The 143,761-nt window shown below is 44.1% G+C and overlaps 6 protein-coding genes across 10 annotated transcripts; 5 read left to right on the forward strand and 1 right to left on the reverse strand.

Annotated features, from left to right (window-relative positions):
* The first annotated feature begins 263 nt into the window (after positions 1–263).
* On the forward strand, positions 264–24,758 carry klhl13 (kelch-like family member 13). Of its 2 annotated transcripts, XM_037466670.2 has the most exons (8): positions 264–361; positions 1,772–1,843; positions 13,844–13,985; positions 14,928–15,060; positions 16,125–16,321; positions 16,622–17,417; positions 19,634–19,747; positions 23,885–24,758. In XM_037466670.2, the coding sequence occupies exons 2-8, from the start codon at positions 1,791–1,793 to the stop codon at positions 24,370–24,372; spliced, it is 1,923 nt and encodes a 640-aa protein (XP_037322567.1). In that variant the 5' UTR covers positions 264–361; positions 1,772–1,790; the 3' UTR covers positions 24,373–24,758. The 2 variants fall into 2 exon arrangements, with proteins under 2 accessions (XP_037322567.1, XP_037322566.1); XM_037466669.2 differs by lacking the exons at positions 264–361; positions 1,772–1,843 and adding an exon at positions 3,962–4,300.
* Positions 24,759–30,972: 6,214 nt separating this feature from the next.
* On the reverse strand, positions 30,973–34,627 carry LOC119214973 (leucine-rich repeat neuronal protein 4). The gene is made up of 2 exons (XM_037466681.2): positions 33,783–34,627; positions 30,973–33,028 (listed from the first exon to the last, which is right to left on the reverse strand). The coding sequence occupies exon 2, from the start codon at positions 33,022–33,024 to the stop codon at positions 32,305–32,307; it is 720 nt and encodes a 239-aa protein (XP_037322578.2). The 5' UTR covers positions 33,025–33,028; positions 33,783–34,627; the 3' UTR covers positions 30,973–32,304.
* A 2,472-nt stretch (positions 34,628–37,099) lies between these two features.
* Positions 37,100–41,231, forward strand: si:ch1073-224n8.1 (zinc finger protein 37). The gene is made up of 2 exons (XM_037466677.2): positions 37,100–38,286; positions 38,408–41,231. The coding sequence occupies exons 1-2, from the start codon at positions 37,590–37,592 to the stop codon at positions 39,340–39,342; spliced, it is 1,632 nt and encodes a 543-aa protein (XP_037322574.2). The 5' UTR covers positions 37,100–37,589; the 3' UTR covers positions 39,343–41,231.
* A 1,890-nt stretch (positions 41,232–43,121) lies between these two features.
* Positions 43,122–65,385, forward strand: ltbp3 (latent transforming growth factor beta binding protein 3). 4 transcript variants are annotated; one of them, XM_062558138.1, is made up of 29 exons: positions 43,122–43,876; positions 53,477–53,737; positions 53,869–54,032; positions 54,141–54,246; positions 55,139–55,225; positions 55,449–55,565; positions 55,679–55,834; positions 56,306–56,413; positions 56,502–56,515; positions 56,605–56,668; positions 56,912–56,989; positions 57,957–58,082; positions 58,761–58,892; positions 58,976–59,104; positions 59,273–59,392; positions 59,958–60,080; positions 60,240–60,362; positions 60,496–60,615; positions 60,975–61,103; positions 61,198–61,368; positions 61,701–61,781; positions 61,938–62,066; positions 62,201–62,338; positions 62,427–62,567; positions 62,980–63,108; positions 63,671–63,832; positions 63,933–64,022; positions 64,146–64,274; positions 64,365–65,385. In XM_062558138.1, exons 1-29 carry the CDS (start codon positions 43,639–43,641, stop codon positions 64,514–64,516), a joined length of 3,717 nt encoding a protein of 1,238 aa, XP_062414122.1. In that variant the 5' UTR covers positions 43,122–43,638; the 3' UTR covers positions 64,517–65,385. The 4 variants fall into 4 exon arrangements, with proteins under 4 accessions (XP_062414122.1, XP_037324079.1, XP_037324080.1 ...); XM_037468182.2 differs by having other exon boundaries at positions 43,123–43,876; positions 57,954–58,082; XM_037468183.2 differs by lacking the exon at positions 56,912–56,989 and having other exon boundaries at positions 43,123–43,876; positions 57,954–58,082.
* Positions 65,386–66,424: 1,039 nt separating this feature from the next.
* On the forward strand, positions 66,425–91,664 carry nsg2 (neuronal vesicle trafficking associated 2). Its single transcript, XM_037467781.2, has 5 exons — positions 66,425–66,681; positions 67,028–67,204; positions 74,163–74,273; positions 86,562–86,672; positions 90,290–91,664. Exons 2-5 carry the CDS (start codon positions 67,076–67,078, stop codon positions 90,485–90,487), a joined length of 549 nt encoding a protein of 182 aa, XP_037323678.1. The 5' UTR covers positions 66,425–66,681; positions 67,028–67,075; the 3' UTR covers positions 90,488–91,664.
* A 42,917-nt stretch (positions 91,665–134,581) lies between these two features.
* Positions 134,582–137,049, forward strand: msx2b (muscle segment homeobox 2b). The gene is made up of 2 exons (XM_037468503.2): positions 134,582–135,280; positions 135,698–137,049. The coding sequence occupies exons 1-2, from the start codon at positions 134,866–134,868 to the stop codon at positions 136,156–136,158; spliced, it is 876 nt and encodes a 291-aa protein (XP_037324400.2). The 5' UTR covers positions 134,582–134,865; the 3' UTR covers positions 136,159–137,049.
* Positions 137,050–143,761: the final 6,712 nt, after the last annotated feature.

Consider the following 143,761-nt stretch of genomic DNA (forward strand, 5'->3'; position numbering starts at 1 on the left):
CTTCCATAAGTCTTTTCCTTGTAACTAATTCTGAGCGTTTCGAAGAGACGTTTGGCCTCTGTGATCAACTTCGTTTTTTATTTTTTTTCAATAAAGCTACACAGACATTTTTTTCATGACACGACCACTTCGCAGAAAGACGACTCCTCTTTAGGAGCACTTTATTTAGTAACGGAAGTTTTGAGCCAATGAGAAACGATTGCCATACTCTCCAGCCAATGGAAAGTTGGAATACTCCAGCTCCGCTAGTAAACGATAACCTCATTGGATAGAAATAGGAAGGAGGTTCCAGTGGTATAAGTGGATTTGAGGGCTTGGAAGGAAAACAAGGACGCTGGTCAACGTTACTTCGTTGTTGAAGGTATGGAATCTGCTATATAAAAAAAGTTTACAGAGGGTATTCGTAATAGATATGTACATTGAAACATCATATATATAGCAAGGTAGTAATTAGAACAACAAATACCGGGTTGACAGGCAGTCACAGTCATTTACTGCTGGTGGCAAACAAACGAGACTTAACTAATAACTAATGTTAACCCAACTAACTCACGTTAAGACCCCGGTCTTTCCCCCTCTCGTTGGTTATGCTAACCCCGGCTCTCGAGCGCTGATTACCGGCCACTAACCGAGCAGTCGTGTGGCCGGTTGTCCTGCTCTCACGTTATATCAAGCTAGCCAACGTTATCGTTCAAGGGTTAGCTTGGCTAGTTAGCCGTAGCCTGTCCCCACTGGAGATGTGACCGATTGTGTCGAGGGCAAGGCGGCCAGAAAACGAGCCCCGCGCGGACCTGTCGGCGTCACTTCCAAGCGATAAAAGTGAGTCTAACTTAAAGACACTTTTTTTAACGCCAAACTCCGGATAGCTGAAACGCTTTTGCTAGCAAGCAGGTGGGCTACTCCGCCCGGACACTTGATTGACGAAGTTAGTTCCTCCCTAGCGTATTGTATTGTATACACTTTAGCTTTTAAAGGACCGACGTTCTCCTCGCGGCTGCCCCCAAAGGAGCACAAACCTGTTAACTCCACCTGGGTGGAGTCACTAATATCACGTCACTTTGGGGGTTGTTTATAACTACAGGAACCAAACGAACGAGGAAACTTTGCCGTATCCGAAGTGCGGACCAGTTGTCATTCTTGTTAAAACCATTCGCACGCATCAGTACGGCCTTTGAATGTGTGACGTCAAGCATATTAGCCGAATATCCAAAATAAAAGGATCCGTGAAGAAACTCACGGGCAGATATTTTTAGCTCCAATTAGCCTAGTTGCGCGTGTGCGCGCGTGTGTGTGTGTCAAGTTGGAAAGTAAGATGCCACTGTCATATTTTAGAAGGGTAGGGGGGGGGGGGCAGCAATGCACCTTGACATGACTTCTGTGGGACGTGGTGTATCCAAAAATAAACATGATTTTATTCTCATTTATTTGTGTGTGTGTGTGTGTGTGTGTGTGTGTGGCTAAAGTTTGACAACTGGGTGATCATTGTCATTGTTGGTCTCAAGTCAGAATAATTAGAAACTTTTAAAGTGTAAATTATGGTATTTCACCATGGCTGCTCTCAGTTGATGCTTTTGAAAAAAGTAACTTGCTTACCGTGTAACTTTAAGGTATTTTTACTTGAACTGTATCAAAATAATACTTACTACATACCAGATTGCAAAAAATACATGCATGGTTATTATAATAGGTCTAGGTTTTTAATGGGTGGAATTTTTTTTCCCCAGACAAAAGAGTTCATTCAAATGTTAAAGTAGGTTTTTTTGTTTTTTAGGTGTGGTTTTGGCGAGGGTATGGAGCACCCTATACACAGAGGGGAGACGATGCCCATCGGACTACACGAAAGGTATTGTGCAATGTCTGGCAACTGTAAATATGTGACTTTATATTGCAAACACTAATTAACCTACTAAAAATGGTACAGCAGTTGTCATTCCTGAGTCCTGTCCGTCGGGTCCAGGAAATGACGTTGCCCTGGAATTGGAGTTGTTAATCAGGTAATCCCCTGATTAGACTGTGAGAAAGAAAAGCTTCACGGCGCTCATCGACAGGGTTGAGAGCCACTGTTGAGCATCTTAACAGAGTGTCACAACAACTTTCTGTGCCATTCTTTGTCCTGTGGCAGTCTGTCTGCACCTAAATGATATGTGCATAATGCTGGCTAACATTATTCGCCAGCCTTCGTTCTGTCGCCCCAACATCATTGTCACAGCCCCCTTTGCCGTCTACTCTGACCGGTGTCGGCCCGGCCAACGTACAACTCGTTTTATGAGATGTGGGAGATAAAATTTGCATAATACATGTGCGCTGTGTTCCGACAGAACAGCCGCAAGTAATAAGTTATGAAACGGCACAAATGTGTAAAGATCAATCCCGTGACTGACGTAAGATAAAATAGTAATTTATTAGTCCCACGACGGGCAAATGTGGGTTTACATTGTGCGAGCCAGGTGGCGTGACATGTTAAAATGAAAAGCTTATTGCTTTTTTTCATTATTTGTTGTTTTATACAACATAATGTTTGCTACACACAAGACCTTCCTACATCCAACTATAAAGCAAAGAATCTTTTAACATGGAACTGTTTACTTGAACGACTGTGGGCTTGTCAAACCTGGTATTAGGTCTGTAGTTATGCTGATTTGTCCTTTGTGTCGTCGGCCAATGAGAGCGCGTCCGCTGTGTGAGGTGGTCAAACTTAAATCCATGTCTTTGATGGGTCGTCGGGGGCTTTTAGATTCACAAGGTACCCGCTTAACTAACATGACCTTGTTCATGTTGTTTTTTTGTTACATCAGACGCTGCTGCTTCTTAATCTCTTGCGCAGTAATCCAACAAATCAAATCGATTCAATAAAAGTGGGGCAACACGATGTGCATGACAACTTGTGTTTTCAGCGAGATATGATTTTTTTTCACTGCACCCTCTCATTTGCGGGGAGGAAAAAAAAAAATACATACACACAAGGGGGCCTTTAGGCATCCCAGTGGCCTTTTGGAACCATGAGCCGCCACCTCTGTGGAGCTTTGTTGCATCATTTGGGAAAAAGTGTCCCACAGCAGACGGGTTGCTATGTGCAAATCACAAAGTGGAGCCAGATATAGCGTGCTAGAGCAGCCACACAGCTGAGCGGGTCGTGGCCTTCACACCGAGGTGCCGTTTTTAAGCCAGCAGGGGCCACCTGCTGCAGTTTAGCCCAAACAGATGCCGCGTGGAGGCCGAGCGTCTGCTCTCTGCGCAGGTGAGGGAAGTCGGGTCAGTGCCGGGAATTCAGCGCTCGCACACTTAACTCTGAGTCTATAGAATTGGTACCTGAACTTTCTAGCCATATTCTTTAAGTTGATAAGCGGGGTCTGTTCACCTTTTTTCTTTTTTAATTGCCTTCTTCCGAAGGCACTCGGACTGATTTGTAACTGGCTGTACCCATGAATAATTAAATAGTCCTCATTCACCCCACTGTCTGTTCTGTTCAGCAACAGCACAGCTGTGTCCAACAATTATATATATATGTGGGGGGGGGGCAAAGACTCCAAAATGGAACACTGTGAAAAGACTATGTGATTCCCATAAACAAATAATGAAATCACATTTGTATGGGAATGATTCTATACCAAACTTTTTGGTTGTATTATCTGTCCATTCTCTTAATACTCACACTTTAATGCATAGGGAATTGGGTGTCATCGGGTTGTTAAAGACTTCTATCTATATCTTGTAAATTCTATATTCTTTCACTGAACTAAATACTAAAATACATTTTGGCAGAAATGTTCTCGCCCTTTGCATAGAACACGGATCTAAAACTGTAATCACAACTCCACCTAACAAGGTGGCACTGTTGCTCAGCTACTGGGCTTTTTATCACAAACCATGGAAGGGTGATGGGAAGGCTTGGCTAACCCCCCCCCCCGGCCCCCCCTCCCATCTACCCTCCCTCCCTCCCACCACGAGACGAGCCGTGAATGCAGCAGGACAAGGAGTCGTGGTGGATGCAGTCTATTGGCTTCTCGGAGCTGCTGCTGCTGTAGTCCGAGCCCCGGCGGTAGCCCGCACTGCCTCCGCCAGTGTGTTCCTGCTGCCGCTCCTCTCCTCCCTCCTCCTCAGATGGTGTGGGCAGAGTGGGATGGAAGACTGCATCCGAAACCTTTTCAGGGAAATGGTCTTTTCTGTTGGTGTTGCCGTAGCACCGTTCTGGTGACAACAACATGCCGTTAAAATGGAAAAGCGGTTCTCCTGTCAGCTGGAAATTCCCGGTACCCGTTCTTAAGACATCCAGGTCCTCACCCCTTTCACCTGCCTACATGTGAGTACGAGCTCAACGGCATCCTCATTCTAACATTGTGGCACTGTGGAGACCTTTTTGTCTCTCAGTTTCTAATATATAATTTATCATTTTCCTTTTTTGTAAATGATTGGGACTCTGTTCTGCTTTGTTGCAGCATTAATTAGGCCGAATGCAATTGAGCCTGGGGACATTTCCCTTGCCCTGCGTGCGTTATGTCCTTTTTTGCTCTCGGGCAAAAGGACTCATTGTGCCGCTAGCCGGGACATGGCAAGCCACCAAACCCCCGACCCTTGCCCTCTCCCCGTGGCTGTGTTTATTTGGGAGCAGGGACTCAGCAGCTTGGAGGGAGCTTGCCTTTGTCAGGATGTCTGGCGTGCCCTGGTTTAGAATCTATTGTCATCTGCTAATGTTCAGGAGAGGGGGGGAGGGTAGAATGGGAGTACCTCTGGCTTTGCCTCCCACCCTCTACCCTGTTTCCTGCGCTCTTCTGAAATGGACAAGTGTCTCCGTTTGACTTCTTCTGCAACCGGGCTTCGGCCTACGGAGTGATGACCAAAGCCTTAAAAACAACACACTTTGAAGCTAGGCTAGCTGATTGGCGTAATGTAATTTAATGGGCTTACTTGGGAGGATTTATTTGTTTTTCTTCACAAAATTGGATTTATGCAGTCCCCAGCTATCATGCTGCTTTACTCATGAGCTTAAGGGCTTAATTTCTGTTGCTGCATCCTGGCAAGATGAATCTATGCTCCTCCTCAGTGAAACTGGGGCACACCTGCAGAAATATTAAATGTTTTATATATATATATATATATATTCCATAAAGTTAACAGTAAGGAAGGTTTGGCAACATTTAGTTTTCATCTTGGTAGCTTAGCTGGAACACACACCTTCACACCTGGTAGCTGTCCTGTTCGACCTCAGTCTTATCTGTTGCCCACTGAGCAGCTCCACTGGACCAGTTGAGGGTTAAGGGCCTTGCTACAGGGCACTTTGGGGTCGTAGCAATTGCCGGGGGAAGATGTCGTTTTTTTTTCCCTTCTCCCCACACAGACTTATTGAGACGGATCACACAAGCGGCCTTCCAGTTATTTTAGCTTCGCTTGCAAACCCTGTGTGACAGGATGTAAATCTCCATCTGGGGTCCTTCCCGTCTGCAGATGCAGATGCACCTTTTTTTTCGGCACAAGAATGTCTAAAATACATTTTCACAAGCGCAAGGACGAGAGTACATTTCGTGTACTAAAGTTGCTGCGGGGTTGGCACTTGCGTGTCTTCTAAGGAGATTTTGCACACACGAACAAGTGAAGCACATTCAAGCCTCGCGGCTCCACCTCGCTCTGCCCCCCTCCCTGACCACTAACTATTTTGAAACGGGTGTATTGTGAGCTGTGTTCTTTAGGCAGCCTGATATCGGGGCCACCAATTATAGGTTAGTGTGTGGTCAGGGAGAAGTGGCTCTTTATAGGCCCTCGGCGGCGGTGCAACGGTTCATTTGGCTTTGGAGACATTTTTAACTTGCTGCTGGGGTAAACTTTGTATATAAAGCGACAGAATGATGGAGCCTTTCAAGTACATCTGACGATGATGATGTATAAATAATTAAGATTAGTTTTCACAATGTGACACTTTAGGTACCGCCCTAATTATTTATATATAATATATATATATATATTACTTAAAGACCGGAAAACTGCCCTTGGAGCAGATTTTGCTGGCAGTTCGGCCCCAAGAATGATCTTCAGCTCAGCAGACCGATGTAATTTCACACAACAACAAAAAAAATTCCCTTTTTTCTGGAATGAATGTCAACCCTCATCTTGCAGTGTTCCAGTACCGAGCGCTTAATATGTGTGCGACGGCTGTCTGTAGTGATCACCTCTCTGAAGGCGTCACGGAGAGCCAGAAAGCTTTTCTTTTTTTTCTTCTTCTTTTGGCACCTCCTTTTCAACCAGGCTAAATCTATCCTTCACAAGAAATCCGAAAATGAATGATCTCATTCTGACCTTCATACGTTGCTTCAGCGCATTAGTCTAAACGTGGTTTATCTGCTGTCCTTTTTAGGTTTTACTGATATATTTGGTTTGAAGGCCATAGTTTCAGAAACAAAACCTCTAAACATGAAGGCTGCTGCAGCGACGGCTTAAGACCTAAGTCTTTCTAATGTTCAGACTTTTAATGAAAGCCCGTGTGACCAAATGAAAATCCCTGCAGCTTCAAGTCAAATGAAGGCTTTGGAAGTCTCTTAACAGATATTTGTGAATGTAGATGCTTCGCATGTCTCGTGTGGCTGCCGAATCCTTCTCCTGCTGCTGAATCCGCTGCGCTACTCCTCACGAGACGCTCTTTGAAGTCTCTGAGGTAAATGACTAATAACCAAATGAACGTATTCTAAAATAATAGAAAGAAATGTGGATCTGCCAGCTGGCAGTACATAACACCTGACGATAAACGCCTTTCTATGTTAAAATACATTAATCCAACTCACAGGTCTCCTCAGATATTACCTGTTAATTGGACTGAGTCAGACATGATGCCCCAGCAGAGATGTTTTTATTTATTATTTATTCATTATCGCAATTAACTAATAACACACAAACCATAAAAATGTAACCGTGCAGAAAGCCCACTGGGCTTATTTGAAGCCTCCACCTAAATACTATTAAAATATAATTTAATATATAAATAATGTTAAAGCTCCAATGGTGTTCTTAGACAACACATTGTACCAAGTACAGATGGATCATGAATTCCCACACGAGAGGCGTTGTTTGAGGTAGTGTGCAGCTTGCAGCCGATGACTGTTGCCATGCCACCATCTTGGATCAGCTAATAGGAGTAACCTCTTGCGGCCAAAGCAATGCACTGCTGGGGCAAGGCAAAGAGGGTGGGGGGGGGGGGGGGGCGGCAAAATGTATTTTAGACATCCAAAAGAAATGTTTAGAATATTTGTGCTGGAATACCTTGCCGTGCGACAGCTGTACAGAAAATGTTCAGGGCGGGGAACTGAAGCAATTATCTGTCCAGATTTATTCATCTGTATCCTGAAATCCTTTTTTTATTTTCATTTAAAGCAGTGACCTTAGATCACCTTTGTCCGCCTTGTATGAGCCAAACAAAGTTGTCTACAGAAGGGGTTTCCAAACCTCTTCTAGGTAGATTGCTCTGAATCTGGACCCATACGAGCCCTCTTTGTCATTTCCATATTTTTATTTTTTTTAACACCTGGTTCTTCAGAGGTGTAAAATTTTCTCCACTGCACCTCCTTCCTCCGTACGATTTTTATTTTTCCCTCTTATTAGCCCTGCTTACGTTGTCACATATAGTGCATACATGTTGTAACAATTCACACATAACGGAAGCTGTACCACATAAAGACAGTCAAATATGTAAAAAGAAGAGGTAAATAATGCTGACCTGTATGATCGGGGAAGGATCGGCAATCAATCATCCCTGTTTAGGTGGTTACAGTGAGATTAAGCCCTTTCGTATGCAAAGTTATTCCTCTCTACTTATCTGATTTCAAGCTAAATTTTTGCTGATGTGTGTGATTCCCTGTTGCTGTGACACATCTCTGGCCTCTTTGTATTTTCTCTGGATTTGGTCCTTGTGTGACTACGCAGTTCCCAAAGCCATTTCTCTACAAAAATGAAACCAAGAAGTGCACTTTTTTCAAATTATTATTATTATTATTTTTTTAACGAGTTGGTATTTTTCTGGCTGTTGTTGTCCTTTTTTGGGTTGACTCTCACATACACACACACACACACACACACACACACACACACACACACACACACACTCTGCTGGGTCGTGTTCCTTCGTTCAGTGTCCAGCAGGTCGATTTAAGCACTTGGTACATGTCGACAGATTGTCCTCTCCACCCACACGCAAACCCGTTCTGAACCTTCCTCCATTTAACTGTTTGTGGTGCAGTTTGAGCCTTCTTTTGGTTTTGGGTTGTAGGTTGTCTCTTTTTAGGCCCTCTGGCGACGCAAACGCTCTTTGATTATCAAGTGTAATTACAAACTCATTATAACGGACAAATTGCTAAGATTACGTGCATGATTGGAGCAATTATCTGGAGATTTATCGTGAGTTTGTTCTGGACAGAGTGAGGTTCTAACGTTTAATGCAGTGCATAACATAATCACTGAACTCATCAAATTCACAGGATGTGTCAGAAAATGTTTCTTGTTTACCACGTCGCAGCTTTTCAGTGCACATTAACAAAAAGCTCATAAAAAGAACCTCTCAAATACCACAACTCCCCCTTTTAACTCCCATCATTTTATTCTAACCGTTCAATCCTGCTAATCTATTTTTAAATCCAAATTCCACGTGTGATTTCCAGCAATTAGGAGTCTGAATAGAACATCGCAAGCATCCACCATTCAGCTGGTTAAAGCAGAGTATTAATTAGGGAAGTGGCAATTTTACCATAATGTGCAGAGCAAACAACATTCGTCAGACGCATGGAGCAGATGTTTGAATCGTCTCGTAAGTGATGGCTTTTTTTTCTTCTTTAATTTTGTTTGCTGGAATGCTGTGTATGGATGAAATAAAAAATAAAAAAATGGAGCAGATCAGAGCTTGTTTCTTAAAAACGTTTTCACATTGCGAATCCAGACACGCTGGATGTCCTGTTTTTTTTTCGAGACGGAACAGAAGCCTCTGGTGTGAGAGGAGGATATAAAGACTGACGGGCTGCCTTCGCTCTGCCCGGTACACTGCTTGGTGACGGGGGCAAATTTCACTCATGTACAAAGAATTTCACACTTCTTTTTTTTTTTTTTGTCCTCTGCGTTGTAAATCTTTCTGTTGTGGAGGAGGGGTGGTGGTGGTGGAGGTGGTGGTGAGGGGCTGCAGGGAAAGGTGGCGAAGCAGCGGCTGGGTTTCTGCCTTGTTTGGGCTCTGCAGGGACCTATGTGATGATCATTTTTGGCTCGTCTCATGTTGTACCTTTTTGATAGGGTTGTAATTTGATGGAAGTGTCGAACCGCTGCAGTACTAAAAGTCCCACACTGCGCTGTACATGGCTTTAGCTCGAGCTGCAGTTTTCTGCTGCAGCATTGTTGCTGTAGTGTTTTTTTTTTTTTTTTTATATATCTAAAAGTCTTTTTCAAACTATTTATTTTGCCAATTGTGTTGTGAACTGCAGTCTTTTACTTCACATAAGTCCCAGTGTCTGCTGCAGCGAGGACACCAGCCCCAATGAGGCAGCCTTCTGGGCACTGGAGGTATCCTCTTTTTGTTTTTCCGGTGTGGCATTTATTTATTTATTTATTTTGTTCTCGGGCTCTTCCTGTGTTCGGTCACATGAGTCCAGAGAAGCTGCGAGCGACCGAAACTTTTTCCAATGGGCCGTGTGACGCAGTTTGTGCAAAGAGCAGTCCAAGAATAATGGGCTGCACATAAATGTTTCATTAGCAGTACGTGCTTTTTTAAAAAAAAATTAATTTGGGCTTTCTGGAGGTTGTTCTTCCTGCCTCCTGTGAGTACACGAGGACTTACACCCGTATTCCATCACATTTAGTAGCTTGCGTGCTATGTTTCTGCTGACCCCATCTCAGCACTGCAGATTAACTGGTGGACACGTGGCTCCTGTCAGAAAAGATGAGGCCTGCGTGAATCAGACGAGAAAACCCGCGGTCCCTCCCTTTTTTTAAAGATTTTATAACGAGGATGTGAAATTAGTCCTTCGCTCCAGAAACAGCCGAGTGGTTCGGATGTTACCTGAAATGGACGAGATTAATGAAGTGTACGTCAATGCGCGTCTAAGCTTGACGATGCTGCAAAGCTATACTCATTAATCCTTTAAGACCCTTCCACTGTCATTTGAGGGAAGCGAGCCGAGAGCACTTCAGCTTCAGGTAAACTGTCACTGGTGCAAGGGCGGATGTTAGGCTTTGCACTCGCTAAAAAGACCCTTTTTACGTATTACTCAATACTTCCTCCCTGCTCTGTAATTTGTCCTTCTCGATGCAGTTAATAATGTATTTTCTTTTACTTTTGTGGGAAGAAAAAGTCTCATAATGCAGGAGGCTGTGGGGACACACTGGTTCATAGTGTGAAGATGATACATTGCTGCACTCTGAACTAATAACGGGTCTTCATGGCTAACTGTGCATAGCTGGGCCTGATTCCTCTCTGAATTAATTGGTACCATGACTCTGCCAACCTCTGATCCTCTGATATAGCACAAGCTGGAGCGTTCTTTTTACTAAACTCAATTTATTTCCCCTAAGAGATTAGCAGTATGTATCGTAATGCATTGTTTAGATGTGAGGGTTTCATAATCACTGTTGGAAGCAAACTGGGTGCTGTGATATGCTGCTGTGAAACCACCCGTCAGTGTTTAGACTAATCATCTGTTATAGGAAACACAATAGCAGGTGCTTCTTTGTGGAGTAGTGCTAGCTTAATGAGTCTTAAGAGCTTAAAACGTACGCTTTTATTGGATGTATTGAATGAATGTATAAGGACAGTTCCATTGATTTTTTTTTTTTTTGTTTTGCTCAACGCAGCACGAAGATCCGTCATGTTTTCATGGGACCTTTTTGTTATTTTGGCAAGAGCAGAACATTCACATGGGATGCTGTAGCACTTTTGTTTTCTTTTTTGTTTTGGTTCCGGCAGCCACCGACAGCTCTTTGTGGTTTGGACGGCCCGCCCCCTGCCGGCTGCCTGTCCGACTTACCACCTGACGGGGTAAATGTGCCACTCCGTCGCCTGTGCTGTGTGTCTCCGTGTGACTGGGACCGCTGTTTGAGTGTGTCACCGATATTTTTTATTTTCCCCTGTAGACGTGGTCCATGATCATCACCCGTTTATTACTGAACCCATCCTCTCATCACCACAGAGAATAGACCGTAAGCATGTGTTTCTGTGTTGCATTTTGTGGTTGCTCACCCTCGTTGGTCTTCTTGCCATTTTTATTTTATTTTTTATCCCTCAGTTCTTGTATAGCATGTGACAAGAATGACTAGTAGATTCCTTTTGACCTTCTCTTAAAGTGGATCCATCATGTACGCCGAATGTCTTTGGCCTAATCTTTCAAAGTCTAAAAAAGAAAAGTGCCTTTTTTTTTTTTTTTGCCCCGGCTGAAGTTTTAGCGGTGAGTTCAAGTTTAAAGATGTGAGGCGACGTGAGGTGACACACAACATCTCATCAGTCAGCCTTTGCCGGCTCTGAGGTCGGCTCAGGGTGTAAAGGGAAGTTTCTCTGATGATAAGAAAAGGGAAGGAAAGTTACTTTTTCCTCTTGATTACTTTTTTTCAAACCAAAGCCCACGGTGCGGCAGTGAACAAATGTCTCATCGCAACTGCAATTAAATATAATTATTTACCGTTTTAATTCTCTTCCTTCTGCGTAGCATAGAGCAAGAAACTAATGACACGTAAGTCTAGCACGGTGCCGACTATTGATTCTGCCATTTAGTGGAAGAGGAGCCTCAGCTGAGCAGATGCACAAACCTTTACACCTGTTTATTGGTAACAGTAGTGCTGCGTTTAACAGCCTCAGTGTTTAGTGCATCTGGTACATAACGATTGCTCTGCGGCCCTATTACAGATTTACATCATGAGCATTATTTCTGATCAGTCTCAAAATACAGTCACATTGAGAAGTGAGTCTAAGTACATTTTGCATGAGATGAGATTTTTCTAAGACTCTATTAACATCTAAAAGCTATATTTTATTAAGATATACACCCACCAAGCACAAGGGACATTTTCCTTACAAATGGTAGAAACCACTCAGGAAGCCGCAGAAAAATCAAGTGTTCAGACACGCAGGGACTTTAGAGTAGAATCATTACATAAATATTCCGCCCAAGAGCCATTAGTCTTCTACATCCTACGAGTGCTCCCTGTTTTGAAGACGCAAATGTGCCGTTACACTGAGCCAGACATTTTTATTTGTGAAAGAATATTTGATCAAAACCGGGCCAATCTACATTTGAAAATGAGACCCCCCCCCCCCCCCCCACCCCTTTTTTAATTTTTTTTTTTACATGCCATATTGGGTGACTATTTTGTCATCTCTAGATCGTGCGTGGAGAGTAGTTGTAGTATTTTTAAGCTTGGTTTTTATTCCGTGTGCGAAATAAGGCCCTTTTCCCCTGTGCAACAACGCCGTTAACCCTTTGATATTCAAACTCTCATTCCTTCGGTTCTATTAGCAGCTTCATCTTTTAACAAAAATAGCCACTGTCCTCCCCTCTGCTATAAAAGGGGTTGTTCCATTGTCTCTAATTTTCTTAACATTCTTTTGAACCTTGCACACATTTTTGGGAGGTCAAAAATTAGGTCATGTGACATTGCAAAACCTCACTTTATAACACATTGTGTTAATTATAATAAATGTACACTAATATCTAAAATCGAATGATTAAATGAAGACTATTTTTTTTTTTTTTAGACAGACCTGTGTGTTCAAAACAGCCTCACTTTTGAAATAAGGTACAGAGAAGCTCGGCATTAAAGTGAAAGCAGAATAATCCACATTGTTGGCGGACGATGTAACCTATGGCGACAGTTGAGCCACCGAGTGTTATGGTTTCTTCTTTTCTTTCTAATTTTTACCCAAATGAGCTTCATTCTCATGTCAGTTTTGTTGGCTCAAAATGTACCCGTATCCCGAGAGGATTCCCCTCGAGGCTCTGAGTCACACAGGCTTTCCACGCTTGCGCTCTCTGTGGAGCAGTTACGGACTTTATGTTGGGTTTTAGTCAGACTGCCCGAGAGCACGGGAACATCACAAGAATTGGACTATTCATATGAGAAATGCTAATATATCACATTCTCAGAGTGGGGTTTCTGTTTCAGACTTTATAGACTTCTATTGTAGAGAAGAATCTGTTACACATTTTGAGCTTTGATAAACTTCAGTGGCCATTAGCTGTGTTTTTGTCTCCTAAGTGGTTGTTTTTCCCTCAGTGCTGAAATGGGAGAAATTAGGTTTTGTCTTTTTTATGTAGTTCGGTCGCCGCTTTTCTGAAGACTAATGCCCTTCAGGGCTGTGCAGCTGATTTCAAAACAGTCCAATGGTTTGCTTCATGTCCTCGTGTAACACGGGGCGACGATGCGTCACATGGCCGTGCGATCTATCGAAGGCGCGATCCCGCTGGAATCGAACCTCCGAGTGTCACTACGCTACAGTAGACGTTTTGGCCCCATCACGGGCCCCTGAAGAGCATGAGCGTGTGCTCGGTGCATCAAATCCATGGTGCAGGAATTGTAAATGGTCTTTGAGTCTTAGAGACGACACGTGTCCACTGTTTGTTGCATCGTTACTGAGGACTTGAGTCGGATCATAGTGCATCCAAATAAAACACTACTCGCAGGATCTCACAATTCACAGGCGTGTGTGTATGTGTTTTTTTTGGGGGGGGGGGGGAGGTTGGATTTATTGCTGATTGTTATGGAGAAAAATGGTTGAGGAGCAGTTCTCTGTTGCATTCTGAGCTCCTGACCCCTATATGTATATCTGTTTTAATTACTTTTTACAGGGAAAACTGTCCATTAGAAAAACGTGTTTTGGCTGCACATTTCCCAACAGATCCCTCGTGGAGGACGACGACGCTCACATGAAAGTGGCTCTGGGCTACGGTGACATGGGCATATCTGCTCACCTTCAGGCATCAAAGACGGGAAACACACGGTTCTTCACAAGCAACACGCACAGCTCAGTGGTTCTTCAGGTAAGTGTTCAGCCTTGTGAAGTCAAGTGTCTTCACTGTCTGATAATGTTTCCATCTGTCCCTTATTGTTCCTCTGATATCCTGTGTGCAATGGCTGGGGAGGCGGTCATTTTGATATCCTGCCATCTTCTTTTGAAAGACAAATGTCTGTCTAGGTTAATTTCACCACAAACGAGGTTAATGTGCTGAATCAAAACTACTGACTTTAAAGAACAAAGAAGTCTCAGGTAGCTCATTAAAACTGCACTATTTAGGAGTAGCGGTAAGATAAACTGTTTTTTAATTGTTTGAATACTGGCGCATTCTGATAATTTTTTTTTTTATATATATATATATATATATATATGCATAACAAAAAAGCACCATAAATCATTCAGGGAATGTTCTTTGGAAGAAGTAATGAATGAAATGAAGTTATTTAATCTTCCACAGCAAGAGGCGTTCCCACCATGCGCCTGCACATTCATCTCTTGTTGTCGGAGCACAGCGAGGGGGGGTGATGGTGGTGATTCTTCTTTGGCCACAGATAGTTGGCACACGTGCTTCGTGTCAGTTAGCCGGTGCCTTTTGGAAGGTGTGTGCGTGCGTGCGTGCGTGTGCGTGCAGCCTCAAGGACGCAGCAGCCAAACCGATTAAACAGTGGATGCAAAATACGACTCTCCAAAGACTACACCAAATGAATCTGCAGCACGGCCCTTCAGACCTCCAATAACCTCTCTGATTTAAGGACGGGATCATTATTTGTTTTGCAGTTCCCCAAAGAGTAGTGGTGAATTAAGTGTGATGTAATACAAGTAATGCCTCCATGCTGTACATGTCCCCACTATGCCATGTGGCCACTAAGGGATGATATGCTGTAGACCAGAGGCTCCTCACCTACTATTATTTTTCTATTGGCCACCGCTCGCCCCTTCCCCCCTGACCGCTCTCCTCTTCTCTTAGGGATTCGACCAGTTGAGGATAGAAGGTTTACTATGCGACGTCACGCTGGTGGCCGGGGACGGCGATGAAGCGTTCCCCGTCCACCGCGCCATGATGGCCTCCTCGTCCGACTATTTCAAAGCCATGTTCACAGGTGGGTCTGACCAGAACCTCTGCTCTGGTAGCGCCTTTTGTTGAGCTCTTTCCCTCCACGGGGCATGCTTTTGATTGCTTTTTGTCATATAGATATACTGTGTGTATAATCTTCGCTCCTGCACTTATTCTCTGGTGAAGCATTCATTCTTTATGAACATTTCCATGCTTCAGCGCCGTCACTGTTTCGCCTCCTGAGAAATGGCTCGAGTTGACCTTGTGCCCGCATCCCTCCAGGATTGCGTCTGTGCATTCATAAGTTTCCTTGTTATAAAACCGACCCCGCTTATTGTTATGCACTCGTGTTCATGGTCCTCTGTGCTTTTAATGCCGGCTACTGTGACTTATTGGTCCGTCTCGTCTCCCAGGCATGCTGTGTGTAGAGGAAGAGCAACCTTGAATACGTTTAAATACATACCGTGCATGAAGGGTACTTTTCGTTTATTAAAAAAAGGGACCATACTACTTTGGTTGCAGCTTGCATTAAGCTGCAAATTTAAAATGACGCTTTTTATTAGTAATTTAGAACTCTTGTCGATTGCATTCCCTTGTATATGTTGAGAAACGAAAGCAAACAGTCAGCGCTTTTCTTCGGATCCCATATCGTGGCACCAGTCGACGCAAATTTGAAGATTCAGCATTCAGAGTACATGTTAACAGTGAAGACTGTTCTGCAGCGAGGACAAAAGGCGAGCTGGTTAGACTGGGAGCGAGGGGAAGCTGTACTTAGTGTGCGATGGCTCATTAGTGCAGCGCAACGGGATTCTTCATAATACCTTCTATCCTTTCTCTGAACATAAGTCCTTTTGACTCTGAAAACGTTTCATTGCTCTTTACACGCAATGGTACACGCATCTAAATGGAATACTGCATTTTTATTAATTGATTCAGTTGTATTTGTTTGAAGGATAAAGCTTGTATAACAAGGTTTCAAAAATAATTGAATAGATGCAGCTGCGTGCAGACCTGTCAGTCAAATAGGATTATGTATGAGCTTCTACCTTTTTTCTTTTTTTCTTTCCTCTCTCTCCTCTCCCTCCACCCCCACACGCTCTCCCGGTGCAGGTGGAATGAAAGAACAGGATTTAATGTGCATCAAGCTTCATGGAGTTAACCGAATAGGCCTGAAGAAGATCATTGACTTTATCTACACGGCCAAGTTGTCACTCAACATGGAGAATCTGCAAGACACACTTGAGGCGGCCAGCTTCTTACAAATCCTTCCTGTGCTGGACTTCTGCAAGGTTTTTCTTATATCTGGGGTAAGTAGTGAGACACCAAAGCTGAAAACTACAGCACTCGCATCTCCTCTACTTCGACCAGCTGTCGAACATGTTAAAGGGTGACTGAATGAAATCAAATTTCCTAATTTATGGTGCATGTATCTACAAATTGCTTATCAGTCCAAAAAATGAAAACGTATCAATTATACAGTGAAAACAAATGACATATTGCATTTCCCTCCAGACTGCAGCAAGTTAAATCCCTGATGTATTTTATATTCTCACTTTCTCATTCATTCGTCTCCTAAAACGTGTCCTCGTTTGTGTCCCCCCCGCCAGGTTTCTCTCGACAACTGCGTCGAGGTGGGTCGCATCGCCAACGCCTACAACCTCACGGAGGTGGACAAGTACGTCAACAACTTCATCCTGAAGAACTTCCCCTCGCTGCTGGGCACGGGGGAGTTCGTCAAGCTGCCGTTCGAGCGCTTGGCCTTCGTGCTGTCCAGCAACAGCTTGAAACACTGCACGGAGCTGGACCTGTTCAAGGCCGCGTGCCGCTGGCTGCGCTACGAAGACAGCCGCATGGACTACGCCTCCAAGCTCATGAAGAACATCCGCTTCCCCCTCATGAGCCCGCAGGAGCTCATCAACCACGTGCAGACGGTGGACTTCATGCGCACGGACAACACCTGCGTCAACCTCCTCCTGGAGGCCAGCAACTACCAAATGATGCCCTACATGCAGCCGGTCATGCAGTCGGAGCGCACGGCCATCCGCTCGGACAGCGCCCACCTGGTCACGCTGGGCGGCGTCCTGCGCCAGCAGCTGGTCGTGAGCAAGGAGCTGCGTCTCTTCGACGAGAAGGCCCACGAGTGGAAGGCGCTGGCGCCGATGGACGCGCCCCGCTACCAGCACGGCATCGCGGTCATCGGCAACTTCCTCTACGTGGTGGGCGGCCAGAGCAACTACGACACCAAAGGCAAGACGGCGGTGGACACGGTGTTCCGGTACGACCCGCGCTACAACAAGTGGATGCAGGTGGCATGCCTTAACGAGAAGCGCACCTTCTTCCACCTGAGCGCGCTCAAGGGACACCTCTACGCCGTCGGCGGGAGGAACGCGGCCGGGGAACTCGGTGAGTTCTATTTCCTTTTTTTTTTTTTCTCTTCTAAGCAACAGTGGACGCCTTTCTTTTAGATTATTGACACCCTACAAGATCTATGCACTTCAGATACCAAGAAACCGTGGCAGAAAGCCTGTGTGTGCGCCGTTTGATAAGGCGGTAATGAAATGTTGTGCCTGCAGTTTCAACATCGTCACGTGCATAATCGGTGTGTAATTTGATATCATTCAGAAGATGCGTGCTGTAATCAAATTACTGTAATCTCCGAGTGCAGAAGTGTTTTGAACCCAACAGTTCCCACCTTCATTCATAACATGTTATTATCAATAGCTAACAGAAACAATTGTCACCGTACTTCAGTCCAAAAGCACAAATGTATTGATCAAGACGGATGTAATCATTTTCAAAAATGATTTTTCTTATCAAATATTCTGCTTCAATCTATGGTTAAAAAATACAATACAAAATGTGTGATATCTCTTCACCTAGATTACAACAGTCTTTTTGTTGCGTTGAATACCAATATTATTTAAGGTCCCAGTTCAACATTTTCTATTTGCTACAGTAGGATATTGGATGCGATCTTATTCTTGGGTCCCGACAGTTGAAGTCGGCACACGAACCGTCGTAGCAGACAGGAAGTTCAAAGCTGTCGGTTCTCATAAAGGCATCGCGTCAGCTCATCTTTAGTCAGCAATCTGATTACTTGTCAGAGTTTGAACTGAATTTTGTGACATTTAGACACGCAGCTCCTCCAACGAAGTGATGTATTTATATCCGTCCATTGTAGTTTTTGGTTGCTGCGTAACCAGTCTGGAATCTCGGCACCCGTAACTGTGGACCACAGAAAGGTGCCACCCAGTACTTAAACTGGGCAGTGTGACTGCAGCGGGGGCGAGGGAGGGGCCCCTCCCTGAGCGAGCGGCCCTCTCTTCTGGGTTATAATTAGACCAAAGGACCAGGGGGCGACGGGTCCACGCGGCCGCCCTTCACTGCGTTCCGCCCCGCTGCCCTTTCACTGCGTGCGCTGAGGCCTTGATTCTTGTGTGGCCGCGCCCGGCCCTGGCATCACAGCGGTTTACTCGGGGGAGGCCACCCCGGGTGTGGCTTTTTATTGGAACGTCTGAAATACCCAGATTATTAAAGAGGAGTTCAACGACGTTCAAACGGATATTTACAGGAGGAAGCTTTCCATCATAACTGGCCCACGCTGACCATGAAGACAGAACCACCATTCCCTATTGGACTTCATTGTTTGCTCATTATCACGTTTTTAGAGTGGAGTTATTTTGTGTGTTTAAGGTACATTGTTTACCTCTGTCGCCCCGGGTGACACAAATGGAACATTTTCTATCAATTGTCACTTGATCATTTGGCCAATCAATAAACAAACATTTCCACTGATCTGCTGTGGGGATTTGTGTACTTCTCAAGGTCAAATAATGGTTATTAAACTAGCCGAGTGAGTTATTTGCAGTTTTTGCCCGCTGAGATTTCCCCATGTGGCGCAGGCTGTTTTTAAGTTACTGAGCTGCTGTATTTCAGAGACAGTATTTTTTTTATATCGTTTAAAGTGTTTGATTCAACCAAAGCCTTTTAAACAGTGTTATTCAGCTGAGACCACTTATTTTTCTTCGACCACATTTTGTGAGGACAAGATTCTGTTTAAAATAAATATTGTTATTCTGTATCCTGTCATATGCAGATGAGACTTTCCTAAGGTGGGAAGATGAAATGAAAACATAGCTATTGTCCATTATGATGTCATAAATATACACTTGGCGCCCCCGTCTGCAGGCGGCGTTTTTGACTCAAAAGTGCAAAGCAACCCCCTCCTTGTAATTTTTACTAACACTTCATCAAAGCACATTTCTCTGTATCGGAGTCCTGCTGGTTATGCAACTTGCTGCGTCCAATCCCAACGGCCGCGGCCGCTCGTTAAGGAGTCGCTCGCCCGTGCATCATAAATAGTAACATCCCAGTGTCCCTAATTCCGCTTTCTGACGAATGTATTGGAGCCGTCCTCTGAGGCTTTGAGATAAAAGCATCTTGCTATCTCCCCGGTCCCCGTGCAGTGAGTGCGGGTGGGGTCGTGGAGATGTGTGTTTTAATCTGTGCTTTAGCTCCCACGCTGAGACCCTCCAAGGCCTCATTTGCTGCTGTTTGTCCTCCTTAGTTGTGTCTTGACCTACTTTCTACTAATGCATCCTTTCTTTTCTTTTTTCAAGCTACTGTGGAGTGCTACAACCCAAGGACAAATGAATGGACATATGTTGCCAAAATGAATGAACCACATTATGGCCACGCCGGGACGGTGTACGGTGGTTATATGTATATTTCAGGTAAGGACGATCATTTTCGAATAAACCCGAATAAAGAGGCACGTGTGACGTTTGCTGAACGTGTGGTACAAAGATGGATTTCATGTCTTCAAGTCTTAATTGGAATAAATGTCAGTGCATTCCGATTTTCCAATTAGATCATTTCTTTCTCCTCCAAAAAGCAAGTGGCTGATTGCACAGCCTCGCATGTTTATGAAATCTAATCTGGTGTCTTTCATTCCAACGCGACTGGATGTGTCATCATGAGTTACCGGGACTCGTTGAGACTGGCTGTGTTTTTGGTTTGCAATGTTCAATATGGATTCAGTTTGATTGACACATGATCATTTTAGAACCCAATTCCGTATTATTACAAATATTTTTTCCCAACAGACGGTACTTTTTTATGGTTTCAGTAAATCAATTACAGGTATCGGTAACTGAATTTCTCACATAAAAAAAAAAAAAAAGCGTCTTTCACAACTGCAGACTTTCATAAATCCCTCCCGACTCTTTTGATGCGTCGATGGCGAGCTCGCGGGGTGGAGTCGGTTGCGAGGATGGACGCCGACATGGTTCTGCGGGCGTCACCCTCGGTACTCGCTCACATCGCGGGATTGAAACGGATCCCGCGTTATGGAGATGAGCCCTAGTTTCTCTGCGTGACTAATCCAGAGTGGTGCTATAAAGGCCGGGGATGGGAGGGGCGAGTGGGGAATTGGGAAGGATGGAGCGAAGTGGAGGACTGAAGCATGAGTGGGCGGTGTAATACGGAGGAGCTCGTGTTAATCCCTCGCGGCCCGTCGGCGCTGCCATCGCTCGACAACCACAAACATTCATTAACATCACAGCAGTTTGCCAACTAGATCTGTTTTTTTTGTCTTTTGGTAAAACTTAGGTGGTGGTGATGGAAAGTAATGAGTTTTATGGACGCCCTTACCCAGTATTACTGGATTAGTTGCATGACCAGTTTATCTCCAAACACATGCACAGTGTATAGGAACTCTAAAAACATTTAGAAATGTAACTAGCGGAGCTCAATCTGAGCGTGCACCACTAAAGGAGCTAACTGACCATCAGGGGCCCTGAATCAGAATTTCAATGCATTTGTGAGTTCATGAACTATTCAAAGAGGTGGCCTTTTGGAGATGGACTCCGCCTCCACGGCCTTTAACACATCGTAACATGAACACATGCTGTACTTGCCAGAGGGGGGGGGGGGGGGGGGCGAGTGAAAATAAAATATCCAAAACCTGATTACCTGCAGTATTATGTTGATTTACAAAACAAGGTGCTGACCAGCATACAATCTTTTTTATTTTTTTATTAAATGCACTCTGTTTTTTTATTATTGTGCACACGAGTGGTTTTATTTATTTCATAATTCACAGATATCATTATTCCTGCAGATTTCTGTATTCAGTATTATATCGATGCATTCCAACTTATTTTTCACTTAATCATTTGCTACGTTTTGTTTTTAGTTCCTTCTCAGAAATGTTGTTGGCATTATGCCTTAGTGCTGCAAGAATGTTCCTCTGTGCACTCATGTGAAAACGTTTTTTAATTTACTCCTGATTCTTGAGTAACAGAAATGAATAACTAACTTCATACATGATTACTGTCATTGAAACAAAAACCTCAAACTTAATTAATTTTTTTTTTCTTCCTTTTTTTTTTTTTTTTTACATGTCACACTCTGTGAGGGTTTCATGTGGGTTGGGGAGGGACTGAGATTTATTTAGGACCACACAGGCCGCGTGACTTAAATCACCGCGGAGCAAAGATGAAAAGCAACTCTTTCTTTTTTTTTTTTTTTTTTACAATGAAATAAAAAAGTGAAATATGAAAACCATAATGTTCCTACACCGAGCTAATCTGATGGATGCCAGCTGTTTTCCAATATTTTTTTTTCTTCTTCTTCTTCTTTTGGCCTCCGGCTGTGCATCATATTTATTGCTCATTCTTTTTGATATTTTAATGGATTTGTTTTGTTCATATTTCAGTGTTTTCAGACTAGTACATTTCACCCGACGCATGAACACAATGTCCTGCTTTGCACCCTGCAGCAGCTGACTCCACGTGTGTGTGTGTGTGTGTGTGTGTGGAAAGCGTGTAAATTAGTGCGTTTGTTTTGTTTTTTCTGAGTACAGCTGTGGGTTATGACACACGAGAGACGTTGCGTCGCCCCGGGGGCCCCCGCGGTAGCGCCTCGCTGTGCAAGGTGACCCTCGCCCAAGTGCAGTTCCGTGTCCGTCTGTCACAGCGGATCAGGGCCCGTTCTCCGGCTGTCTGACGGCGTCCTGTCAGCTGGATGAACCTGACAGATGCAGTCAGCCCACAGAGCGTCACCGCTCAAGCGATGCGTCCGAGTTCAGACTCCAGGCGGGGGAAACCAGCACCGAGCCGCACAGCCTCCGCTCCACTGTTTTTACTCCAGCCATTTGTGATGGCCTGGCTGTTGGGGGGGGGGGGGGGTGGTTTGATACTGATATCAATATTTGGGGGTCTCCTCTGGATTTCTTTTTATTTAAAATTGTGACAAAGATGCGTATTGAGGGTGAGATTTTCAAATCATCATACAAAATGATGCATTTTTGACAACGTTCTTTAACTCTAATCCACTTCATTGAAATCATTTATCAAGTCAATCTGCGATGCGCTACTATTGGCCGATATCAGCTTTGTTAGTCAAATCTGTTTAGAAAATTGCATTTTAACCAAGGAGGCCTAATTTATTGTATGTATATTATCATTGTGCGTATGGAACTAGCTCCTTTCATTACTTTGGTCAGGAATATGCACGTAGGGTTAATAATGGCACTGTTTTGAGCATTTAGTCTGCAGGAATTGGCCTTTCATATATAGAATGATTTGGTTTTTGCTCAAGTTGGAGGTAACTTTGGTATTAAAAGTTATAGGAAGAATCTGTCTTGGTGTTGATGCATTTGGATAGATTTTTAACAAAGCTGGTTTGTTATGGCCGTTGTTTGAATTTGAGTAGTAAAGGTGGCTGTTAATTGGATTATTTCATGCAGCAAAGGGTGGTGAACTTCATGTCTGCACGCCTTTTCCCATCTAGTTTTTATTTTAAACATGTGAGCAGCTCTGCAAATAATGTCAGGAATGGTCTGCCATTGTATTAGCGTGTTTTTACAATCCCCAGAAAGAAGTGATTTCAGATAGGTCATCAAACAATGGTAAGTTTACTAAATGAAGTGTTCATTCGTCTCTCTGAGACAGTCTAAAGAGGCCTTGGCTGCCCTTCGTGTTTCACTAATGGCACTGATGAGGCTGATCAGACATCATTGTACCAGAGAGAGGCCGAAGCCCTCTAACTGAATCCGAATAGCAGCAGGGCCCCTCGAGAGGATTTCTAAGGACCTGACGTCTGGCGCTGTTTCAGTAGACCTGCCCCGTCGACTACTTGGACAAAGAAAAGGGACGGTCGGGATGGTCGGGCTGTCTCTGGGTTGGATCAGCTGAGGAGGTGCAGCATCACTGAACGGGGCAGCTGAGTAGACAATAAACCGAGCACGGCGGCAGAGGGATCCTTCCTCCATCCGCCGTGCGCAGCACATCTTCTTTGCATTTTGCTCCCAGTCACTCTGCCTAAGGGGGGAGGGAGGGGGGCGGGCTGGCTTCCACCCAAATGCATGCTGGGATTATGTCTCCTCTTTATTTTAAGCCTTCCCTGTAGACATGTCCTGTTTTCTCCCCCTTTTCTCTCAGCTCTTTTTTTTTTTTTTTGTCCCGCCGTCTACAGTCTGTTTCGTAATCTTTGCGCCGCCCTCCTCATCATCATCATCATCAGCATTATTTCACGCAGCGGAGGAGACCGCCGTTTGTTGAGTTTCTGCTCACCCTGTTTGTCGGTCGTTGGGTTTGCGTTGAGGGCAAAAAAAAAAGAAGAAAATTGTTATGGAGGAAAGGTGTGATCCAAAAAAAAAAAAAACGCCCCGGCTGTTCTTTCACGACAGGGAAGCGAATGTCCCAGTGTTGTGGCTAGCGCTCAGCACGGCCCACGTAAATGCAGGTCTCCGATCGGCCCTAATGACGAGTGCACAAAGCTGTCCCTACTCCCCTCCGAATGATTACCTAATCTTTTTTCTTTTTTTCCTGTGTTAACCCTCCTTTCCCCCCCCCCCCCCCCGGCAGGTGGAATCACTCACGACACTTTTCAGAAGGAGCTGATGTGCTTCGACCCGGACGCTGACAAATGGACTCAGAAGGCACCCATGACGACGGTGCGCGGCCTCCACTGCATGTGCACGGTGGGCGACCGCCTGTACGTGATCGGGGGCAATCACTTCCGGGGCACCAGCGACTACGACGACGTGCTGAGCTGCGAGTACTACTCGCCCGCCCTGGACCTGTGGACACCTATCGCGGCCATGCTGCGGGGCCAGAGCGACGTGGGCGTGGCGGTGTTTGAGAACAAGATCTACGTGGTGGGCGGCTACTCGTGGAACAATCGCTGCATGGTGGAAATAGTACAGAAGTACGACCCCGAGAAGGACGAATGGCACAAAGTGTTTGACCTGCCCGAGTCGCTGGGCGGGATCCGAGCCTGCACGCTCACTGTTTTCCCCCCCGAGGACATCTCGTGCTCACCCTCCAGAGAGTCGCCCCTCTCGGCGCCTTGATGAATAAAAGGGGGGGGGGATGGAGGAGTGGCTCTATTTGTGCTCACACCCCCACGTGAGTGACACCCCCTAACCCACCCGAGCCCTTCAACAAACACTCCCTTATGGACATCGTTTGCACTTCCTCTTTGGACTACGTCTGTACCGCAGCCCTGCGTATCTCCAGGTTCCACGTCCCCTTAAAGCTGTGCAGAAACCACTCCCAAAGTGATTGAACACATGTACCGGCAGCCTAATTACCTGTTAATGTCGCATACTCGGTATATATCTTGGCAGGAAATGATCTTGACTTGAAAAGTGACTTTGCAAATCAACTTTTCTACCTGATGTCTTTCGGAGTTTTCTTACGTCTCGTTTCTCAAAGCGCTCTACTTTTTTTTTTGAAACGTTGACCACCGCACTGACTCCCCTCGTCTATGCCGGGTCCGCTGCAGGGGACTCCAGGAAGCAGAGGCGTAGGGACAATTGAGGAACCAAAACACAGCCGGTTTTTAACTGCGGGGTTTGGGCCCCCGGGCCCCGTCTACGTCGCCCTCCGACGGTTTCAGTCCTTTCCTGCTATTGCTATGAAACTGTCAACAAAATGGTGTTTTTTAAATTTAATAAACATGGTTTTGGAAAGTAATTCAAAATGTTGTTGTCCTTACTGACTACAGCGCCCCCCCCCCATCCAGTAGCTGGCTACAAAAGCTTAACCCTACACGTGTTTTCAAAGTATCGCGTGGTTAAAAACAAATATCGCTTCCCATTTGTCACCAGTAGCTTTTTTTGATCTCGACAATCTATGTATGTAAATATTGTCCTCCGCCATCTGCACGAGCCAGCCACAGAAAACGGTTCGGACATGAACATTATGCCGGCTGACCAGTGCCGACCAGAAAAGTGGCCCCTCGACCTCCGGTGCCGCTCCTCCTGGGATCCAGACGGATGGCGATGCCCCCACAATCTGCCCCACCTGCTCCCGGCTCCGATTAACGCTCCAACGGCGGCATATGGCGTCCGAGATGTCTGCTCCACGCTGTGAGCGGGGACAAAAACATTTGTGTAATCACCAGGTGAGCCTTAAATCCTCATCATATCCCATTAATGAACACCTGTCCCTGTGAGGTTCATAACGGGTTATTTTTCCGTGACTTTAACTTGGTTTGATGTCCTTCTTTAAATCCTTGTGCTTTTAGCTTTAGTACCACGTGTTTCTTCAGCCCTCTACTCCCTCACTGCATCTTTTTGCACATTATCGATTATCTTATCCATACGTCAGTTTGCATCAGGGGCGTAGGCAGAAATTGTATTTTGGGCGTGCCAGTGAAAAAGTGGGTGGGCCTACAGTTTTTTTTTTTTTTTTGTAGAGAAAAAATTACTTAAATAATAATTAAACCTTATAGAGTAGAAAAGACAATAGCTAAATTGCAAAAACAGTTACACCTTTTATTGTAATATATTTTCTTAAATACATTTTGAATAGTAAAGATAAACTAAAAATGATTAACTAAAAAACAATTTGATCGGACTTGCCTGGGTGGGCCAGTGCCGCCCTGGCCCATTACTGGCTACGCCCCTGGTTTGCATCATTTAAGAAATGGGCCATTTGTAATCCTTTTTTTTTTTTTAATGGAAAAGTCCTCTTGAAGGAACAGGAGAGAAACAACGCATCGGGTTTCAGCTGCTGCCCAGAGGCATCCGGGATGGACGATGGTAAGCTTTGGAATTTAGTGCCGCCTCTCCCCGGACATTTCGCTGGGAACAAATCACACTTTGTGAGCCGTCACCTGGACACCAAGGCATTAGTTAGAGGAGATGGAGTGATAAATCACCCAAACAACAACAACAACAACCCTTCCCGGGGGGGGGGGGGGGGGGGAGGAGTGGGACGTGAAGGCGGCCGCGTGCAGCCGTACACGAACGCGTCACCAGGTGCATTGTTGGCGCCTGCTGTTTTTGGGGCGTTACGCAATAAGACGCCTGGTTAGTGTTCAGAGAACAATGTAAAGGTGAGAAGATGTTAATCATCCAGCTGTGAGAGATGTCTCCCCACCGTTAATAATCTTGCCCCCATGTCTTTAATACCTCCGGCCATTGTCTGCACATTAGCAATTCTAAAGCAGGAGTTTTTTTTTTTTTTTTTTTTTCATTATTTTTTTTTGTAAATATTTTGTTTATCCCAAGCTCTACTCCTCCTCTCCTCCTCTCACCCCGGCCAGAGAATGACCTAGATACTGCGGGCTGCCGGATGTTGTTCTGTGCCGCGCACGGCCACGAGGCCCCCTGCTGGCCTCGGCGCGCGTGCACGCCGGTGTTAATGGCCCTTCGGCGGGTTACCGTGACGTTGCCGCCGCCGCCGCCGCTGCTGGGAATATTTCACTTTTTTGCGCTGAATCACAAGCTGCCTCGCGCCAAAGGTCTCGCGTTACATGTCGCTCACTTTGCTCACTTTCATCATCAATATTCAGAAAAGGTTCAAGTCCTCGCTCTCCTCTCGTGCCCTCCTCCCCCGTGACTGTGTGCAGAATAATCTGTCCCTAATTCACCGCCTGTTCCACTGCTTGTTCCTGCCCCAGCTGCAGTGTTTTAAAAAAAAAAAATATTGTGGAAAAAAAAAAAGGAGGAGGGGTGATTGGGTTTTTCCACATCTGGCCTCAGTCCTAGATTCTAGTTTATGCCACAGCTGTTTCGATAAAGGTATTCTGTGTGCAATGTACCATGACACAGATTGTTCATGTGTTTTAATCCGTGTACTGCATCTGGCCCTAACCCTGCAGGACAGGATGTCCTCCACTACCTCCGTGTCTGCTATTTAAGATCCCTTATTCCTTGATTCCGATGAACTCTGACTTTCCTGTTAGCACGCGCCGTGTTTCTGTTTCCACGCTCCGCTCTTTCACTCAAGTGTCCCCCGCCTCCCCCCCCCCCCCCCCCGTAATTCAAAGTGATTTTGGAGACTCTGTAAATTGACTGGCAGCCTGTCCAAAGTGTCTCCTTACCTCCGCCCGAATGCATGCTGGGATATGCTTCAGTGCCATCAATTGACTATGAAAACGAAGAAAGCGGGGAAATAAATATGAATGCGTGGCGAGATACAGCTCACACACACACACACACACACACACGGCTTTTCTAACTTTGAGATTATCCTTTTGAGGCGACAAAGAACACGTTATATCATCGTGTGCACGGAGAGCCACTAAATAACCCCCGAGCGCTTGAACAAAGGCGTGCAGCCTCAGTGGGAAAGCTACTTAACCTCACTGGGTTAAATACAGCTCCGGCTCCATGTCCCTGAAGGTTTCCTACACTCTTTTCAAGATTAAGCTGGCGGCACCTGAGCAGCGACCGCAGCCTTTTTATAAACGCAACGTAATAAATCCACGGTCACACAGTTGGAGAATAGATACAAAGCACTTGCATGCCGGCGCTTCTATGTAAAAAAAATGTATTCGTGTTTTTGCTCATAAAGCAGAAAGCCGGCTCAAGGAGATGATATGAGGCAAGGAAATAAACCTAAGTGGCTGTGTGCTGCCAAGATGCATCTTCTTTCAATAAATGTCCTGTGTCACAATGGCCACCAGCTGTGACCTGATTACCGCTGTGTTTCTTTGCAGGTTCTCGAGCCCTTGCTGGAAAAAAAAAGAAAAAAAAGAAATGGCTTAACCAAAATGAAATATTTTAACAACAGCATGGTGCATTTGGATAATCTTGGGACTGTAATAAAAGTGTCACTTGTTAGATTTGGATCTTCCTTATTTGTGGTTATGCCAAATTGGCATTTCTTTATTGTTTTACTGCTTCACAGTAAACCTGTAAATCTCCAGAGCTTTATTATTTGTTCAGCAAGTTTTCATACATGAAATTGGACGAAATAGAAAAATCCGCTAAATAAACTGACTGACTGGAGATGAATAATAATCTGCTGTTCTGGCCTTGGCTAAAAGCCAGTAACATGAGGGTTTTATATGCAGATCCGTCGTATCGACGCCGTCCGCTGATGTGGATGTTTTTGCTCTCTGATGAAAAGGAAATTGTCGTTATCCTGGCCGGAGGAGGGGGAGGGAGGGGGGGGTCGGGTGGGTGATGCCAAAGTGATTGATAACCCTCCTCTCCAAGCTCAGCCCCTCAAATCTGTCCTGTATAATGCCAGGTCGCCATGGTTACACTTGCTCTTCACACAAGGAAATGGGGGGGGGGAGAGGAGGAGAAGAAGTATTTTCTCCTCCTCTTCCTCACCCTTACTGAGCCTTCCTGGGGGGCTGGAGAGGAGAGCGCTGACCGGCCCGTCGAGCGGTGGATGGAGAAAAAATATTGGGAAAAGAAACATATGCACCCCCCCCCAACCCCCCCCCCCCCCCGATGTCGAAATGTGGCTGAGCAGATTACCGCAGCAAACTCCTTTTCATCCTTATTAGAGCAACTCATTGTGATTTGCGCTCCATAATCACGGAGTGCATGCCAGAGGCCGCTCTGAACGCTGCTCTCTGCGATAATGACCTCTAGTGGTCTCTGTGGAAACCAATAAAAGCAGCTCTGACTCACGCTGACACTGTTTTGGAAAGATGTCATGGATGATGAAAGATGTCAAGTCTTTCCTCTTTTTTTTTTTTTTCTTCCGACAGCCACCGAGCCAAAGGAAGAGAAGTAATCAAACGCACACCTTGTAGGATTTACATAAACCCCCGATCATCCTCGAGGCCGAAGTTCATCTTTTATTTACAGAGTCTGAGCCAAGTCAGACAGACACAGTCTGCGACATAACCGGAGTAAACAGGATGGGATGTGTGTGTGTGGGGGGGGGGGGGGCTTAGTCCCTACCACCACCCACTTAGACCCGGAGTTGGGTCTGATGAAGGCCAGAGCACGTCCCAGAATCCCTCTGAAGAAAAAAAAAAGGTGTTTATATAAAAAAACTCAGAATCCAATGAATTAGAACCCTTTTCGGCAGTTGAATAAAGCCTTTGTGCATTCAGGATTGTCTCGATGCATTAATGGGACCTGATGGATGCCTGACCCACTTTGGTGATTTTATTCCCAGTAAAAGCAGACCGCAGCGGGCAGAGAAACCAACTTTTAGTGCCCCTGCTGGTGCATCGCCAATAACAACAACCAACATCCACTTCCCCAGAAGAATTAATTAATTGCAACTAATGAATGAATGAATGACTGTTTGGAACAGGTGTGATCAGTGTGATCAAGATAATACATTACATCATCACAGTAAAGCCACGAGCTGCTGCCATGAAAACACACCCGGTCATGTGATTTTACCTGAAGATGAAACAGCCCCTTAATTACATGAGCAACACAAGGTTTAGACAAAATAATGAAATCACTCCACAAAACATAATATTCTCGCCCCTTCTGTACTGTTAACAGAAGGTTAGTATATTATTAAGATTTTTTTGTTGCTAGATTTTATATTTGCATGTCTCCACACTGAGCTAAAGTAAACAGGCTTGTTAAGGACACCCAAACCCTCACTCACCTCCCAGAGTATATTTCCATCATGTGTTTATTTCCCAATCTCGTGCATCTCTGCCAAGTCGCTAAAGCCCCATCACGACTGCACTTTTTGAAACTTTGTTCACTCTGGAGACATTTATGGATTGTTTGTCCCACCTGCATCATTATTCTAATGTCGCGGCCCCTTTTCAGCGCTTTAGTAGAGTCGGGCCTCTTTAGTCATGATCGAACCTTACCTCTTTAAGCCGACTTTCTTCTCAGGGCCTGATGGGAGTCAACAGAAGCTTTTTTTTAAAAAGGTACCTTTTTCTACCCAGTGACGCTTCTAACGATGACTTCATTTACCGGAAGAATGCCTGCATCTTGGTTTACGGGACATGTTCACGCTTTGTTGAGAGGATTACGTGAGTCATTTCTTGAATCCGTAGCCTCAGGACATAATGCAACAACTGGGGGGGGAAATCCTAAATGTCATGACTGCACATAAAAACCATGTGGAGCAGCAGTTCAGAGACTAAACAATTAGCCGTTCCTCCACAAACAAACTCCATCGTCACTGTTCATCACCCAGTTACATACCAGTGTATTTCATTGTAAATGAAACCACTAAAACCACCACTGAGGTAACGTGAGACGGCAGCTTCACTGAATGAGATGGCAGCGATTCAAAGGGATTCCGTCCTGAAACAAGAACACCAGCCTCTGACCTTGCTGCAAAAATGTCCCTGCTGTTACAAAAAAGAAGAGAAAGAAATGGAAAGTGCGTCATCTCTGAGAATCCTGACTTTCTGCGTAGTTTTTCACTTGATGAGTTGAAAAATAAGGAACAGTTGCAGAAAGATCACTAAGAAATGTCTCCTACTCACTCTCTGCATTATCTTTCCGCTTTGTTCCTAAGGCAGAGGCTCCATGAACACAAGAAAAAATCAACCTCAGCAACTGATTAGCAGGTACATAAATACATACAAAATGATCGCAATGATGTCTTAAGCTCGCATTTTCGACTAGAAAAGAAAACTAATGATTGAATCCCAAGCACGTCTGAGCCCTGACGACACTAAATCCCCCCTGAACGCCTAATGTTGAAAAGCAAACGCCATGTACTCTGTGTAATCAGGGTTCAATTAGGATTCCTTCACGATCATTGAAAAAACATCCAAAGTTCCACAAATAAAATGTTTTTATTGAGAAAGAAACCACATTCATTTTGAATTAATATAAACCACATGTGATTGTGCTGTTCTAGTACCATCGGCAGAAATGCACTGCTCTGCTTGCAGTTCCCGTCAAACCTATTTTGTAGGTTTAAGGATTCAAAAGGATTTTTTGCTAAAAACAAACACAGCATTGTACGCCCCTGTTTTTGCATTTTGTCTCAAACTGGTCCGCACATGCCAAGACTTTCCTCTGGGTGTGAGGGCGACTGCCCTCGGGGGCTGAATGTGTGTCGCAAACTCAACACCTTTCAGGCCATTTCAGCCATTTCTCCCAATTTACAGAAGTCGTATGACGTCAAACTCTCAGACTCGGACTCTTATTCCTTATTATATATCGTCAGACTCTTAGCGATTGTTAGTAATGCAGCGGTGTGGTGAGCGAGGAGGAGGCCGGGAGCAGCGGAACGACTCCGTGGCATCAACCGGAGCAGAAAGGAATCAGAACGTGGCTGAGAGACATGCACATGCAAGCTTGTACACAAAAAACAAAAAAAAAGCTTCATACCAGTTTGAGCCAAGTCTGGGCTGGAATGAGACCAGCATCACAAAATTCTACATCCGGAGAAAAGGCTGAGACAGCTGGGAACACTCGTGCTCATCCAGTACGATGGCACGACTCACCCATCCAAAAGATGTCTAAAATACTTCATAATCAGTAGTTTCAGTCTCGTTTTGTGTGCTGTAGACTTCCGTCGTCTCTTTAGTACTTTAGGAAGATTGACATGACACATCTCAATGGCAATACACCAAACTATTTCATTTAAATACGGAATATAATACAGCACAAAATTCACTTCCAGTCTTTTCAGTACATCATTTCACTCCGTATTTAAATACTCTTTAAAACTTACAATGAGGGCCTACCTTACCTCAATTAAATTATTGTAACAGGACCGCAAATGATTGGAACCTTTGTCGGCCATTGTCTCTAGTCGGAAATCACCCTTTTAGTTGTATTACAAATAATATCGCCCTCATTAAAACAACCTACACTGTTAAAAGAAGAAAAACTAATTTGATCCTTGACAATAAAAAAAAGAGAAACATTAGCAATCTGTGCTCCCTGCTGCTACTTAATAAGTTAAACCCTGATTGGATTACTGGGGAACATGACAGCTGATGTTTTTGGAGAAACGTGGTCTTCCCAGATGTGGGGATGTGGGGACTGATGTGTTCATTTCCCCACAGTGTAACCGCCCCCCTCCTCGGACATTTCAACGTAACCCCCCCCCCCCCCAGGAGTCTCCTCGGGCGGAGTCCCGCCTCACTGTGCGTCGTGCACGGAGATGCCGGCCTCCCGTTTCCGCTGCCTCTTGCGCCTCCAGAGCAGGACGGCGAGGACGGAGAACAGCAGGAAGCCCAGGCCTCCCCCGACGAGTCCGGCCGTCAGGGGCAGGCCGCCGCCCGCGGGCCGGTGCTCCAGGCAGGACCCCCCGCTGCGTCCGGCGTCGTTCACCGACGCCACGCAAACCTCCGCCGCGGCGTCCACGTGGCCCAGCGGGCCGCTCCGGCGCTCCCTGGCGAACGTCCTCCTGTCTTCGCCCCCGACGCTCACCACGTACGCCGTGACGTACGAGTTGGGCGCGCACCAGCGAGCGACGACGTCGGACCCGTTGAGGGACAGCGACTTGAGCTCGGGGGCCTCCGGGACCTCGTTGAACAACGTGGAGCCTGGACACCGGCATCCGGTGGAGGAGGCCAGGGCAGCGCAGGGGACCTGACCCTCGAGACAGGTGTCGTAGGGGCATCGCTTGGAGGCGCCTCCGTTCGGAGGCTCTCTTTTCGGCGTTGAAGGTGTGGCGGGGGTGTGGTCGGAGTAGTCCTCTGTGGGGAACTTGTAGTCGTACTCCATCCCACGCGGGGTCTGGGGTCTCACGGGATCCTTCTCCGGGACTCGGGATGTCGCAGGCAGGGGAGAGGAACCTCTGATGAGAACCAGGCACAGGATCACCAGGGGAAAAGCCAAATCTCTGCTGGCAGCCATTGGACTGTTGGGAGATTATAGAAAAAAAATTCCATCAGTTAGCTGGAAAATGTATTTTTTATTTTTCATAGGAATGAAACGTGTCGGCCCCTTGGGTTTCCAACCTAATCCACATTTAGTTTCTTTTTATTTTTTTCCGCATGAAAGAGCCTGAACGAGGACAGAGTTATTTCTCTACGGATGCTCTGTCGTTTAGAGATTATATGACTGCAGGGAATAAAACAAATGGCTTAAATGTGAGCCTAAGTCTCTTGAAAACATAAACTGTTCCCTCTTGAGTAAACAAACGGCAAACCTGTGGAAATGTTGTATTTTGCGTTATGCTTGCCAATGATTTATGGTCCTGTAAACAAAGCTGCAAAGAATAAACCGCATTTATTTCTTTCTTCTTTTTTTTTTGAAGACTTGGAGGTACTTCACTTTAATTCAGCATTCCAGGGCGGTATTACTCAACAAGTCCACATGCCTACACACCCAAGATTCAACAAAGCCCAGTCAGCGCGATCCAGTTACAGGAGAGCTGCCTGAGCGGTTTCCACACTAATCCACGCACGAAGAAGCGCTCTATGCTGGCCATGCATACGGAGATACGAGCCCCATGCAACAATCTCCTGGTAGAAATCACTGTTCAACTGCATTGGAGACAGAGCAGGAGCCACTGTTGAATACTAATTCCCTCCCTGCTCTTTGTTTGTTTTGACGCAGCCCAGCTCTGTGCTGAGAGGGAAAACATGTGAAATGTGAAGAGATGATCTTACCTGTGGCTTTTGCGAAAGTTGGGTATTTCTGTGGTAAAAGTGAAGAGGCTCCTTCCTCCCGGTCTTGCTGCGTCTATTCCTCGCTCCACCTTTATATGCTGTTAGTCTCCCCAACAATCACCTCCTCCTTCTGCACCTCCCACAGTCCCCCCCCTTATTCCTGACCCTTCTGCTCCCCCCTCCTCCTTGCTAAATGGTCTGGTACTGTGAATGACTGTATACATGTGTGTGTGTGTCTGTCCTGTTAGCGGTATAACTGCAGTCTGCTATTGGTTACATCAGTGCTACTAATTTTCTGGCAAAGGAATTCCAGTCACATTCCTTGGTGGTGTGCAGGTTTTTTAGTGCGTGTCCTACTTGTTGATGAGCTCTTGTTGCCCTTTTTAGGGGCGGAGTGGAATTGAAAAGGATTGTGAAAGCTCTGTGTCAGGGCTTCCATTCATTGGAATTCATCATTGGTGACAGATGGCGGTGGCTCCAGACCGCACATCCCATTTCAGCCACGTAACCATCACCTAAATATAATGTATGACTTTGGTCCATACGTGAAAAGTGAGAGGACTTAAACTGTTGGGCATGTGTTTGCCAAATGGCCCGGGAATGGACGTGGCTGGACTTGTCCTTGGAAGGATTTACAATCTGTGAAATTGCCATGCGGGTACTTTTCTTTAAAAATAAAAAATAAAAACCCACCAGAACTGGATTAAAATAAGAGGTGAAATAAGAAGTGGTGGTAACCAACTTGAGATAACAACAACTTCAGAACAATAAAACTCAACTCAGCTCTTCCAGGAAAGAGATAAACTGAACAACATGTTTTTGTTGAGGTGACATGAAAACTTCTTGTGGCAGCTGTGGCTATAAATCCAGCTGTATACTCACATCTGGGCTGTGGTTTTGAGCTCATTCTGAAAAAAAAAAAAACGAGACCACAGTTAGTTCACATTGTCCTGAAGCAGAAGAAATGACTTCCGTCAGCGGCTGAGACACTCATTCAGAGTCTGCTTCAGTGAGCACGTCGCTTCACATTTTACTCACTGCGTGATCCTGGTTTTCTCAAATTCATGCTTTCTCTCTTTCATACGATTCTGCTGAAACCAACATGGTGAGAGGTGCAGCATCAGGATGAACTATTTTCCCCTCGGATATATGATTTAGTCGTATGGAATGAAAAATAGATAATTAATGGATATTTTCTTTCCACCTCGCCCTCTGTAGGTGAGAGAATAGAGCGACAGAGTGTGGGTGTGTGTACATATTTACATGCAGGGATGTGGGTTTACTGCGGGCTGCGGGTTGTGTTTGTACATTGCATCGGACTCTAATTTCATGTTAATGCATGTTTACGGTGAGGAGAGTCAGTCTGATCATTGTAAACATTTCATCCACAATAAGCCCATGACATAAAGCCACAACGGAAACTTACTAATAGGTTCCTAGGAGTGAGGCCGGTGTGACGGAGCATCGTGAGTGAGTCGGAAACCGACGTGAAGTCACCGAGTACGGCATTTTTCTGTTGTGACACAAATTCAAGCAGATGGTTTGTTACATAATCCCACAATGCACTGCTTCTCTTTGCCCTTGGACAGGTCACTTTTTCCCAAATTACCACGTGGCTTAGATGGGTTCGGTCTTTTTTCATCAGAGTGTGTGTGAATTCTATCATTTTTATTGATGAATACAAGAAGTTTATGTTTTTGTTAGATCTGGAGAACAAACAAAAAAAAAGAGTCTTCAAAGCTCACATGCAACATGTATGTTGGCCCAATAGTGCACATTTCACAAGGAAAAGATCCAGCAAATAAACTTTGTTCAACAGCTTTGGGGGGAAAAAAACATCTAAAGAGAGATAATTAACCTCCACCTTGACCTCAGTATCAGTCATATTAAAAGAGTCTATAGTGCCTCCTAGAGCCCACACATGATAAGAGACCATGTCTGTCTCTTTTCAGCTACACAACTGGGTGGGGGTGACAGCAATTAGTTCTCATGATGGATTGCACTGCGTCAATGGGCGGCTCATTTGCAAAGCAAAGATAATTCATGATACTTTTGGCCAGTTTCCCTGTGGGATAAACTAATCTAACCCGGCAGTATCCCACTGCGAGGTCGATGATCGCAGGTGCTTTCACTTTTTGAACCCCGGATGTATCATTTTAGATTGAAAAGAGCAAAACCTCATGTTCTCAAATGTTGACATCTTTTCTGCCATAAGAAGAAAAATAATGAGATAAATTATAATGTACAAGACAGAACCACAGTCTTCTTAATCTATTTCATTTATATTCATATTTTTTTATTAGGTTATATTGGAAAATAATTATGAATGTCTCCTCTCTGCCTCCGGTCGCTGCACAAAAAGTCATCCTCAAGAATAACACTTGTAATACTTCTTCACAAAGTTGGTTTTAGTTGAGGTTAAAGTTGACCATTTGGGTCCAGTTATAATGTTTATGGTGACTAGCAGTTATTAGATTTAATTTACATGTCACCAATGGTATTAATTCCATATTTTTTGTTTTGAAAGAATTATTCTATTAAAAGAAAAATCATGAACCTGGGCCATGTGCACTTTAGTGTACCGAAGCTCACTGCCCATAGGCTAAGTTTAGCAGCATGACTCATCCACCAGAATGAGACATAAACCATATTTACATGGAATGGATGAGGACAGGCTCTTCAAGGCTGAAGGAACACGGACCTCAAATGCTCTTCCCTGTTGTGCAAATCACAACAGTTTTCTGCATCATTTAAAATGAGTAGCCATTTCCAGCATTTATCCGCTTGAGCACTTTGATCACAAAACAGCTAAGATAAAGATGAAATGTGATTTATGGTTGCAGCATGTTCAGGGCTTTATATCTGGTCTTCTTTGGCTGCTATTAGTGTATTTGCTTGTTTTGTTCTGTGTTGCAGTGTAATATTAGTTGCTTGGAGTCGTTTATTCTGATAAAAAATGTTGTTGTGCTTCTCCATGTTATGTGTTGTGCAAGATAAATATGTTGCTACATTTGTATCATCCATTGTGTATCATCAATAGATTATGTTTATCTTTCCCATCTTCGTGTACATTTGAAGAAAATGTATCAGAATAAAAAAAGCCAGTCTTGGTACTTTTTAAAAGAGTGAATGTGGGGTTTACAAAGCACATCTTATTATTTATGAGCCGGCTTGAAACAAACTAAACATTTTAAAATGCGAGATTTATTTGAAACAGATATCTAGATATACAACGTTGTATTTAATCAAAGATGATGATGACCCACTGTAGAGATTCTAATCACCTCCAGTCAACGCCCAGGGATCATCGACGTGAGGACCTTCTCTAATGACGTCATAGAGGCGCGACAGGCCTCAGCATACAGCGTTCTGCCGAGTTCTGGACAGAAGCGCGAAATGGGTGAGTCGCAGCTGGGGGCCATGGTATCAAAGTCTTTAAACATTACATTACGGACCTGAATATCGCCATTAAAGACCACCAGCACGTTTCACCCACAGAGCCACAGTGTTTGCAAGAGTACGTCTTTTACCGACGCCCATTGCTAGTTTCAAAGCTAACGGGTGGATGTTAGCTAACCGAGTCAGGCCCAGCAAAGAGTCGCGTCCCCAGTTGATTGTTTTGGTCATTCACGGCCGTTTATTAACAGCGAATGAGGCAGATGTGATTAGTGTCACGTGACTCATTGCTCGAATATTTCCCAGAAATTAAATTTCCATTAATTTATGCAGTTTGTTAAAACGTTCAATCTAAGCGAAGCAAGTAATCGATAGCTAACTGAATTAAAGCTAGCTAGCAACCTTACAATCATGACTTCCAGGAGAGCAGGATATGCTGGCAGCATGGATTCTTCTCCCTCAAATTCTGGAAACCGTAAACAAAGTATAATCAACATTCCCGATAGGACTGTGGTAGATTCTTGTTATGATCGCAAAGCTGATAAGCCCGGATACGGAGCATCGCAGGGCAGCATCACCATAACGTCCCTGAAATCTCGTCTCGCCCCGACCATTCAAACGGCCATGTCCGCTGCCGTTGATACTCTGCTCGGTGAAGTGGTGCTCGTGCTCAACGAGACTCAACAAGAGTTGCTGCACAAGGAACAGGAGAACGAAAGACTTAAAGTCCGTCTCGAAGTGTCAGAGAGGGAGCTGAAGACGTTACAGGAGTGTCTGTGCAGTGCTCAGAAGCTCATTGACCAGCTGCAGATCTCCTACACCGGCACCCAGTCCATCAGCCAGTCCGTCTTCGCCCCGTCGCTGTCTTCCATAGCTTCGATGACTTCGGAATTGGAGCGGGACCACCAGAACAGCCGGAATGTCAACGGAGCCGGCGTCGACCTGGGTCTCAGTGGCTCTGTGGACGATTCGCTTCACGGGTTTGAGCCGAGGGATGACTACAAAATGTGCCAGCTTTCAATCCAACCCGACGGCTCTGTGACCAACCACGCTCTGGACTCCTTCGCTTCCAACACATCACACATGTGCTCCGATTCCGGCAGGCCAGGTAGATATTCAAAGTGTACCGTCTGTGTTGTGCTTAATGTGGTCTTCCTTTTGACGGTGTGTAATGGCATATTATATAATCTAGTAATGCTGTTACTCTGCCTCTTTCTCCTTGTGTTAAGATGAGAGGGAGTCTCGGGCATCTGGGTTCGACATTAAAGAGGAGCAGGGACCCACTTCAGGCTCCTGTCAGCCCAGCAGGAAGGAGCCGGGGCTGCGTAATGACAACAGAGCCGGGGAGGGGGACCTCGGCTACGGTCAAGTTGGAGGAGAGGGAGTCTCCCAGCGTTCCTTTACTCACCCGCTTCGTCACCAAAGACCTGTGCGAGAATGCGCCAGTGCCTTGCAGCAGGGAGGACTCGATGGACAGAAACAACTGGCCAGGACTGCTGGGGGCGGCAGAGTGGACAGCGTTTCACCGGGCAGGGCCGACGACTCTGCAGGGCCTTCGGCCACCGACACAACTGGGGAGCCTTCATTGGATCGGCCCCACCACTGCTTGGAGTGTGGAAAGACCTTCCGTCTGATCTCCAGCTTGAAGAAGCACATCCGCATCCACACAGGTGAGAAGCCTTACCCGTGCACCGTCTGTGGCCGGCGCTTCCGCGAGTCCGGGGCGCTTAAAACCCACCTGCGCATACACACGGGCGAGAAGCCGTACTCTTGCTCCGAGTGCGGAAACTGCTTCCGCCACTTGGACGGTTTGCGCAAACACAGGCGCACACACACCGGAGAGAAACCCTACGTGTGTGCCATCTGCGGGAAGCGCCTGAGCCGCCTGCAGCACCTCAAACACCACCAGCTCATCCACACCGGCGAGAGGCCGTGCTGCTGCCCGTTCTGCAACCGCAGCTTCAAGGAGCCCGCGGCGCTGCGGAAGCACATCCGCACGCACAGAGAGGAAGGCGGTCACATGGGGATCGGCGTGAGCGAGGACACAGACCCAGACGCCTTGGATGACATTAACAACCTCCACCCGGCAGCTCCGTCCCCTCAGATGAGGTTTGGGGACTGGGGCCCGGAGGAGGATGACAGCTCGGCTGTGGACTGTGTGTAGGGCTCGATTCAGGAGAAACCATCACCAGAAACCATGGAATACGGTGGATAAGGTCTTCTCTGTTACTTGCTGTTGAAGTAAATACCCAAGCTATATATAACTGTAGCCTTGGAGATTTATTTATATCTGGCATTTACAATGCATTACACACCTAGATAAAAAAAGAGATTTAAAATATTTTCCTCAACAGTATTTCTTTTCAACATTCAAAAAGGAGCAGCAGGAGCAGACAGGTTATTCTTGGCACAGGGAGCTGCTGGTTTGCTAACTCCTGGCAATAATTTAGAGAAATTGATGGCAGAATTGGAAACAAGCTGTTGCTTCACTTTAAAAATAGAAGTGCCTTGAAAAAACCAGCCGATTTGCTGCTGCTGCTGTTCAAGATACTTCCTACCTGCATTTTAATCTCGACAAATGCTACATCACAACTCTGATCCGAAGTGTTTATTATAGTTTCACACTTTTAAAGAGATTGGATTTTCGCTATTCAGTTTTTGTTCATGCATGCTTTTGCCAACACCCTGATCTGCTCAAATAGCTGGAGGTGGATCTAGGGCTGCATTTTTTAAATTGAAATTGCAATCTGGCCCTCTGCATTTTTTTAAATTGCAGAAGGTGCATATTTTTTATGGAACATATTTGCCAAGATACCCTTTTACCTTTTTAGTATTGTGCTGCAGCGCGGTCTATCCCTTTCACATCTAGTTTTTTTTATTTAAGTTTGGGTATTTTTGACACTTTTTATTAACTCTAATAACATTCGGTTTATATTGTTTCCCCTACCATGATATTAGTGGGGCGCCCCACCCCTTGAAGGACCATATATATACAGTGCCAGATCACAACAGGATTCCTTTTTAAGGTTAACTTTCCTATAGAACAGAAAATGACCTTTTACTGTAATGCAGCCTTTAAAGCTATGAAGAAACACTTACACAATAGTAATCCTCTAAAAGCTGAAGATGGTATCATATCCGGATTTTGATACATTGCCCGGCCTTATATTGCAACCCCACAGATGTCACCACTATTATCTCAGTTATGGTTAATATCTCCAAATCAAAGAGGGTAGCCTCTTTTGTAAAGTCTTCATCAGTAACACGATCTCGAGCCGCTCAGACAAGTTGAAATGATCCGTGTCGAGCATTCGCAGTGATCTGTGTATTCATCTGTGGTTTAAGGCGTTGAAAGAGGGGCGTCGTCTCATCAACAGTGTGAACTCTTCACGGTTTCTCCAGTCTTGGTTTTCATCCCTCTTTTACAGATAATATCTTAGCATTCCATGTTCAAGCTGCTACCGTTGGTCTGGAAAGCTTTCCTGTTGGTCCGGACCTGTATTGAGGGTTAAATGTTGACCAGCCACTCTAGCAATTGCTAGAGGACAGATTTTGGTGCTCGCATGTGCATTTTCTCTGGCGTCCATTGCCTCCCGGCGGTTTCTGTACATAAGAATGTAGTTTTAGCCATTTTATCCGGATGAACGAGGGTTTAACATTTGTGAAAAAGTAAAAGTGCAACAATAATCATTTTTAAAAAGTACCGTGCTATGGAAACATCAGTATGCTAACATGCAATGTAAATATATAATATATATATAAACTCTAATTTAAAATCTCTGGGGTTGTTTACCATGTTTACTACTGTAAGGATCCCCATGTAACTACTCTATGTACATATGAGTAATTTAAATGGCACAAAAAATGTAAAATATCTGTTACCGTATACCCAGAATATCTTGATCCCGTATAAATATATTTATTGTTTTTCGTATTGCATACAGAGGGGGCCTTTGCATGTAGGTTTAGATCAACATGGAATTTTTTCTGGAAAAGTCTGTTAAAATGTGAAATGAATTCTTTTTTTTATGCATCTGATTTCAACACATATTCCCCCAACATCCCATATATTCTGTTACCTGCTGTAAATGTTACTATATTAAAGGGCCTTGTTTAGAATTCCATTTTATGTGGCTGTTTATTCCATTCACGAGAGGTTCCTTTTGTAAAACCCCCCACTGCACTAAAAAGATCAAATCCATCCACATTCCAGCGATCGCTCACAGCCAAGGCTCCAATAAATGCTCCTTGGGCCCCTTCCCAGTGTGATTGTGACACATCTTATTGGGATTGTTGCAGTGCCACGTGCTGTGATGTTTTTGGTGTTTCAGCGGCGCAGCGATATCCAAAGCAGCTTCACACGGCCAACCTCGTGATTCAAGAGATCGCAACTTGTTGAAGCATCCAAACGAGTCACGACAGCTACTTGAAGGACATCAGGTGGAGAGGGAGAAGTTCTTCTCCTCGGCCAAACATCTCTCTGCTGGTGTTTCCCAGTCAGTCAGTAGTTACTCGGGGGATGAAACTGTTGATGCCTTTTATTTGACATGTGCATTTTTGGCAATACGGAGTTTTGCTCGTAATGGAGTATTTTTAAATCGTGCCATTGATGGCTTTTTTTTATCCAGCTTGTGTAAAACATCTGTTTATTTCTCTTTCCTTTTGTCATGATTATCTGATGCATTGAGTGAAACTAAGGCCTAAGCTTTCATAAAGGAAGTGATTATCTCACATCTTATCTTGAGGGGGGGGTCTATGCCTGAGCGCCAATGTGTTTGCATTGTGTAAGTGTGTGTGTGTGTGTGTGTTTTGGCAGCCGATGATGCAGTGATGGCGAGTACCAGAGGAAGAGAGAAATGTGAGAGCGGCCTGTGAACTCTCTGCCGGCCCATGCGGTCATTTCCTCAGCGACTGAAAGTAAACACTCACTCTTTGGAGCGGAAGTGACTTCACTCTCTCTCTCTCTCTCTTTGTCTCTTTCTCTCTTTCACAGCTTTCCCATGTGTCCCAGAACCACGGCTGCCCACCGGGAGCCCTAAAGCCCAGCGGTTTCACATTTATAACAGTTAATTGCGGGTTGATCAGCATTCTCACTTCTGCCAGACTTGAGTCGCAGGTCAAAACGGGAATGAATTGAGAGTCAGCGCATAGCTTTACATTAAAAAAAAAATATATATCTATATATATATATATACATATATATATATAGATATTATTTTCATTGAATTTAATTGGTTTGACTAACCTATAAACGTTTTCCACAATTTCACCCTTTTTTTCCTGAAGCAAGATTTTACTACAAAAATGGTTTTGGTATTTTTATTTTACTTTTTTTGGTATTAAAAAAAAAAAAACCTTTTGTACAGTTCATCTATCATCAGGAAAAACACGGTCTTCGATTTGATTTGATTTTTTCCACCTCTCAACATGTAACCCACTTGTTGCTGTGCTGTGCAGATGTTCCATTTAGTATAAAAGGAATAATCAAAAAGCACATGTCCACCTGGTTGCTTCTTTGCAGCTGGAGAGAAACTGACCTCAGCGTGACCCGGATGACCTTCAGCAGAAAATGTCCACTTTTGGGGACTATTTCCAAAACTTTCCGGAAGAAAAAGTGACACAGATACCGGATGCTGGGTATCAACAACGGGCTGAACACGATATAAAGTAAAATTAAACATATAAAGACAGAATTATGATGCAGAATTAGGTCATAGGGATTTGTGATTTATACCTTTTACAGATAAACTAACCAAACGCAGGTGTACGCATCACGACACGTCAGTATTTTGATTCTCAGAGTGACGCGCACAGCTGTGCAGCTTTGATTTGCAGAGTGTGTGTGTGTGTGTGTGGGGGGGGGGGGGGGAGGGGGTCCGAGTAATAACCAACAAGGAAACCACTCTCAGCTTCGCTCCTGCGCCAACCCGGCTGGCCCCGGGCCAGGATTTTCTCCGGAGAGGGTTGGCTCTCTCCTCCTTTCCTCCCTTCTCCCCCTCTCTCCCTAACCCACATACGCACCCCCCCTCTCTCTCTCGCTCTCTCTCTCTCTCTCTTTCCCGACGCTCCACAAGCAACAGGCGAGAAGAAGGAAGCGCGACCCCCAGACGCAGCGACGGCGAGCTTTTCCCTTTCTTTCTGGAAAGCAGCAACCAGGGCAACAAAGTCCTTTTCTGAAAAAGATGTTAAACTTGTTGGTTTTCCAGGCGGATCACTCGCGTACCCGAGGGAAGTAATGTTTCTTTTAACTTAAGTAGAAAGGGAGGACGCGCGTTATTTCTTTTTTTTCTTTTCTTTTTTCTTACTCTGCCGTTTACGGGACGTCCAAAAAAAACCCAACCTTTCCTCAGCTTTTAACCAAAAAGAAAAGCTTTTTTCTCTCTTTTTTTTTTTTTTTGAAGCTGGAGCTTTCGATTGAATCGCCCCCGGGTCCCTGAGGAGGGCAGCGAAGGATGCCACGATGCCCACTCTGATCTCCCATCTGCTCGTCATCTGGCTCAGCGTCCACGGGCTGGTGCGGTGCGCGGAGCGCGCGTCCGCGCGCGAGCGCTTCAAGGTGGTCATCGCGCCGCTCATCTGCAAGCGGATCTGCCTGAAGGGACGGTGCCAGGATACTTGCGAGCAGGGCAACAACACCACGCTGATCGCGGAGAACGGCCAGGCGGCCGACACGCTCATCGGACAGGGCTTCAGGGTCGGTGAGTGGAACAATGCGGGTTATTTATGAGGGGATATAATAAGGCCGCCGCGATTAACCAACAGCGCCGGCCGCTGACCTCCTGGCTTTATGGTTAGGGAGGGAGGGAGGGAGGGGATGGAGGGAGTGGGGCTGTCGGCTCATGAATGGACTTCTGTAAATGTAATATCGTTAATTACACTGTAACACTATCAGTACACTAGCAGTGGTTGGAGCGTTATGCAGGGAGAATAACTGCCTTCAATCGGTAAATTTGACTCTTAAAAAGTGCGAAGTACTTCCACGGAACTCCATAAAAATGCTCAAAATGGGCCTAGTGTCTGGCCAAATGTTAGTACAAGGCAGTGGTGGAAAAAAGCATAAAAATCAGCTGCTTGATTAAATAAACGTGTTAATTCATGCTCCATTACAGCGAAAGGTCTTGTGATGATTTTCTGACTTCAGTAAATAAATACGGCACTGTTAGACAGATGTGGTCAAGTATTAAAGAATACTCCAGATGGTGGACCTCTTTCAATATTTAATTCATTTTAAAGTTGGTGCTGCTTAGAATAACATCTTAATGGTACTTCAATCCGTATCAATGGTCATATTTACTGATCTTAGTTTAGTAGGGCCAACTGAAGTAAGACGTCTTCTAAAAGTATTATAATGAAATGGAGAACAAATACTGTATCATAAGTCATTGAGTACAGCACACCACACACACAACTAACTCATTCCTTTATTCCCTTGAAAGGTTTGTACCCTCCACCACGAACACATAAGATGAGTATAAACTCTGCAAAAAAAGAGGTGGCCGATGTGAGGTGAGCTGGGTTTACCCTCCGCTGCATCCCTGGAAAAAAAATGTCCCCCTAGTTCGCTTTAGTTGTTGAGGCATGGCCCATTACACGGCATGCAGCTGGTCTCCTAAGATCTGTACTCCAGTGTCTGGTTGGCATGAGTGGAGCCTTTTCTTTTGTCTAGCTGCCACCAAAGAGTAAAATCAAGCCATTATAGGTAAAAACCTTGTTTATTTTCTCTTAAATTCTAGCTATGTAGAGGCTCACACATGTTTGATTCAAAAGGAGAATCTAACATGCACAGCTTTGCAGGTGAGAGAGGTCGCAGTTGGTCACACAGATGTGGCGTCTCCAGCTGTTTGCCGCAGTGTGCCGGGCACGCGGAAGTACGCCGTCTGGATTAAATCGAGGTCAAAGAATTCCTCCTTTCCGCGTCTCGACAACCGCTCTGCGGGCCTTTGTGTCAAATGTTTCAAGAGACGCCTTTTTGGATTCCTGGGATGATGCTTCTATAGTGAGGCTCTGCACCTCCTGGGTTTCACAGGCACAGGATCCGAAAGAAGATCCGTGCATGTTTTTTTTTTTTTGCAGCAGCAGCAGCAGAGGACAGAGGGTTCACCTCGGAGAGGAGACGCGCGTTGTTCAGTGCGAGGGCTGGAATGTGGCGTGGACAAGTGGAAATTTCTCTCTCCCGTGTTAAAACGGCCACGGCCGAAGCGGCAACAATATATGAAGACTTTTCCATATCTGAGCCTGTTGTGACGTCAGCACAGCGAGGCCCGATCGGAGTAAACTTTTCCTTAAAAACAAATTGTGTTTCCTGTCAGTGGGTGGAATTGCAGGAGGACGCTCGGTGTGCTTAGAGGAACTTGGCCATCGGTTAAGTGTTTGTCTGGATTTGTCTGGGATCTGATGCCGTGGTTCAAGGCAAGGTTGGGTTTCAGTGAAGATCTGCGATTTGGGCCAATAAATGACACATTTGTATGGCCATTACATAGAACGTTTTTATTTGAAAGAAGATGAAGTGATAAGAAACTGGGGCCATCTGTGTGGAAGTAAAAACATCTGCTCCATTGCATGTCATTTAAATGTCAATGTTGGCAGAGGTTTGTGCTTCCAAGGACTTTTTTCTGATCAACTGCCCCCCCCCCCCCCCCCCCCCCCCGAAGCATTCTATTCACAGGGATGTGAAACCGTGAAAAGAGCCTGAATTGAACGTTTGATATTGTGAGCCCAGGGATCTCTACAGATGGTAAATATCTTTCCGCAGGTCAGTCCAACTCTCTGATCCAGACCAACTCCAACTCCCCCCGTAAGGTCTACAGTTGTGGTTTTGTGTAAAATATTTCCTTAACCTTTGCACTAGGGGCCATGAAACATATTCTACTGACACTCTCTCGTCCCCCTTCAGGATGAATTTTTGAAAACATTACTGCTGAAAACAACTGCGTCACAGCTGTGGGAGGCAGCCACAGCGCTACATTAAAAGCTATCAACACGAGCTGTAATCATCTGAATGACTTTTGGCAAACGGTCTGTTTAATATACGGTGTGCAGCATAGTGTCATCCATGTGAGCTTCATTTTCCCACATGTTTCTCTGAGCTCCAGTACACATGATATACTTAATTCACGTGAACACGTCAACACTTACTCAAGGCACTTAATCTACTGCAGCGAAGATAAAGGCGGCCAGAAATGCGCTGCTCGTGTATTTTTTTAGGGAATTCACATTAATGCATCCATATTTCACTCTCCACTTCCTAAAAGGGATGAAAGCATGGAAAGCTGAAAGCCTCCCCCAGGCATGCTGGCAGGCGGGGAAAGGTTGGCGTTAGCAGGCCCGATAGGCCTCATTCTTGGATTCCTCGTCGCATCGAGGGACGAGTGATGAATAATGAGTGTATCAATCACGAGAATGAATCTTTGCCCGTCCTTTTTGGCGTCTCCACGGAGACAACCTATTCGTCAGAAGGCGTCTCTGTAATAATCTCCTACGAACTGTCCACCGGGCCGACTCGTCTCTCGTTCTCGGCACGTGAAAGCATTTTGAACAATCGCAAGTGAGAGGAGCAGTGGAGAACGTCACGGGGTGCTTTCTCCTCCAGCCCCCTTTGGAGACCAGGTGTTATTGTGTGTGTGTGTGTCTCACACGTCCCTCTACTTGTGAAAGGAAGACTTAATATAATATAATATGGTCACAAAAAAAAAGAGAAACCTGTATGTGACCAACATGCCTGGGCTGTTTGTTCTGCCGCTGCAAGTCCCGTCTCCCCCTTCTGCATCTCGCCAGCGTCTCTATCAGGGCTGCAGACTCGCAGGCTCCTTTATATTCGGATTTATTTCCTGCAACAGCTCAAAGCCCCGGCGGCCTCACCGATGCACAGGAAGGGGAATCTTCCTCCCCTCCCTCCCTCCTAAAATGGGCATCATGAGAAGTGGATACGGCTATTTCCGGATTTCCCACGTGCTTCTTGATTTACAGTGAAGTGGCAGTGGCAGCGCTGTGTGTTTGTTTGGGTTTTCCTCTTGGCACGGGGTCAGAGGTCCATGGGAGCCTGAAAGCAAAGACAAAGACGCAGCCGCTTTCCGTCCATCTAGGATGTGTTTATTTTACCTTTCAAAGCCCTCCGCTCCTCCCCACTCACTCTCCTTTTCTCTCTTGTGCAAGACATCCGGGGGGGAAGGCGGCAAGCAACCAAAAACCTGCAGCACTCCCGGGTCTTTTTTGCCACAGCTTGGACTGAGACCAGAGGTGGAGTTTGGGCACGGCTCCTGTGCTCACCGCCTCTCAAACACAAATATTTTGCGTGGGAGGCTCGCGCACATTTAGAAGATACAAAAGAACGCCGCTTCCTATTATGAGATGTCTGTAAGCCGATCGTTGCTTCTTTAAAAAGGCGTTCAACATTTACGGATGTCGATTCCTTCACCTCTCCCTGTCTATTTATGAATGTTGGGGGGGGGGGGGGGGATTAACACAAGAGGTTATTTAGGCTCTGCCTTTCTCATTAACCTCCTGCCGCTGTTTCCCAAGCGGGACACTATCACTATGCAGACACACTGTAAATTCTATAAAAAGGTTACGTGACTATGTAATGCTATATTTGTTAATGGCTTTGACGTATCCTTTTGGTTCATTTTCGTAAGTATAGATGTGAAATGTTAAAATGCATGAAAACTTAAAAGCTCAAATCTCCATTCTCACCCACAACCCTTATTCAGAGAGGAAGTTAACGTGATGTGAGCTGGAGTTTCCTGTGAAATCTGACTCCTGTGTGCCCTCACCAAAAGAAAGATGAAAACGCCAATTCCGCAGAAAGTGAACTTCTGAAAACAAAGCAGCAATTAGATGTTTTTTTGTATCCTAACAAGGGAACACTGTGCATATTTGCCTGTTTGTGTGTTTGTGTGTGTGTGTGCGCGCCTAAGTGTGTGTTTGGTGCTCAAGAGCAGTGTACCAAATCCAGCTCAAACAAACAACCTTCTTTGCCATCTTTAACACTCTCCTCCCAGTTGCTCAGCGAGGGGGGGGGGGGGGGGGGGGGGGTACGGAGCAGTTATTTAAAGCCGCCCGGAGGAATGCGAGCGCTGGGGACTTCACCCACATCACGCAGGACCCTGTTAGCTGAAGCCATCGGCCAGGGCACACAGCATAACGCGGCCTCTGAGGGCGTGCCGCGGGGCAGGTCTCTGACATCATCTCCGCAGAGCGCCGTCAGCACTCCTCTGCCTGCCTGCCTGCCCTTTGGTCTATAGCCTAGGCTTCTTAGGCTGCCATTATATGACATCACCCCCCATTCATGCCACAAACCCGTCAGACTCTTGTTTTGTTTTTTTCTGTGCACCTCAACATCTCTGCAGGGATCTGTCCACGGCGCCGAGAGCCACGGGAAACCGCCCCGCGTATTTCTGTGACATGTGAAAGTCACATTGTGCGAGGGCGGCGTTTGATTGACATCCGGATAATTGCAGACCTCCTCACTCCCGGATGGCGGCTGCTGCTTCCGTTTCTCACCAGCCCCCCCCCAAAAACCCGCTGTAGTTTCAGGCACCTTTTTTCTGGGGCGGGGGGGAAGAATGAGTCGACACTGGAAAAGAGCGGCTCCATTGTTTGGACGCAGGCCGCTCAGAGTTCCTGGGAGTTGTCAGAGGGCAGAGAGCTGTGCAGAGGGGGAGGGGGAGGGGGGTGGGGGGGGAAGGAATGCCCACGCAGGTTTGTGTTTGTTTCTTGAAGGCGGTGATTATGTCATTTACTCCTGGCTCAGCTGCAGGAGTCTGACCCCCACCACGCGTCGCCCCGTCTCGCCCCGTGCGCCATGTGGTCTCCCAGTGCCAGGCGATGGTGGGCGTATTTGGGGATGTGGTTTCCTGCCTTCGAGCCGGTGGCAGAGGGAAGCACGTCATTTGATGATTGCCGTTCTTTTTTTAAACAGTGGCCCCAGAAGCCACGGTGTTTACCCCCCCCCCCCCTTTTCTTTTTTGGACCCAAATGTTGAGTCACGGTCCTCTCAGATCAGTAAAGATGCCTTTTGGATGGTACCACTATTCTATTTCAAGGGGTAAATGCTTTTGACAGTGATATTTCATCTAAAGTGTGTAATATAAAGCCGTCTCTCGTATTACCGACTCCCTTTTCGTCCTCTTCACAGAGGGTTGTTGTTCCCGGATGTCTCTTCTCTTTGTTTCTTAACTGTTTGCCTTCAGCAGGTCTTTGGTCTTTATTTTCTTCCTTCTGGCACTCGGGTGTTGTGGTACATTTGTTGGTTTGGTCCTTGTTGGTGTTTGGTCTCATTGTGGTCGAAGCCTCGCTTGCTCTCGACACCATAGGCAGCCGCTTTCAGCAAATGCGCTCAGAGGAGTCACATGACCGAAATAAAGAGGCAGTAGGCCGGATTACGTAAATTGTTTTTTGGAGAAATACACAAAAAAATTTTGTTTCTGCATTTTACTTCATGTATGACACGTTTTTAGTTTAAACTGCAACGTGAGATGTAGCTTAAAGTGTTTTAGCAGAATGTTCTAGAAATGTGCATCACGCATCAGAGTCACATTACGGCAACAAGACAAACTCCAGCTGTGAAAACGGGGCTTTACTGTGGCATCAGCGCATTTTGACATAAAAACCTCTGAATCTAATTGCGAAAGTGACGCACAGATCGTAGGCGTCGGATTCCCGCCGACTGGGCACGTTGCTTTTTCTTCACGGCACCAGAGTCGGAGCGTGTTCAAAGGACGCGGCGGATCGGGCCTTTGGAACATCTGCGAGGGATGATGTCTGCAGCAGCTTTCACTGCCGTGGAGCTTTTGGGGCTGCGGTTTGTGGGGCTGTAATTTGTTGTTTTTGTGCCGGGGAGGGTGCGGCTGCGGCTGGAAGGACGCCGCGGAGGGAGGTGGGCTGAAGATGCGTCATCTCCAGACAAGACCGACAGACAGACAGGAGTGAGTGGGTGGGTGGTCACAGGGCACCCAGAGGGCAACCGTTCCTGTCTCCCTTCTACCGGCTATTACCTGTTATTTTGGTGAAAATATGAAAGATTTGTTCCCCGGTCTGTCTTTGTGTGTCTTTATGGACATACATGGTGGGAAATGGCTTCTTGGTCCACTCGGCTCGCTTACTTAGCAGTTGAGGAATGCACGGTATGTTTTTCTTCTAAAGGAAAAGTAGGCTCCAGGAATAGGAATGTTTTTCGCTTTCATCACTTTCCCAGATATATGAAACGCAGTAAATGGCAACGATATCTCCCCTCAGCGATGTCATGCTGTGAGGAGATCTGCCTTTCTCCTCACGGAGCGAATCATGACGTGATGGAGGAGGACCTCTCGAGAAGAGCTTGCAGACAAAGTCCCCCCCCCCCCCCTCTTTCTTTTGTCTTGTTTTTCACTACAGTTGTGGTTTGAGTGAAAATGTTACGCTTCCTACAGGCCAGCGTTCAATATTTCAACTTTGAATGTTCTCTCCGTGTATTGTAGAATACGCTCAATGGCTGTACAGTGTGTCTTCATTTAAACCCTTAATCCTGATCTAAATTCCACACGAGGCGAGTCATCTTTGATCGGGTTCCTGGACGGCCCCTAACGGCCTCCATTTTTTTTTTTCCGACCAGTGGAAAACGAGGTTCAAAAATAGCGTAACTCCCCATTATTCAGCCTGTTCTTGCCTCGCAAGCATTCAGAGCGAATAAATCTCATGTGCATTTGACTTTTTTTTTTTATAATAACACACCACCTCTTGTCTGAGGAATGCGTTGGATCCATGATGACAGAGGCGCGGCTCAAAGCGGAGGGCGGCCGCCGAGGCCAACCGACGCAGGGAGCCGATGAGCGGCTCTCGGATCATAAATCCTGCTAATGACCTCGGCGAGGTGCTGATTTAAAAGGGAAAGTCCGTTGGAAATTCAAATCCGTACTGTGATCTCAGCTTTTAAGCGTTTGGCTCTTTTCAGTGCGTAATGTGGTGCAAGCTCCCCCCCACCCCGACTTCACCCCCAGCCCCCCTCCCCCCCCTCCCCACGCACAGGCGAGCACGCCCATTCACACGTTCCCAGGTCTGCAGAGAACATTAGCCGGTGCATCGGCCTCGATGGCTGGACTTTAAATGGAGTAAGCAGATGTGAAGGAGAGCCCCCCCCCCGCGCGCTGTTCTACGAATGATTCGGGCCTCCTGGAGCGCTGATGGCAGACGGACACGAGACCACGAGACGGAACCCGATGAATCAGAACGATGTGATGAAAAGAATCTGATGGTATCACACCGCCTTGTGTGGAGAGCTTTGGTTTGATTGAAAGGCAGATGGGCTTTATTTGCTGTGCTGGCATGTGTTTACATTCGAAACGAATGACCTGTAATGTATTCAAAAAAAGACTAGTGTAGTTTATTGAATTACTGGATGTCCGTGAAGTTTTTTTTTTTAATAGAGTTGTGTGTGTTTAGTTAGAGCTGCCTTCTCACTGTGCACAGCTACAGAAGAATATTTCCCTATTATTTACCCTGTAGACTTATTTCACTGTTGCACACCAACCATGCCTGGACTATCCTTCACGCCAAGACACAGAAACTTCAGCGTCTTTCATTTCATCACACTGGCTTTCATCCGCCAACAAATCTCCTTCCACCTCCTCTCACCCAAAACGTGGAATAGTATTCGCCTTGTCTTTTGTCCGTCAGCGCAGCACTGACCCCGACGGCCCCATCCGAGTGCCGCGTGTCTCATTCGGACCCCTTTCGCATCCAGACGGGGGGGGGGGGCCTCGATACGTCGTCCCTCCAGCCTCTGAGGGTTAGGATTGCGTAATCACGTTTGGAAAGAGGTCCTTTTTCCCCGACTTTCTGCGCCTGCGATCCTAATTTTCAACCCCCGCATCTTTCCCAGTTTCCTTTCATTCTAAATCCAGAACTGAGAAGAAACCGGAGCGCTGAGTTTTTCTGTCCGTGCTTTTTTTTTTTTCTCCCCCCGCCGTGCCTCAGGCCTTCCAGCTCTCTCCTGCATGTTGCCGCCTGCTCTCAGTTACAGCGGTTTTTAGACCTCTGTCACATGGTGTTAGGCAGTGGAGCGCCGCTTCTGAAGCATCCATCTTGCCTCGGATTTCAATTGTTGCCACCCTAGTCGAGTGTTTCATTGAGGTCCCCTTCATTTTCCTGCCAGACTTTCACTATGTGAGGATGTCCCCGCTGTGATTAAAGTGATCTTGTCCCCCAATTATGCCACAGCCCAGACTCCCTGGCGGTTCACATATAATTACTTCCATGTGTGCCTCGGCAGCAGAAAGAGGCCTCTCGTCTCCTCTCGTTACCACTTCTTCTCGTCTCCTCTCCTCATGCCAAATCTCGCCTCCTTTCCTCTGCACTCCTCCTCGCTGTGTATCCTCTTGTGTCCTGTCTTGTTTCCTCTCCTTGGGTCAACAGTTTTCATCCAGTCATGATATGTCATGTGACCAGGTCAGTCTGTGATTCATTATATTGAGGAAAAGCTTTACATTATTTCCTAACTTTGCACCTGTTCATAAGATATTTTTGTCTTTTGTTGTGAAAGCTCAGAATGTACATTTCACATGGCCCAGTCCTCGTATTTATTGATCAATGAAGGTATTTGGCTGTTCTTGAATTATCATTTTGTCTGCTTTGATGACAAAAAAGTTACACTTCCACATTCTTAAACATGCATTCAAAAATCATTCGTTTTTAATGGCGATATTTAGAGTCATCTGACGTGTCGCCATCAGCCTCGGGCGTGTGTGAGGACGTGACCTTCCTGACTGAACTTTCACCACTATTACGTCATTAGTGCTCATAGTTGGACCACTGGTAGCATTGCTAAAGCTTTCTCTCACATCTCTCCCTGGATTTAACATTTCCTTGCAGCTTTCCCCATAGTATTTTCTCTCTCTCTTTCCTCAGATTGGTCTGTTGTGGTAATTTCAAAAGCAACTGGACTCAACATGAACACGATGGGAGACCTAATAAAACCGCAATGAATACTGCATCGGGCCGTTAATCTCGCTCCAGCCGGGAGCTTTCCCATAGATTTCGAGAGCTTTCCCATATGTCCGATTGGGGCTGTTGAGCAGATCAGTGACTTTACCTGCTTTCCTGCTCCGCCGCCGCCGACAGACTGGAGGGACGCGTTAGTGGTGTGATTCACTCTGTAACTGTAACAGTAAATGGATCCAGAATGAGCAATCCCAGGCTGATGAGGCCCACCCTTTTTCTGTTATTACTTTGCTTACGTTGATCACGGACCGCTGACCTGCCTCGGAACTGAAAGCTCCCCCCCCCCCCCCCCCCCCCACCCCCTCCTCCTGTTCCCCTCTCCGCAGTGGTGTGTCCCCTGACGTGCATGAATGGAGGCGTGTGCAGCTCGAGGAAGCACTGCCTGTGCCCGCCGGGCTTCACCGGGCGCCTCTGCCAGTTCCCGCTCCAGCAGACGCAGCAGGCCCAGGCGGCGCGAGGCAACAAGCAGCCCGTCTACCCGGCGTCCCTGAACCCCGAGGGCCAGAAAGTCGTGGAGCAGTTGAGCATCGGGCGCACTCAGCTGACGCACTCCGTCCTCACTCTACCCATGTCTCACTCGTCTGAAGGTACTCATAAAGCACGCCGGAACCTCCGCATCTAACGTTTGACCCTTGATCGATGTGGTGAAAGTGCATTTGTGATGTGTCTTGTTTTTTTGTTTTTTCTTTTGTTTTGTTCCTCTGGTGTCTATTTTCAGTACAGTTTAATGTACGCGTTCACCACACGCCAGACACCTCTGTGGTCATTCAACCCATGGACCAGTCAGACGTGAAGCCACCGTACAAGACGGGGCCCCGCCCGATCCCCTCCAGACTCAAACCCAAGGGGCGATGCTTCCAGGAGACCACACCCAAGCAGGCCGTGAGTTTGGACGCGGCGCCGCAGTGTGACGGAGGGCCCCCTTTAAAGAGCCGTTGTTTTTGTGTCGTTTGCACTGATGACGTTTCTCTGGCGCCCCTTTTGCTTCAGTGCAACAGCACGCCGCTTCCTGTTCTGACCAATCAGGAGGATTGCTGCGGCAGCGTGGGGAATTCGTGGGGACAGAACAAGTGTTATCAGTGCCCCAAACTACCAAGTGAGTCGCCGTGCGCTCCATATCCCTCCTCGTGCTTAGGATTCTCATCTTGCCTCATTTTCAGGATCCCTGAAGCAGTTGTTGAATGTTTTTTGAGCCCCAAAGATGTGCAATTTATCCCTCACTTTGTACCTCAAATTATGGCCCCCGGATAAAAACAATCACTACATACCTCCTATAAAAAATGCCTTTTTGAGTGTGCACGTGAAGGTTAGTGGAGAGGTGGGGTAGGGAGTTTGTGTGAACGCCCGAGAAGGAGAAAACGAAGGAAAATTACGGGAATTAAGCACAGACAGTGAGGCAAAAAAAGAGAATGTGGAAAATAACCCTCTACTTAAGCGTGTTCCTATGGGCCTGCCCAGTGCAGGACTGTCATCACATTGCTGGAGATTGAATTTCAACAAAATCTTGGCTACTGACGTTTTTTTCCACTCGGCTATTATTCCGTGTCTCAGTTCCGAGTCAGACAATGCTGCCTTTGACAAAACCTGATACGGCGCGCCTGGTTCGTTTTTTGACAACTGGATCGTTGCCCGGAGTGCTGTCTGTTATGTTACATTATATCCATTTACAATTTAATTAATAATTGTAATCATTTATAAATTTTTTTCATGAAGAGCTAGATGCTAGATTACACCTCATGAAAAACTGCACCTCATCAAAGATGAAAAAGTGTCTAATATGAATAACCTTCACTCTTTTGGTTATTTTCGGTACCAGGTAGAGCCAGAACAATTTGTGAAGAGAAATCATCGGGTCGAGCTTTTTACAGTTCTGCTTTTGGTTCGTACGGTATCGTCCAGCTGCGGCTGCGACTTCTCATTCCACAACCACCATTTGATTTTTTGGGCTTTTCTCCCGTCTCTCCCTCTGTGCCTCGCTGTGTCTTCAGATGCATCGGTGAAGCATACCATCGTGGAAGACTACGGCTCCACCTGTCCGCAAGGCTACAAGCGATACAACAGCACTCACTGTCAAGGTACCGCGGGCGGGATTCAGCTTTTTAACGAGTAGAGAGCTCCGTTTGGGAGTTGTTTCATTTTTCTTGCACTTTTTATAGCTACTGTTCCCATGTGATCACCCCCCTGACATCACTTGCTGAGCAGATGTCATCTTTTATGATCATCAGTACATGACTTTTTTTTATTATTATCTTTTTTTCTTCAATTTGACACACCATTTCTTTTTTTCGAACCTTGAAGATATCAACGAGTGCTCCATGCAGGGCGTCTGTCAGAACGGAGACTGTCTGAACACTTTGGGCAGCTTCAAATGCTCCTGCAAAGCGGGGAAGGTCTTTGAAAGGAACCGGTGCGTCGGTGAGTTAGAGGCCTCCGCAAGGTTCTAATGTATTCTCTGCCTCTCGCTGAACAACCACTCCCACGGCATTATTCTTCTTCTTTTTTAAAAAAAATTTTATGACTCTCGCCAGATTCTCCAGCTGAGCACGCTCACTGCTTCCTGATGGCGTCCGAGGCCAGGGGCTGCGAGCACGCGCTGCCCACCTACCTCACCCAGGATATGTGCTGCTGCACGGTGGGCAAAGCCTGGGGACGCAACTGTGAAAGATGTCCTCAGGTGGGCACAGGTGAGTGGAGCCAGCGAGGAGCACTTTACAGGTTTCAAAACTTCTATGAACTTACTCTGGTTCGCTGGTCTTGAGAAATACAAATGTCTCTCTAGCACTCAAGAGTCAGTGTGTTTTTCATCAATTAGAATACAATAGTGGAAAAAAACGGGCATCGTATATTATATATCATATATTTTCCTGCCTACCTAGCGTATGATAGACATCGAGGTGTTATGGTTTCAGGCCAATTTGGGGTCAAAGGTCCGAGGATGAAGCGGGTTACAATTGGTGGTCAAAGGTCACTGCGACCTCATGTCTCAGGACTTCACATGCTTATCACAAAAATGCCTAGTAGGACAATCTCATGAAGTGATGCCATTCAGCCGTTTTGGGCCATTCAACTTTGGATGTAAAATGCACCTTGAAAAATGAGACGCTAAAAAAAAAAAAAAAAAAAGTGAAGTACAGTAAAAATGCCTCTTCTCTCAGTGGCTTTCAGTAAGATCTGTCCCGCTGGGAAGGGATACTTCCTCCAAAATATAAGAGAGACCGTGGCCTTCCCTCCCATCATCTTCCCCAGCAAGCATGACAAAGAAGGTGAGTCCTTGTATTATTTCTCCGTGTGAGTGCTTTGATCGTGTCGGTTCCCAGTTGTAAAAACCCTGCTTATCTCTTTTCCTTCCAGAACCAAAGTGGCCAGTAAGACACGCTTTTTTTCCGTTTTCATTGATCAATCAATCCACAATTTTTGTTGATGTGAAATCAGATGTGTGAAATCTTTCCACCAGGAGAGGCCCCCCGCGCCGCCGACTGCTGTGCAGCGGCCCCCCACCAGCGGCCCTCGCGTGCCAGGTAAGCGGCAAATCTAACGCCAAGTTCATACTCGATAACTCTAGAAGAGGATTGACAGAACATGTTGAAATAGCAGGACAGAATTTATTCCCGATGAGAAGGAGGTTCCTGCAGAAACTGGCTGCTGTAGAGAAATGTTCCCCGTGTGCAGTGAGGAGCTAAACATCAGGACTAAAGTTCAACATGTCATATTTCCTCCAAAAAAAGTCTGTCCCCTTCATCTCTCTTCTGTTGGATCTACAGTTGTTAAACCCACCCCTCCAACAATCATCAGATTGACCCCAGGCAATGACCCCTTGGAAACACAGACTAAAGTCTTGCGTGAGTTTCCTGCAAACTGACTCAAACATCTATTCTTCTTCATGCTTAAAGAGAGATACTTTTTTTTTAATAAGCCGGTTCACGTTTCATGCACCTCAAAACTGGAAAAGCCCAGCTCTCCACATTCCCCAGTAGGAGAAGATATTGTGGTGAGCTTTGGCTCCATCACTCACAAATGACATGTTGACTTTCTCAATGTAATAACATGTATTTATAACGGCATGTGAAGGCGGTATTTACACCCTGAGGCAATCCTTGTTGATATATGTATTTACAAATATACACACACACGTGTGTATCTATATATACGTACATATATACGTATATATATGTATATGTATATCAAATGCATGCTTCTTTAATGTTAAACTCACACTTGTTGTTGTTGTGCATGTTGTTTGCATCCAACCGTGAATCATGAATGTTCACACTGTGTTTTATGGAAGCAGGCACCGACATAACTACATTTTGTGTGGGGCAATATGTCAAAATTATTATTATACAGATCTAGATATTTTCTCATATTGTGTATTTCGTAGTCCTCGCGTTAAAGTCTGCATCACAGTAAGTGATATCATCAGTGATAACACACAGCCTCTTAAAGCAGTTACCTTGTTTGTCTCTCCCACTATTATTAGATTAACATTATTGTTCATGAAAAATGTCTGTGTTAATATCCTGTAAATTAATCAACAGTCAACAATATTGTTGCAATATCAAAAATATTGTGTTATTTGATTTTCTCTATTTAATGCTTCCATTGAAAAGGTTATGTGAGCCACATCCATAAAAAGACACAAAACATTCCTAAAGAAGTGTTGGATATCTTTGAGGTGTTTTATATCTTTATGTCTACACACAAACATACATACATATATATATATATACACACACACACACACACACACACACACACACTCGGATGCATACATATATATATGATGCTTTTGTTCCCTTCTTGAAGCAGAGACAGATGAATGCAGGCTGAACAGGAACATTTGTGGTCACGGAGAGTGTGTGAACAGCCTGAGCAGCTACGTCTGTCACTGTCACCCGGGCTACCATCTCAACCCGCAGAGGAACATCTGCGAGGGTAAGAGCCAGAGGTGGAGGTGCTGGTGGGTAGCAACAAGACAAAGCTCGTTATGCATGGGAAATATTCCCCTGGTGCTCATCTGGCATTTCACATTTCACGGCATAACACACAACAGTTAATTAAACGTGACTTGTGGTTCTGAGGGAATCTTTAAACCTATCTATTATATGTGACTAAATCCTGCCATCCAAACTGGAGGTGTGGAACTTGAAAGATGTGGACATGTACTAGTCAGGGTGGGTGCTAATGAAAGATGATATTCTGTTGCATCATGGGAAATCTTCTATCCTGAGCACGGCCTGTAGTACGAAATACAACTTGCTTTGGATTTTATGGAATTTATTGTGAAAAGACACTAATTTAGTTTTAAAAGTTGGGTTTATTAAGTTAAATATGAAAGTAGATGAGCCTTAAAAGACACACTCAGATATATTTTGTTGGTTTACTTTACTTGTTTTTTTTCAAATAATATCCCTGCATCTAAATATTCCTACAATATTAAGACAAAGACTTTACACCTCTACAAAAGCCAACTCCACACATCAAAATAATGACTTTGATACTATGAACTATGTTGCTATGGCAGCTGGTGGAAAACACGTTGCTTAATCACAGCAGCGTGTTCTCTGAGTCTGTGATACTCAACGCTGTTTTGGTCGCTTCTCTCCTGCTCAGATAATAATGAATGTGACTCTGATCCGTGTGGCCACGGCAGAGGCCTTTGCGTCAACAACGAAGGAAGTTACAAATGCATTTGTCGTCAGGGCTATAAACACATGGTGCAGTACGGGAGAGTCAAGTGCCTCGGTAAGTGGGGTTTGGTCCCTTTCATGGTTCAAATGTTCTAGATCGAGAACCTGCATTGGCTGTATTCTTCCTGTTTTCCGCAGACGTGGATGAGTGCTCGAAGCCCGATATCTGTGGCGTGGGAGGACAGTGCGTGAACCTGCCTGGCTCTTACAAGTGTGACTGTCACAGCGGCTTCAGGAGCAAGTCACACCGCGAGCCGGCCTGCGAAGGTACAAAGACGCCGTCTGTGATGACAGAATGGATGCCAGTGCTCAGGTTCTCGCCTCGCACAACACTCATTACGCGTGTGTGTGTGTCACTATAACATGTTTGTGCCTGTGCTTTTTTTTTTTTTTTTTTAAACATGGACATGTGACCCCTCTTCTCAATTATTCCAGACATAAACGAGTGCTTGAACCCCGAGACTTGTCCCAATGAGCAGTGCGAGAACACGCCGGGCTCATACGAGTGTGTTCCTTGCTTGCCCGGTCACACGGCCCGCAGCAACACCTGCTACGGTGAGCGCCAACCCTGATGATGTGCGCTCCGTTTGGACACTGTCCAATGGCTACTCTAATGAAGAGTGTTCGTCTCCTCGTGTTTGGGATGTCTGACTGCAAATTATTGATCCACGCGAAAAAAACTGCACCACAATGACTAATGACCAGTTTCACCCAGCTGCTGACGCCCAAAGAACTGGGAGAAAATGAGCTCATTGGTAGGAAGCAGGATAATTCAGTCGGCTCATTAGCACTTGAGCCAATAGTGTGGTTTTTACAGGGAAGCGTCTTTGAGAAACCTGGTGTGGTAGGAGATCCATACTCCTTAAAGTCATGACAAAGACTCCCAATACACGTGAACCACATTTACAGACCAGACATAAATAACGAGGATTGCAATCATGTAAAAGTACCAACATCGGCCAAAATATGGAACATATGATGGAAATAATGGAATAACCTTTTTTAAATACACTGTAGATTAAGACATTCAAAACAGGTCAGTAATGCAGTTAATATTAGGAAAAGTAACAAAAAAAAATAATACTACAAACATGTCATTGACGTTCTTGTGTTGCTCCAGACATCGATGAATGTCAGAAGCCCGGCGTCTGTCCTAACGGGGGCTGTAACAACCTCCCCGGTAGTTACCTCTGCAAGTGTAACGAGGGCTTCCTCCCGTCTTCAGACAGCAAAAGTTGCAGTGGTGAGTGATGGCCACCTAACCCTTATCACCCGCGGTTACCCGGACCGCGTTGCTAATAACGCAGTCGAGCGACTCAACGGCTGTTTGATTTCCCCCGAAAAAGGTTGTAACAATACGTCGCCGTTCACCGAGCTGCGTTTGGCTCCTTCTCTCAAACAGACGTCGACGAGTGCGAGGACGTCAGGCTGTGTGCTTACGGCCACTGCATCAACACAGAGGGCTCCTTCAAGTGCCAGTGCTACCCGGGGTACCAGCGCACACAGGAAGGCAGCCACTGCGAAGGCACGAGTCACCCGCGGATCCCTTGGATCTCTGCGACTCTCCGAAATTGGAGTTTCCGTGAGGACGAGCTGTTCCGTTTAACCACGCGCCTCCCATTCCAAGAGTGCCCTTTTTGTTTTCCCTTGTCCTCCAGATATCGACGAGTGCGAGACGCCGTCAAACTGCCAGAGGGGCCGCTGCATCAACAGCATGGGCTCGTACCACTGCGAGTGCCAGGCGGGCTACACACTGGTTGGAGGCAGGCGATGCCACGGTCAGTCCTTTAAAAACTCTACGATCAGAAAGCCCACTGCGCTCTGTCATGTCGCTCCTAACCAGACTCGTATGCAGGAGATGGTCACTCTTTCCGTTATTCAAAGTATCTTTCTACCCTTATCTTTAACGTATGGATCGTGGGTTCAGTTTAAAACTCTCCCACAAGGTGATTTATTGCCTTATTACTGTATACGATATCCGAAAAAATATATCTGTGAACAAATGTTAACTTTGAGGTGAATGGCAACGCTAGTATATCAAGGTAATGGAGCAGCATCAAATGGGTTGCCGTTCGGATGGTATTTGGATTGAAATTGAAACACTCCATCAGAAGCATGTGGGACTTCTCCTTTTCAGACGTTGACGAGTGTGCCGCAGACAGAAGTCTCTGCCAGCCCTTCGGCTCCTGTGAGAACCGACCGGGCTCGTACGTGTGTTCCTGCAATCACGGCTACGTCCTCTCAGAGGACAAACACAGCTGCGAGGGTAAGCCTGCCCCCCCCCCCCCCCCCCCGATTCCTTCTGCTTCGGGCGGCGCACGTTCGGGTTCCCTGACGCGCGCCGCGTTTGCTCCCCGCAGCCGTTCGCGTGCTGATGGACGAGAAGAAGGAGTGCTACATGAACCTGGACGACACGGTGTTCTGCGACAGCGTGCTGGCCTCCAACGTCACCAAGCAGGAGTGCTGCTGCTCCATCGGAGTGGGATGGGGAGATCACTGCGAGATCCATCCCTGTCCTGTCTCCCAATCAGGTACACACACTGTACAGTGCAGCGTGCAAATGTATTGTATTTAATTTGCGTAACCAGGCGACCGTTTCTTTTGCTAAACTGTGATGAGAACTAATCTCCGTCTCTCAATGAACCCTTTTACCGTGCAACTGATTTGTAGCTCGATGTGTTTAGTATGTTGTCTGCAATCTACCAGGCAGTAATGTTTGTGGTTATTTTAAAATGTCCAAAGTGATTGTGTTAATGCTGCATGAATCTGGCTCACCACCACCAAATAACGAACCTCATGACTTATTCTGAATCTGCTGTACTTTGTGCCCTTTAATAAATTCCGCCTGGTTCTCTCCACCCAGCCGAGTTCCACTTCCTGTGTCCAAACGGACAAGGCCTCTACTATGACGAGGGACTCCTGTACAGCCTGCCTGTCTACCATGGTACATATCACAGGATATTCCTGCATTTACCCTGAGATGCTGTGTTAAAAAAAAAAAATATATATATATATATATATAAATCCCAGAGTTTGATTGTTTTGTACATTCTGTCCGGTCCTCAATAGACTGAAAAGACTTTTCCTCCCATGTCTGCAGATATCGACGAGTGCTCTTTGTTTGCTGATGAAATCTGCAAGAAGGGTCGCTGTGAGAACACGCAGCCGGGCTACGAGTGCTACTGCCAGCAGGGCTTCTACTACGACGGCAATCTTTTCGAGTGCATCGGTGAGCGCGCGGAAACACACACGCACCAAATGCCCTCCAATCTAGTTTATTTTCATTTACATTTTTTTTCTCCAGACGCTTCATAGCAGATGCATGTTTGTCTTTTTTTCGGGTTGCGCGGTGTCGTCCGTCAGATGTGAACGAATGCCACGACGAGTCTCTCTGCACCAACGGCCGCTGCGTCAACACCGAGGGCTCCTTCTACTGCAACTGCAACCCCTCCTGGACTCCGGACTCCAACAAGAAGAAGTGTGTGGTCCCAACAGTAGCAGGTGAGTTAAAAAAAAAAAGAAAAAAGAGAAAAGTCAATGACCTCGGAGCATTTAGCTTGAGCTTAGAGTTCCTCCCCCGTTTCCGCAGATGACAATGAATGTGAGAACCCGGCCAACTGTAAGAACGGGCACTGCGTGGACACCCCCGGGTCGTACTACTGCATCTGCTCGCTGCCCTGGACGCTGGCCACCGACCGGAACAGCTGCGTGACTCCCGAGGAGCAGGCTGGTGAGTGCAGGCCGCTGACGTTTCACAAGGAGGCCAACGTGAAGGCTTACGCGGCACAGCGGAGGCAGGGGGATGGATGACGTTAGGAGGCTTCGTGCACCCCCCAAACCGCACCACGTGCTTAAAATGACGCGCGGCGCCAAAAGTAAACTGATTAAGGACGTGCGTGTTCCGCATCGCAGACATAAGAATATCCCTTCATACATCCATGTACATTGTGTACATGTATCGCCTGTTATTGGTTTATGTTTCAGCTGTAATCAACATCTGGAAGTGCTGAAATGAAATAATGGGGTTTAAATATATCACACAGTAGTTCCAGATTTATCTTTGATCACAAAAAACATGAACATAAAAAGAATTGAATGATGTTACATACTGTAACCAGTGTCTGTGGTGCCCTTCTTTCCAGATGTGAATGAGTGCCAGGACCCCTCGTACTGTAAGAACGGGAGGTGTGAGAACACGCCGGGCTCCTTTCATTGCTTTTGCGACCCTCCCCTCACCTTCAGTGCGGCGCTGAAACAGTGCGTCTATGACGGTGGGTAAAATCCGCATCGGCTCGGCTCAGCGCGACTAAGCGGATTTTGGCTCATCTCGTCATCTTTTCTTTGCAATCCCTCCCAATTTGGGCCTTAACTTGCTTTGTGTTTCCCCCTCTTAACAACTCCATTCTTTGGAGGGATTCCACGTTTGCATTTTTAAAAAAATACATCTCGAATGTACAACATTAATGCACCCAATATCAAAGCATGTCAAGTTTTAATTTAAAACAATGGTTTATTCGTGACATTTTTTCTGCAATTCTTGTCTGAGCTGTTGAGTGTTATTCTGGTAGAGAAAAGCCAGATTGATATAGTAGAAAAGGGCGTGAGCTCACTAGTGATAATTTGACATGTGAAATATGTGGTTGACAGGAATACATTTTGTTAATATGGCTGGTTTACACATCGATGTCCATCCGACATCCACCATAAGAAGATTCTACTGACTTGCATCCACCTGAGAGCTCAGAGTGGCTGAATGTGGTTTCCACGGGGGGAATGGGGGTACTAGTTTTTATTGTTGTGCTTCTTTTCCTTTTTTTTTTTTATTATCACCAGATCGCACCGCAGCCCACAAGGATGTGTGTTTCCTGCGGGTTGACGAGGGCTTGATCTGCAGCGAGCCCAGGAACGGCATGACGGTGACCTACTCGGAGTGCTGCTGTCACTACGGCCGCGGCTGGGGGCCCGAGTGCAACACCTGTCCGGCTAGAAACTCAGGCGAGCGAAGCCAAAGAGCACACTGACTCTCTACTTTCTCTCTTGTTTTTAAGCGTGCATCTCATACTGATACCAAACTCGTTAATTGTTGTGCGTTCAGAGATGTTCAGTCGTCTGTGTCAGATGCATTGGGAGAGCGAGTCTGACGGGGAGCAGGATTTTCTGGCGGCTTTTGCCAACTACAACCCGGGTAAGAACCGCCACGCCTTTCCTTTGTCGTTCCGCAGTCAGTATGTCAGAGACACACACTCGTGTATGACGACCCCCCTCTGCCCCCCCCCCCCCCCCCCCCGACCCGTTGTGTCTACAAAAGGTGACAGTTCAGAGGAGGATTCGGATGAGTGCAGCTGTGCAAATGGCCGCTGCGTCCGCTCCTATCTGGGGACCATGTGTGAGTGCAATGCAGGCTTCAGGCGGGACCACTCGCTCACCCGCTGCATAGGTTTGCACTCGTTATTGTTACAAAAAAAACCACATTTTGTTCATTTAAAACAGCCTTCACCCATCGCTGATGTTTTTTTTTTTTTCCCAGACATTGACGAGTGCACGGAACCAGGAGCTCGCGTGAACCCGTGCAAGAACGCTCGCTGCGTGAACACCTCGGGCTCGTACAAGTGCTTCTGCAAACACGGCTTCGTGGCGACGCGCAGGCCCAACACGTGTGTGCGACGCAGGAGCCGGTAACCTCCTCGTGTCACTCTGTTTATCCCTGTCGATGGTGTGCAACACACACACACGCGCGGGGGGGGGGGCGGGCGGCCCGTGTCTGTCTCGCCGTACGCGCGTCGGACCGCGTGTAGGCAGTGAACCCCAGACGAGGTCAAATTAAATGTACAAAACATCTGCAACGTCCGCTCTGCTTTCATTTCTCATTTTAGGAAATAATCAATACAGGCAAGGAATATGTTTGTTGTGTTTGTTTGTTAAACATATTTGTAATTATTGTTTTTAAACTGTTTTTTCGTTTAACTGTAAATTCAGATTTTTTTTTTTTTTCCTCCTGTTCTGATATCTATTTTGAATTTGAATCGTACATCAAAAGCCGACTCTTGTTTAAATACGTTAAATATGTTTCAAAGGTTATCTGGCATTCCTTTAGTTCACTTCAGCCCATTTAATATGAACCTTCTGTAGGAATGCCATGAGATCTTTTACCCTTTACATTCCCACTTAAGTCCACATTCTTTCATGTTCAGCTCTAAATTGGCCTCAACTTTTTTTTTTTTTTTTTGTGTGTCCCTGTACAGTTTTTCAGATGGATCATCAACTCCTGTAAGAATCTTCTCTGTTCTCCCCCCCTCTTTATTTGTTGATGTAAAATATGAGAAACCTGAAGTTTTTGTATAATTTGCACCTAAGTGGCTTTAAGCGGGGGAAAAAAAAAGGAAATGCACTTAGCGAAGAATTTAGTGTGAATATTTCCTAAATGTAGCTTTTTATGGAAAACCACAAACGTTTGACATATGTTGTCATGATTGCTGCATCAGAGTGTTTAGAAAACCAAAGCCGCTGTTGAGATGAGAAGAATTTGAATTAAACAAAGGTAAAAAATGTGTTGGTTTTGTGTGTCGAGTTCTTTTTGTAAACACGTGAAAATAAAGCACTAACCCTGATAGGACTTCTGCTTCCTCGCCTACATTTTGCATCAATTCACACACAACCTGTTACGGCTTCTTTCCTCTTGGAGGCACTACAGAGCAATTCATCATTAATGCTTTATTTCCCTCACTGTTCATTTCTATTCATGTGTAAGTGCATTGTGAAAAAGGCAAAAAAAAAGAATGAAATCATTTTGTAAATGCATGTTGTAGCAGGATTGTTGGCAAAATGATGCTGATTCTAATGTAAGAATGTGTGGATGTGTAAATATCTGTTAAGCAACCTAAAAAGAAGAGAAGAGCTTTTTACACAATTATATATCTTTTTTCATTTTCATGACTATTCTGATATTTATTCACTTTGATTAAGTTTTATTTTGGCAAACTCCAGTAAAACCACTTATTTCTTATAAAGCTTTTTGTGGCCTATAACAAGCATACGTCTCTTCATTGCGATTTCCCCCACTTTTAGTGGGATTAATTATTCATAATATATTTTACGGAAAGTCTCTCAAATCGGACTGCGTGTCACTCATTTCACCACCAGATGGCGTAGTATAATAAAAGGAAACGTTTTTGCTTATGACATGTTATCCCAAGATCCATTTTTCTACCTTTAAAACGAACTGCTGGAAAAGTGTGGATTATAAAAAAAAATGTTTGGGGAAGTTATTTGATTTAGTTTACATTCGAAACAGTTAACACGTATGTTGACATAAGAAAAGAAACTCAATTCAAACTCGCCAATTTGATTATAAAACTGGAACAAAAATAGAAGAAAAATCTTCCTAAATGCATGGATTGTGCAGCTACAAATGCATTAGATATGCTTCCACCAAGTCAGCACGGGTGCAACCCTTTACGAGAACTTCGCTCCTACACACCAGTTCCCCCATTAAGACAACACTCCCCCCCCCCCCCACCCCCCCACCCCCTAGCGGTGACTCCTGCAGCTGGGACCGAGCATCGCCGCGGGGAGGAGGCAGTGTTATCGGGGGGGGGAGAGAGGGTTGGGCTGTCTGCTGCTGCTGAGAAAACCTGCCGCCAGACATCCAGAGGGACTCCGGCGGCGCAGCGTTGCTTCTCCCGCAGCATCAGCATCAGCATCCGCGACACCGCGGCGCAGCTTCCAGCCTCACCTGCTCCTGTGTGCGCGCCCCTCCCCTCCTCCCCTCCTCCCCCCACGCCTCCGTGACGAGGGACACTCGCTGCCGCAGCACAGAGGGGACGCACGGACGAGGGAAACCGGCTGTAAGTAACTGCCTTTTTTTTTACTGCTTTTTCATTGTAGTTGGTTTTTTGGGGGGGTTGATCGGGGTAGGGCTGAAAAGATGATGCTTTTGGAGTCTTCCACTTTTTGTTTAATGCTCTTGCCGTTCACTAATTGCATTCTCCCAATTGGATCAACAACAAAACAAGCTGCACACTTGGCACCATGTATTCACATGTACGCTGCTGTGATCTGCTGCTCTGATAATGGAACATTCTGTCACACCAGAATGTCCTCAGTCAAATAGCTCAAGTCTGCAGGCTTTTCATTGACCTTAAAGGCTCTATCCGGTAAAAACCATTCTTCCTCGACCGCTTCTCTGTTTAGGAGCAGTCTTCGGGGAAATAAAGGGGAGCTATTTAAGGGCAGTGAAAGATGGTGAAACTGGGGAGTAATCTTCAAGACAAGGGGGGCAAACCTGTGAGCGTGGAGGACGGCTTTCAGAATGTGCCCCTCATCACTCCGCTGGACGTCGGCAGCCTCCAGAGCCAAGCACCTGACAAGGTGAGAGCCAACAGCCGTTTGAGTCTTTGTGTGTAACACACACACACACACACACACACACACATTTCAAATACACACCCATGCTCATACCCCTTTCATTCATTTACAAATGGATTCATCTCGGCTGTCTCCCAGCTGTGTCCTTTGTTTTGCAGCGAGATTAGCAGATTTGGTGCCAGACAGACTGTCATTTATCATCTTGACATGCAATAGTAACTGCGCCGCGGCTCGTTAATCCAGTTACCATGGAGGCAGCGCATTATAGAGGGCCTGCTCTGGTGTTTCCGTGAGGTTGTGACAGAGCGCCGCACTGATTGCATGTACAAAAAGAAAAGAAAAAAAGAACGGAAATCGACAATATAGAAGCTTTAGAATGTGTGAGAGGTAGTGTGATTCCATTTCGGCTGCCGTGTGAATCCACATTTCTACCCTGAGCTCCTCATTCGCTACTCGTTGTAGATCTGCACAATGACATTATTTAGAATACAATCGTTACACGAGTTAGTTGACTCACCCAATACGTATCAGAGGGATTAACGATGTATTGAAACCAATACACTCCTCCTGATGGGGCTTTGCAGTGTTGGGACAATCAATCCAGTTCTAAACAGGAACTTTACAATACAACCCACATCCAAACCTCTGTGGCACTGTGGATTTACCCTCACAATTTATCTTTAGTTGTACTTTGTTAAGCTTTGAGCACTACCTAAAATCTAAAACATCAGATATTACATTTGCTACTGTAAGCTTTGGTGGCGCTGGGTGAGTAGAGACAGGCTAGCCTTTAAAACCTGCTTCCGGTGTTGCTAAGCTAACCGTGTCACAAAGCAACCTGTAGCGTTGCACAACAAAAATACATTTGTAGCACATTTTCTACACAAGGAACCAGAAGCATATTATATTTCAATGGATTCACAGGGCCTTTTATCGCAGTCGTGTCCAAGCTACGAGAACTATGCACCAAAGTTACCCGCTGCCTCGCCTTTTCAATGCACAACAACTTATTTACTTTGCTTTAATCTTACCAAGTGGTTTTATTCTGGACAATTCTCTGAAAAATAAAGGGACGGGTCCATTTTCTGCTGCTGCAGACACAAACCCGGAGTACGGCCTGAACCCTCCTGCGTGTCTCATCCCAGACATTTGACTCTCCTCTTAACTGACACACAACTACAGGCGTGCTGGCCCTTCTACTGTGTCTGCACGTGTGTGTGTGTGTGTGTGTGCACGCAAGCCTCTTCTTTTTCTTTTTTTTTTTTCGTGCGTGAGTGACAAGTCGTTTTCTGTCAGTCGGTAACATGACATTCATAGAGCTGTCAGACATCTTGCACTGATTAAATCAGTCCCACCAGACTTGAGAAGATCAAGCCGCGCTGCAGCCACACACACACACACACACACACACACACACACACACACACACACACACACACACACACCGCCATGTCAAGTGCGTTTTACTGATCGAGCAGCACGACGTTGTAGTTTTCGCTCCTGCGACACACACCGTCGAGTAATTCTTATTGGCATATGAAAGAAAAAAAGGGTCAGAGGAGGAGGAGGTTTGCTGTTTTGTTGATCGGTGGATTTTCCACCCGCCCCCCCGAGAGACGTGGGCCCAAAGATTGGGGGTTGCTGGTTGCCGCTGGAAACACCACGCTGACATCAGAGTTTGCACACCGCCCGCTCGCTAATGAAACCCCCCCCCCCCCCCCCCCCCAAAAAAAAACCAAGACGGTTTTAGGCGTCTTGTGGATTTAATACATCAAATGCAGATGGGCCCACTTGTTTTTTTTCTCTTTCCGTTGGACTGTGTGGGAGTTTGTCTTCGTGACAACTGATGCATTAAAACGCATCAGAGGCCAGAGAATAATAATGGAATCTGTAATTACAGATTAGAGCGTGGGACGTGTCAGTGATGGCTATCACGGCTCGTTTAATGAGAATTCTGCATTCTGCGTGTGTCATGATCACTCTCTTATGTGCTTTGACAGTACCATATGTGGCCAGTACTGACAAAGTCCAAATCCTTTTTGATTTCGTCAATTGGGGTATGTGGAAAGAAGTTGCCTAGACAGCATGGACGTATGTGAAGTGGATACGGCGTACAGTTTGTACTATGGCTTTAACAATAAGATTCCCTCAACACATTTCACAGTTTTTAAATAGACCAGCTGATCACCAATTGCAGGTCGTCACACAACAGAATTACTGTATTACTTCATTTTTCCCTGACAATATGACATGATTTTAGCAATGAGCTAAGATCAGCCCTTATATTGGCCTTGCCTGTTTGTTGGAATTGCTCTAATCTATTCATCCGGTGGGTAGAGATGACACATTGTTGTGTTTCTTAACACCTGGCAGATGTACGTCTAATATTAATTCTGTTTTCACTCTCTATATATGGCTCTTTAGCTGATAAATGTTCATCAACGGTGTCTGTCAGCTGCTTTCTTTTTTTCCTCTTTTTTCTTCACAACATCTCGCCTAACAACGGTGCACCAAATCTCAGAATGTGAATGAGCCTGAAACCTTTCAGAGTTGAGGGGGATCAGACAAAAATCCATTCAGGTGTGGGAGCTGAAACCACCATAAAGATTCACGGGATAATGGTTCATCATTTCAAGTGACCCCCCCCCCCCCCCCCCTTCACGTTGCCTCACAGGTTTTTACATTGTAGTACACAGTTTAAGGTTTAATGGCGGTCTAGTAGGAAGCCCTCCCCTTTGTATGATTTCTATTTCTAAAACTAATCTCTTTAATCTCACCGAATCTGAAGGCTGCTTTTCCCACCCCGCCCCGACCAGAACGAGTTCATTGTTAATCAGCTTTTATCAGCCTTCCCAAATCTAATCTGTGACCAGATTCCCTCTGTCCTTTGAAGCCAAGGCAAGATTTATTGGGTCACGTGACCCCCCCCCATCTGGTTCCCTAGATCGAGAGTTTGGCTTTGTGAATACGAGAAAAAAAACGACCCCAGCTGTTTCCGCCCTGATCCTTCCTGATGACAGCGTGACCTCCCCCGACTACAGGGTTACCCACAAAATGTGCATGGGGGGGGGGGGGGGGTGCAGGCATAACAACGCCGCTCTGCCCTGCAGAGGCCGAGGGCTTCAGAGAGGCATTACGTTTGATTCCATCTGGGGGGGGGGGGGATGCGTCGCAGCCACTGCTGGCTCACCAATATCTTGATTGGAATCCTGATTTGAAAAAAACAACAACAAAACAAACAAACAACAACCAACCACAGCAGGTCGAACAGAAAATAGGCAAAACGAAAAACCCATCCAAGATGACGTCATCAAACTGTGGCAAACAGAAATAGCAGGAAATAACTTCAACAAGGGAAATCTTTATTATTTGAATATACATATTTATTTGATACTCTTGTACTGTACTCTGTGAAAAAAAACAAGTTTAACACTAGATTAAAACGTCCCATTCATGTGAAAAGTGTTGTTTTTAGGGACTAACTCACCTAATTCTGCTTCTCAGTGCCATTTAGTGTTTTAGTTTATTTCAGCTAATTGTTTTGGTATTAGTACCATTTTCTGACAGCCGGCGGCTGCTGTAAGCCGAGAAAGCTCAGAGATCTCACTCTGCTGAAGGGAGAATAATATGAATATTTGACTCCAAATACTAAATATGTTGCTCTGCTGGATTCTGATGCATTAAAAGATGATGAAGACGGTCAATGTGGTGTCTACAGCTTGTCTATGCTGCCTCCAAAACATACAGACACAGCATCAAGAGTCAATTCGGCAGAATAGTTGATATTTTCTAACCAAATGTTACAATTCTTATTTTAGGGTTGCTTTTCATTCGTTTTGTCACAAATCTACAACATATCAAATTTGACATGGAGGAAAGAACGTTTGGAAAGCTCACACTGACAATGTCAAACCTTTAATAAATACAATTATTAGGGACAGAATGAGAGTGAGTGAGTGAGTCGCTAGCGGAGATTGCCATTTTTTTTAATGTTCACATACGACAGTTACATCACCTCACAGAAAGACATTGGAGGTCTATTACAGATCTGAAAGGGAGACTCTGTCAGTCATTGCCATTCTGAAAGGTCACATTCAATATATATGTCTGCATTATATATACAGGACTAATTGAAAATCTCTAAATATAGTCTCAAATGCGCTCGACTTATTTTACCTGTCACTAATTAGGAGTCTCTCAGTTTTATTGACATATCCAAAGGTCACAGTAAGTGATGAAGTTTCATTTAAAAGAAGTTTTCAGCTGTGCTCAATTTATAAAAAATATAAAAAATGTAGGATGGACCAAAGTTGACACGACATTTTAGAGAAGAGGGGAAACGGACTAATGTTTAGGTACTTGTTAACAGTCGGATGTGGTGTTTGGGGTGGAATAGCTGCCAATCTCGGATGAATGAGGAACAAAGGCTTGCAGCTGCATCCTTAAATGATGTAACGGTGCATTAGGCTCTGACTGCACTTTGACTACAGTATACAGTAGGTGCTGCTCCTTACTGTATATTAGCAGTTCAAGTACAATATAAACAGCGTATCATGGCAATAATTAGTTCAACTGTAAGACCATCTATTTATCCATCAGAACTTTGAGCATTTGATTTTACACCTAATTCATGCAACAGAATTATATTGTAAATCTTAGGCCGTGTAAAACCAGTTTTTTTCCCGATCACTCTGAACCAAAATGTATGCCGATGATGCTGGAAAAGTCAGGGGATCATTGAAGTCACTGGGATTTTTTTGACTGACCATTAATGATATTCCAAAATCCACTGTGAGATAAAAAAAACAAAATCCACATTTGTATTCTCAAAGGGAATTATGAGTAAAAAATGAGCCACTATCGCTCTGTGGATTAATAAGTGAGAGAGTTGTAATTCGTTTATTTTGAAATCGCAACTGCTCACCTGGGGTTTTCTCCATCAAGCTCTGTTTAACAACTTCTGATCGCTTATGAATGAATAGTTTGATCGATAGCCACGCCGTCGGGTAACGTGCAACGAAGGAGCGACAGGTACAGGTGGGGAGGGAGTGATGGAGCAACGTGAAGCGCTGCACTGTTTGTGTAACCCGGGGGGTTTGGGGGGGGGGGGGGGGGGGGGGGGGTCTCCAAAGATGAGGGCCTCCTTCGGCCCGAGGGAGCCAGTTGGTGAGCACAGCGGCTTCTGGCTTTGCCTCAAAGTGAAGGAGATCGGCTGCAAGGACGCCCGAGACGTGGCTCTCTTTCTCCTCCCCAACCTCTCCACCTGCCTTGTCGTTTGTATGCGTTCTCTCCACCTGCCTTTATCGTGCACAACAATAAACAGTGAATGACCAAGGCGAAAGGTAAAGGTATTCTTTTGTTCACTAAAGCGATGCCATGTCACTCAAGTTTCTAGTGACTAACAATTAGGATTTTTACAAGTCATGATGATAAATACCAGATCCACTCTGTTAAGTGCTAAGCTGAAGCAGAGAGAACCACGATTGTAGAACTCCTTTGTCCTTTTGCTCAAATATCACCGTCTGGGTTAACAAACAAACACCCGTAACGGGGCTCCAGAGGTCGACGCCTCGCTCGTGGAGGTTTATCCTTTTCACTTTACCCTTCCGCACACGGCACGGCACGTGAGTGTGGAACACGTAGCCTCTGAGTTTCGGAGGGTCGTCTCTTGTGCCCGTGTGTCCCTCTCTTCCCTCCAGAGCGGTTTGCTTGAGGGGGAGCTATGCTGACAGTACTGGGGCAGGGATGCACTGCCCTGCACGGCTCCTTTTTCCCATCTAGCTGCCAGCGTGAAGCACAGTGTTTCTCACTCTTCAACTCTGGGCACCGGACTTCATTAACATATAGTAGAGCTTTAACAGATACCTGGACCGGGTGTCTCCTGTTGGTTTGTTTCTGGCTGTGTTGGTGCCTTTTTGGTGTAATTTATGTCCATGAAAATGCAGCTATAATTCATTTTGTCTATAGTTCTTCACATTATTAAAATGACACTGCACTCATTATCTGTGCAGTTATGTCGGTTCTTTTAGCAGCCTATGCTTCCCTCCACTATTCTTACTCCGTTGTGTATTGAGCTGTGCACCGATCTAAGCCACAATTGAGTCCTCTAGCGCATCCCAGTGTTAATCAAATAAAACCCAACTGTGTGCTTCTCCACATCATTTCAACAATTTGAATAGAAGATGGCTGCTATTGCCAAGCAGAGCTGGGGGGAGAAGGGGGGCCGGCCTGACACTGTCTGCCACGTCTCTCAGATGGAGGCACAGAGCAACCGTTGCCGGGTCAGCCTGGACCTTTAGCTGCGATCGGCCATCAGCCAGGAGCAGACTGAGCATGGGAACAGCCGTAGGTGTCTGCTGGTCGGGGCCCAGTTCTACCGCTTGGCTCTCCTCCTTTGGGTCCAATCTACTGGGGGGGCGGGGCGGATTTAAGGAGGTGATCGTCCCAAGATCCGCTCGCCCCAATCCCCGCGCTCACTTCCCCCGACGCGATGTGCTGTGATCAGGCTGAAAGACACCGAAGACGGATCCATGGCAATTACCAGCGACGGCGCTGACATGAGCCGCTCATTTGTGCCCACTAACATCCGACTGCATTACAACAGCCCCCCCCCCCCATGTCCACCCACACACACAATAACACCAGAATAGTCCACTTTCTCCTGCACTGGATTCATTTGGACTAATGCTACTTGCACACACACATATATATATATATAAAGCTGTACACCTTTTGTTTTTTATTCATTCATTATTATTGTATAGTATGTTTTATTTATTGTCTTTATCTGTCGCTGTACTTCTGCAACAGCCAAATTCCCCCCATTGGGGATCAATAAAGGAATATATGTACGTGTATTCCAAACATGAAAACATTTGACCTTTGCCCTCTTGCAACACACATCCTTACAGCTATTGCCCTCAGCGTACCTGAGTATTTTACGTCTTAAACCCTCCTCCAGGTGGTGGTGAAAACCCGCACTGAGTACCAGACAGAGAAGAAAAGGCTGAAGGTTCCCAAGGTGGAGGAGTTCACCATCAGCTTCACTGACGGGGTGTCTGAGAGACTTAAGGTAAGAGGATTGGTTGGAAAGTCCAACATTTCATGTGTGTGTTGAAGTAATACTAAAAAAAATCCAGACATTTTGCAACGTGAACTGACCAGGTTTTCGAAATAGACCTTCAATTTACTCTGACAAATGGGAGGCTTGGTAAGGATGTGATCATCTCACCCAGGAAAGTAAGCAGCACTCCTACACTAGTAGGACATAATACCTTTACCTCCGGTAAAGGTGCGCTGTCTTTCTCGGCAAAGAGCAGGACAGGTGACTTCAGCGCTGTGTGTGTGTGTGTGTGTGTGTGTGTGAGAATCACTGGGCTCACAGTCCAAACACATCTATATCACCCCGGTGCTGTCTGTTCTATTCTTCCGTCGTTAGGGGAGACCAAAGAGAATTCACGTTGTCATGGCAGCAAAGAAATCCTCCCTCCATGGCAACCCTGGCTGAGAGCGCGAGAGAGAGGTCTAAGTGTAGGTGTGTGTTCGTCTGTGCGTGTGTGTGTGTGTGTGTGTGTGTGTAAAAGTGAGGAGTAACTCTGCCCGAAAAGTCCTTCAAAGCAGGAAGAGGACAGAATGAGATCTCAGGCACCGTGACGCCGTGTTTACATGACACACACACTGCAACACTAAAGCTGTGTCAAGGTTAAGCTCAACACGGTCCCACTTGGGCCTCTTTAGCACTGGAAAGCGATGCTACGGGCTCTGTGGTGTCGGCTCCATCGGAGGGAAACTATCCCGTTCGTCCATGAAGTCCTTCATTCCCTTTCTGATGTTATCCGTACACATGGGTAAACTCTCTGATGGTCTATAAGTCGTTATTGACTTTCCTATGATACAGATGTAGCCATGTATAACAACGTCAGTTGCCGTTGTTTGCTTTATGTAAAGTGACAAAAAAAAAAAAAAAAAATCAATCAAACATTTCCAAGAACAACACACAAAGTTTTGTGTATTTATTTCTACTGATAAGGAATTCATTTGAGTAATGTTTTGTGTTTGGAATCCCCTGATGGGCGGTTTAAGATTAATAAAATAAATTGAACGCCAGTCGAAAGGCGCACATTTTTAAACAAATGATCCCTGCTTGCATCTGATTGACTGTGAAGGCCACATCAGCTGCTAATGACAGAAGACAGTAATGTAGGTGTCAATGAAAACAAGAAATATTTTGAGAACGGAGGCACTTGTGTTGTTGTGGTGGTGATGTGGAGACTTGTGGTTGTGTAACACTCTATACGGGAAACAATTCAGTACACAGTCTTTTAAAAATCTCCACGTTGCCATGCAGCAGTGCTCAGCCTAATTCTCAGAATTGTTGCTTATCAGACTTCTCAAAAATGATGCGGCACACTTATCGGCCCTTTCTGGCCTGCCACATTGCATCAGCTTTTGTTAAAGTAAAAATGCATTACAGTCCGTGTGATTTTGTGCGATGTCGGTTAGTTTTGGGGCGCTCAACTGAACGGTTTGCTTTGCTTGACTGACGGAGCTGATTCTGCAGGCGCACAGACATGTCCACACACACACACACACACGCACACACGCACGCACAGCGAATGCTGCGCAGTGCAAACATTTCTGGGTGAAAAGCTTGCACATCTCTTCTCTCCTCAAAGCTTTGCAGATTGTGTTGATGGATGAAGAGCTCAGAGTGTAAAATGCTCTCTAATCTGCCCTCCTTCGCCGCCACTGCGTCCTTTCCTCCACTTCTCCCTCCTTCCCTGCTGCTGTTTTCTTCCCTCTTTTCGGATGTTTTGCTTACTTGCTCTGCGTTTCCCTTTAAAAAAAAAAAAACATTTTAAATATTTTACTTTGAGACTCTTTGCAGCTTTAAAAAAAATAAAATACACTTCAGCCCCTATGTATTTCCCAAAGATACTTCCATTTGGACTCTCCCTCTTACCTCCCTTCCACTCTCATTCCGTCCCTCTTCTTCTCCCTTTTAGCCTCCCCTTGCTCTCTCTTTCTTTCTTTCTGATTACTCCCAGCGGACTGGAGGTACAAACAATTCCCTGTAGTTGTTTTGTTCCATGAACACACCAAGAAGGGCATGTTTTTCCCTCTAGTTAACTAAATCATTTTATCTTTGGCTACTGACTTGCCAAATCACAAGCTACTGTATTATATGTTGAACTGTACCTTTTGAGATGCTTTGTCAAGTTTGGGAAATTCTTGTCTTTGCAGTTTTTATCAAATTTTCTGCAGTTATATTTACTCTTATAAATATTATTATAGTATATTATATATCCCATTCTGCTTATTTTTTTTTAAGTGAATCATTTGGTCAATCCATAAAAACAAGATTTAATCCTCCCCTTTTCTCAAATGGTTGTCAGGATTTGAAAGATCTAAAAAGCTATTGGTTTGGATCCAAGAAGGCGAATGAAATGGAGTATGATGGGAAGGTGCGCTGCGGTGGCATCCGTCCTTCTGATTGGAATTCAACTCATGACTTCTGCTGCAAAATATTTACATCTTGGCCTCTGCGCTCAATTGGAAAATTTCCGATAGAAAGAAAATGCCACAAAGAGCCTCCCTTGTAAGCGAGGAAAGGATTAGTCGGGTGCCACGGCGCAGGCTCACGGAGATGCAGGTGTAGAGATTGATGAAATAATGTGTGTAGCCCTGCTTGGTTTTCTGGCTCCACTCCTATCCAGAAAACACGGTGCACTTAGCCATCTCTTGTCCCACACACACACACACGCACTCCTCAATCCCACGTGCTGCACCCACTCCCAGGACTGACACCACAACACAAACCTACGTGCACGTGACGGCGCGGTGACTGCCAAGCCCAAGCGGCGCTGTGCCAGCAGAAGTTAGCGGGCCTGTGCAGGTAGGGACGGGAGAGGCGGCCATCATCCAAAAACAATTATCCCTTTTATTAGTTCCACTCTGCCGTGTGTTAAAAGCTCGGCCGCAATCTGCCACCTCCGCAGATGGCGCGCGCTGTTTGACAAGTTGGAGGCAATTACCGCCACAGGTTGGAAACGTCAGCGGCAGACTCCTCTTCGACGTGCTGTTCCATCTTGTTTTGTATGGGACGACTAAAAGTGGGCTCGTGGTGGAGATTTTTAAAAGGCCGATTGCTGGTTCTCGGTCGAGAACACGCAGACAAACGATGCCGCGAACACATTAGCAATGGGGGCAGCAATTGATTAACACTCAGCAATAGCGTTACAGTCCAAACCCTGTTTGCTGATGGAGAAGGGAGGACATGAGGAGGAGGAGAAGAGGGCGAAAGCTTTAATTTTTATTTTATTTTTTGCCGGTGTGGGAGCAGCACTGACTAAATCTCCTCAGCTGCACTTGGAGGGCAGCAAGCGTGATGAAACCAGAGATCATAATGTGTTGTTATGCAAGCGGCGACTCCCGTTATGCTCTATTCTTTATCTCCACATTTAAGACGATACCATTAAGTTTGAATTTTATATGAGAACATTTCGTCATGCCTGAATTCAGTATCTTAATTTGCACAGATAACAATGCCAACATGCCAATTAATAGTAATAAATTAATAAAAGTATGATTCAGTACTTTAGTTCATCATCTTAGCATGCTGTCATTTGTTAATTAATACCACATATTTTATACTGTAATGGGGGACATTTAATGCATTCAAAATAACTCAGGGAAGTGAATAATCTTGTCTGCCATCTGTCGTCCTTTAACCTCTTTCCTCTTTCCCTCCTAATCGGGTCATATTAGTCCAATTATCAGTGGCAGCACGCTAATGCTAATAGCAGGCTAATGCCCTCTCATCAAATTCACTTCTGGGAAGCACTTTGCAGCACTTCAGACTGACACGCGCCATAACCGCGCCAGCTTATATTGGAAGGTATTCACGTACGTCTTATTGTTCAAAACTGGCCTGGCGATAAAATTGCTGTGGTTTGGACACATGCTCTTGAAGTGAGGTATGAATTAGTTCATGACGCAACGCTAAGTTAAGGCCTCATCAGTGGAGAGCAGAAGGGAAAAGGATGCTTTTAATGGGCTAAAAAGAAATTCTAAAACCTAAAACCGCCTGCCGATACACGTCCGAGTCATTAGTCACTGCGGAAAAGTCCCCACGGATGTCAACATTTGGGATGATCCATGAATCCAGATGTCTTCTATTCTGCTCTACTTCTTGTTTCAGAAGCCCAAATATAGCTGAACCTCAAAGGACAGCAGACTGTGCCTATCAATATCAGCAGAGGAATATGAATGATACACATAGTCTGGCTTCACAATTCAATATCCAAGGGACCAATAACACAATCGAAATAAGTTACAGATCATGCTGAGGGAATATCTGTAAATTCAATTTCACCTCAAAGCTCAATTTAGGGTTGACGGTCTTGTCTAACATAAGGACACGGTAGCGGCTGCATCCCATCTCAATTGTAGAACTCGATAACGTTGTAGTTGAGGGTTGCCAAGGATGACAAACATTTCTGAGCCTGAACACATTCTTATTTGAATCCAAACCGGGAAAACAGTCGCAGTGATGTCATATATTTCTTTGTTCAATTTTGGGGTCATATTGTTCCCGTTATTCTCTTCCGTGATGTGTGGGACTTTAAATAATGAAATCTTTAAATCGTAGCCCCGTTCAGACATGACGCGCCTTAGCAGATACGACTCCCCCTGCAGCGGAGAGGAGCTCCTTTCATGGCCAGTCAACATCTGCTCATTCCCGCCCCAACACAAATGGAGACAGGAGCCGGTGAAAGAGCCGGGCTCTGATGTTTCAATCTGGAAAATGATACGGCGAAGAAGGAAAGCTCTCCCCGAAGTCCTCCGTCCTTCACTTAGCTGCTGTTGTTCTGACAAGCTGAGCCATGGGAGCAATTAGGAGGGGGGCAGAGGGCGGATAACTAGTCTGACCCTTCACTTCTGTGTTGTTTCCTCTTACTTTGACACCTGGCTTTGAGATGAATCCACCCATCTCACCGTGGGTTACTCATGCTGCACTCACAGTTCGGGCATCAGGGGGGTGTGTTTTCATTTATTATTAGTCCTATTGCTAGCGTTAATCATCTTTCTATTCAGTTAATCATTAAATATAATCATTATTCAGGTTCCATAGGTTTCATATCTACACGCTAAGGCTGATAAACTTCATATTGATGAGACTAAAGTATTGACATACATTTCAACTGAGTGAAAGTGAGATGGCATGGTATGGTATTTGCTCAGCAGATGAATTACAGTCTCACATTGACAAAGTTTCTCTCCATGGACTGAGTATAAAAATCTTTATTTCTTGTTTATATATATATATAGATTGTAAAAAAAGATGCAAGAACTTAAATGACTGAAAATACATATTTGAAATACTCTAAAATAATGTTTTGTAATTTACCAAACTATTGAATAAATTAATTGGATGCAACTTGAATTTCAGGTCATCGGTCAAAATGACACATTAGATACATTAAAATTGACAATTGTCCATATTAATGTATCTAATGTGTCACTACACACACGCATGCAACCCCCCCACCCTAAGCTCTCTGTGATGAACATATGCGGGTACACAAAAAACAGCCAGGAGACTGAGAGCTGGGTGTACATTACAGTAATGAACCTTGTCCTACGATGTAAACAACGTTTTAGAGTGTGTCGAGGCGGATCCCATCATTAATGATATCTCCTCTCTTGCAACAGCTTCATCCCGCGGATCAAATCCAGATGTGTCGCCTTACTGATAATAGTGTTTTTTTTTTGTCTGCACTCATGCGTTGACATCATTGGATGCTATCATTTCATTCTCAATATTGATTAGTACAGTCCATTTCCTTAATGCATGCGTTTTATTGGTGTGAGGGTAATTATTGGATCATATTTTAACACTAACTGAGCTCTGTCGTGTCCCTGAAATGTGATTCTTTTTCATTGTGCTTTTCTTTTAACAACTGTAATGCAGAAGGGAATATGTTACCCTCGAAACATAACTGAGGGGGATGTTTAGTTAAACGGAAAGTCATTTCATAGGTGGCGAAGGTTGGTCATTTTAAAGCCTCCTTCTATTTGGAGTCGATACCCCAAGAGCACATTTTCCTCCAACCAAAATGAAAGCCTGCTCAGACAAAACCTTTGAAGCTTTGTCTCCAAGGAGACCTTGCTGTATTGGGATAAATTAGCATAATTAGCGTTTATCTACTGCTGAACATGCCATTGGATGGATGCTATTGGATGTGTGCATGTGAGAGAAGGACCTTTGATGTAACGACAAAACAGTGGAAATAGAAACTCGCAATAACGCTATAATCTATATACTGCACATCTACATCTACATCTATGTTTGTAAAAAAGCATTATTCTTCAGTTTGAAATGGATGAATACTTTTTAAAAATTACAGTTTATAATACGCTTATAAAATAACAATAACTTTATTCATGTAGCACCTTTAAAATACTGTTTTACCAAGTGCTTCACAGAGAAGCAAACACAGTTATACATGACGTCAATACGAGTAAACATTTCAGAACATGCAGGATACACGCAAAAGAGAAAATGTCATATGCTTGAATGCACAGTTTGTCGAATGCAGAGCCCTCAGGTTACTTGAGAGTCTTTAAGTGCAATGAGCCAACCTGGTTCGGCTTAATAGGATAAGTCACCTACTTGAAATGTGCTTTTACGGACGAGGCTACAGGTGACAAAGTGTTTTTAAATAATTCACTCCTGGGTGTGCACAATCACCCGGAGGGAGATTATATTTGTTCGTACCTGACCGTGTTCATTTAAGTATTTCTATCTGTGTGCATGGAGGGACGTCATAATCCTGTGATCCAAGACTGGCATATTACACACACACACACACAGCAGCTAGTTAACCTCACCAGAGGCATCCTCAGTGATGCCCTGCATCTCGTCAGAGGGCCACACTGCTGCAGCGGGTCCTCGAGAGCCTCAATCCCCGCACAAGTCTCCTTGACATCCCTCTTCCCCATCTCAGATACTCCGTTCTGAGATGCATCCCCCCCCAGAGGCCCCTGTGAGGTGTTTTTTGTCTTTGTTCCACTGACAAACAGAGTGAACTTTGCCTTGAGACGCTTTAGGAGCTTTAAGACCTCAGCAGTCACCCCTGCAAAGAAGTTCCAAGAAATCAATACATCTCGAGAAAGATCTATTTCTCTTCAACTGTGTAGTAGTATTTTTAGGTGTGTGTATTTGACATTTTCATTTTTATACGGCTACTTCGTTGCATTTCAAAAGGCGATATATCATACTTTTTTACATCAATAAGTTTATGTAAGAGCTACAGTTATTGTTTTTCCACGAGGACTGCAAAAACCAACGCTAAATCGAAGCCTGATTTTAAAAGCATGAAGGATTAGTGTTTTTATGCTGCTATTATGGTACTTTTAATCAAAGAAACGGAATACTTCCTCTACAAACCCACAAAGTTAAGAAATATCCTGTGGATCCGGTTGCCGGCTGTTTAACGCCCTGATCCACAGCCCACACATTAATATTCCAGGCAGCGTGACAGGGTGGCTGGGGGGGGGGGGGGGGGGGGGGCCTGTGTTTCGCTCAAGGACACGCGGGGATCAAACGCACGGCCTCTCATTTATCGGTTGAAGATGTCGACCCCTTTCCCCCCCTTAACAGGTACGCAGTTGCCCGCTTCCTCAATGCCGTATTACGGAATTGCCTGGGAGAGTATTTCATCTGCATTTTTACGTGAGCTAGTTCATCCCTGACTTAAACGCTTATTCGTGTGATGGACAGGTGGGGGCTTAGCGTCTCGATTGCACTTCAGCGGGCACTTCTCCATCTAGCTGGTTGTTCCAGAGGGACTGAATGAAGAATATTTTTGTCATAGTTGGAACTGAATTTTTCTGCCTTCAGTTAGGATCATGTCTGCAACAATTCTACTCAGCCCTGTTGGTTCTGTGCAAACCAAAATGTTGTGTCCATCCGTTTTTACAGGGCTTAAACACACTGGGGAAGGTGCAGGTGATTGGACACAGGTGGGAACGATCATGGGCACTGCAGACAATCACAGGGGAAGGCAGGCCAAGGCAGGAAGTGAAGTTAACCCAGGGACACAAGGGGGCATGAAACTACTACAAAATAAACCAGGAAGTAAACCCAAACCGTGACGGTCTAGTGGTTCAGGTGTGACAGTGAGAGAACATCACAACTTTCCAATTACCTTGGAGAGCACAATGCTTATCTGACAGATCGACGGCCAAACCTTTAAGAGGCATTACACGACATGCTGGTGGCCATCTGACCAGTGACCTTTAAGCTTCTGTTTTTCAATTAGTCCTTTTTAGAGGATGTTTTCTCTCCGCACTAGCTCCCCCTGTCACCAAGTTCATTAATTTCATTAATCAGCAAACTTAGCCGAAAGGCATCCCGGGTTATTACAGCCGAGACAAAATGTGTTTAATATTAGAACTTTCTCATTTTATATTCTTAGCTCTTTTTTTTATGCATGTATCTCAGCACGAGGCTTCACGTGTAAGAAGAAAATAACTCTGGGGAAAGGTGTAGAAGGTGTCAGAGGGTAGCAGGACCAATCGATGAAAAAACGGCGGTTCATGGTTCCATCAGCGATGCATCGATTGAAGCATCAGCCGATATCCCACTGCGCCTGCTGCCCACCGGCCTGCGCCCCCCCCCCCCCCGTGTCTCTGTCACCTGTTCCCAAGAGAGGGAACGGGCACCTCCATCTGCCCCTGGATCCCTATCAGTCACTCTGTCCTCCTTACGTTAGTCTCTGTCATCTCCTCCTTTATTTCTCACTTGGCTTTATTTATCAGCTGCATTTTTTTTCTCCTTTTCTCACAGCAGCCTCGTGTCACACACCCAACTTCCTGTCCTCTCGCTCAAGCACACACTTACATATTCTGCTCGTTTCCTCGAGCGAATATGAGGAGGTGTCTGCTCCCCCCACCCCCCCCCCCCCCCCCCCCCCCCATATGGCCTGTCAAGTCCCCCCAGTGGGGAGAGTGTGGGTGGTGTGTTGCATTCTAACATAGCACGGTGTTAAAAAGAGGAAAGGGAATCATATGTTGAAAGGTGGTGAAATAGGCTGCAAGGAACATGAAACTGACTTTGAATCTACAATATCTGTACAGCCAAAAATAATCAAAGAAAAATTAATAATAATTGCTTATTTTCTGCATAAAATAGGGGGTGTGAGTGAGTCAACAAATGTTTAATTTGGAGTCAGCGATGAGATTCTAACAGCTCACTCTGTAATGCAAAAATAATGTATGGGAAACATATGAGCTTAATGAATGCAGCAGTCCATGGACAGAAAGAATTGTGCGCAATCATTTTGAGAACAAATAAAATAAAAATAGTGCTATTTTTCGTGGTGACACTTAAGGTTATTTGTGCTATTAAGTGGATGGATATAGGATATGTGATCCATTATGAAGAACATTTTTGTGAATTCAAATATTACGACTAACTTTGACTGTTACTTGGTCCGTAGCATTATACAGTAATATGATTTTTTTAATATATATTTATAGGGACAAAGGAGGCAAGAGTCAGTGCTGGGTGAATAATAGCAGGTGATACAAATAGAGCCCAGAGGACACGGTCACTTGCAATGCTGTCAATCAAATCTTTTCTGATGGAGCCAATTCTTGTTAAGGACATTCAAATGATAGCAGCATGCTGTTCTTCTACCTGCAGCCAAGAAAAGCAAACGTCCATGAACGCCTCTCTGTTATCTGTGTCTCACAGCAGACAGGATGATGCTTGTGTTGGTGGTGATAGAGCGCTAATGGCACAACAGCTACATTGAATGTTCAACAGAAAATAGGATGCTGATGTGGGAGGGAGAAGCTGCCATAGCAGGAGATATTGTGTACTTGTTTTGACTAAAACACATTATTTGATTCCATTGGGTTCTGCTGCATTTTGTGCTATTATATTGAATTGTTTGTTATTTTTATAGGCGATCTAGCTTGTATCAGACGTGTCTGAACATTATCGCATAGAGGAATATTGCATCACACTAGCAAATCAATGTATGAATCTACTTCATGCATGGAGGGAGACTTCATCTGTGAGCTGTGGCGTTACCCCGACAACCTCCTTCGGTTTACTGCGGGATTCAGCCAGATTATGAATAATGGAGAAAGGTCAGAAGATATTTTGAAATGATTTATACGCCACATGGCAATGGCTGTATCAACAGGGATTCTGGAGTGATTAGTTCTATCTCGTAGGGCGGAGTATGTTCTTGCCTTAAAGGGGGGGGGGGGGGGGGTTGTTAACATCCTCTAAATCTAAACACTGTGCTCACTGAGGATGGAAGCAGGAGCTGTTCCCATGCTCAAGTATGTTACTTTACATTACTCCAAGTTGTAGAAACTGCTCATCTATACCCAAGACATAAACCCTCTGAATGTGCTTGGGCTAGTTTGAGGTTGGTTCACGATGCTGTGATTATTGTTACAAAAAAACAACTACTACAACAAAATAGCCACAGCCATCTCCGCTTTCCAGCCAATTATCTGACAGATCAACAGGACGGAGTTAAATTCAATGAAAGGTGGGTTTCACTGACACATTATTCAAATGTGTGCAGTAATTACCTTCATTTGAATTGTGCAAAAGAGGCAAATGTCCTCAATCAATAGCAACCTAAGTCTTCGTTTAATTTTTCAAAGTTGAACATGAATAACATGCTGATTGCATGCTGCCTGGTATTTGGAGCTTTAGAGTAATCCCTTTCCTTAATGAGCTATTTCATATGCTTCATGATTTAAAAAACGAGGCCAGAGTGAGTCTTAATCATTCATTCTAAGTCTGTTTCTGCTCCAAAAGGCGGCTTGTCATCGTTTTTCACATGTCCTTACAATTCATCATTCGACGCGGGACGTGCAATATTCAGAGTGTCGGCCGGCCACCGAGGCTTGAGAGTCGTGTCCCCCAGTTGACACCAAGTAAACAGTCACTTATCTTGCGTGTCCCCGTCCAGCCCCATAACGCTGATGGAGACTAATGATCACACCCTCGTGTAATTGCTCGGGCGTCCCACGCTGACGGAGCAGTAAATCGGCTTTAAGCCCAATCCAGGAATGGAAATTGGAAACATTCATTCGTTATGGGAGGTTGTGTGTTTTTTTTTTCATCTTGCTCACTGGGAAAAGTGTGACTCTTTATTTTGGCGCGTTTGGGCAAAACCGGTAGGATCACATGGCAACATGCACATACAAGCACGCCGGACACACCTGTTTACACTGGAATGTGTGACTTGGCAGACAGTACCGTTTTTAAACTCTATCCCTTTCAATTGTTTGCAGCATTCTCATTAAATACCCGATCATCTGACCCGATCATGATGTCAAGTCCAAGGTAGAAGGAAATAAATCCTTTTATGTGTTAATCTGCCCTAACATGACATTGTGTATCCTTCCCGGGAAATGGATAGAGACAGTGCACACAAATATGTGTTATTCCATTATTCCTGCAACAGTTTCATAAATCCTTGTTGTGAATCAGTGAGCAGAACAATTTTTGGTTGCCAACTATTGAAAGCCTTGATTTACAACACTTGAAACGCTGAAAAAGGAGACTTGCAATCTCAATAAATGCAACTCATGAATCGGTTCGCCGCATTACTCATTTCTAAGAAAGACAAGAAGGTGCTTTTTTTTCTTCTTTCCTCTGCGCTTCTCAGAAAACAGCTGGGAGCTGTTGATTCCTCTCATTGACCTGACTGCACCGACAATCAACACAAGACAAGAAACAACCGAAATCATCAACACCAGCTAGCAGCTGTATACTGTATGATCATATATTGTAAATGAGGGTATTGGAAATTCCATCATAGAAATTAAATTGCTTGAAATAATATAAATGCAAATGCAAGTCCACTAAGACCAGTCATTATTCCGTACGGAGACACAGCTTGACATAATGGAGTCCTTTAGCGGCTCCCATCACAGGAATAAACTCTCTTTCACTTTTGCAGAACGTTGGTAATGTAATGAGGAGGGATCTTCTGGAAGCTTTTTGTTTTTGTAATATATTCTCACAGCTATTGTGCATGCTGGGTCACCGGCTCGCTGTCATATTTTACCGGGACACTTGAAAAGAACAGCGCCATTGTTAACGTGATTACTGTCGTCGGTGCTTTCCTCGCCGTGATAAATCCATTGCGCAGAGGTCTTGGTCCGATGTCCCAACCTGGGTCATCCATCACGCAGCTCAACAGGAACACTTTGCCTTGAGGAGGCATTCACCTCAGTCAGCAGCATCTTACTGTACCATTTATTATGACTAGACACACACACACACACACACACTGACCAGCGTTTGTCCTCTCCCCAGGTGACTATTCTGATCATCCTGGCCCTGGCCTTCCTCGCCTGCATCGTGTTCCTGGTGGTTTATAAAGCCTTCACCTACGACCACGCCTGCCCAGATGGATTCATTTACAAGGTGGGACCCACAAGAGGCGAGCATTTCGCTTTATGGTGGTACAACACACACCTGCACACGGCCCAGGAAAAGTAAGGAGAGGGGGGGGGGTTAACTAGCAGCTGGAGAGTTAGCCTACAGCTACAGCTACAGAAAGCCCAAAATATCAACATGTCAACATTTTCAAAACAGCCCAAACCATGCAGAAAGTACGGTGGCCGAGAAGGTTCAGACAAATACAAAAGCAACAACACAACCGCAAACGCCACAACACAACACGAACGCCGCAACACGAAAATACAAAAGCCACATCACAACCGCAAATGCAACAACACAACCGCAAACGCCACAACACAACACGAACGCCGCAACACGAAAATACAAAAGCCACATCACAACCGCAAATGCCACAACGCAACACGAACGCCGCAACGCAACACGAACGGCGCAACACAACACGAAAGCGAAAACGGAAGTAGCTGCCCACGGGAGCGAGCGTATTTTGGAGGAACGGAGCTGGAGGATGCCAGATCGTTTAAGAAGTAAGTGAAACATGATTCCTTGCGGCTACAGTTAAAGTAAGGAATCATGTTTCACTTACTTCTTAAACGATCTGGCATCCTCCAGCTCCGTTGTTACGTGCCAACTGGTTTTTGAACCTACTGGTTTGGCTACGCGTGCGTGTTTGTTTTGCCCCGACAGTGGCAGATGTTGTCTGCCTCGGTCACCTGATCCGTCACACATTCGCAAACATATTTCTGAAAATGTTCAAAATGCATCCCATATCCAATGCAGCGATTATGATTGTATAAGTGAGCACTACATCACTGCCACGTATAAAGAAATAAATAAAAGAACATACGTTTATTAAAAGATCGCCACAACCTGGATTCGAACCCGCAGTCGAGCAAAATAGCAAAACTTTATAAGACAGCGGCGCTACGCCGTCGGCCAACCGAGCTGTCAAATGCCGCTACTGATTTCACTACTTATCATGAAATTGCAAATCGTCAGTGGCAAGAACATCTTTTGGTTCAGGGTGAGCCAAGACAACTGGTTTTTGGTGGCGTAGCGTGAAATACATAGTTCTGTCAGGTTTTCTAGCACATTGCCCAAGTAGGATTACTCTCTTAATAACATCTAAACGCGTAGCCAAACCAGTAGGTTCAAAAACCAGTAGGCACGTAACAACGGAGCTGGAGGATGCCAGATCGTTTAAGAAGTAAGTGAAACATGATTCCTTGCGGCTACAGTTAAAGTAAGGAATTATGTTTCACTTACTTCTTAAACGATCTGGCATCCTCCAGCTCCGTTCCTCCAAAATACGCTCGCTCCCGTGGGCAGCTACTTCAGTTTTCGCGTTGCGTTGCGGCTTTCGTGTTGCGTTGCGGCGTTCGTGTTGTGTTGTGGCATTTGCAGTTGTGATGTGCCTTTTGTATTTTGTGTTGTGGCGTTCGTGTTGCGTTGTGGCATTTGCGGTTGTGTTGTTGCTTTTGTATTTGTCTGAACCTTCTCGGCCACCGTAAGAAAGGAATCCAAATGACGGACAATTGAAGGGGGAAAGGATTGATTAATTAACTACTTTATGCCCATTGTCATCAATTTAAGTAAAGGTTTGACCTTTTGGGAGACAATTTCTATTTGAGAAGACAAATAATGGTCCAACATTTGTCCATTGAATATGAAGTTACAGACAGGAGCAGGGTAGCTTGCAGAGGTGTGGACTCGAGTCATGTGACTTGGACTCGAGTCAGACTCGAGTCATGAATTTGATGACTTGAGACTCGACTCGACAAAACGTACAAAGACTTGCAACTCGACTTGGGCTTGAACACCGATGACTCGTGACTTGACTTGGACTCGAGCCTTTTGACTCGAGAAGACTTGCTACTTCCCATGAAAACTGGGGGAGAACATTTTCACACGGCCGCGCCACTCTGTTTATCTGCATCTGTCAAAAAATGTGCGCCACCTGTATGCAGAGAGCGCGCGCTGCCTGAACAACATCCAATCACTGCAGTCCATTTGACCGTATCAACAAGACAGCTCAGTCATGGTTACAAAAATTGGGATTTTTGAACCCGGATTCAGACTCCGATGGAAATCCTCGCCAACATTATGTCAACGTCCGTTTTTAAAGTAGTGTAATGAGCTGAGTTAAAGTTATTAGTTAATCAGTTATGCAGATGTTGCATGTGTTCACGTTATGCTCCGTTACCAGCTGTAGTTACGCGAGACAACCCGAGTTTTGGGGGGCCGTGTATGCGGAAGTGTTCGTTCGGCGTGGTGACGGCCAACAGTGACCGAAGTTGAGTTGTTTTATATAAATAAATGCAGCGGAGTTGCAAGCCAGTCATCGCCTCCTTATTTACGCTGCAGCATTGGGGTGAGCGTTACAGTACTATAACACAGTCACAGTCGATCCACCGTTACCCTTCCCTTCGTAGTCTAGGTCTGTGAGGCAGCGCACCATCACCCAGGGTTCCCCGTCCCCACTATAATAAAAGGACTCGAAATGACTCGTAACTAAAATGGTACGACTTGTGACTCGACTTGGGACTTGTTGGCTGTGACTTGTGACTCGACTTGGGACTTGCTTCGTCTTTGACTCGACTTGACTTGGGACTCGAGGGCAATGACTTGAGACTTGCTTGTGACTTGCATAACAGTGACTTGTTCCCACCTCTGGTAGCTTGTGCTATCTTCATTTAACGCCGTCAAAATCAACCTCCCAAAAATGCTTACTAATTCTAAACAATTTTGACTAAGATCACTAATTTGGCCATTTGTTAATGAGTAACATTGAGTATGAAGTTTTTCTTTCTTTCATCTTCACAGACTTCGACATATAGACTTCTTCCACAGGAATACATGTATTTCAGAAAAATGATATCTTTCATTTCTTTTAATTGACCGATCCACTACTTCCATACTGTATACCTTGTATAAGTGTCCTTGTGGGAGGCACTGAAGCATCTCTGCCCTTCTCCCCATCTCCCTCAATACAGCATGTTCTATCTATATAAAGAATAACAAAAGGGGGGGGGGGGCACTGCCCAGTCACCTCAAGGAGAAAAATAAACATCTCCTGCCCCACTTTGACACATTTCTGAGGTCATGTTGGAAGCTCACACGGCTCATAACAGGCAATCATCCATCAGTGATATCAGTGATTTAGTTATGTTTGATATAATTAAGTGTAATTTAGACTTTTCTTCCTTGACACTGAATCTCCAAAAATGGGCTCTATTGAGGCTGCTCTCATCCGCTGTAGCGATGCAAATTAGACTTACTGCCTATTTGACAAAGTAAAAGGCCCTATGAGACATTTTCGGGAAAAGAAAATGTCTCATAGGGCTTTTCGCATCCCACAATATGCGCCTCCTCCCCTCTCGAGTTTGCTTTGTGTGAGGTCACCTTCAAAGTCTGTGTCTCCGGACCAATCCGGTCTTTAAGGTGGAATACATCCATAGTTGCAGGCCCATAACCACTGCAGGGGCTCTGCTCGCTGTCTGCAGACGTATTATTAACTTACTTTCACAATATGCCACATGCACCACACAACTGCCCAAAAGTGTTGTTACTGTGCACGTTGAAGCACATTCAAATATTGCATTTTTCCTCTTTCTCCCTCACAGCACAAAAGGTGCATCCCGGCGTCCCTGGAGGCCTACTACGCCGCCCAAGACGCTAACTCGAGGGGCCGCTTCTACACGGTGATCAGCCACTACAGCATGGCCAAGCAGACCACCTCGCACTCTGTCTCCCCCTGGCTGCCCGGAGGGGCGCCAGGGCAGCAGCATGACGCTAAGCCGCCCACTGGCGAGGGCCACTGAGTTGGCCCAGCGGGTAGAGTGTGTCGCAAAACGCACGCAGACATGAAGGAAGGCAGGTGCAGGCAGATAGGAACACACACACACACACACACACATTAACACGTAGCTGAACATCTTTCGTAGGCGTAGATCAAAGCGACGCACAACAGACGCAGTATGATGCCAGTATAGAGTGAAAACGTGCATGCAGACATGATAAGCACATGGCTAGGTCATATTCTGATTTCCCTCGACTGACCATTTGTGTGTCGGGTTCCTTATTGAGGGGCATATTTCCTGTTGAACCTTTGTCTGCTGATACAAACTCCCACGTACAAACACAGCCTGCTCTCTCGCTACCATGTCTTTAATGCCTTCCTCTTCATTTACTATAATTGATTGTCTTGATATATTTATTTTTCACTGTAATGTATGGATAACTTGTATGTGATTATCTTTGTACAAAGGCTTGAGTCAGTGCTGAATTTCACGCTTCCTCTTTGAGGTTTTCTTAGTTAAGGTGTGTTTCTCTAGTTCATTCACGGCCGCTTTTCTTGGATCACTTCATATTCCGACCCTGAAAATGTCTTAAATTGCTGTATAACGAGTTTTTAAACACAACGCTCATCCGAGGAAGGTTCGACGCCAGAGTCCACATCCAGCGGAAGTCATTTTTCCATCATGGCTGTTTGATAGCTCATATGCGCTGACGATTCAATGTTCTGTGTTATACGATTCAGATCCTGATATCTCCCAGTGACCCACGCTGTACATACAACTTTGCGATCAGGCTAGTTTTTGTGTTTGTATGAATTCTAGTAGCTTTTATTAGGAGGTTTTCATTTTGGATTTTACAGACTTGCATTTCGTTCATGCATATTGCTCCAGTGTTGTAGCTCCCTTAAACTCAATGTTGCAAATGGGGAAGGAAACACCCTGCATATCACGTCTCCTGCCCAAACTGTTATTCTCCAGCTGAGATCTGTTAAGTATTGATGGGCTTCAATTTGCAGTCGAATTCTGTTCCCGTACGGATTTATTCTCATTTTGTAATGTTGGATCTGTTGTCGAGAGCGCTTTTATGAGGTATTGTGATGTTGTTAGTTACGTAGCGATACCCGGTGTACTTTATCAGTGTGCATCCGTGTCCCTGTTCCCTTTGGTTTGAATTCAAAATAAAAACAAGCTGTGACCTGTACTGTGTGTGCCTATCAATGCCACTTACCGCTGTGTCTCTTTAGCACTCGCACAGCGCCTAACGCAGCCCCGAGGCAGCGTACTGAGAGTCTTTTCATGCAGCACATTGTGTTATTCACGTGATCATCCTCCTACTCGAATCCGTACTACATTAGATATTTAGTCTGCTGTTTGTGTGCAGGACGTTATGGCGTTGCAGGCCCGTTTGCCGGCTGCAATGGTGACTATCTGTGTGAACAGAAGGATACCAACATCTGTAACGGCTGCAGGATACATTATTCATCTACACAGCGTACACTGTGAATGGCAGATAAGGCCTCGGTTTTTTCCCTGTGAGCAGCACTAACAGTGTCTTCAGTGAGCGCCAAGAATAGCTGGCTTTACTAATTACATGCTTGTGTTCTAATTAATCCGTCTGCTGTCTGTGTTTTTTTCCCCTTACTGTGGAGTCAAACATTAGCCGAATGCAAAAGAAACTGCAGCAAACGGGAGCAGAAAACACAACAAGAAAGACCAGACAAAACATTTGAACTGTTAAGGAAATTGGCTTTTAATTGCAATGAGAGATTTCAGAATGTCCCATAAATGATGTTGGCACCGTATGAGTGAATCGGTAGAGGAGACGCACGCAGACACACTATGGTACGCAGAATCCGACAGATAAGGGACTAGCAACACTAAAGGTTTCATGGTTTATGTACAGTTAGTATTATTATTCATCATGCTTGTCTTCATCTCTGGGTCAGCATGAAGCACGGCCCAAAATGATATTACAACAAAGTTAAGGGTTGAATAACCCTTAATAGTAAAAGGTACTATTAAGTTGTTCTGTTAGAAGAGGCAGCGCAAAGAATATCACAAGGTGTTCATGGTTATCCTCATGGATACACAACACAACTGACTCAGAGTCTACATCAATTAGACAGATGGTTGCAATGCTTACACAATAATTACATATTGTGAATCGAGGGGCCCGGTGAACAGCAGCAGCGGTTGACTTCAGACGGGTAAAAACTATCTTCTATTTCCTTCAAATGCAAACAAACGTCAGCAACAAATAGACCAGGGTTTACCATAATGGCTAAACTAAGTTATATCTTAATATATAGAAAAAAAACACCACACTTGTAATGCTCATTTATTATTTAACATTACAAGATATAATATGTATAATTTTTGAAACTGATTTAAGCACAAATGCTTGATGTCGGATCTTCACACTGCAGAACAATCCTCAGCAGGCCTATTAGACCATTCATTTGGAGGACCTTATGGCCCTGATTACTTACTACGGACAATTGGCAATCAGATGTGTGGTGAACTTCGGCTTAATCCTCTCTCTGGCTCTCAAATGATAACAGCAAATGGCTTCCAGTGGGTTAATTCATGCTAAATTCTTGCCAGTGCAGCATATTAGACATTTGTGCGAGAATGGACTGATTGCTGCAGACAGGTCATTGGTGTTTTCTCAAAGTATAAAGGGCTGTTCGGAGGAAAGAGAGTGGAAAGTAGAAGAAGAGGGAGACAGCGAGAGGAGAGGCTCTGTTTTGATTGGCACTCGGGGAAATAAGACCTGACGTGGAAACGAGCAGCCGCTGATGTCCCGCTTGTCGTCTCCCGACACAGGAAAAGATCTGGTGTTCATGAAACAATCCCCGGTGGTTTGGAGGTACTGTGTCTGTATCCACAACATGATGATAATAGCGCCTTCCGTGTTTGGCTCATAATCCTTTATTCATTTTATGTCCGGAGTCGGGGGACCTCCAGACTTTATTCTATTTGCTCGCATTGAGTCTCCTTCGTGTTCAAACGATTTATTCCGAGTGAACAATCTCAAACAAATGACATATTATCACTACCTGGCTACATCCAGGCCAACGCAGACGCATCTTATGACTCGCCTTCTTTCCACCAACCAGCAGGGGGCGACTCCTCTAGTTGCAAAAACAAACACGATTGTATGGGAGTCTGTGAGAAAATGAACCGACTTCTCACTTGATTCATTCCCTTAGTAAAAGTGATAAATATGAGTATATGGGCTCGGTTCGACTCTATTTTAATGCAGCATGATGGTCCTTCAGTGTCAAATCGTGATTTCTTTTAGAATAAAATAGGCCCTAAGCAGTATGCTTTAGCAGCTTGATGCACAGGTGGTTGCTGCTACAAGAGCTGTCCATTTCAAACACTGTAACTGCTGTTCACTGGTTGCAAAGAAGAAAACACTCTAATTGCCATAATTGCCGGAATCTTGGCTTCAGGTCAGCAGTACACAAACCAACAAGGGATGTCACCATAACTGCATCCACTTCATCAATAGAGTCCATGATTGCAGAGCACTCAGCAGAGCAGCTTCATTCTCTGCTCAGGTAGATGTTCCTATAGAACTCATTTATACCTTCACAAAGCAAATTGTTGTTTGCTGCTGTATTAATGCTCTAAATCCTGTACGGTCCTTTTTCAACAGTAACCTTTTTACAACCATTTTAGTGGACCCGGTTTATGATTGCTATATCTTTTTTTGTATAATGTATTCTTATTATGTAATGATTTGTTGTTTTCAATAATGCTCTATGAATATTGACAAAAATAACCAAATGGAAAATGTAATCAAACAATGACGGACAGACGGAGCAGCCTTTTGTCTTTCCTTTGGCTCCCCGTCCTCAGTGCTGTCTTTCTTTTTTCTTTTTTTTTAATACACCCACACAAACACGAAAATACACATGCACTGAAACAAACGCACATGAGGCCATCTGTGTAATTTGTGTTCCACACCTCCATCCCTCCCCTAAGCCATCTCCCCCTGCTGTCACAGAAAGGACGCTTAGCAGTCGGTCCCGTCTGAGGTGTACAAGAGGACAAAAGGGGGAATGGAAGGAGAAAAATAATGGTGGAGAGGAACAGACCCGGAGGGATTTACAAGAGGAGGAGAGGAGCCATCAGTTCCACTGGCACATGCTGACTGGGTTGTATTCAGTGTTACAGATTCATTGGCAATTTTCTGTAATCAAACATAATGGTAATAATTGATATGAGCCGGAATGGATAGAAGTAGTTGCACTACAGATCTGTTTTTACATAAAAGTACTGAGGTTTAAAGCTGCAAAGACACATAACAAGAACAAGTAACCACCCACATGTCAGCTGTTCACTGTTCTCCATTGAGTCCCCCAAATCACTGCAGTCCAGCTACAATACTACAAATCTGATCTAAAATTAATAAATGATCTGAATTGAAGTCAAACAACAGATTTCTCCTGCAGCCCTTGCTTGCCAGTCCCAGTGAAACCGGGGCAACGGGATAATCCCTGGTCAGACGTCAGTCATATTTAAGAGTGGAGGCCAAGGCACCGCGTGCTGCGTGCGGACAGCAAAGTGGTCCCTGTGAGAGAGGAGGGATTATTAAACAACGAAGAGATGACGTTAAATACCAGCCTGTGTGCACTTATTGGCTCCAAGTGTGTTTATTCATGATGTAAATGATTCACTTAAAAAACATCAATTATCAAAACCCCAGGGAGGCACATAATTATGTTGGTCCTCATTAGACATCTTGAGATTTTAGGGCTAATGTTAATCATTCATCAGCTCAGTCATCAATAAAGATAAATTGACATCTGTGTAATCTCTCTTCCCTACTGATTCGCTGCTGGTTGTCGCTAACAACCATATGCATTCAGCAGGTCTCTCCTTCCATACACTCAGTGCGGTGCCTTAGAGCCAGGGGAACCACATTGTCCACTTCTCCTTTCTCCTGCAGAAAACAGGGATGAACTCATGCCAGAAAGAATTAGGAAAATAAAACATGCAGGGCAAAAGAGAGCTGAGTGAGTCTTAAAAATAGAAGAAGTAACCCCAGACGGAGTAGATCATTACGGAGTGAAGGCGCTCCACTCAAAGAAGAGAAGGAAGGCGAGGGGTAAAGATAAATAAATAAGAAAAATCAATCGTTTGCTGTGAAAATGTTCCAGTGTTGTTGTTCGTGTCGGAAGGGGAGAAAAAGGCAAATTAATGGTAAGATGAAGTAACGGGCTCAAAACGCACTGCAACAGAGAGAGAGCCTGAGGGAAAACCACAGATTTCCTCCTGAAGCTGCAGACTAACCAGCTTAGATTTGACGTAGTGACTACCACAGTTTGGATTAAGGAGCAAAATGGAAATATTCTAGCCACAGCTCCACAATATTTCTGCCTGGAAATTGCAGGTATACGAGTTCTTTGTATTCTTATTATTGAATAAAGCAAAGGTTGTATAAGGCTGCCTTGAGCTGTTATTTTCTTTGTTTGGTGTAAATATCATTGTATAAGTACAATAAAACAGGATGTGAAGATCAATCTCTACACCCTTTGTTGTTAATCGACGCTTAATTGACAAGATCAGCTCTTTCTGAATTACTTTGGAAACACTTGCAGAGAATAAAGACAAAAATGTGCAAAATGTGCATCTGGCATTTAATTAACATATAAATGGTCTATCATCCACATTCAAGCAAAAACAAATTAGGTGATTTCATTGGTTATAAAAATAATGAAGCTATTTCATTATTCCAGCAGGCTTTGATGAAATGTGATGAAAATATGGAACTGGTAGCACAGTGCTATCAGTGCGTTATTTACCTAACGGTAATATAGAGTATGTCAATGACACTATGCCTTCCAGCAATATTCATTTCCACACCTTCTAGGCCTCAACAAACACTAAACAATATTCATTTGAAATACCTGGCCATTTCAATGCGTTTAACTTTGGGAAAAAGTTAAACGGAACGGAAAATTAAACGGTGTAAATTACTGAATTGATTACTGCGTAAATAATGAAGTTGTGTGTCATGTGCCACATGGTGAAGCTGTATGTAGATTGACAAGCAGTTCTTTGAGCATATTGTGTAGCATCTTACGTTGTCTCATAAAGTAACGGTTCAGTAGGATCAACTAGTGAGATCACACCACATGTGACACATGACATGTGCCGGATAGAGCGTGGAGTCTCTCGCTCTCTTGACCTATCCACTTAATTTCCCACTGCATGCGTGACAGGCCTCCTGCCTCGAAACGGATCTATGTCCCCCGACAGCCACAGTAACATGCAGAAGATGCAGATATGTTTTGATTTGCACGCGCCACACACACACACACACGGAGCAAAGGAGCTGTCTCTACCTCTTACAGGAAAACGCACCCGATGTGCTGTTGTTGTCTGTCTCACGGTCCCGAGGCTAACGTGACCGGCTGGACGTGTGCATCCAAGAGAAAACTTAATCCAATCCTCAGATGAGAAAAAAAAATCTATGTCAATCCTCTCTTCCTGCTCCAAATAATTATTTTCAAACCAGTTTTCAACCTATCAACTAGTTGCATGGAATTGTTTCCACTCATAGCTTCCACTCATTATTGACAAAAAAAGCCCTAGCCTGGATTTTTTCTTTTTTTTTAATAAAACAATCACTAAAGCTTTAAAATCCCACAAACCATCAAAATGTAGGACTTTAAATGTGTGTGTTTGGTTCTGTTTAAAGCATCTGAAGCCCCAAAACGCCTTTGTTTTATATGGTCACGTAACAACAAACTGTTGATTATTACAAAGGTCTTTTTACTGGCCAACGGTTAACTGTTTAATTCCCAGGGAAGAGCGCATGAAAGTAAACCCAATCAAATTGGCCAAATTCCTGTTGGGTTTATAAATGTCATGGAAAAAAAATCTCAATATGTTAAGTGGAAAAATGTAATTTAATTTAAGTATATGAAGGGGGAAAATGTAATGGAAAAAAACTCAAAATATATGTGGTTAAAAAGGGTCATGGAAAGAAAAGTCAAAATATATCAGGGCTAAAAATGTCATTATAAAAAGTTAAAATATATCCTGTCAAAAAACATAATTGAAAAAAAAATCCCCAAAAAATCAATGTAAAAAATAAATGGTAAAAATATTACGAAAAGTAAGTTTAAGAAATTAAATTAAAGTAAAGAAATAATTGGTTGACAAATGCCATTGAAAGAAAAGTACACACACACAAAACACACACACATGGAGAAAAGACACAGAAACAGAAGACTCCGGTGTCCCCCTGGCATCCTGCAGCTGACACAGCTGGCACATTGTGATGGGTGCATCTAAGGAGAAACTGTGCAGAGAAATGTCCTCCGCCGAGGGGGAAATTAATCTCTGTCTATTCAAGTATTATTTGTTCTGTTCATTTGTTCTACTCTTGAAGTCAATCCAATATATTTCCATCCAAACAGAACAAATATAATTGCATAGAATGCACCAGTCTCTCTCTGTAAGTGGACAACGTATACGTGACATGGTTAAAAACTTTTGTGTTAAAAACTTTACAGGAACAGAAATTTGAGACATGACACTTTATGGAACAGCTAAGCAGAGCAGATATATTATTTCTAAGCAGCAAGAACAGAAACTTGAGGGAAGGGCTGAAGCGATAATTCAAGGAAATTCAACAAGATGTCTCTCACTGTGGAGTTCTTCCATTGCTTACTTATCATATATAAACCCACTTGTGTCTTGGGGTTGTATTAAAGTGCACCCATTATTACTTATTTTTGTGATATTCAATCGCAGGATAAAGGTCTGAAGCACATCTTGTTTCTTTGATTTGATTTGCAGATTCTGTTATTGTTTGCAACCTCTCATGTGCACTAGAGTGTGCTGATGTTGATGGAAATGACAACCAGCACCACCAAGTGTGAGACTGCAACAACATGAATTGAATCTGTAAACAAGAAAATGGACGCGGTGAAGGGGAAGCAGCTGGAGAGAACGTAGGGACAAACCGTTGTGGGAAAGGCAGAGCTTTAAAGCAAAGCTCCTCATACCCTGACCGGTTTTCATTTTTACTCCCAAGACGGTGAAGTGGCTGATATTAGGTTCCTTCTGTCAGTATAATGGAGTTAGGCTCTCTTGGTACCAAGCTTCCATTCTTCTTTGCTTTGGTTGATATGCTTCAGGATGTAGTTTGGACGGTTCCTGCTCTCTTTGGAGAAGATACACATTCCTCATTTGGCCCACGATCATCCGAGGACTACTTGACCGAGCTGCCAAATTGGTGCTTCTCTGCTTGCCTTGTTGCCACAGCAACTCCGATGGATGAGCTGTTTAGTAAGAGTATTATCACCATGTTCTGGGATAAGTGATGCATTATATAATAATTAAATAGAAGAGGGAAGGCATCATAATTAAAGTGCATATGGTAACTGTATTATTACCAAATTAACTTTATCATGAATAAAAGACCTTTTTCCTGCATAATCAAATTAAATGTAGTTTCCCAGACATTTTTTACCTCATTCTAAAAGTTGATTTAATACACTTTAAATACACTTATAAAAGAAGTCTTCAAATCAACATCCACTGAAGCTGTGTGCCCTTCAGCTATTTACAGTTAATCAACACAAAAAAGAACACATAGCGGCGCATATTGAGGCAAAACATTAGAGTGTGATTATTATGTCAGTCAGCACTGTATATAGGCTCCGAGGAGTTAAATGGAGCTTTTTTTAATCCTCCTAATCGGTTCACTGATCCGTTTGAATAAAACTTCAGACAGGCTAATGTATCAAAAGAATTCCCTCACATCATCCTTGTGTTCCAAGTTAAGAGCAGGCTCTTTTTAGAATTGGCAATTGGTGCGCTGATAAACCTAATCTCCATTGAAGAGAAAAATTATAGAGTGTGGCTCCGCGGTGGGCAAATCCAAACACAGCCTTTGTTAATTCGACTATTAGTTATATTCAACTGGTGCTTAAAATGAGGTTTTCGGGGTGTAATTGCAAATTCCCCCTTCTCCTCTTGATCTTGCCTTGATTAGATTTGTAAACACACCAGACTTCCATTCAACATCCATAGCTGTTGTTGTAAAATAAAATACCCCCACTTAGTCCCGGATGAAGCAGTTTGCATGTCTAAGCGTATGAATCCCAAGTGCTGACACTACAGAACTATAGAACTGGTGCCTGTTCAAGACACGCAAGAGGCAATCTATTGCATTTTCACCATCTACATATATGTATGTGCCTTTTTTATTTTAGTCTTTAGTCCGGGCCTCTTCTGTTCACGTTTCATTCTCACTCTCATATCGACTCGGGTTGCCTCTTCCCATACATCAAAACCCTCCTTGAATAATTTAAATTATCATATGAAAGCCAGTTTCTGAGAGATGAGTGGTATTGGACAGAAAGAGAGTAAATCGACTGAAAGAGATGAATGGCAGAAAGTTCAGATTAGTGGAGGTACTACGAGTGCAGGTATGAGAATGAGGGAACAGATGGGACATGAAGATGAATGCATTGTGAAGTGCCATTCAATTACCCACTAGGCTGCAGTGTCTCTTCTCTGGAGTTTGCAAAGTGTCTGACTCATCTACAACGGCGCCATAAAACTTCTGGGAGTTGTCCTTATAAACTGATTAAAAAACAACAACAAATGGACTCTAAGGAGGAAGATAATTGAACAAACTCACAAGCCAATCCACTTTTCCATGTTGATAAGAGCATAAAAATGAAAATTATGGAAAAAAGGAAGGAAGGGACATTTAGAATAAATAAAAACTTGTGAATAATTGTGATTCATTTTGAGTTAACTGTAACATAAATGCAATTAATTGTGATTAAATATTTTAATCGTTAGGGATAGTGACAGCAATAATATACAGTACCTATATGTATATAGGTATATGTATATATATATATATATATATATACCCCCCCTGTGGGTTTTCCCCTTCTTGGGTTTCCCACATAAAAAAAAATCTCCTCCGTGAATCGCCACCTTAACGTGGTGGAGGAGTTTGAGTGGCTCAGTGATCCTGTGATCTGTGTTGTCTCTGTTGGGCAGCCAAAAGGACAACAGGTCTCAGGGGAGAGTCCAGACTAAGAGCGATTCAAAAACACATGCGGGAAAGTTCACTTTCTACATGAACTAGTTCAAAGTTTAGTTCATAAATTTTAAAATGAACTAGTTCAGTTCATAGTTCAAACTTCAACATTTTTGAACTAAGTTCACAGTTCCAAAAAATCAACTAGTTCAGTTATTTTTTTCCATACGTTGCTGCGAGCTATCCAATTTTGAATCCTTATCCAACCAGGGTTTACATTAGCATCGAGTGGACAGCATTTCCCCTTTGTTGTTTAATGTTGCTGTCAGAGGTGGGATCAAGTCACTGTTAGGCAAGTCACAAGCAAGTCTCAAGTCTTTGCCCTCGAGTCCCGAGTCAAGTCGAGTCAAAGACGAAGCAAGTCCCAAGTCAAGTCACAAGCCACAGCCGACAAGTCTCAAGTCGAGTCACAAGTCGTACCATTTTAGTTTCGAGTCATTTCGAGTCATTTTATTATAGTGGGGACGGGGAACCCTGGGTGATGGTGCGCTGCCTCACAGACCTAGACTACGAAGGGAAGGGTAATGGTGGATCGACTGTGACTGTGTTATAGTACTGTAACGCTCACCCCAATGCTGCAGCGTAAATAAGGAGGCGATGACTGGCTTGCAACTCCGCTGCATTTATTTATATAAAACAACTCAACTTCGGTCACTGTTGGCCGTCACCACGCCGAACGAACACTTCCGCATACACGGACCCCCAAAACTCGGGTTGTCTCGCGTAACTACAGCTGGTAACGGAGCATAACGTGAACACATGCAACATCTGCATAACTGATTAACTAATAACTTTAACTCAGCTCATTACACTACTTTAAAACGGACATTGACATAATGTTGGCGAGGATTTCCATCGGAGTCTGAATCCGGGTTCAAAAATGTAACCATGAACGAGCTGTCTCGTTGATACGGTCAAATGGACTGCAGTGATTGGATGTTGTTCAGGCAGCGCGCGCTCTCTGCATACAGGTGGCGCACATTTTTTTGACAGATGCAGATAAACAGAGCGGCGCGGCCGTGTGAAAATGTTCTCCCCCAGTTTTCATGGGAAGTAGCAAGTCTTCTCGAGTCAAAAGGCTCGAGTCCAAGTCAAGTCACGAGTCATCGGTGTTCAAGTCCAAGTCGAGTTGCAAGTCTTTGTACGTTTTGTCGAGTCGAGTCTCAAGTCATCAAATTCATGACTCGAGTCTGACTAGAGTCCAAGTCACATGACTCGAGTCCACACCTCTGGTTGCTGTCCATTCACTCCACACTAGCAGCAGCTGCAGCGTTCACCCCTACAGTACATTCTCAAACACATGCTGGTTGAATGGTCTTTTTTAAATAAGGAATAAAACAGGACAGTTATCATTAAGGTGCAAATGTTTGCAAAGAAAGGTCAGATTCCTCCCATCCTCACCGACCTTGTCAGTAACTTCATAAAACTCTTAAATTATTATACGCCGCCTCTTTGCTACACTGTCTGTCCTCATATGGAGGTCAAGTTTGTGTCGTTCTCAGGATTGGATTGGCCTAATTTTCTCACCTCGGGTGACCTGGCTGTGATGCAGCAAAAGCTCTCTGTCACAGCTTGGAAAGAAAATGTCAGTTACTGATTTCGCTAATTTTTTATTTTAACTAAGCCATAGCATCATTATCCGTGAACCAGAACATACAGTTGGTGAGCCTATTCCTAAAAGGCAATGACCCTCAAAGACCTCATTGGCCAATTTGTCAAGTTGTCATAGTCTGCAGTTACAGTATATTACATTTCTATGTCCACTGTGAAACAATGTTTTCACCATGAAGGATGTCAATGTCACTGATGATCCACCATTTTGAATTCCCTGCTATGATGAGCTACTCCTCGCATGCATTCAGTTTAAGGCAGTCTTTGCTTAATGTTTTAGGTTTTTGCTTGTTCCTACAGTTTCCTTTGCTTTCACTGTATATATATATATAGATGTATATGCATGTGTTTTTGAATCGCTCTAAGTCTGGACTCTCCCCTGAGACCTGTTGTCCTTTTGGCTGCCCAACAGAGACAACACAGATCACAGGATCACTGAGCCACGCAAACTCCTCCACCACGTTAAGGTGGCGATTCACGGAGGAGATTTATTATATTATATTATTTATAGATATATATATATGGCATAATTGCATAATTTCACAATTTCATAACTTTCATAACTTTCATAACTTTCATAACTTTCATACTTTCATAACTTTCATACTTTCATACTTTCATAACTTTTCATAAATTTCATATATATATAATTCATATTTTATATTTGTGGGTAGACATATATGGGGGGAAACGAACTTGCTAGGTTCAGAGTTCAGGTTCCATTTCCTCGTCTGTCTCACACTGTCTCACAGACGGTCTGACACTGCCTAAGAGACTGTCTCACACAGTCTCACAAACTGTCTCACAAACTGTCTCACACACTGTCTCACAGACGGTCTCACACTCCCTCAGAGACTGTCTCACACAGTCTCACAAACCGTCTCACAGACGGTCTCACACTCTCTCAGAGACTGTCTCACACAGTCTCACACACTGTCTCACAATGTATCATAGAGGTTTCATGACATTTGTATCAATCACCCGCAGACGACCATCAGCTCAAATGCAGTTTGTGTATAAGAGCTTCTGTGAGCCAGGTAGTCTGTCAGGTGACTCATAGTCACAAAAGAATGCTCCAAGGCATGCTGAGGTGTTATTCTCGTTTCAGCATCTGTATCGAGCAACATTTGAAGGAGATTTAAAAATGCCCTTTCGTCTTCAAATTCAACTTCATCAATTGCATTTGAACATAAGTCTACTGCGTCAGCCAAATTTCCGACATGGTCGAATTGCCACTTTGACAATTGCAGCTGATTATTATTTTGCTTTTTGCAAAATGCTTCTTCTGGTGTCTTTAGTGTCCATTGTGAATTGGCCGAGAAGTAATTTCTCTTGAAATACTGGTCAGTGTATCTTCCAGCATTTAGCAGGTGGTCTTGTGGCTGACCCAGGAGACAGCAAATAGTTTTCATTACGCTGTATGTTGATTCTCCATTGAAGATATGCTGGCAGAAAAACATTGCTCCCAAGACACATCCCAGTCCCCACATGTCAATGGCTTCTGATATGGGGAGGCCCAAGGACACTTCTGGTGCCCGGTATGCACAAGGTTGCATAATCGTTCCTTCCGTCACTTTGGAGGCCGGAATGGCCAAACCAAAGTCAATTAATTTCAACTTAAAGGGCTGATCTTGGTGGTTGACAAGCATAACATTGTCAGGTTTCAGGTCTGTGTAAAGGAGGCCAATATCCTTTAGCGCGTTCAATGCCACAAGTAGCTGACGAGTTATGGGACGGATTTCATTAAGAGTCAATGGTCCCCCTCTCTGTTCCCACAAATCATGAAGGCTCCTGTCTAGCAACTCAAAAGAGATGCAACACATGTCATCGACTAGGAAACTGTCCAAGAATGTCACCAAGTTGTTTTTATCTGGGTCAAGGGTCCTGAGCATTTCCAGCATCTCTACTTCATTGGTGTAATCATCAACGTCTTGGAGGACCTTTATGGCCCTTTTCTTGTTTGTTTTCAAATTGACACACTTGAGTACTTTGCCAAAAGCTCCTTCTCCAACACACTTCAATACTTTGTATTGTACAGACTTGTTGCAGAGTATAGAAAGGTCTTTTTCCTCTGATGGTTCCAGTGAGGTTGTCGTTCCACAGCTGGATCCTATGCAGTGTGCTTCCTCAGGCCTGGAGTTGTCTATGCTTGAGAAAACACCTTCTGAGTCAATTGTTTCCATGTTGATTTTGTAATCGCTGGAATCTTCATAACATTCGTCAAAATCACCCGCAGGGCAGACGACCATCAGCTCAAATGCAGTTTGTGTATAAGTGCTTATGTGAGCGTAGTCTGCCAGGTGACTCATAGTCACAAAAGAATGTTCCAAGGCATGCTGAGGTGTTATTCTCGTTTCAGCATCTGTATCGAGCAACATTTGAAGGAGATTTAAAAATGCCTCTTCGTCTTCATATTCAACCTCATCAATTGCCTTTGAATATATGTTTACTGCTTCAGCCAAATTTCCGACATGGTCGAATTGCCACTTTGACAATTGCAGCTGATTATCATTTTGCTTCTTGTACTCTTCTGGTGTCTTTAGTGTCCATTGTGAATTGGCAGAGAAGCGATTTCTCTTGAAATACTGGTCAGTGTCTTTTCCAGCATTTAGCAGGTGGTCTTGTGGCTGACCCAGGAGACAGCAAATAGTTTTCATTACGTTGTATGTTGATTCTCCATTGAAGATGTGCTGGTCGAAAAACAAAGCTCCCAAGACACATCCCAGTCCCCACATGTCAATGGCTTCTGATATGGGGAGGCCCAAGGACACTTCTGGTGCCCGGTATGCAATGGGTTGCATAATCATTCCTTCCTCCACTTCAGAGGCTGGAATGGCCAAACCAAAGTCAATTAATTTCAACTTAAAGGGCTGATCTTGGTGGTTGACAAGCATAACATTGTCAGGTTTCAGGTCTGTGTAAAGGACGCCGATATCCTTTAGCGCGTTCAATGCCACAAGTAGCTGACGAGTTATGGGACGGATTTCATTAAGAGTCAATGGTCCCCCTCTCTGTTCCCACAAATCGTGAAGGCTCCTGTCTAGCAACTCAAAAGAGATGCAACACATGTCATCGACTAGGAAAGTGTCCAAGACTCTCACCAAGTTGTTTTTATCTGGGTCAAGGGTCCTGAGCATTTCCAGCATCTCTACTTCATTGGTGTAATCCTCAACGTCTTGGAGGACCTTTATGGCCATATTCTTGTTTGTTTTCAAATTGACACACTTGAGTACTTTGCCAAAAGCTCCTTCTCCAACACACTCCAATACTTTGTATTGTACAGACTTGTTGCAGAGTATAGAAAGGTATTTTTCCTCTGATGGTTCCAGTGAGATTGTCGTTCCACAGCTGGATCCTATGCAGTGTGCTTCCTCAGGCCTGGAGTTGTCTATGTTTGAGAAAACAACTCCTGAGTCAGGTGACTTCATGTTTCTTTCGAAATTGCCCATCAGCTCAAATGCAGTTTGTATATAAGAGCTTCTGTGAGCGTAGTCTTCCAGGTGACTCATAGTTAGAAAAGAATGTTCCAAGGCATGCTGAGGTGTTATTCTTTTTTCAGGATCTGAATCGAGCAACATTTGAAGGAGATTTAAAAATGCCTCTTCGTCTTCTAATTCAACTTCATCCATTGCCTTTGAATATATGCTTACTGCTTCAGCCAAATTTACGACACGGTCGAATCGGCACTTTGACAATTGCAGCTGATTATCATTTTGCTTCTTGTACTCTTCTGGTGTCTTTAGTGTCCATTGTGAATTGGCAGAGCAGCGATTTCTCTTGAAATACTGGTCAGTGTCTTTTCCAGCATTTAGCAGGTGGTCTTGTGGCTGACCCAGGAGACAGCAAATAGTTTTCATTACGCTGTATGTTGATTCTCCATTGAAGATATCCTGGCCGAAAAACAGAGATGCCAAGACACAACCCAGTGCCCACATGTCAATGGCTTCTGATATGGGGAGGCCCAAGGACACTTCTGGTGCTCTGTATGCAATGGGTTGCATTATCATTCCTTCCTCCACTTCAGAGGCTGGAATGGCCAAACTAAAGTCAATTAATTTCACCCTCATTAGCTCATCTTGGTGGTTGACAAGCATAACATTTTCAGGTTTAAGGTCTGTGTAAAGAAAGCCGATTTCCTTTAGCGCGATAAATGCCACAAGTAGCTGACAAGTTATGGGACGGATTTCATTAAGAGTCAATGGTGACTGTCGCTGTACCAGCAAATCGTAAAGGCTTGTGTTAAACATCTTGAAGGTGAGGCCAGTCAGAGGACTGTGAAACTGTCTGTATTGTTTGATCAAAACGATAGACTGTGCTCACTGTGCTTATTCTTCTTCAATTGTTGTTGTTCAATGTGCAACGTCAGAGCTGAATTGACGTCATCAAGTACCACGTGATGGCATTGATCTACAACGGCCATAATACCCGGATGTTACTCGCCCCGCCCACCGGGCATGCATCGGAACAGGCTTGTCTGTTCGTGTGAGAGCCAAATTTCCCAGTATTTTCGAAGTTTATAAATACTACTATATTTAAGTAACGGAATGTAATTTGATAACTTTTTTAAGACGAGAATGTAGTTGTTAAAGCAACATTTCTGCGGTTGGTTTGTCAACATTCAGCCTTCGTAACAAATTGCTCCGTGGATGTCGGAGATGTGAGGTGTAGTTAGCGGACCGCCAGACTCCTCCAGCGCCCGGCGGTCACTTCATTTCAGCCCGTAGAGAGCAGCCTGTTTTCGGCAAGTCTTCTGTGAAATGCTCGGCTGGTTTTCACGTCTCCGTAGCGGTTTTACATGAGATATAACTATAACTGGGCTGAATCTTCATAACTTGTGGTGACTGATGTTTTTCACCGGTAACGTTACTTCTGTTGAAGTGCAGAGTTTAGATTCATAACTTCATATTTAAATGTAGCTTTAACGTCCGTATCCACAGAGTGCAGCGTGTTTTTGTTTATCATTGTGCATTAAAACTAACGATGTTTTAATTAAAGACATGAGGAGACCGTCATTGAGACTAAACCGGCAGCAGGACTTCAGCTTCAAAGAAACTCTGAAGCTCTGAATTGTAATAATAATAAATACATAAAAGAATTCCACTAATAAATGATTGTATATTTCTCCAACTATATTTAATGTCTGGTCAGCTGGTGCATATGCTTGAAAATGTTCTTTTTTATTTCATTGTTTGAAAATGTAAATATAACTGTAGCCCTATTGATCCCTGAATCACATATATTAAATACTGTGTTAATCACTAATGATGTCACCTATCTAACTGTAGCCTCCATGATCACTGTATCATAGATATTAAATACTATGACTTTAATCACAAATGATCATGTCATGATGAATGATCTTACGGAATGTAGCCTCATTGATCACTATACTTTATACATACAATACTATGAGGTTAATCACTATTAATATACAGACACAGAAGAGGTTCAGCTACATCACCAATTTAATTAATAGTGATGTTTGTGTATTTAACTGTACGAGGACCTCAACACAGCCTCTTGATGTTTCAGTAACAAGAAGACAAAAGGTAGGTCTGTGTGGAATGTTACTATCCAGTACAATATTTACTGTTTAATTATTGTTACTGTACCCAATGTGCTCCTTTATGAAACCATTATAAAGCTAATGCAGTGTGATGTAGTACAGCCCTGAATGAAACGTTCACCTCAGTAACGTTTTGTGTTTCTTCCATCCAATATGAATAAATATTACATATACACCGGTCAGTGTAATCCAGTGAAGTTCAGCAGCACCACAAGCTACAGCTGCTCCTCTCCATCTGCTTTAACACGTTGTTTGACTGTATAACTCCATTGAGATATTTTGCCTAATAATTTTATGACTGATTATATATATTTAGTGATCAATATTATATATACCATTTCTAATTTTAAATTTAAAAAAAGCAGCATTGGAGGGGTCCTCGCTGCTCCTTGCACGTCGGGCAGGAAGTGTTCGCAAGTCAGTAGTCGTTAACCGTGTGGAGCAACGCCAGAAATGCCGCTTTGCAAACTTTATCTTTGACATTATCATGGTCTTAGGCATTTTATGTCAACATATAACCAGGAGCTTCTGATGTACCATTAAAAATGTAAGCCTCTCAGAATAACATAGATGAGCCAATTTCCTTCAATATCTCAATCACCAGACTACATTTAGTCATTTTCAAATTAGATTTAAAAGGAAACAATCAATACTTTCATGACTATTACACTTCAGACGGAGAGTACACATCACCAGGGTGTGATTTGGTGATAACTAGGACTTTGGGATGTACCAAAGTTAAAGGCAGATTTTCAACCATTAATTGCAGCGCCCCCTATTCTTCAAAATTTCTGAAAATAGTAGGGTGTATTCAGGGGTTCAATGTTTACACTTGCTATAATTTTGGTGAGGCCAGATTAAGCCACACCCGTTGTGAAGTTAATTAGCCTATATCTCATCAAGACAATGAGTTATCAGCTCTTATCTGATATATCAACGCCACATTGAACCAATAATGATCCACCGAAGGTTTCGTGAGAATCAAACTCTCAGAAGAAATTGCCAGAAATTTGTTTTTTACAAAATTCTAAATGGCACAGAATCTAGTGCATTTATATACCATGATTGACTTATTTGTAGAGCATGTCCAAGAGCACATGTGTGCCAAAAATTCAAGTTAATCAGACATCAGGGGGGAAAACTGGCCTAGTGTGGTCTTTTTTTAATTTCTAGAGGGCGCTAGAGAGACATTTTTTTATACCCAGATGTACCAGTCCAAAATAAAAGCCTCTCAAAATACCATATATACCCAAATGTGAGACCCAAAAATTATCAAATTTTTTAACAGTCCAGATATCCATACCAAATCTAACAACTTTTTGAATATGATAAAGGCTCCCAAAAGGCCCGCAGTTTGTGAGAATAATAATAATAATGATAATATTTCCTCCACTTTCCTCTACGACTAGTCGTAGCGAGGACCCTAAAAAAAGGACACCAAACGAAAGAAACCTCTGTGACCAGTAAAAGTAGAGAGTTAACTGTGACATTCCAAGAGCGCACAGAGGTAACTCTGCTGCATTTTTGTTTAGTTTTGGGAACACATAAACACATGGCATAAGGAATTAACTGAGACAGATACTGGGGATATTATTTCATTTCTTGAACAAAACACCCAGGTCTAATCCCTGCAGTTGGAGTCACCCTGTCCCTGCTGGTAGTAGCATGAACTCGCTTGTGGTTTCAAAGGCGCGCCCTCAGCTCCATGCAAACATACTCATGCGGCTTTAGTTCACTGTCGCTTTCCTCGGGTGATTACAGCGAATGAAATATTTGCATTCGTATTCCATTATAATCCTCATGCTCTGCCTCGGACTCAGCTGCTACCGGCTTTCTGGCTCCAACTGTGTCTTTGAACGGAGCGCCTTTAATAACACCACACTTCATACAGCTGGCGTAAGCTCTTAACAAGTTGTTCATACAATTAGGTGCCAGTTTATTAAGTACTCCAAGGATAAAGTACTGTTTGCAATGACGCACACATAAACAGTGTGTGGACTATCCATATCTTTATACACAGCCAACTTTTTTAAATAATTAAAAAGAATAATTGATGATGAAAATGAAAATTGAAAAGTTAATTGGAAATCCATTGTTTCCTTGGTGACAGTCCATTCATTGCCCTGAACCTATTGCACGTACTGTAACATTTTGACAGTCGATTCTTTTCAGCTTATACTTTTGTACGTTTCAGATCTGAAAGTGCTCTCAGGGACATCCTGTAGTGCTATTCCTTTAGTGAAAAGTATGGGTTTGATGATTACAAGCTGTTGAACAAGGCTGTTATTGAACATTGACATCATCTTGAAATGTACTGTGCCATTCTTTTTGTTTCATTCTTTAGGCACATAATAAACGCCTCGCAGGAGGCCCACCTTCTCTCTTTCAGACCGCGTGCATACCCCACTACCTCCTCGTTCCTTCCACATCTGTTTCTCTACCTCTCGTGTTCCACTAATGACCACCCTGTCAAACGTTTTTAAAACCTCTGTGCTTTAAGGATCGGCCCAACAAATATATGGTCACTGTACAAAGGAATGACATTCTTTTCCTTCCATCATTGTTTTCTCATTGAGCAAAGCATCCAAATCTTGTCCTTTGACTTCTTTCAGATGATGTGCACCGAATTTAATCTAAGATTAGATATGTAGATGAAATTTTACGGACTCTGAAGGGAAATGGGGTCATTGCAGCTGCACAGAACAAATACTGATACAGTGCAAAAAGAGGTAAATGGAAGGAAACGCTAATAATAGCAGAAATATAGATATTCACGGACAGATTTAAAGGCTGACATTTTTTTATATTTGTACTCAGGACTTTCGATTCATTCTACACTTGAAGCCATTAACTGTAGTATGAGATGAAAGATCGAGATCAAGTGTCTCTGATAAATTAATAGAGAGGGTAACTAGGTTACAACAATGCAGTAAATTGTGCACCAGGTGCTCTATTATTATTTAAAGGGAAAGTTCAGCCCCCCCCGAAATATTACTCATTCTTTCCCTTACCCGTAGTGCTATTAATCAATCTAGATTGCATTTGAGTGAATTGCCAAGTTTGTAGTGATGTCAAATTTTGCAAAATTAGCTTTTTGGGGCTTTGAGCAGAGTTGATAAGTCAACTCCCATTATGTCTTATTACATAAGAGAGAAGGGAAAACATCTAAACGGACATTATTTCCATAAGCATGCAACTCCCAAAACAACAAACAAACTAGAGGAATAAACAGCACTAGGTAAAAGATACGTGGCCTAATGTTTTATTCATATCATTAAGTTATATGTATTGTATCCACAAATAACTTTACAAACAAATTCAAGATCTAATGCCAAATATGCGCCTTACAGTTTGCTTTGTGCCACAGTTTAGAACAGAGAGCGCCGGTGTGAGATTAGAGGTAATAACTGTGGCACAAAGCTTCAGGACGCCGGATGAAAGTTGGTAGATACGAACACTTGAAACACGCCCTTGTAAATGTGCTCTGGCTGCATCGGCTCATTGGAGAGAAGTCGGGAGGCGTCATCCTAGACGAACGAATCGTCCTCCTTTGTGCCAGCGCCTCCAGGGTTTACACCTGGCACATGAATTTGGTTCGACTTTGCCAGCCTGGGGGGGGGGGGGGGGGGGGGGGGGTCAGGGAGGAAAGTAAAGCATTTTTGGATGAGTTATTTTCCTCTCCAGTCTCCTAACTCATATCCCAACTGTATCTATAATGGAGTCAATGCTTCCAACAAAGAAATGGACACCAAGGAGACAGTTGTGTCCCCACATTACATTTGAGTCACAGTCTGTATTTTGCCGGTTCAGGCTGGTTGAATTAAAATTAATAGCAGCTTTCAAACTATCTAGCGTAAGACATCATAGGAAAAGGCATCCACTGCATTCCTGAACATCACTTACTCACAGGGAGCCCAACTAAGCAGAGGCTCGTTGTTCCTGAGCAAGATAGACACACTAACCTGCGTTTGTTATATATATATATAAAAAAGTCACTTTCTGGAGTGTTCAAGTTTGAGCATTGAAGGTAAAAGCTTCCATTAAGTGTTTCAGATGAAGAAGTGACCTCTATTTCACACGGTTCAGCCACTCTAGCATAATCCCTTTTGGCGCACACACAGTGCACTCACAAAAGCACAAATATGTCCACACACAACTTGTTTCTGTCTGCCGCTGTTTTGCAGTGTGTTAGATACCTCATCTCATCGGGGCAGCCTCCGTCTGGTCCAGAGACTCAGAGATAATGACTCCTCGGCACAAAGAATTCCATAATTCTTCAGTATTTACTCATAGAAGAAGTGGATGTGGTCATACCGGGTGGATATAATAATTCAAATCACTTACAGCTGATCTAGATTTTTTTTTGTATTTGTAAGTTGCGAAAACACCTGCAACATGTGTGCCCATGAATCCCTTTGATCCCTTTAGGTCCCCAGAAATGAGGTGTGCTATTCCTGAGGTACATCCCACAGGAAAATGTTGGTCCAATGTTGGAGAACTGGCCCTGCATCTTGGCAGCAGGAGGCTGTAGGTGTGGAGGGATGAGCTGATGATTGAGCGCTGCAGAAAAAGGAACGGTCCATGAGCAGAGTGGTTGTGGTAAACACTCGTCCTCCCCTCATGGGGAGTGTGGGACAGAGCAAACTACCACTTCCCTCACAGTGAAATGATGGGAAATGCGGGAGAAGAGCAGCACGGCCATGTTTGCAAATGAGTAAAGAGGTTGTGGGGGAATGGCATCTCTAAGCAGCAATAACCAAAATGAATGCATTAAAATGCCGCCATTAAGGGCCTAGATGGACCTTCCAAATGTATTTGTCAATTTCTAAATAAGGGTAAAGTAAAATGCAACTTTCATTAAGTAACTGTATTTAAAAAAAAGTTATGGCAGCTTGTATACGGCATAAGTGGAATAAAATAACCCTAATGCATTTACAATTGCTTTTCAACTGTTTAAATTAAAATATATATATATGTAAAAAATGTGTGCATGCAACTTAGAATGTAAAGAACTAGGTTTGATTGTGCAAAGGCCTATTGTTACTAACTGTGTTTTCTTGTTCATTATATTAGAGCAACATTGTGCAGTTAGACCATTTGTTCAGACGATAGTGTGGAGAGGATAATTATAATCGTCGTCAGTGCTTTTTATTTATTATCTACTTGTAATTATATAAATGGAGAGAGAAACTCATTAAAAGATTAACCAACATGATCCGGCAACGACAAGGGTCGTTAGAGAAACATGTATTAGAGATAGATGTAGGTCTTGTGTATGCACAAGCATATGTACCCTCAAAGTCCCCACAAATGGGGTAAACATATTTTTTACCCCCCAAAATACAAAGGCATGCTGAAGAGAGTTAAAGCTATTTCCAACATTTCTTTATTAACCTGCGTAATTAAAGATACTTTCTAATACATCCATATTACCCTAACTGTACCTAATAAACCACTCAACGAGTCATTGCAGGAATGAGCTATATTACATATCACACCATGTGGTAATCGGTGAAATGCATTTGCCTTGCTGCAAAACCAACTCGACTTTCAGAATATTGGGATTCCAGTGCAAGCTAAAACCTCTCAATCCGCCAATAATGAGAAGTCTCTCCACTCTGGGTGTGGAGTTGCTGACACAAAGCTTCAGAGTGATACATGGCTTATGAGTGTGTGACTAATAGAAATGGAGGGATAATCCCTCTCACTGCTTGGGTCTGCAACTGCCTGGTTGGCTTTTATCCCAAAAGATAGAAGGAATGAGTTAAAAAAAAAGAGGAAAAAAGATTCTTAATCCCAAGCAGCCAGTTCATTGTCATCACCATGGTAACGACAAGGGGGGAAATTGATCTATAAGTCTGTTGTCGTCGGTTTCCTGCAGGATTGTCTTTGGCTTTCCATTACATTAACTATGTCTGAATGTGAGGGAGAGTAGATGCAACATTTCACAACTTAAACATGAGAATGGTGACCTTTGGTCAGCAGCTATTGTATTCTGCAGGTTTTTCTGTGTTGCAGGCTGCTTTTTAACAGGCAAGAGTGTCTGGAACAAACTGTGTGAACCCCAAGCAATTCATCAGTCCAAACTGTAATAGTTAGCCTTCCTGTTCTGAAGGCTTTCTACCTCTGGCGTTATAACCTTTTGTTTCCGGTCCGGTCTGTATTCTTTATGATGCCTCGTATGGCACTCCTATGCTGTTCATCAGAGCCAGTTAAGTAAGTGTCTTCCTCCTGGCTTACTGCGAGCTCAGTAACGTCTGGCAGAACATCTCCAGATCAGCAGCGGTAGGTCTGGAAGGCAAGGATTCAGCATGTGAATGGAGGCTGGGAACGGAAAAGGGGATGTGCAGATTAATGGATTCAAAGAGCCGTTAAGTGCGCGAAGAGGGGAAGTGGTGGAAGCCGCTTGGATCAAAGCTGCTACTAATCCCAGAAACATTTGAGTAATTAAGCTAAACTAAGACGATCTCACTGAAGTAAAGACATTAAAAAGGCTTTGATTATGTCCTTAGTTCCTTAAGGAGGACAGTATACCTTTAAATGTGTGTTCAATTACCCTGATAGGCTAAATGATAGGATAAACTTGCACCTCAAGATGTAAGAGGAGAATGGCTTCATGATCTCCCCGTTACAGAGATGTCCCATGATCATCTCGTGCAGTTTGGAGAGAAAACTGTGCATCTTTTCTTGTTCAACTTTAGCAAGAGAATCCTCTCATAGAGCTGCGTAATATAGAGCGGTCGATGACGGTCAGACCTTTTGTTGCATATAGCGCATTCTCTTTAATCTGTAAATATTTGCATGTCAAACGCTAACATCCAAAGGAACAGTAGCGAGCCTGGCATTCTAAATCCCACAGCTTATTCACAGAAAATCAGATGTGCCACTTGCCATTCCCCCCAGACAAAGGAGAGACACAAATGCAAAAACAAAGAGAAAATCAAAGAAATAAAGACGGGTGGAAATTCATTATTCAAATGAAGGGTGTGTTTTCGGAAGTACTGTGAAATCTCATCGTTAGACAGCGAAAAACACTGAAAGGCACTCAAACCTCTGCCATCAAATCCTGAATCTTTAAGTCACACAACAGCATCCTCTGCTATCAGCGCTGCTTATATTCACTTCAACCCCAGAGTCAAAAAAACAAGCTACGAGTTGTGTGTCAGTTTGCAATAACAGTTTAGAGGTTCGACTAAAAACGGGAAATACAGCAAAGCCCAAAACTAATTATTTTATTCTATTTTAGAAAGAAAGTAGTTTCTTTCTAAAATAACACAAACTAAAGCTACCCACATTTTTTGCTTCTTCTTCTACAAGCTTCTTTTTATGTGTGAGTTGGGTCCGTTTTATTTTACTGTGACCATTAAAACACATTTATTAATAATGGGTCAAATCACCACAAGGTCAGTAATCTGTACCTCTGACCTGATATGGGACATCCCATGAGTACCTTATTTTAACATTTTGTGGGTTCTGCAAACCTTCAAAAATTGAATAATGAGTCATTTGTATGCTTTTAATTCTTAATGTGGTATATTCTTGACTAATATTGGTCAGCAAGTAGCATCTACATTGTGCTACGGTCTGACCCCTGCTGTGCTGCAAGCTTTTTCCTGGAAATCGGGAAACTGGTTGAGTGGACAGGGATATTTCTGAACCAATTTAGCACCATGCCACCTCATCACAAGACAAGAGTGAGAAACAAATTGTCTGAAGGGAGACAGCCATGTTGGAACATTGGGAATTTGATAAAGAGAAAAGAGCCATCATTCTGCAACAAGGTACTTTTCACAGAGTCCATTTGGAAATGTCCTAGTACAGGTGTCCCCAAAATCCCTCTATTGTTATTTTTTCACTGATCCCTATGTGTAGAACAAACAAAGAAGTTTTCAATAGTGAAATAACAACAGTAACAAGTATTGCCTTGAGGAATTTAAGGCACTACATTACATGTCATTAAGCTGATGCTTATTTCCAAAGTGACTTACTTTGCATTATAACCCATGTGTTAAAATTTGACTGGGGAGCAATTAGGGGATAGGTGTCTTGCTCAGGGACACTTTGACATGGCACATGGGGCAGCCGGGATTCAAACCACCAACCTTGCTGCTTCCAGCACACCACACTACTCCATGCGCCACCATCACCCACCATAATTTAATATAGAGTAATTTGGGAAATACATTAGACAGTAGGAAGTACATAGGTGAAAATAATCAAATGAAAAAAGGATGAATTCCACGGTTCTTGGGTGTTAGGGTCTCCGTCTCAGCATAGTGGCACTTAGTATAGAACAGAGCCATCAATGGGGCTAATGTATAATTGCATAGCGCATTATCGGTGTTATTTTACTATGGAACATATTCAAAATACAATAATAGTTTGTCTGCAAACAAACAATGAAACATCGAGACAGCTTTCCTAATGGCTTCAAAATGCTGAAAGTTGTCCTTAGTAAGTAAGGTAGAGAAAATATATTATTTATAGTATTTCTGTAGTATTTAATGAGCTGAAAAGTTAATGCAAAAACATCTGCTGTGTGCATGATGAAGGAACGTCTACAAAGCAGCTGGTTGCTTTGACATGCAGTCGTGTGCACTGCAATTTCATTCCTGATAAACAAGCAACCTGTCACATCTCAATCCCTTGGCAATCTGTGATGTTGGACATGCACGCTTCACTGCACCTTTCAATTTCCTTGTAAGCGGAGTTGGTCTATGCAGCTTGTAAAAGATGCGCATGATAAGGTATTTATTTATATATATATTGCCGTGTCATCAGTAAAATGTACATTGGTGTTATTAAACAGACTTAAATGGTATTACAAGACTAAGAAATATGCCTTGCAGTTGTATTGATATGCATTAACCAGAACAAAATGGATATTATTGCTCTATTTAAACGCTAATATCTCCCCGTGCATTTTCACAGCAAGTAAAATCACTGCTGAAAAAACGATCAATAATGCATAAGTGCCGACTAAATAGAACAGAACGTACGTTCAATTGAAAAAAGTCCATTCGTAGTAATTGTAAACTGTACATGTAAAGTCCGTCAACCTTAACCACTGAAAACACAGGATTTTAAAGTCCACCTCAAATGGACTGTAATTAATGCGATGGATCAGTTTGGTGTTTTCCCAGAATTACACTTCACACAATCAAACTTGCACAGGCAAAAAAAAAAGTGAAATCAATAATTGCTTTGTTCTGAGGTGTCATTCACAATCAAACTCAAATCCATGGTCTCTTTTTTTCGCTGTATTCCTCTGTGTTTTTCTACCTCTCTCCATCTTTGTAAATAATTCCCAACGGGGGGGGGTACATGTGCGTGTGCAATTACTACGGATACAGTTTCAGCAAAGAGAGAATAGATTGTGTTCACTGATTAATCATCACGCAGCCATGTTGGTTTGGCCATACTGTGTATGTGCAAGCACACAGCTGCATTCTGTCAAGCATGTGTGTGTGTGCGTGTGTGTGTGTGTGTCATCTATCTGCAGCAATTATAACTGAAAGAACGCTCACTCACTCTCTCTCACACATACACACACACACACACACACACACACACACACAAAATCTGCAGCCAAAGGAGAATGAGTAAACTCTGAAGTACGTGGTCAGGGTACGAATAACCACTGGACTTAACAGTCCCTGACTGTGGTGCAGTGGTTGGCAACCTCTGCAACACAGAAGCAGACACACACCAAATACACGCAGGACCTGTAGAACCAGAAAGCAAGGCTTGTTGGTGAAAAACCATTTGAGTGACACATTACTGAGTGACATTTCCTTGCTTTAATCCTTCATAGAAAATGCCGCTGAGGTCTTTCTTTGTTCTGATTTAAATTGTATCTTGTACAATAGTAAGAAAAACAACAACAACACCAACACAGAAATCAAATTTATTAAGTTAATGTTTTGCGTAATTTGAGTTTTAAAGAAGGATGTCAAAGCTTGGAAAGACGTACTATAGGATCCGTGCTTGTTTGGGATGGCACATCAGTCCTTCATTAGCTCTGTTTCTTCTGGCAGCGTGAGCGTTGACTATCATGGTATCCTCATCTTCAGAGGAAGCACGGGGACATCTGCTGGCTGTTTAAGTTCCTTCAGCTAGTCGGCAACGTTTCAGCTGTCAAGCTTTTATATTTGTATGATGCGCACTCACTTCCTCCTAAAAAGGTCCTGACCTAATTAGCAAGAATGATCTTTTGACAGGTGTCTTTGGAACTCTTGAGGAAACCTGAATAGGTAAGCACTCGTCTGCTCTAACAGGATTTTAAAGGTGTGGGGATTTGATTGACAGGAAAAGTAACAACATACCAACTGTCATGACATCTTAATTGAACTGATTGTTTACACGGTGCACTTGACAATACCTATTTTTGAAAATGAGACCAACCCACTTCAACCACGTGAGAAGTGCTCAGAGGGAGAAATCCCTTCAGTCAGAAAACCAACATTCCTTTTTTTTAAACTTTAACTTTGGTTAAACAATGTAAGATCACATTGATCACAGCAGGAACCTGATTGATGGATTGGCTTCCTTCACAGGTCCCCTAACTTTGAGTCACCCACAACCTGTTTCTAGCACACAAAACATTAGTCCTGAATGTCAGGTGTCCACCACCCGACTTTCTTGGCTGCTCCCTGATTCACTCGCCTTCATTTCTGTGATCCACCTTTGTAGGTACACTCGGCTTCTCAAGAGTTTTGCAGTCCGAAGCTATAACATGTACACTCATTTAGCCAAGAATCTTTAATGGGAACCAAGAACATGTTGTTGTGTCAATAAGATGTTGTCACAAGGGGGAGCACTTGCACAAGAGAGTAAACTGACTTCACTCATCATCTAACTAGCAAAGGATTAGGGAACATATTATTAGTACAGACGTAGATGCCTCTGATAGATGGTTGTTTTCCAATTAGGTGTACTAGTGTATATCAGGGCTGTGGGGGGAGATTGTGGACACAGCAAATATATATATATTTGAAAGACAGACCCATTTAACTAGACACCTGGGAACTGATGCAATGTAGATTTCTATAGCACTTTAACCTGTTACTAAAACTAGTAAGGAGTGAGCCAAATAGATAGCTCAAAACCTAACCTACATTGCAGAGAAAGAGACTAAACCAATATAACAGTACTGTATTATTTTTTACTATTGAAGAAAACATTGTAGAAAAATATTTTTCTAGTCAATCACATGAAACAAAATCCAGTTTAAAAACGTATTAGACATATTTGGAGCATGACAGTGGTGTGTTGACTTAACAGTGGTGATTAAAGTGCACTTGAGTTACGCTAATTTGTGTTGTGGGAGTACTGACATATTGATAAGGAAATGACCACACATTGACTTGTGCAATTATGCGAGGTCTCACTTGAAGAGCAGCCCACTTAAGAGCAGTTACAGATATTTGATTTCACTTCATGTAAAACGACGATGATCCCGGAGAAACCAAGCAGCTACACCAGAGGTCAAAGTCACTGACGCTGAGTTCAAGGAGTACAATACGTCGACATACACACAACCTTCTAGAGATCTGTTACCTAAAAAAAAAAGTACAGTAAATACCTTCTGTAACAGATGCTTGTCATAACTCGTACTGATTTCCGCACCTTTAAATACTAAACACATTTTTTATACACTTCTCCAACGACGTCAATCCGACACTGAAAGTTTGGCAAACTTAAAAATGTCGCCCAACAACAATGAACTTTTGAATTTGCATATTCCGCGTTAGGAGGTGAAGCTGTTTGTGCATGAACAGAGTAGGCCACAGCCAAGAAAATGTGGTTCGGTGAGGTTTTCATTCCTGTAACTTCAGCGCACACTACACACACACACACACTACACACACACACACACAGCATGTACCTCCAGAGGCAGCTCTAATGGGGATGAGCAGTGAGCCGGCTAAGTGACAGGCTTACAAAATCACAAAACAGATTCTCCTGTTTGAAATGGAGCCCGGCCATTTATGGGGATCCTTCATAATGGGGACATGTAGAGTTTCCTTGTTGTGTCAGTGACTCTAAATAAGAATGAGCTGCAGCAATGGATGTGAAGAGGAACATAAGGACAGTCACCACACTGCAGCGCCCCGTCTCGGCTCCCTTTTTTGATTCACAATCCATCTCTGTCTCATTTGCCGTGAGAAACGTGATCTCCCCCCCCCCCCCCCCCCCCCCCCCCCCGGTGCACCAAGACCAGAAAGCTAATGCGAGACGATGACGGACGGAGAGCAAGGCGAAGAGACGTCTCCACGGAGGTTTGTCCGTAATGAAAGAGTCCATTGAATGAAAGATGACGTGACAGGAGCGCAAAGCGGTGTTATCTGTTTTCATTTCCACCACTTTCTATTTTTCCTTCCCATTTTACATCAGTTTCATGTTTCATTTTCTCCCTGAAAAGGTTAGCCAATAATTACAAAGATGTATATTTATTTATCGTAGGACTCCCTCACAACAGTCTAAAAAAGTCTAGTTTCCAAAAAAGACGTACGTAGACACTTTTTTGTCGTGGAACTGACTAGAACTACTAAAAGTCTTTTTAATCATGGCTGTGGTCTTTTTTTTTGTTTCGGACGTGAAGTCATTAGGGGCCTTTCCCAACTGTGGCGGCTTCACACCACCCTTCAATAGCACTACATTTCCCCTCAGAGCCTGTTTATGTGGAGATGTATTTACTTGCATGGGTAATGGGGCCCTGATTGGACACTTTGTTCTCTTGGAAAATCTCCATACCATATTCCAGCTTGAAGCTATATTTACAGCTGTGTGAAACCTGTGAGAGTCCTGAAAATAAGCTTTGAGGACAGAGACTGACACTGTGTACTGTATGTTTATACAGTATTATCATCATGCATTATCATCCATAGAGTAGTAAAGATGACTTGGTAATAAAAAGGCCTGAAGACTCAGTTGCATCAAAATAACCACAACATTAAATTTGTTACCTTTATTTAAGCTTAAGCTTGAGTTACAGTGATCTTTAAGGGATGTTTAGAGTGTGGAAAAGGAATTGCCTCTCATCAAAATCTCTCATAATATTCTGTTTAAATTCAAAGAAAACTACAAAAAGACACAGGGATAAACGGGGCCTTTTCCTTTCCAAAGTGTGCTGCAAATACGCTTTGGGGTGGATGAAGGCATCCAAAGTTTTTCCAGCTTAACTGATAGATTTCTTTCCTCGTCTATTAAACATATAATTAGCTCCTGGAAAAATCCATTCAGAGTGAACATCTAACTCTGACATCGGACCTCTAATGCCCCAACACTCCACTGACATAAAATATTAAGTGTTACAACATAAAACGAGCCATGCTGCAGGCTTTGAAGAGTAGTCCTCGTTTCCCCCAGAGGTTCACAGCGTGAAACCGGATAGGGTTTTTAAGTCCTAATAAGTTCTTGATTTAGTGGTCACAACACACACACACATACACACACAGGTCAATAGCAATTTCACATCATGCATGAGTTATTTCCCCATTAAATTATGTTTTGTGTGCATGTGTCCTTACTTGCTCTGCTCGTTCTGGGGTCCGGTTTCCAGTCGTGTAATGGGCTTCACGCTTAGTAACACAAACTAGTTGTGATCATCTAAAGGAATGAATTGAAAGTTGATATTGTCATGGATGGAAACAAAAAAAACGCAGCAAAACTGATTTGTTAGGATTATGCAACGAAAACCAATTTGACAGGTTTTGTATAAACAATCTTGTGTGGCTTAAAATCACCTCAAAGTTTGAATGAAACAAAGCAAAACTACTTGAATATGTTTGGGCGACGCGACTACTTGGTTCACACGGGACACAAAAAGGCGCCTGCCGTGTTTTTGGTCCAATTTGTCTCGCTTACCTCCTCCCCAAACGGACACAGACTGTAGGGAACAACATGGCCTTATTTAGGAAGTTATCCCACAAACTACACATTCTCCACTTTTTAAAACGGTTTAATTCAGTATATTGATCCTCTTAAGGCGGCTAGACTAAGAACGCACTTGTTGTTAATCGAGTTGTCCATTTTACTGGAGACAAAGAGGAATGCAGCGGAGACACCGTGTGGCACCCTCCTCCCTGCAGTGTCTTTTATTCGGTTGGGACTGAACCGGCAAATGCAAACAGACACCAGGGTGCAAATAATCTCCCCCTGTTTTTCAAAACCACCCTCTGCCGATAACACCAAACCAGCAAGCGGCTGAAGGGAAAATTGCCTCCGTCTGTCAGAATCGACAAACGTGAACGCGGCTTCTTTTTTTATCAATTTGCAGTCAGAAGAGGTGTCTGTGTGCCGATGCCAAAGTGTTGTTTGTCCAACACTTGTGTGAGTGGGTGAATGTCTGTTTCCAATTACATATACAACATGTATACATGCACATACACTCACACGCACACACACAAACACACACACACACACACACACACACACAACCTTCTGTTCTCCTGAGGCAGACTGCGGCACTGCTGTCTGGCATTCCTCCCCACAGACAGTTGACAGCTTTAAGCCGACATGAAGTGTGGATTTCACTGCTGCCATGTAATTGACATCCTGTTGCTTGTTAGCCTCTTTTCACTTTGCTGCTGCTGCTGGCTCCATCAGAATAGCCGTGCCTCATTCTCACACTAACAATGCCCGGGTCACGTGATGAGGCCTGGGAAGATTGTTCAGTTGTTTTGTGAATGCAGGAGTTTGTCTTGATGTGTGTTTGTGCGCCCCGAAGAGGGAAACTAGATCCGTCTCTCGGATCGACAGCTAATTACCGCGTCTCCGTAGTGGTTTTTGGATTGGTAAGCGGCCTCGACAACATGTTGGCACTACATGGATACACGGGCAGCAGAGCTTACACGGATGTTAGCTACCTATGACAGGGAGCCATGCACATCACTTCCTAGTCCTGGATGATTGGGGCGATAGCTGTGGTGGTCATAGTAACTGCTACAGCTCCTTTTTCAATAATAGAAGGGGAACATGTGGGTTAACGTGTAACTCATTTAAAGAATTACGCTATGATTTCCTGCCATCTTTAAAACAAGTCTGCTGTAAGTTGAATGAATAAAACAATGTTGGTGGCATCACTGGGATAAAAATAGAACCAGCAACAGGATTACTGTCCAGCATCATTTGGCCGACTAACCGACTCCTAAACCATGAATAATGCAAAGAAAATAGGGTTCGAATGGTTGTTTGTTTTTTTTCTTTCTGTGTGCGCTAGTTGTTGAACAGCCAGGTGTCAGTTGCGCGTGTTGTATTGTCCCTAATGGACACTTGGGATACGTCTCGCTGAGGACAAAAGACAGGACTTAAAAAGGCCATTATGACCAGTTAAAGGCCGTGTAATTACATGGTATTTGTCGGCCTGGACAGATGTCAGGCCTGAATAATGAAGGGTGTTACACCGCAGTCTCACCGTGATGGAGGATGTGACAATAGTGTCAATTCCCCACATGCAGAGAAATATTTGTTTCACTGGATATATATAGATAAGAAGTTGTTTTTTTCCAGGTGTTTTCCAACTTTTATTATTGAAGGAAACCAGATGTCTCGTAAATACACCTGTGCAGAAAAACATGTCACTGGTGCAAACGTTGTCATAAAGCATAATAACTAGACAGAGGCAACGAGGCTACTGCCAGGGAAGCAGTGGGAAAACTAGGATCACTAATACATGAACCAAGCTTTGCTGTGCCTCAGGTATTCATGCGCTCCGTGACTTCAAATAAAGAAGCAATTATACCCTCTGCTGGGTCATATTGACAAAACGGAGCTGCACCTACAGCCTTAATTGTGGGGATTACAACTGACATACTTACTCCACCCCATGCTGTCAGAAACTAATGGGCGAAACTCATGGGTTTCTCCTTGGAAATCACTTAACACACGGTACACGAGACGCATTGTGTTGTGGCTGAAGAACGCAGAGCACTCCAAGGATTCTCTGTGAGATATGCAGCTCCTTGTGATCCAGTCCAGCCGTTCCCTTGCGGCTCTGTGCCTGCACAATACTGGGCATAATATTTTATGCGTAGTGTAGTAGCTGATAACAAGTGCAGGGAGTCAATCGTTCAACGCAACTCTAAAGATTCCCGAACGGGGAAACTCTCTATTAGTCCTCTGCAAACAGACGTCTAAAAATGCCTAATAAATCAGTGTTACCATTCGGTCACAACAAGTTGTTAAACTAGGAGAAGGTGAAGCAGAGAGAGAGAGAGAACTAAAGAGAGGTGAGAGCTGGGGAGTACTGGGGCAGAGGAACATCCCCTTTCCATTAACCGGTATTGGCCCCGACCTCGTTCAAAGAGAAACATTCCCTGTTGTCACCACAATGTCTGCAGGGGGCGGAGTCAACCAAACCTAATTACCAGCCCATTCTCTTGAATTATAGCCTGTCAAGTCCAAGATCCTTTAGAGTAGCTTTTGTATAGAATTGTGATTTCCTTTTTAATATTGTCCACTTACCAGTAAGGGTTGTACAAATAAAGTTACTAAGAATGATCACAAAGCTGTGTTTCTTTGAAGGGAGACACACAAGCAGGAGCCTAATTAACCCCCCGTATTAGATTATTTTATTCCAAGCAGGTATCGATGGAGAAAAACATTGTAACCTGCATTCCAGACTACTACCTTCAGCGAACGAGCCAAGAAGAAACTCTTCCAGGGAAGCGACAGAGTTCATTTCACTTATGTTGAAACATGCAAAATGATTTGTAGAAATGTCACGCCAGAGTAATTGTCGTGAGAGTGTTCTGACACGCAGAACACGGGTGTCGGTGTAATGTGGGACTCGTGATACCAAGCATGGGTCAGCGTGTTTCCCGGACCTTTAAATCACCTGAGTGGCGGTGTAATTATGGCTCTCTGGGACGCCACTCAACCCCCGTAACGCTCAGGGGGCTCGACGGCGGCGCCACTTGTTGCGCAAGTATCCGCGGGGAGGGAGCTCCGAGGGAGGCGAGCGCTGACTGAAAGGCGAGTGGAGTGGCTGAGGGTGGAGGAGAGTCGGGATGCCCTTTGGCAATTTCAAGGTTAATCTTTTCAAACGTCGGCCCGAACAAAGCGGCGTTGCTGAGTGAGCGTGCATGAAAGGCCGGGGCGGTGCAAATGAGAGGCAGGAACTGAGGGAGTCTCTCCACTTCAGACCCAAGTTGTTTTTTCATTCAAGCAAAACAAGAGCTGTTTTTATTTAGTTTTTAATTCAGGGAAATATTGGCTGTTTAAGCTACACAAAAAAAAAAAAAAAAACGTAAAAAGGAGGTCAAATGACTGGGAGCAGCAAATTAAGGTCAAATAACTTCCCTAACAATTTTACAGAAAAACATTTTGACTGTTATTTTACATATTTTAAATGTAATTAAAACAGTAAAATAATCATAATTACAGAATTTCATCCGTAAAATTTGAAAAGAGTTCACTGCGAGCCAAAGTCGCAACGCAGCTGTGAGGCACTGTTCTGTGGGCACTGACTCATTTAATCAGCGCTGTGCTGATGGAAATCTCAAGTGATGTGATCAGTATGTTCTTGTAGGGCGAATGACAGACTATTTTGCATATTGAACGCAGAGTGTTGGCTCCTTTCGCAATAAAGGATCTGCCGTTCATTGGTAAGTGTCTTTAACACGTGATATTTCAAGGGAACAATCCTTCGACAGTTATTCCTTGAACCATTAAATCGTTGCTTCGCCTTTCATGGATGCTTCACGGTAATGTTTGATGAGTGATTAAGAGGCAACAATCAACGTGTTGTTGAGTATGGTTTTGAATCTTTGTACTTGACAGATGCACAAATTCATTTGATTTGGCAATTTGAATGGAGGAAACACAAGGTTAGGCTAAAGCCCCCCAATCGGAACGTATTATAATGTTGAAAGAGAAGCATTACTTTGTGTTGTAACCGATGACTCCATGTTTTGTTTAAGTTATATATATATATATATATTTTCGGGTGTGATTACCTATAATTAATCAAATCTAAATGTAGACATCATCTTTTAATTGTTGTTGTTGTTTTTTCATGTAGATTTTGATTGACAACCTTAATGAAAAATACGTCCACTGACACCCAACATTGTGCTAAACGTTTTTTTTTCTCAGTCTTCACGCTGTGAAGTCACGAAGTCATGACGCATGAGCCCGCGTGACGGAGAGGGGGCTGGGAAATCCCACAATATGTGAAAAACATACAAATAAACCATTCAATTTTCGAAGAAATTATTTAAGTATTTAAAACGGTCACTTCCTGCTAAAGTCCTGTGTTAAATATTCATGGTTGGTGTTTAACACATAAATAACTGGACTACATTAATCATAATTTACAATCAACCATCATTCAGAGGCAACTCGGTTTGCAAGTTGTCAACTGATATTTCGTGTTCTCGGGAAGCCACACTGTAATTATGTTGGCACTTTTATGATTGTTGCGAGAGCTCAAATGCGGATGCGGGTAATAAATCAATTTTTTGTTTATTTAATGTACATTTAAAAACGGGTTTAATAAATCATTTCCTCAAAGCAGCCTTTTGACAATAGTGTTTAACAGACAACTCATCAGGCTCACTTTAAGTGGGCCTATGAGGGTGGACCAGCTATCCTCCCTTTAAGGACGCAGCACTCCCATGAGTTTATGCCGAATACAGATTTTTTTAATGTTTATTTTAAGTTTCACCAATCACGCTTGTAGGTTAAGAGTTAAACAGTAAATTAAGTGATAAGCACAAAACACATTCACTGACATAACGTTTGATTTTAAATGTGTAAGATCTGGCAAGAAGTGTGTTTAAAACCTTCAATAAATCAAACTATCATCATCAACTGCAGTTGTAGTTTAATAGTGCTGATGTTTTAAGATATCTATGTATTGTATTGCAGAGATATCTACTGCCAGTCCTGGAGTTAGCAAACACTTCATCTGAAGGTGCGTTGGCTAAATAGTTAAGTGTTTACAGCTATTTTTCACTACTTGTGTACAGCATTGTCATTTCTTTACCTTTATGTGAGCAGCAGAACAACACAGTCAAATTCCTTTTAAGTGCACGCAAACCAGCATGACAGCTCACATGAATAAATACACAGATGCGCATGGTTGCATTCATTTAATAATTCTCCTACTTAATTCACTTTTTCATCTACTTCACCCTTCCCTTGCTTCAGATCTGACAGGGCTCCTCGTAGTTTGTTGAGGTAATTATCTATAGACATGGCACAGAACAAAGCAATCAGGGAGGGTCCCTAAATACGCCGTCTAGACTTGGTGTCTCGGTCCCTCTCTCTCTGTGTGTCCCTCCGTGTATTATTTGACCTGTTGTCTGGCCTGACGACATGAAAAGAGAACAGGCCACACCAATTGTCTTCAGCTCATTGCTCGTCAGTTATCCTTTAATTATTTGGATTAAAATGCTCTGTTTCCAGCATTTTTTATTTAATTTACCAGATTTCAGCACCTCTAATGTTGCAGTGTAACCCATCTGAAGCGTCTCACTATGAGACAAACAACAGGGCAGCGCAGTAAAGAGACAGTTAGTCTGACCCGCTGTAATGGCCCTCCTTTGAAGTGGTGAAGATAGTGCTTGTAATCAGCTTAATTGATTGTAACAAGGCACCAGCACCAGAGCGCGAGATAGAGACGGAGCGAAGTGGGGTGGTTTTAGAGAATGTTTGGGTGTTTGGGTAGGGTAGTAATTCTCCATAATGACAGCCATTACTCCAAAGGCAAACAATGTCACTCACTGCTCCAAACTTTGGGTCGGCCTGGCAGATGTAGCCGTTGTACTAGAACACAACCACGGGGGGAAATTACAAGCAAAGTGCTCCTCAAGTAATGTTGAATCACGGGTAGTTGCCATCCAATTAGGTAAGGAATAAACTAAAAAGTGGAGCGCAGTCACCTCACCATTAAAGATAAATTAACAACAATTGAAGCTCTTCGTTCTTTCATTAAATGTTGATTTGTTGTTGCCATGAACATCACAGGAGGGGATGTCAGATTGAGTCATGTCAAATAGAGTTATCGTCACGTTTACAGTGCAGATCCCCACTGTCCGTCCTCTCCATGTGTCTGTCTTGCTTCCTTCTCGCTGTAGTCTTGTCATCTGGAGTTGATCATTCCATTTCCTGGCTGGTATTACAGTCAACAAGGATCCACAGAATCAGCAGACGGCCCGACATGAAAGGCTTGGAGAGGGAACCCGGCATAGGAGCAGACAGAAAGAGTCAAACCATTATTGTGTAAACCATTATCTTAGTTAGGGTGTTACGGTGAATGTCTTCGGTCTCCTGGGCGCGGCGGGGGAGACAGGCCGCTAAACAACATGTGATCAGATGATGTGTTGAGAAAGTTAACAGAGTTGTTTATCTACAAATCCTGCAGATACATTGCACTTGCATGACAGGTCATTTCGCGTTGTGTGTCAGGCAAATCCGCTGATGGAAGATTAACTTTCTTTTTCCTTTTGTTTTTGGTTCAAATTTCCCACCGGTTTTCACCGGGACTTCACGTCTTCCCGTCATGTATCCTTGGTTTTAGAATTTTTTGCTGAAAGAACAATTGGGCCTTGCATCTGGAAACAATGCGGATGAAAGCAGTGACAGCAAACCAAGACAATACATTTGCAGGTCAGACACTGAAATGCTTCTTAAAGAGAAGAACTGCAGAGTTGGGTGATTCCACTACAAGCAAAACATACAGCAACAACTTTTTCAAACATGTTTTACCTACAAAAGAATTATTCACTGCATTAGTCCCATGTAACCTTTGATGCCACCATGGTAATGCAAACCTATGAACTGTATGTGTAATGGTAGAACTGCCAATCAGTAGAGCAGCCGGCCCCTTGTTGCTCCATTTCAAAAGGGGCGCATGCAGAGGTTTGTGACCTTTGACCCGGCAGGCAAGGAAAAGGGTCAACGCAAGGGACCCCAGGGGCAGTTCTCACTCCGCAGGGTCAGAGCAGACCGGCGTGGTTGTTTGCTCCCTTCTCCCTAATATATCTGTCTCTTGTCCCCCCCCCCGCTGGGACTGGCGTCTTTGGCTCATTAAAAAGCAGCGGTGAGTCCGAGTCCTGATCCTGCAGCGCGGCACGCATGCACAAACTCAGGGGGAAACACGCACCACCCCCCCCCCCCCCCCAAGACAGGAAGGCTCCCATCGACGAAGAAGAGCTGTGGTGACTTAGAGCCTCGTAATGATTCAGCTAATCAGCAGTCCTCCCCAGAGGTTGTTCAGATGTCTTCTCGGGCCAACGACAAACCGCCTTCCAGAGTTTTAAAACCCGCGAGGCAACAAACCGATGACTCCGTCGGTGAGCCAGCTGCTGACCCCTTTGAAATGATGACAACCAGCTTTCATGTTGCCTTTCCCCAAGTTTAGGCCGACTGGCTGATTTGTTTGTTCAGCTAAGTGCTTTGTTCTTTATGACTCTATAAAAAGAAGCTCTCACTAGACACCGACGGCAGAACTGCACAGACCTGGTTTTACCTCGAAAAGTAACACAGAACACGTACAGACTGACACTACGGGGATCTCTACAGGAAAATCTTGACCTCGCTCATGTCGCCGTGTAGTAAAGAGAGGAAACAAACTCCTGTGATGGGATAGAGGCATTTTTATGAGTCCACGAGGAGTAAAATATCTCACGTTTTTTCACATTGGCCCGAAAACTCTCCTGTTGGCACGCCGATTAACTGTTCCTGGGTGTGTGCCCGTTTTAAACTGTATCCCAAAAGAGTGCGTGTAACGGTCCCATAATAGCTGGGAGAGTTGTGGTTTGTTTCTACCATCAAATGCTGGTGTAATGGGACAAAAAAGAAATTCTCTTAAACAGATTTGTTTTTTGTGGTTTAACTTGTTTGTTGTTTGGATGATGGATTCCCTCCCATCACTTCCCAGAACACTGTGCATATTCACACGATCGCATTCAACACACACACACACTCACAAATGCATTTACACTTGCCCTTCCAGCACCACTTAAAAACAATTATATCATTTCATTGCCCCTCGATAATAACAAGCCTCGTTTTGATTTACTGTGTCGGAGGGAATCGGCCCCTGGCTGGTCTCTCGCTCTCTCTGCTGATGCTGAGAATGTGACATGGAATCCCGGGCCCCGAGGCCGGTGATGTACAATGAGTCACGGAAATCTGATGATGCTCTTTTTCGCCAATCGCAAATTGCACTCCATCCATTTTCTAAAAGCTTGAATGGGGCGGCAGAATCCACCCTTGCAAAAGGGCTTACTTTCTGTGCCGGCGCTGTCTACGCCTTAGAAGAGTTATACATTCCCCACAGGGTTAAGAGACAACTTTATCAGAGCAAAGCCGCCGAGGAAAGAATGATTCACAACATTTTACGGGGCACGAAAAATGTTGAGATGTCACACGCTTGAATGCGTCCAAAACCCTTTGGGTGTAATATTTGACTTCTTGAATTGACAGGAAGATCCGATAATGATGGGTTACGGCGAGGTGAGACTGCGAACCTACGTTAAAAGGTAAGGTAAGTGCACTGTGGTGTGGAAAACTTTATCGGAGAGCGGATCCAAAAATGTAATTGCAGTTGGCAATTACTGAAGGAATCGCCAGCCTCAAAAGGACAGGTAGTTACATAACATGGTGCAGAGACACAAGCAGATGCGTGTGTCCAACGTCACATTCACGTGCACGTAATCATGCACGTGGTATGGTGCTCCCTGACGGCGACATGCACCAGTTAACACTTCGTTAGAACCTGCAACAATGATTCTGTTCTGTGGAATTCATCTAAGTGATGTGGCTGCATGAAGTGCTCTGTCCTTTTGTAGCCATGTGTCGTTGCCCGTGGTACTTTTACTCTTTCATACTCGTCCCGCTTGGCCTTGTGGCCGTAGAGTGTTTGTAAACCTGTCAATACGTTTGATGAGTGCGCAGTTAGTTAAAACTGTACTGTATGTAAATTATATATATATATGGGTCATGGTGGCGCATGGAGTAGTGTGATGCACTGCAAGCCACAGGGTTGGTGGTTCGAATCCCAACTGCCCCCTGTGCCATGTCGAAATGTCCCTGAGCAAGACACCTGACCCCGAAATTGCTCCCCAGGCAAAAAGTAAGCCGTGGGTCAAATGTAATGTACGTCGCTTTGGATAAAGGCGTCAGCTAAATTACATGGATTTCAACAGGTGTGCAAATTACTTTTGTATTTTTGCAAAGATTACATGGCATAAAATCTTGTGACAAAAATGCTACAAGAATGAATAACTTATAAAGTCTCTCATGGCCAAAAAAAACATCCGCCATACTGGGCCACAAAGCCAAAAAGCAGCTGCTGCACCACCGTGTTTGTTTACATGAACGTTCCTGTACCTTTACGTGCGCTGACGTCCCCCGTTTAACCCCACCAGTGACTCCCCTTCCAATGCCGCCCCTCCGCCCTGCGGGCTCAGTCATCGGCTGACTATCCTGTAACGTCGAGCAGCACGACGCCGACCTCTCTTGTCATTAGCAAAGTGGGCATCAATCTTTCACGTTACAGGAGACACCATTCTCTGGCTTCTGAATAGATCTGTCTCCAGTGTTAACAGCCAATTGGCCCCGGCGCCGCGGTGGCCTTCTGAGGTGGAGCGAGAGGGAGCGGTGGGGGTTAGTGACAGCGCTGAGATCGAACTATATGCGTGTGACAACAATATACAAGGTGTCAGTTAGTTATTCGCAACGCGGCCCACTGGTTTAACGAGTCACTTTGTTCACTGAAAATAACTGAACTTGTACACTAGAATAATATTTATAGCACTAATGGTTCCATGGAACTCTGGCTCTCTGCCTATATGCAAAACAATGTCAAACTACAGTATAGCGCCCATGTGCCCATGTTGTCCTGCCAACAATGGGGAGATCAAACAATTACGGTGTTCTATAAAGGGAAATATCAAAATACACGTTGCATATCCAGTGCAACCTAAAAACATCCAGATATTATTCATTAGCAATATTGCTCGAGTCCAAAATAAAAACTTAAAACGGGTTGGTGACATTTCTGTTCTACTCATGTGAAGAAGGACTTACTTCGTACCAGTGGAACCCAGTTTAGTATATTCAGCATCAAATGTATTGTTTTATATTTGATTTAAGGTTTATTGATAGTGAACACGTTAGATCTCTGATATACTTCAAGAGGAACTACCAACTAATTCCAAACAAATAAAACAGTACTCTACATTTCAACATTTTTTCCCCCCTCAACTTTGTATCTAGTAAGTACCAGTGTGATGGTACCATGCCATGAATAATAGTTTTAATGGGAATGTAAATAGTGTGTGAGTGCAGCACAGCCCGCTGATTATCCCAACCAAACATTCCACCACTTCAAAGCTGCTGCTGTAATTACAAAGCTCTGAGGTGTGGCCGACCCACACAACCAGAGGCTTCTGAGGCTTCCCTGTCACACGCACATACACACGTACATTACTGACACCCCCCCCCCCCCCCCCCCCCCCCACACACACACACACACACGCACACGCGCACGCACACAAACATGCTCAGACAAATTGCTTTAGCTATTATCAGGCTTAAATGATATTATGGAAAAAGGGAAGTGGGATGTGTGGGTAATGTTGCTACACCCAAGAGAGCACCCCTCTCATTTTTAACCACTCCTCCTCATTTATTCCTTCCTTCCTTCCGTCCTTCCTTCTTTCCTCCCTTTCTTGAATAACACTGTTTTTATTATACATGCTGTCACATAAAGCTGCCTTTGCATTATTTGTATGTCTGACATATATTTAACATGCTTGTAGTCTGTACACAGTGTTTTATTTAGCTCCCACAAATTCACTAATCAAAAGTCAATCCAGGTCAGTATCACCTCAGATGTTATCTCATTGCAGTTTTTATAGATGTTGGTAAAGGTGTAGCTAAAATAATGAAAGATCTGTCGTCGGCTTCTATGATTAAAATCTACTCCAATTAGTAGATTTTCCTATGCAACACTTTGAGAGATAAAGGTGCACACATGCCAAGAACAATAATTTTCATTCCTTCCTTATCAGACCTATCTTTTTTTTTGGACCTGTTGCTGGATTTGAAACAAATCTCTTTATATCTGCCTTGGATCATATTTACGATGATGTAAAGGAGAATGGAAAGAAAGAAAATGGGAAGAAGGAATTAGGGAAATAAAAAGTGCCAACAGATGAAGATAAATGAATAATTCTTAACATAAAAAGAGCTCAAGAAAGAAGAAGGGAGGGAGGAACGAAGGAAATATGCCACTCAGCCAAGAAGGCGTTCTGTTGAAAACGATTGACAATGTGCCTGAAGGCTGTGCAGGCAGCAGAGGTGGGGATCCTGAACAGAGCTGCACTTTTTTTTTTCTTCTTTTTTTTTAAATGCAACAGTTTCTCCCCTGAGGAGTCAGTCCTTTCATGTGGCCGCCCACTGGCGCCTTCACAACCCTCTGATTGTCTGTGAAATAACCCCACTTTAATAAGGCAGCGGCAGCAGCCTCCTGGGAACTGAGCTCTGCTCCACAGTAGACCCGGGCCTGCTGGCTTCATGTAAAAATGCAGGGGGGAAAAAAGTGTTTACTGTATATAAATCGGTCACGGGGATGTTGGAAAATGTCTGCAGTGTGTCCTGTGTCTAAAAAAAAATAAAATAAAAAGGGGTTCTTTGTGAGAACCAGTGAGTTTTAATAAAAACGTATAAAAAGTAACCTGTTCTTGTCAGAGGCTGTTAGAGTCACGCACTGCTGTAGGCTGTGTATGAAGTGCACACACACACACACACACACATGCACCCACACGTTAGACGCTCCTGTAAAATAGGCCCTTGTGATGTGAAAAAGCAATTAATCATCATTCAGCAGCCGAACGGTTCCAATTATCAATGGAATGGGTGTTAATGGTCAATTAGGTAACAGATAAGAAAGTGCCCAAACAGACACGATCATGGGAGAGAGAAAGAAGTCCTGAGACTAGTGAAACATCGGTTCAGTATTTTAACCATCATCAAAGGTTTCTTCAGATGAACGGCTGGAACAACTGTTATGTTCTCCATGAGGAATCGGGCACTTTCATCGGACAAAAAAAAATAAAAAATCACAATGAGTTACTTCATGAGGATCACAATGAGCGTCTTCATGTCTAACGCGCGTGGGGAACAGGGTTGAATCAAAGGAAACGAAGATGAATGTATCCGATGCAAAGGGGACGTCTCATTTAGATTGTGTCCATTCGCTCCTCTACGGACATTTAAAAAAAAACGGGATCAGTAATTTAGCAGACTAATTTACTCAGTCGTTTCAGTGTGACACCCTTAGCACACACACAACTGCCTTGTGAGTTCCGAACGGAAAGTTCAGAGAAGGGCAAACAGATCAGGGAGGCAGATGAAGAAGAAAAGGGATCAGCATTTCATCCCGGCTATAATTCTCCATAATTACCCGCATGGGGCCCGTGTTTACACACGCACTCTCATGAGGTTAGAGTTAAGGCTTATTCATTACCCAAGCTTAACTTGTGATAAGGCTGTGGCACAGATATTGTTTTTGGCAGCTGATATCCGGTAATTCCCTTACTTAAACTGAAATACCAACACGAGGGACATTTATGTCCTCAACTTTTCAAAGAACGTCTCACTGAAATACTCAAAGGAAGAAAGAAAAAAACTCCCAGTAGCCATTAAATAATGTTAACGTCGTTCTAGGCGAAACGTAATGATGGCATTTAACATCACTTAACATACTGCACATTCATATTTGGACCTGCACGAGGAGGGAGGCGCTGATCTCAAGCTCTCCGCCCAACTCGCGTGGGAAGTGGCTTTAATAAAATTAATAACAATAATAATCACCCCACAGTTAAGCTGCAACTGTTGCACGTTACCGCTCAGAGCTCAACAGCGAGTCCGTCCGTTTCCGACAGTCCCTGAAGCCACCACCCGCTCGCTCGTAAACAACTTGCGGCGCACTGATTGGTCAAAGTTGAGCCCCGTTACGACGTGACGCGCCTCGCTCGCTCGCCACGGACTGCTTGACAGCTCCATAACAAAGCGCTCCCCCCGGAGCGCCTCCTCACCTGGCCCTTTAGCCTCCGCCGAGCCGCCTCGGAAGTTCACTCGCATTTCTCTTGGATTTTTTTTGGAGACCCCGGACGACAGATGGCTTCTCGGGAGACCTCTAACGACACGGGTTGCAGTTCGTCCGAGGAGGACAGCAACCGCGCGGACTCGACGGAGTGCGCGTCGGAGGAGGAGAAGAAGAAGGAGGAGGAGGAGGAGAGGAGGTCCCCGGCGGCGCGGCGGCACCATCCGTTCAGCGTGGAGGCGCTCATGTCGGGGAGGAAGACGGACGGTCGCGGCGGAGACGGAACCCGCCGCAACCCGGAGGGAGACCCGGTGGCGGTGTCTCCGCGGGTGCTGAGCTCCCTGTACCTGTACCGGGAGACGCGCAGCCCTCCCGGGGGGAGTCTGAAGAGGCTGGCGGCCGTGCCTTCGTCCCCCGTCAAATCCGAGGCGTCAGAGCCCGAGGACTGCGCACCGTGGGTCACCAGCGGCGCGTTTTCCACGCAGCCTCGTAAGTGTTTCCTGCGCTGTGGAGCCTTTTCAACTACTGTTTATTTATATATATATATATATATATATATATTTAGATGTGTTACAACCGCACTACCTACAAAATCAGTAATCCATTTAGGTTTGAACAGTTTGAGGTTAAACTCCCTTAATTCAGCTATATATGTCAGGGGTTAATGTTCGTTGGAGCAGACTACTGACACACGTAAAGTGTGTTGTCTGGTAAAAAGAAATCAGGGCTTTAAATAAGAAAAAAAAGTGCATCCTGATATCCACCTTTCAACCATGTTCAAATTGTAGCCGACTGATCAATAAATAGGCCACAAGTAGACGCCACATCCAGAGGTTATTCGTAGAATTCTACAAAAGTCAGTTGAATAGATTTTGATTAAAAAATCCTTTGTCTCTTCTCTACTAGTTCACGTCGGCCCGGGCTGTCCGTTGAGGAAGCACAAGACCAACAGGAAGCCCCGCACTCCCTTCACCACGTCTCAGCTCCTGGCCCTGGAGCGCAAGTTCAGGCAGAAGCAGTACCTGTCCATCGCCGAGCGGGCCGAGTTCTCCTCGTCCCTGACGCTGACCGAGACACAGGTGAAGATCTGGTTCCAGAATCGCCGGGCAAAGGCCAAGAGGCTCCAGGAGGCCGAGCTGGAGAAACTCAAGATGGCCACCGACGCCAAGACGGCGGCGGTGGCGGCGGCGGCGGCGGGCGGGGGCTTACACCCGGGCTTCACGTTACCGCTGTCGCTGGGCCCCGTGTCCCTGTACGGACAGTCGTACTCCGCCTTTCACCACCACCACCACAGACCCATGCTGCCCATTTCACCTTTAGGACTGTACGCTGCTCCTCTGGGCTACGGCATGTACCACTTGTCATGAGTGGAAACCCAACAAAATGGAAATATCCCTGACTGAATCTCCCCCCCCCCCCCCAAAAAAAAATCGTATGTTTTTAATATACCTTCTGCACAAGGCGTGTTTGAAATCGACTTTACGAGCACTTAAAGTCAAATAAGAAACCTATTATTTTCTTACAAGGATGAGAGAGAAGCTTCCCGTAGATCTCCCGGTGCCCCTCTGCGCTGCCTGTTTACGTGTCTGAATGAGAGGGGGGGGTCACGCTCCAGCTGTTCACGCTCTCCCCCCCTTGTTTACTTTTGCAATAATTGAGCTCGGCGGAGGACTTGCACTGGGCACAATAACACTCCTCATTCCATGCAGTGCCTTGTGTGTCGGAAAGGCCTTAATATCAAGACACGTTGTGTGTGTGTGTCTGGAGTAAACTGACCAAACTGTTTCACTGAAGCATTCTTATAATTGCCATTCTACGGAAGGGTCTGCCTTGGAAACACCGCGATCCTAAAGACAGACCGATTCAGGTTGGTGTGCTCTCGGAGACGGGGGAGGTCTAACCCTAACCCTCGCATTATCCCACACCAGGACAATTTCACACAAGCCTCTTCATCTGTTATCTTCAGAAACAATAAATAACCATCTCTTTGAACTATAATTATGTGGCGAATGTATGCCTCATGTTGTCCTATTTATGTGATAATATGGTTCAAAAGTTCGGACCAAAAGTGTATTTATAGTGGTGTTCCTGAATGTCCCTTTGAAAGGGCCATACGTTGTTCTATGCAGTTTATATAGTATATATTTTCCACTAATGTTTTCTCATTCAAATGAACAAAACAATTAAAGCTTTACAGACTCTTTTCTCTAAAATGAATTACTTTTTTTATTCACGTGTAATAAAAATAATGTGTAAATATGTGCAAACATGTGCATTTGCGTGTCGTAGGAAACCAGCAGAAGCAGCTCATACGACTGCTCCGTGTGTGTGTGTGTGTGTGTGTGTGTGTGTGTGTGTGACATTGTGTGGTTTAATCTCCAATTTGTTTCCCCCCCAGAAGCTCAGTGGTCAGTTCAAGGCGATGTGTGACAAAACCATAAATACTCCCACATATCATTCGACTTTTTACATAGTTCTTATTAGTCATTAGTGAACTGTCATTTTCAATGGTTTTGTTAGGATGCTTCGTTTGTAGACAAATACAGCGTGCCGTGTTTCTTGCAATCATCAACGTTCCCTCACTGCGTTGTTGTATCTTCTGTCAAATCCTTCTCTTCCCACCCGCGAATCAAAGCAACCTTTACTTTTGATTGAAGTAGAAATGATGCTCCTGAAGTGATGAAGTGAGGCTTAGCAACACTTTCATGTACTTGAGATTTGCTTAACTCGCACTAAAAACGTCATATATTGATTCTTCCAGCACCTCGTTAAATGTGATGTTCATAACCACAACTGACCGAGGATGGAATTAGCAGGTTGAGTCCGGAGGTGTGTGTGTCTGTGTGTGTGTGCGTGTGTGTGTGTGTGTTGGGCTGCTAAAAGGTGATTTTTCCTTTGTTGCAATTTAGGTTCCAACTTCCTAGCAGGAAATCATTGATGAGCAGCAGCACATTTAGGAGGTTTTCCTTTGATCAGAACAAGGCAGGCAGAGGGAATAGTTTACACAATCAGCCTAATGAAGTGCAGATTGGCTGCAGCTCTGTCGCCAAACATCTAGTTGGTGGCAACTGCTGGAGGGGTGTAGCATCCCAGCGGCGGTGAGTTGGGTAAAATGATTTTTGTCATTGCCAATGATGGGGCATCTTTGTGGCTTTCCATGTTACATAAACACAAACATGTGACTGTGTGTCATGTCATGTGCTCGTCTCCTACCTCCTCTGCTGGCCGTTTGTGAGATGGCACCACGGGACGAACCCCACCGCGTCCACATGTCGCTCTGTGACGTGACGTGAGGGTTGAAATGTGTTTAGTTTTCCGTGCGATAACAGACGCTTTTCAGCTATGAAAGAGGAGCCGGGTCATTGCAGAGAAGGGACAATATTATTTTAAACGCCAATGCAGGCCCTTTGAGGTAAAAACAAAAAGGACTTTTACTGTTAATAAACTTTGTATATATTTCCATATAGTTCAGCTCATTTTCTCCTAATAGTTAGTATCTCACAATGGATTAGTATTCATTATTTAGTATTACTGCTGACAGCTTTGATCTAGCTGCAATACAGTCACCATATTTATTCAAACAAACATCACCGTAAGCCCAGAGATTATGCCTGAGCAAGTCTGCTTTTTGGCCAAAATTGAGAATATTAAAAATATATTGTTACATGCGCTTGGCTGAGCAGTCTGTATTTCACGGTTTCGGTTGATTCGTTTTTCCTCAACACATGATACCCACAATAACAGAGCTGTAATAGATCAAAAAGGTATATTTTTGTGTGTCCTTTCGTTCCTACAAAATAATGACATTTAGAGATTAATTAAGAGAGAAGGTGCTGTTACTCCTCAAATTGTGGGTCCAAGAGCTATGGCTTTAGTTACAGGACTCACTCCACTTCGCCTTTGGTAGGAGGAGTCTTTAAATTCAGGTTCTCTACATATGAACACATGAAGCCCTTCACCCTCGTTACAGCTCAGTTACAGTCACAGCGTTCAGTTCACCAGTAAATTAAGAGCAAAATACAAATCTTTATTTTACAGTATTTTATCATCTAGCAGTGCTATAACCGTTCAGTCTCTCTATATAAATCATTCTTTATGTAACAGTATATTTCAGTTATTGTATAATCTTGTTTTTACAATAATACTCTTTGTTTTTCACTGGGTGTCTCTGTTTTCACTTCACCCTTTGCTGTTGTAATCCTGGGAATTCCCCCGCGGGACATTTTATTAGCGTCCAAATTTGTACAAATTTTACGATTGCAGCCTTGGGCAATTCACCAGCCCCCACCCCCCCTCCCCCTCCATCAAAAACCCCTTTGGGTTTCCCCGCACAGACCAGGACAAGACTAACAGACTAACTCTGTTGATAGATTGTGTGTGTGTGTGTGTGTGTGTGTGTGTGTGTGTGTGCCATCCCTTGAGAGCCACAGCAGCAGCAGATGGGGGTACACGGCCCGATCTTCGAAGAGGTCTCTCTAAACACTCACACTCAATGCCCTGTTTCTGTTTCACTGATTTCTCACGGACACAAACGTACACACACACACCAGCAGAAACACAACAAACGCTTCAGATAATCAGTTTCTCCCTATTGGGTTTCATGCCTTTTGTGACATCTGTCATTTTAGAATCAGCAAACTCAATGGCTTGCACTCTCTGAGAAATGAGGGATGAACGTGAGTCATAGACACCTTTCATGACACATGCACCATCCCGAGAGTAATTATGGATTGGGTCATGCATGACGGTGTTCCTTTGTTTTGACAATACAGGTTTGTTCAAAGTGAACCGTTTCAATGGGAATAACCCAACGTTCAACAGTCACATCCATCACATTCCTATTCTCCGTTGAGCCTTAACTTTATTCAGCACCTCCGGGACCCGCCGAGCATCAACCAGTCAGAACTGTGTCGGTCCCCTCCTTTTCTCCCCCAGTCCCCGTTTGGTCCAAGCAGCACATGAAAAAGCTTTATCATGAGTTGGCAGGTTTCCAGTGCTGTTTGACAGCGTAATTACTTTGTGAACGTCATAACTCGTGTCAGAACTTGGCCGTTTGCCACCTTTGTTGCTTTTGGCGTGAACATACCATGAGAAAGAAGATAGTTTGATTGGAGCCCAAAATATAGATACAACACACACAGATGATTTTCTCGTTTTACGATTAGTTAGAGGGCATCTTTCGGCTTGTTTATGAGCCGAAGTGTAAATAAATGACTTAATCAACCGTGTTTGCACAGAGGACATTGACAGACACCCTAATGAGGCTTATAAGCAAGAAGGCTCTACACTTTAACAGCGTATTAAACGCTTCTCTGTCACAGTCACGCAGAGATTCATCTCTTCGCTATGGTAAAATCAAACCTCAAAGGAGCCTCTGAAAGTACTTGTTAAATGGCCATTTATATCCCTTTACACAGTCGCATTGACGTCATGAATGAGCCGTTAATGGAGATGTGCTGCTCGCCAATCAGAAAACACTGAGGCCTCTCATCCAATCCGTCATGGCCTTATGGAGGACGCTAAGAAGCCGATAGTAAATTCGACATTAAATTGCTTTTAAAAGAACGTTTTTTTTAAAATAAAACTTGGAGTGGATGTGGAAAAGGGGTTTGGGTTAGTCTAAATGTTGGAACCGAGGGTCCCGTTGTTGCTGAAATGGGGTTGTGTTGCTTAAAATGTTGTTGTGTTTTTGTCAAATGTCATCGTGCTTTGACCCTCAGGGCCACCATACTATTCTGAGAGAGGACAGTAGTAACACTGCTGTTTGTGGAATCACTCGTGGAGATAAAATGACTAATCAATGCAGTAAAAAATGATAGGACCAAAATGTGTTTCAGCGATGGTTTGATAACATACGTGATGACATTTTACAAAGGTCACTATACACAGATACAATAGGGAAGGAGACTTATTCTCAATTGGATCGATGTTTTCAGTTTTTTTCAGCTTGGAGTTTGAAAGCATTTTTTTTCCTTTGCAGTGAACATTTCGATGTATTTCCATCCTGTGACACATCAAATAAATAGGAAAACCAACATCAGTCAGAGCCCTGACATTTGGGGGATAATTTTAGAGTGTAAAAGTAATAATTATATAAAAGAAGGCTGTCAGTCCCTTTGCCAAAGAGCACTGTGAAAAGCAATTACAATGGTAGCTTGCAAATATGTGGATAATCTAATGAATACACAGCATATGTGCACTGTCTCTGCTGAATGCAAAGGAGAATAATATAATAATAACTTTAATTTATATAGCACCTTTCAAAACAAAGTTACAAAGTGCTTTTGTAACCATCTAAAGAAGATGGGAGCTGGAGAGTTGTGACAAAAGACTCACAGTCACACATTTGTTTGTTGTCGTTTGTTAAATTGAGCTCTCCACATATTTGTTCAACCAAGTCAGGTGTTCAATGGAAAGCGTTTAATTAGCTTAATTGACAGTGATCACAGCTCACAATGGTTGTATTGTTTCCCACCTTCAATGCTGTGAGAGTGGCACACCCACTGAACCCAATCACCCAGAATGAAGTTCCTCTTTTATCCAGTAGGCGTCACTATAGCAACGGAGTTTGGCATTTGTAGCCAAGGCGTCAATGAAACCCAACCGAGCCACCAGAGAGCATCCACAGGCGGCCTGAAAGGGCTGCTGTTCTTAAAATAGAGCACAAGGAGAGTGAATGGAATTTTAATTGTTAATGGCTCCTAAAAATAAAAACAAGAGACTGTTTTTTTCTCCCTTTTTTTGTATCTTCCAGCTATTAAAGAGGCTATCTTGAGCTATTTCGGTGAAAAATGAGTTGATATTAAGTGTGTCTTTAAAAATGCAAACCATGCGGCATAGGGACCAACACAAAGGCATACTCCGTGCAAGCGTTGTAGTAAGTGTGTGTCCGTGCATGTATTTGCCAGAGGGAGTGCGTTTCGCATCCCCAAGTATCTTAAAAGAGTGTGTGTGTGTGGTATAAAGAGAGAGAGAGAGAGCAGATGAGTTTGAATGCCTCTTCGTCATTTAACCTTCACTTCTTTATAAGAGAAGACAGGAGAGTTGAGTCGTCATAGATTGAGTTTGCCATACTCGTAGCCACAATAGCATACACACACACACACACACACACACACGCACACACACAAAACCAAATCTCATTGAGCCCCTTTCATGCAGTTTCCCCTCCGCCTCTCAGGTCAGGTCAGTTTTGAACAGGGGTTGGAGGCCATGTGATGCGCAGGCTGTTGAAGCCGTATGATGTATGAGAATAGCTGCAGGACGGATGCTATTCATAGAATTGTGTATGTTTTCATGCGATTGCTCCCAGGGTTCCTCCCTCTATTACGAACAAGCATTCCACGAGGGTCTGCAATGGTTTCTGAAGGGATGGGGGCCATTGAAGGAGGGGCGCAGGGGAGTGCGTGCTGGGGGTAAAAGAGAAAGCAAATGTGTGTTTTTCATTAAAACGTGGTACAACTATAGCATAAAGGCTTCTCTCGTGTCTTTGGAATGGGAGTGCAAATAAGGAGCTCACTTTACCAAACCCAGCGCCCTTGTTTCCATTAACAAACACCAAAGTTGGGGGAGTGGCATTGATTTCTGCACAAATAAAATGCACAAGAGGAGTAATTAATGTCCAGAGCCTGAAGCGCTGTGTTAAAACACCACATTTTAATTGAACCAGTCTGTGGTGGACAAAATATCTACCTTGAAAAATGGAAACTTAATCTACTGGTTAATGCCATTCTATAAGCAGTACGAGTGCTGTATTGTTGATCATTTCAATGTTACCACTCCGCATTGTTTCCCCCGTCCCGTGTGACTTGGAAGCAGCCGACAGCACACGCTTATTTATTGTCTGATGCCACCACAAGTCCAACAGGCTGCAGCTGTGAATCCTACCCTTCTGTCCAGAGTGCCACTAGTGGGCCAATTCCTCACATGGAGCTTCGGGAGTGTGTGTGTGTGTGCGTGCGTGCGTGTGTTTGTGTGTGTCTGCCAGAGAGAGAGAGAGAGAGAGAGAGTGAGCATTTTAATATATGCATGTGCCCCTGTGTAACCGTTCGAGTGTGTCTGCAAAGCCGTTGGGGATTTTATCACCTCTAACCTGGTTGGGGAATTATACTGCAAAAAAAATAACCATATTCGTTATTTGGAAATTTGAGAATCTTTTTTAGTAGCTGTTATATTTTTACGTAATTTACTGTGGCACATAGAGGGCATTTTAGTGCATGCAACATGCAGGAGGCCATCAGTTACAACGTCTAATCCTCCACGATGCACTTCTCCGCCCTTGGGTCTTTACTGCCATTGTGAACGTGTCTCGGTGTTAAATAATACCACCAGTGAGACAAAACGGATGAAGGAAGAATTGATGGGGACGTAAAGAGGACTGATGGACCCCTTTTTTTGCGATAAAAAAATAAACTATTGACAGAGGGTGTCAGGTGGTAGACCAAGCAATGAATAAAAGTAGAAAAAAAGTACTAGAAGAGCCCCCAAATCTCATTAGTCCTGGAGGCGGATTTAATGGATGGCATCTCCTCCAGGGTTATCTTTTGTGTGAATAAATGAACTTTTTACCTGTGATAAACCAGATTGATGCAGGGTAAACCACAGTGTTTATCTACTAATGCTTTTTCATTTTGTAGTGACAACGGAAAAGAGGAAAAGCTCATTAAGGAAACAACAAACAAACAAACAGCCAAACAGCCTTTTTCATTCTCATCCAGCAGAGAGAGAGAGAGAGAGCGTAGGAGAGACAATAGGGTTGGTGAAAGTAAAATGCATTTTCTTCTATATTTTAGCAAATCATGGACAAAGACAACATGGATATATTGGAGAAACAAAAACGTACACATAGAACAGAGCCATAACACGTACCGCAGGACGCTTCAACAACAACTGCGCGTATAGCGGCACAATAAGCTGGGGGATTTCATTAGCCACATTCCCTCCCCCCCGATGTCCTTGCGTGGACGGATG

The sequence above is a fragment of the Pungitius pungitius genome, chromosome 16 (assembly GCF_949316345.1).
Source record: "Pungitius pungitius chromosome 16, fPunPun2.1, whole genome shotgun sequence".
Taxonomy (NCBI): Eukaryota; Metazoa; Chordata; class Actinopteri; order Perciformes; family Gasterosteidae; genus Pungitius; species Pungitius pungitius.

Excerpts from the sequence above, each read along its gene's own strand:
- msx2b (XM_037468503.2), top strand. The coding sequence starts at position 134,866 with ATGGCTTCTCGGGAGACCTCTAACGACACGGGTTGCAGTTCGTCCGAG. Across the intron at positions 135,281-135,697 it reads CGCGTTTTCCACGCAGCCTC|TTCACGTCGGCCCGGGCTGT; the intron begins GTAAGTGTTTCC and ends CTTCTCTACTAG.
- nsg2 (XM_037467781.2), top strand. The coding sequence starts at position 67,076 with ATGGTGAAACTGGGGAGTAATCTTCAAGACAAGGGGGGCAAACCTGTG. Across the intron at positions 67,205-74,162 it reads AGAGCCAAGCACCTGACAAG|GTGGTGGTGAAAACCCGCAC; the intron begins GTGAGAGCCAAC and ends ACCCTCCTCCAG. Across the intron at positions 74,274-86,561 it reads GGGTGTCTGAGAGACTTAAG|GTGACTATTCTGATCATCCT; the intron begins GTAAGAGGATTG and ends TCCTCTCCCCAG.
- ltbp3 (XM_037468182.2), top strand. The coding sequence starts at position 43,639 with ATGCCCACTCTGATCTCCCATCTGCTCGTCATCTGGCTCAGCGTCCAC. Across the intron at positions 54,247-55,138 it reads TCAGTGCCCCAAACTACCAA|ATGCATCGGTGAAGCATACC; the intron begins GTGAGTCGCCGT and ends CTGTGTCTTCAG. Across the intron at positions 60,081-60,239 it reads AGACAGCAAAAGTTGCAGTG|ACGTCGACGAGTGCGAGGAC; the intron begins GTGAGTGATGGC and ends TCTCTCAAACAG.
- si:ch1073-224n8.1 (XM_037466677.2), top strand. The coding sequence starts at position 37,590 with ATGACTTCCAGGAGAGCAGGATATGCTGGCAGCATGGATTCTTCTCCC. Across the intron at positions 38,287-38,407 it reads CTCCGATTCCGGCAGGCCAG|ATGAGAGGGAGTCTCGGGCA; the intron begins GTAGATATTCAA and ends CCTTGTGTTAAG.
- klhl13 (XM_037466669.2), top strand. The coding sequence starts at position 4,203 with ATGCCGTTAAAATGGAAAAGCGGTTCTCCTGTCAGCTGGAAATTCCCG. Across the intron at positions 4,301-13,843 it reads CCCCTTTCACCTGCCTACAT|ATCCCTCGTGGAGGACGACG; the intron begins GTGAGTACGAGC and ends ATTTCCCAACAG. Across the intron at positions 13,986-14,927 it reads ACAGCTCAGTGGTTCTTCAG|GGATTCGACCAGTTGAGGAT; the intron begins GTAAGTGTTCAG and ends CTCTTCTCTTAG.
- LOC119214973 (XM_037466681.2), bottom strand. The coding sequence starts at position 33,024 with ATGGCTGCCAGCAGAGATTTGGCTTTTCCCCTGGTGATCCTGTGCCTG.